We start from the raw sequence: 144,179 nt of genomic DNA, 5'->3' as shown, positions 1-144,179 counted from the left end.
GTATCTGGATGAGAGATCACCAACTAACAGCAAGTGCTGTTGTCTATATTTTAGAGGAATTAACCTGCAAAACCACCTTTGAGTATTCCTTAGCTATGAAAGCCCTATGCAGTTCATGAGGTCTCCATAAGTCAATAGGCAATAAATAGTACAGAACCTAAAAGCTTCCTCAGTGTTCTGGCCATTTTGATTGATATTTTCTCATTGTAGGTTTTGAAGTCTTTTTCTTTAACTGATCACTGTGTTACCCTTTAGTTTTCTGACTTTGATGTAACTCTGTCCAGAAATTTCTTGTAGTATCTCTCAGTGAGCCCAATGGGATTTACTTCTGAACAGATGTGTATAGGATTACACTGCTAAAGCAAATTCTCAGCTTTCTTTAAAAAAAAAAAAAAAAAAAAAAGCAACTATACCACACCATGATGTTCTTCCTTTACAAAGAAGACAAAATTTACTAATACGAAAGGCCAAGCTTAGTACTATAATTTTTAAAGACACTTTTCTCTTGATGATGCTTACCAGCATCAGTCCCATATTAAAACTTTCAGCAATTGTTAAAGTAGGAGAAACTACTCAGAGGGACTGGAAACAACCCTAAACATAAGAGATAACTGTCATAAGTCATGTCTCATTGAAATAACTGAGCTACAGCTAGGCTCTTAAGATAATGTATCATGGTTATATAGATAATTAAGTTACAAAAAAGAGAGATTTCACTGCTTTTCTGTTTATTTTGCTGTGAAAATTTCTTTTTGGGGTAAGTCAGAAATAATGATTATCAGAGATGTATGGAATACAGGTGGATAATATTTTCAGTTCTCTGGCTGCAAGGCTAAGATCTTCATCATGCTTTCATAAATTATTAGGAATCTTCCATCTCACTCTTAGCTGGCATATTAGGAGTTGAGAAAATCAGAGAACTCTACCATACCTGCCATCTATATTGTGTCACTATTCTCAATGTGTGCTTCAAGTGAGTAACTCAGTTTGCAGTGCACTACTAATTGCTGCCAGTAACCACTGCTCATTTCAGGCTTTTAGTTTTTGGCCTCAGGTAACATGCACACAATTAAGCCATCCAATTTGTGATCCCAATCCACTTCTGCCCTTGTCCTTCAGGAAAGATGATCTTGATTAAAACTTTAATTGTTGGCACATTTCCAGGACCAAATTCTCTGTTGCAAAAGTTCCTTGAAGATTTCCATTTTCTTTTTGCAAGTAGTTCTGGAGTGGCATCTGTTTCCCCAGAATAATTCCTGAGGCAAATAAAACAATGCCTATGGGTTTGTGTTAAGGTTACACTGTTGACTGACTGCTCTGGTCTTTCTAGACATTAGTCTTCCAAGATCGACCTTCAAAAGTGAACATTTTAGAGAGCACACTTCCTTTTTAAAAAATGTAAGCTATGTACCTTCCAAACAGAAGGCTGTGAAGGCAATGGCTTTTTCAGAATGCTGTTTTCTAGTGAACATTGTGTTTAACAGTGATGGGCAGCATAGGCAGATGTGTGTGTATGTTGGGGGGGGGATCAATTTTATCCCATCCCCAGGAATCTGCTTCAGAAATACCATTCCAGGAAAAAAAATTCCCCATTTTATTCCCCAAAGCCAGAAGACACTGGACACCCCATTCTCACCCCTCCCAGGGAAGTTTTGCACCTTGTTCTACTGCAAAGGTGGGAACTGTATGGCTTCAGAGGTTGCTGAACTACAACAACTGCTGGAGCCTATCCAGAATAGATGCTGTAGTTCAAGAACATATGGAGGATTTCAATTTGTCCATACCATTCCAATAGAAAATCTAATGATTTTTTAATATATATGTATTTAATATATGGGTGGCACCATCAGGCCCAACATCCACAAACATATCCTGAGAAGATGCATCATACCAATTCCATACCCATGGAATCCTTGGATTTGCAATTTATGTGGACCAGACAGAGAAGGCTAATATCTCAAAATACTACAAATTCCAGAATTCCATAGCCTTGAACCATGCATGTTAAAAAGTTCAAATTACACTACAGTCATCCCTCCAAATTTGCAGCTTTGGTTTTGATTATTCGCAAGGTTGCTGTCTCCCCTCATCCCTCTCTCCCCCATGCTCCTTTCCATCTCCTCCCTCCCCTCACTTCTTCCCTCCTTCTTTCGCCCCCCTGAGCCTAGCTTTCCCTCAGGGGCTGAGAGGGGGCCTTCCCTCAGTCTGGGTGGAGTGAGTCAGGGTGTTGTTTTGCAAAGGCAACAGCATTTTCTGTGCAGGAACCAAGAATTTCTGGACAGATAATAGTATTTCTATGCAGATAGGAGATATCCAGAGAGTGTGAATACTGCTGTTGACTGCTGTATTTATTGCTATAGTTTTCTGTTGTTGTTTTATAATGGTCAGATAATGTTTCTATTGTCTCAGTACATTTACTGTCAATTTCCAGAACCACCCGGAAGTGGATAGTTCTCATCTGGAAGGTGGATTTTCTTTTTAATTCCAGGATATATCACAGCCAAAACAACAAAACAAGAAACAAACAAAACAACAACAACAACAACAACAACAACAAAGGACTTGTGTGGTTCAATACTTGCAGTTAATCCTGGGTTCCATAGCCATTTCTCTTCCTGACTAGATGGGAAGGGTGGGGAACTCAAACACCCCCTTATGGCAGTTAGGCATTTTAGAGCACCGTTCCTTTAAAAAAGAAGGTATCCCCATGCTGGTCTGACAGCATCCAGAGATGGCAAGGACCAAAGGCACTAAAGACATCTGAAGGAGGATTAGCTAGAGTTGCTTACAGTGACATGAGATCTGAATGAGGATTGGCCAAATTGGCAATCATGCTTTATAGCTTCCTTTATCCTTTATTGCCAGCTTCTATAGGGAGAGTTCATTAGGCTGGGGGGAGCAATATTTTCTTGTGTACTATGCCACCATTGGGAATTATCTTTCCTCTACATTATCCTTCCCAGCAAATGCTGAGACTGTCCAAAAATTGAGTGATGGGCTTGTTCTACAGCATATATGTGATGGAGAAGGTGGCACATGGGTACGAGAGGATTAACAGTGAGGAAGGAGGAGATTATTACTCCTATTTTAGTTTTGGACAAGAGAAAATCAACCTGGGACTCAAGTCAGCTTGCAAATTAAAGGGACTGCAATTTGCAATATAGTTAAACTTATAAATTATAATTATATAGTTAAAAATAATTGTATTTTAAGGGTGGGTGGGATTGTGTGATATGGAATATATTTTATTGGAATGTATATTTTAATGTTGTAAGCCACCCCAGTTGCGTTGCGCAAAGTTTTAGAGGACTCCTACACATCATTATATTCATTTTTCTTAAAAGCAACTTTCTGACTTCAGGCCAGGAGAAAAAAAAATTGGTATATGTTTTGTATATTTTTTAAAATCACTTCATGTCTCCTTCCAGAAGCCTATTTCAATCTGAAAAGGAGCATGTAGAAAAAGTAGAACTGCCTTACTGTGTGAGACCAAAAGCTCATTAATCAGGGTAGCTTGTGGACCAACCTCCAACACATCTGCAGTGGAACATGAGAGCACCAGATTGGTGAAGTCTGATCTAGATTTCATTTCTCTGTACTTACAGTCTCGTTTCTGTTTCTCTAGCCATTCAGTCTGCAATGTTAAGTAGAGGCTCTTCAATATGTTTACTTGTTGCTTTTTTAAAAATGGCAGCTCTCATTAGTGCTGTAAGTTCTGCCATTACATTATATTCCTGCTTTATTACTAGTTTGATTGCAGCTAATTTGATCTTTAATTATTTTCTCAGTTTTGAGTAAGTGCTTACAAACGTTGAAGTTTCAAATATAAGTTCTTTAACTCAAAATGTACATATCACAAAAAAGAGCTTATGGGTTTATCAAATCCCCTCCTCCAAATCTTGTCTATGACCTCAATTATTTATCTCTCTTCCTTTTACTGATTTCTTTATTAGTGTGGCTCACAGTTTGTTATTAATTGTGGGAGGACTTGTAACTTGGGCAGCTTCCAAAAAAGCAGTAGGTACCTTTGCAGGAGAACACAACTCCTGTTTCCATTAAGACAACACAATTTGAGGCACACAAGTTCATGCCAGCAGACCTGAAAACAACAAATTGCTTGGATTGCTCTCTTGCAAAGCATTTACTGAAGCGGATGTTTGGAAGTGGAAGAGTTTGCAGTACAGCTTCCCAGGGCAAAAATACATTTATAAAATTGTCCCAGTTCAGTTATGCCTCATAATGGAGGTTACTGCTACATTGCTCCAGTCTTTTTCTACCACCACCCCTCTCTTCTTTAGAAGCAAAAACACAACAAAACAAAAAAGAGAGGGGGGGGGAATACTCTTACTCTGTACAGAGAGGGCTGACCAATAGCTGGGCGTTTTATGAAAGTAAGAGAGGTCTCCTTACTGGCAATATCCTTAACTGGAAATGATACTTTGAATTTTCAGTCTCTTCTGTGCATTGAATAATAAGGTAAGGGAGTGGACTGGATTAAAGAATCTCACCATGAAACAATCCAAGGTGATCTGCTTGAGGGTCAATAATAATAATAATAATAATAATAATAATAATAATAATAATAATGTTTTATTTATATACCGCCTTTCAAATATCAAGGCGGTTTCCAACAAAATATAAATACATACAAAAGTAAAAACAATAATACAATTAAAACATTCCATTAAAAACACTAAAAAACTCATGCCAGCTCACCGATGCTGGCGGAGGGGGGAGGAGGGCATTCAGGAGGGAGGGGTCAGGGGTAGGCCTGCTCAAAAAAGAGTGTTTTCAACCCCTTCTTAAATTGGGCCAGGGAGGTAGCCGAGCAGAGCTCGACGGGCAGCGAGTTCCAGAGGGTGGGGGCCGAGGTGGAAAAGGCCCTCCTGGTGGTAGTGACTAATCTCGCCCCTGGAACTCTTAGCAGTTGCTGCCCTGTTGATCTGAGTGTGCGGGGCGGATTGTATGGAGAGAGGCGGTCCTCTAAGTACCCTGGGCCCAAGCCATTTAGGGCTTTATAGGTAATAACCAACACCTTGTATTGCACCCGGAAGCAAATAGGCAGCCAATGGAGATCTTTTAAGACCGGTGTTATGTGACTGGCCCTGGATGTATTAGTGACCAGTCTTGCTGCCATATTCTGCACTAGTTGCAGCTTCCGGGTATAGTACAAGGGTTGCCCCATGTAGAGTGCATTGCAGAAATCCAAACGAGAGGTTACCAGAGCGTGTACTACTGTTTCAAGGTCCCTCGGGCCCAGGTAGGGACGCAGCTGGCGTATCAGCCGAAGCTTGTAGCAGGTGCTCTTGACCGTCGCATCCACCTGGGATGTGAGGTGGAGCGACGAGTCAAGGAGCACCCCCAGACTGCGTACTGAGTCCTTCACAGGAAGCATGATCCCGTTCAGGACAGGTGGAACCACCGCCGTCCCCGGGCCAGGAGAACCTATCACGAGCACTTCCGTTTTCTCTGGATTCAAACTGAATCTGTTTTCCCTCATCCAGCCCATTAAGGCTCCAGACAGGCCACGAGAGGAGAGATGCCATCCCCGGTCACTGCATCAGTCAGAGACATAGAGAAGACTATTTGGGTGTCATCAGCGTACTGATAACCCCGCACCCCATGTCTCCGGATGATCTCTCCCAGCGGTTTCATGTAAATGTTAAAGAGCATGGGAGACAGAATGGCTCCTTGAGGGACCCCAGATGTAAGGGCCCTCTTATCGGAGCACACGTCTCCCAGCTGCACCATCTGGAACCTCCCAGAGAGGTAGGATCGGAACCACTGGAGCGCAGTGCCCCGGATTCCCAACTCTGCCAGGCGCTCCAGAAGGATACCATGGTCTATGGTATCGAAAGCCGCTGAGATGTCTAAGAGCACTAACAGGGACACGCTACCCTTGTCCATGCCCAGACGGAGATCATCGACCAAGGCGACCATAGCAGTCTCAACCCCGTAACCTGCCCGAAAGCCGGTTTGAAATGGGTCTAGATAATCCGTTGCGTCCAAGATCGATTGAAGCTGGATTGCAACCGCCCTCTCAATCACCTTCCCCAAAAATGGCAATAGCGAAACTGGCCGGTAATTATTATGCATCAGAGGGTCGAGGGAGGGCTTTTTTAGCAAAGGTTTTACAGTTGCCAATTTTAAGCTAGATGGAAATTGCCCATCCCTCAAAGATGTATTGATAATCCAGTGCAACATTGAAGTCACTACCGGTCCCCCCTGAGCCGCTAGCCACGAGGGACAGGGATCGAGAGAGCAAGTTGTCTTCCTAACACTTCTAAGGATCTTGTCCACATCATCGGTACTCACAGACTCAAAGTGATCCAGTATAACTGAGTCCACGGAAGCTCTGGATACCTCTGCTCTGGTTTCTACTCTAATACTGGCATCTAGACCTTCGCTTATCCGAGAGATTTTATCTGCGAAGAAGTTGTTAAATTGGTCACAGCAGGCCTTAGATGGTTCAAGAATAGGGTTCAGAGCAGGAGGGAGCTGAGTTAGCTCCCTCACAACCCTGAACAGCTCTGCCAGACGCGACTCCGCGGACGCGACACGTGCACCATAGAACGAGTTCTTAGCTGCACGTATCACCTCTCCGTAGTCCTCCAAAAGAAGGTCTAGGAGAGCCTGGTCGGTTAAGTGCTGGTATTTCTGCCAGACGCGCTCTAGCCATCGCAGCACCCGCTTCCTTGCCCGGAGATCTTCCGTATACCAGGGCTTCCTTTTGGAAGCGGGTCTGAGAGGGCACTTGGGAGCGATACTGTGTATAGCCCTGTAGAGATTAGTATCCCAGATGTTAGTCAGGGCATCAACAGAATCGCCGTCGTTTCCAACCGTATACCCCTCTAGGGCTTCCTGGAACCTTTCGGGTTCCATCAGCCTTCGAGGGTGGACCATTCTAATGGGTCCGCCACCCCCAGGAGGGATCTGGGTAGAAGCCTTGATTTTTGCCTCCACCAGGAAATGATCCGTCCATGACAAGGGGGAAATATTAGATATTTCCGCCCATGGAATTTCCATGTCCGTACAAAAAACCATATCAAGCGTATTACCCACAGAATGCGTAGGCCCCGAGACCAGTTATGACAGGCCCATGGCTGTCATGGTATCCATGAATTCCCGAGCTGCATCGGATGGAACATAGTTGGCCGCGAAGGGGATGTTGAAATCTCCCAGGACCAGAAGCCTGGGGGACTCCAGCATCAGCTCCGAGACCAACTGTGTCAGCTCGTTAAGGGAGTCTGTTAGCGCACGGGGTGGCCGATAGACCAACAGAATCCCTAGACTGTCTCTGGCCTTCAGGGTCAGGTAGATACACTCGATGTAGGAAGTTTGACGAACATGGTTCCTGGTTAGAGACAAGGCGTTTTTATGCACCAAGGCAACCCCCCCCCCCCCGCCCACCTAACCTGGTCTGGTCCTTCACTGAGTACCCGGCAGGTAGGGCCTGAGCCCACACAGCTTCCCCCTCAGGCCCAAGCCAGGTTTCAGTAATGCAAACCAGGTCACAGTTGTTATCCTCGAGCAGGTCATATATGATGTGGGATTTGTTCTTAATAGACCTGGCATTGCACAGGAGCAGAGACAGGGTTTGTGGTATGGTTGGAGCGACCCTCAGATCTCTTTGGTTAGAAGAGGGACAGGAAGGTGGGATAGATATTAAGCATCGATCTCGCCTTCCCCTGTAACGCTGGTCCACTCTCCTACCGCCATACCTCCCCTTGCCCCACACTACCTCAATAGGAGCCCCGCAGAGTTACCCTCTGCCTCCCCAGCCAAAACCCTCCCCACATTCATATCCTCCCCCTCCCCCCGCAGTACAGTAAAGAGGGCAGGGAAGAGACACCCCAGTCATTCTCTGCCCAAAGCCGGCTGGGCCTCTCTGGCTGCAGGTGGGAGGAAGGGTGGTCCGGGGAGGGCAGGTACCGCTCCCAAGCCTCACGCCGAGGAAGATGGAGGAGGGAAGGCCGTCTCCCTTTTAATGCCCCGGCTGGGGCCTCTCTGGCTACAGGTGGGAGGAAAGGTGGTCTGGGGAGGGCAGGCGCCGCTCCCAAGCCTCACCGCCGAGGAAGATGGAGAAGGTTCAAGAAATTAAAAACTCAGTCATGTTTTGCTTGTGAAAATGGAATTTGTGGTATCCTGTGTCTTCCAATTCAATGACAGCAAATAATAATTTTAAGCATGCTGAGTACAGCTAAGGAGAGACTGGAAAATCCAGTTCAACTGGCTATCATTTCCATTAATCCCCACCCCTTTCAATGTCAAGCAATTTTGCTTTTAACATGAAATTGTCATATCTTCTTTTCCACTGAATTTTCATGGAACTCTCCAAAAAACACCGAGCTCTTAACATTCTTTGGAACAGCTTATTAAGATTACAGTGTGAACTCACCCATCCTAGGGACATCTCACAGGAGTAACTGAAAACAACTGTAGTATATGGAATTTGGTATGATTTCCCCCTTCAATGTATTTCTTTTGGAAAATCTGTCAATGGAGCATAAGTTTACTGCTACAACTTAATAGCCCTAAAGGGACCAGCAAAACCAGTGGTAAATTACATTGTCAGTTCCTCAAAGGTTACCCTCATTGCTCTTTGCTCAATCATAGACTGACCTTTAGGCTTATTGTGGACATGGCAATCTGCCCTCACAAGACAGATAATACCACAGAACTATTTTAGTGCTGGTCAGTCACGGAACAAGTAGCATGGATATTCCTAAAGGAAAGTCTATTGTGGTCTAGTTGATAGTTTTAAATATGGTGCATAAAATAATGATTCCCTATGTTTCCCCATGTTTAAAATGGTATATCTTGCAAAATACCCATACATTTAAACAAACTTATTATCATGCCTTCCAGTCTTTCTTACCGTTTATCAATGCTGGTTTTAATTACAAAAGAGTCAAATATGTTTTCATTGCCTCCCCCTTGAGCAAGTCATTCTCTCAGCCTTAGAGGAGGCAGTAGTGCACCTCCTCTGAATAAATCTTGCCAAGAAAACCCTATGTAGGGTTGCTGTAAATCTGAGTTGGCTTGCAGGTACATAACAACAAAGATAAAAGTTGGAAAACCATTGTGCAGCCCATTCAATAATATAATGTAGGTTGCCTTGTTCAGCATCCTACCCGATATGTTCTGTTCCTTACTCTTTCCTTTATCCTTGTAGCAATTCTATGCATAATTGTGGAGGGCCACAACAGTCAGTTTTCTGAATTGCTTACCAGAGCAGCCAGACATATCAACTTAATCATCATGAATTATTTGCACTCCTCTATTCAGGGTGGAGTGAATGTCACTTAATTAGCTGGTTAACTAGCCAACATCACTCCAAATGGCATGTCGTTCTGCAAATAGTGCTTTTAAAAAAGAATATTTTTTAAAGAGACCATCAGTGCTTCACTAGTATTTAAACCAAGGTTTTTGGTCTGCATGTGAAATGTGAGATCTTATCTTGTGCTTCTATTTTCTCTTTTTTCAGTGTTGGAGCAGCATATTGGAGCATGTTCCTTGCAGCTGTTCATTCTGCATCCTACTGCTTTAATGCAGCAGAAAGTAGAAGGAACAGCTGTGAGACACCTTGTAGCTCACCAAATAGAGGGAGGGGATGAGTAGGATAGGACCATGCATATAGTGTACATAATCATTCACGTAATGTTCCTTTATCTTGACTTTGCCCAACTTGAAGCTGCATTCTTCATTCCATATGTCTCTGAGTGTCTGCATGCAATTTAGGGTCAAGACATCTTAAAATCAGTTCAGTTTACTTCAGAACAGAGATGGTTAGGACAGGCCTGTATAAGCCTTCATTATACAGTATTCTGGATTGACTTGATTTAATAACCTGCACAAGATACTGATGTAAAGAAGTTGTGGAAAGTGCTTCAGTAGAATTTTATATAGAAAACAGGTCCAAAGCAGAAGTTTTCATCATGAACTGAAAAGCAAATTACTGTATATTGAAAGAATAATTACTTAGCAATGTAATATGTACTGATTGGTGGAGTTAGTTATTATGCTAAAAGGGCTTCAGTACGGATGACTAGAGGGTGAAACAGACTGCTCGAAGAATTGGGGCCATAGAAACTGCACGCACCACCCCCAATCCAGTGTTTTTCCAGACCAAAAAGAAGCGGCAAAATGCAGCTTCTTTTTGGCCAGGAAAAAAGGTGCCCCTGCCACAATGGCGGCACTTTCCCACGTTCCATTTAACTCTAGCAAAGGAGTACTGTAACACTGCCCATGATGTGGTCAGCTGGACGGTGTGACACTGGCTTGGAGATGGCGTAGGGTCATGTGCTCTCCAAACGCCATGCCCCCACCACCACTTCTAAGCCGGTGCTTACTGCCAGTCTGTACAGCCTGTAGGCGAGAATTAATATCAGCAGTGTCTATTGCTACAAAGTGAAGCTTTATTTACCCAGGAACCAAGAGAAAAACTTTTAGGAAGTACATCTGCTACTCCATTGGTGAGGTTTAATAAAACTCAATAGAGGCTGAAACAACCTGCAGCTCCAGAGGGGGAAAAGACACAATGGGCCAGCTGCTTTGCCTTTTAAATGGTCACTAAATTTGTAAAATGTATAAATATTTATTACTAATACTGCACGTTCATGTTAAAGAACAAAAGCATCTTTTTTATACTAGTATACTGCATAGTAAAGCTTGCAGTTTAACTTTCTTAAATGTGTTGATGGTGCTACATTAGGGCAGGTACACATTGAAGAATATACTCTGAAATAAGGAAGGAACACCTCTGAGTGGTGGTTGTTGCTGTCTTTGTTTATTTATTTGATTATTGATATGTACCTTTTCCAAAGCCCTGGGGCACCAGATGGTTTACAAAAATTGATAAAAGCTCGTAGCATGGAAATCATATCAAAGTTAAAATATAATTAAACTGCCAATAGAATTAAAATCAATATAAATACATATCCACTAAAGCATCATCATCACCACCACCACCACCACCACCACCTTCTTCATAACAAAAAATACAATAATACAGCAGACTACTGCCATAAGCAATCAGTTCCCAAAGTATTGTGAAAATCATAAAAAGTCCTCACCAGCCTATGCAAGGACATCAGAGAGAGGGGCAACATAGCCTGTCTATGAACAAATATTTTTGGATTTCATTACTGTAAAGAAGAATGTATAATCAAGTGCCACAGACTTTTGTGGCAGATGCAGGCAGAGAAAATGAAAATGAAACAAAGCTGGATGAAAAACCACATTAGTTTGTAAGATTCCCTGAGGAAGATAGAGGAAAGTCTCTTCCTTTTAACCTTCTGTTTGTATTTACCCTGATATTAAGAGTCTCTGTGGACCCTCCTTGTTTTCAGAAAGAAGATAAGGTGAAAGAGAAATTTGCTCTCCATTCTTCTTCATCTTTCCAGTGCCATTGCTATTCCCTCACCCCCAGCAGCAACCAAAGCATTTCACTAAGCAGCTTTGCTACAGCATCACTTTTCATTGCCCTCTTGACCCATCCTATCTTGGGAACAGCCTCTAGTAGTTAACCAGTAAATTGCCATTTTCTTTACTTTCTTGAATTCTAGAAGTTCTGATCTTGTCCTTGTTGTTCCCTCCCAATACTGTTCCAGGACAGTGTACTGTCCATACTTTGACCCAGTGGAGTCTGATGACTCCAGAATCAAGAAGTGAATTCACTCTGGTTTTAGAATAGAGGAGGTCCAGCAGTCCAAGGGTTTGTAGTTCAGTGAGACATGAGAGCTCTCTAAAAGTCCAAGCTGAGTCCCAGAATTCTGTAGGACAGATTCATGGCAGTTAAAGTGGTGTCAAACTGCTTTAATTCTGCAGTATGCATACACCCTCAATAGACAAAGTAGCTAAGTAAACATTTTCCCTCTTCTTTTGTTGCTAAAATTTATCTTTGAAAATTTGTAATATGCACAGACATATGGTCCATTGATCTCAATAGTGTCTACACTGACTACAGCAGAATGTTAGACAGAGATCTTTCCCAGTCCTATCTGGAAATGAATGGAATTGCATCTGAGATACTTTGCAATCTAAGTGGGAGTTCAGTGTCACTGAACTCCAGCCTTTCCCCACTTTGACTTGTTTTCTATCATTTGGCTGATTTAAGATTGGCTGACAATATCAAGGTTCTTTTCCAAGCAGATCTAGATGAGCAGACTGATGTGAAACATGGTAGCTGTGCTTCTCCAAGCAGTTATTCATGTTTCTTTAGGGATGCCTGGATCACATTTTAAGAGCCACATATTCCAGTAACCCACATCATTGGTACTTTTAATGTGGATTTCTTCCATTGATTGCACATTTGAGCCATCTGGAGGCAACCATCCAAATTTTTTCTTTTCCCTTTGGTCTACTCTGATCATCCAGTCTTAGAGAAATGAAGTCATAAACACAAAAAATAGGAAAAGAAGGGTACAAACATTTGAATTTGATGAATAATCAAAGGGGTGATGAATTGTATGTGACAGCTAAGTTTGTGTTTCTACACTGTGGCCATGCTCAAGGCATAAAGTTATGACATTAAATCATATTGCTGTAGACTGGCTGTAAATAGGCTGTAGTAATCAGTAGAAGGGAAAGGCACTTGTCAGAGAGAGAAAAGTCTTGCCAAATCATTTTGCTATCTAACCATTTGTTTCCTTTTTGTAACATCATGCCAAATTACAGTCTTCTCTGTCACTTTGAAACAAGGTATTGGGTATGAACTTTTTTAATAGACATTCCTAGATCTTTCAGGCTATTTGATTCTTATTTCCCTCTTTCCCTCTTTCTAAATAATGGTTTGGATCTAGCCTAACTAGGTCCTTGTATCCACACACCAGGATACTCCAGGGGCAGTCCAGAATATCCTGGCCCTGCAGCTACTCTGACTTGCCCCTGATACCTTAGCCTCCATATCCATGCAGTGGTGAATGTCTACATGAGTGTCCTGCTGGGATGCCTGATAGATCTGTCACCTTGTTTCCCAGAAAAGGGTAGGCAGATATAAAACATGTTCCATAACTGATCTTTTATCTAAGAAGAAACATGGACCTTTATATAAACCCCAAAGATTGAACTTTATTTGGAATACAGTATTTGGAATACATTTGAGAAAACTGAAATTTTAATCATTACATTACCATTACAGAATTACATACTTGAAAGTTATTATGGGTTAACGATTTAGTACAGTTGACCCTCAGTATCCATGGATTCTTTCCACGGATTCATCCATCCATGACTTGAAAATATATATATGAATTCCAAACAGCAATACTTCATTTTACCACTTTATATATGGGGCACCATTTGACTATGCCATTGTATTTAATGAGATTTGAACTTCCATCCATAGGAGGTCTTGGAACCAAACCCCAGCAGATGCCAAAGACCCATAGCAGATTATATGACAAGAAAATGTCTTTCAGTATTTTAATGGTATTTCATATCCTGGAATGCCCTCCCTGCAGATCTTCCAGATTTTGGGCGGGGTGTCCTGGGTACTGAAATTTGCCCTGGTATATAGTTATGTACACTGCTATTCAAAGGGGTGTTCCATGGACCCATGCCAGTCTGTATAGGCTGTTGCTTCATGGTAAATCTTTAGGAAAGAAAGAAATAGTGGTCAATGGGCACAAATACAGTGGCATTCCCTGGTACTTTGAATGGTGGGGGAAACTCCCAGTGCCCCACATCAGATAGATTTAGATAGATAGATAGATAGATAGATAGATAGATAGATAGATAGAGATATAGATATAATCATTTTAATATATGAAACATGGCAACTAAGTAGCTCAAATATTGTATGTTTAAAGAACTGAGGCTTAAAATGTAAAGTGTTATATCAACTTCATAGCAACATTTTAAAATGAATTTTACAAAGCACACATGTGAAAGGAATAAATAAAATGATAACCAGATATTTATCCCACAGAGATATTTCAATGTCCATATGATGGCTATTGACCCTGAATTTTGAGTTTTGTTTTAAGATCTTTGAGAAGGAATTCAGTCATTTTCAGCATTGAATATGACTTATACACACCATTTTATTTATTTATTTATTTATTTATTTATTTATTTATTTATTTATTTGCCATCCATAGTCATAAAGCAACAAAATTCCCTTAGAAGTTGCTGAATGAACATATTTAATTAGTTTAGATATATCATGCACATGCAGTACATTTTAATTGCTTAGATATCTACTGAACATTTCAAGAATAAAACTACTACTAATGAGTTTTCCAACATATCATTGGAGTGCATACATAGACTTTAAGAAAACGGATTCCCAACAAGGGCTTGCACCTAGGGAATTGCAGAGTTGTTCTGGCCTCTCAGGAGAGAGGAACTTCAGCAGTGGGTAGGGGCTAAAAATGAAAGTGAGGTTTGCCCCCCCCCCCACCACCACCACATCATGCTGGAGAGTTATACTGAACTGGAAGAAGACAAGCTGCAAGGTTGAGAACTGAGGATGTAGAGCCTGGAATGAATAGGAACATAGAGGGGGGATGTGTGAAGCCATGACTTAATCCCCTCAGAATATTAGTTTCACCGTTGAAAGCATGTGGGCAAAGAAAATGGAGGCATGAGTAAAATGACTTGTGCTGGTCTCTGACAATTGAGAGTAAATGTTCTGAAAAGAGCTTAGTTAGATGAGTTATGTGAAGTTTTTTTTTTTTTAAAAAAAGCAGCAACTTGCTATTGTACTTTCCAGAAATGTTTCAGAATGAAGGAAAGAAAAGAGTCACATTTTTCCTCTTTCCCATTCAACCCTCTTTGCTCACTATGTAGCTATAAAATAGTGTTCCCTATTTGTAACTTTTAATCAGAATTGACCCACATTCACAGAATTCGGATGTGAAAGAAAGCAAAACCAGCAGATTTGTTCACTTCTATTAATTGCTCAGGTTGAAGGATTATTCTTGCCTTTGCAGTCCCTTACTGAAATAGAATACAGTCGAGAAAGACATTTTGCATTTTTAATGATCAGACGGTATGAAGTAAGTTGTACATTTCAGTTTCTGCCTATTCCAGGGGTAACAAATGTGCCTGGTCCTGTTCTCTGCCCCATTAGTATCTGAAAGATATCTGGATTGCCAAAAATACCAAAAAACAACATGAAACTATGTAATAAGGAAGAGGCTGTCAATCCACTCTTGGTTTTGAAAAATCAAATTGTTTTTAAAGATGTTAACTACTCGAGGGGCTACTGCAACTTATTTTAAAGGGGTGTTGCTATTTTTGGAGGCTTTCATGAGAGGTAACTCACCTTTTTATTTTGTGCTAGAAGACTTACTTTTTACATCACTAATCAGACATTGTAGCTAAGAAAATATTTAATTTGTCATTGAAAATATTTTTGAACATAGCTTAAACATATGTTGACAGCTTTTAGCGTGTAAATATCAACTGTGCCCCAAATCATGAAAATATACATAATCAGTGTATCTTATATTGTTGTAGGTCAACAGTGAGAGAAAAATATTGTAAAAGAGAGGGTGGAGATGAGATATTACAGATGTGGTTTTCATCATTTTAATGGTTGCCTTCTCTATATTACTTATATTAACACTTTAAAAGACATTAGAAAACATTTTTGTTCCAAGATGACTTTCTGCTAAAAACAAGGTTTAATTGTAAGGTTTTGTTTTTGTAACAAAGAGTAAGTAATCATTATGGAGAAAGTATTTAATTTGTTGTCAATTAACCTAATTGATGTAAAAAACTGACTAGTTCCAAAGGCCATGCATATCCCCTTCTGTTCTTAATTAAAGATATATTGAGTTTAAAGAACATTTTAAAAACAGGTAAGAGTAAAAATAGAAAGGAATTGGAACAGGCACAGCATGTTCCAATGACATTACTGTCTCTGGGTCAATGCCAATGTTACACAGTTCTGCAGCTGCCTTTCCATTGCTGCCTTTCCATTTCTAGTACTGTCTTTCTATTCACTTTTGATTCATTGGAGGCCTCCTTCAACCCAAGAAAGGCAATTGTTTGACTTGTAGTGAATCTCTACAGTCTCTTACACCAAATGTGATGTATTGCAAATTAGAATCACCTAGCAAATGCTAAATTTCCTAAAAGTTACTCATTTCTAAAGTGAGACAGGGATGTGGAAATTAGTTCAGTGATGGCACCATCGAGAGCCAGTGGAGACCATGTCTGCTGTTCTGTGAGTTTCCTGTACTTATATCAGGGTGGACAACTGCTTGGGTGGCCCCAGTGGTCCAAGTTCAAATTCATCTGTTTTCCTTCGCAGTCCCTCTCAAAATGGTGACAGGAAATAACATCACATCATTTCCCGCCACAATTTTGAGAGAGGCACCAGAGCAAAACAGATCCATTTTAAGGTGATATGCAGTTCAGGGATACTTGTGGGGAGTATTTTCATGTGTTTTCATGCATTTGGGAGGCTTTCTATAAGATTTTGGGCAAAAAGTTCCCCAAAGATTCCACCATTTTTGAACAAAAAAGTTCATTTGGGAGGCTTTAGGGGATTAGTGTCCCAGGCCTACAAAGTAGGGTCCAAGAGCCACATGTGCTTACTCCTGAAGTGTAGGGTTTTTTCCTCCTATTCCTTTCCATTGTCCCAAAGTTATCTTGCCACCACAGTGGCAATAGCAATGATGCCATCTTCATTCATCTTTGTTGCTATCTACAATGTTAAAAGATAAGAGTCCACATACAAGATGTCCATAAACCCTGGTAAATCACTGGATTTATCAAAGCCAAGAACAGTAATGGTTACTTATAAAGAGCAATAGCAGCAGAAAGGTTCATCTCATTATAAATGTTATGGATAAAGTGAAGCTACTTGTTGATCAAAGTGACTTTTGCTGTGTCTTAGGTCCTCTTCAGACCAGCCATTAAGGCCAGCCTGGCAGTGGAGTTGGGGTGTCACGTCCAGATGATGCACACCCTGACTGCTCCCCGGGCATCATGATGCTGTTAGCTGCTCAGCTATGGCACCCTTTCGAAGGTGCAAAAAGGAGCTGCAAAAAGCACCCTCAAGAGGCCAGATTGGGACCATGGTGTGCAATTGCTGTGGCCCCGATCCAGCTAGTAAAGGGGCGGAGTCCCACCGCCCCCTTGGGGTGGTTTCTCCGAGCCCCTTAGTGGATGGACTGCTAGTGTGAAACCTCATCATTTGGGCTAATAATAAGAATAACAAAGATATTGACTGGCATGTCCTTCAACAGTTATGAGATTGTAAATTGGATTTATTATCATGAAACTGCAGGGGATTCACAGTCATGAATGATGGAACATGATCCCTAAAACTTACCTTTCCATCCAGACAACACCTTGAACAATTCCTTTCTAAGGCACTGAAGATCAAAGGAATGTGGTCTTCTATAGAACAATATCTGCATTTCTCTCCCGGCCACAGAGCACAGTGAGACAAGCAGTTGTGGCAAGACCCCAAATGGTCTCTCCAGTGACTTATTCTCAATAAACCCTGTGGCTGAGAGAGTACAGATGTCATTCGCTCCTGATCTGGAATAGTTGGAAAGTGATTCCATCAAGATGCTGTCAGATTGCAAAGGCAGGTTTTTAAAGGTCGTCAACATAAGACATAACTCTGACAATGGGCCTCTGACATTGTAGTCATGTTGACAACATAGGATCTCAGTCACTGTTATTTTATAAGAGGGTAAGAAAGTCAGGAATAAATAGTGGTTAAAAATATGTACTGGAACTTGAGAGATCCCCATAGAAACTTGAAACTCTGTGGCTTTAGGCCTGTAACTATTTCTCAGTCTGTCATTCTACTTCAGAGGGCTGTCATGAGGATAAAGTATACAGATGGGGAGAGATAGAGTAGTCAACGAGTTCCATGGTTCTGAATCTATTTGGAAGGATATGGTTGAGCTTCTTGGATAGCTCTTTTAAAATCTGGAATGAAACGAAGCAGTTTTACTGCACCCCTGACATGAAAGCTATTGGCTGCCTGTGGAGAACCATAGATGGCAAAAACTACAAAACTGTTGATCCACTGAAAACAATTTAACCAGAAATTATCTCCTTTAAACAATTTTGAAAGTATTTTTCATGTTATGTTGAATAAGAATAATTTTTAAAATGAAGAAGAATGTTTGGATATAGGATGATTTGTGAAGATGATTTCTGGAGAGCTCTTGTTCCCCCTGCCCCCCACCTTTTGACAACTAAGCATTAAAATTTAAGTTTGCTAGTTCCATGATATAAACTTTATTGGGGTGGGGGTGGGTATCAATGAGGCCATAGACTACAGCAATATCCTTGGGTGTCTATGCACAGTCCAATGGCTAAACATTGTTCATCTTTTATATAAAATGATAACAAATGTTTGATGTGGTGTAAGTTGTAAAGGACAGAAAATAGATTGATAGAAATGATTTACAGAAGGACTACATTACTTATTAAATAACTTTCAACTAGATGTTTTGAATTAAGGAAGGAACATAAGAATAATCTTATGTTAAGAAGCTGTTTCAGTGTTTTAAAAAGAAATGATTGGGAAGACTGGGGGAATCATATTTAAAGGGATAATTTGGCTGCTGTGGTTAGAATAGCACACACAGCTTTTTAAAAACTTCCCTGTGCTTTCCTAGAGTTTGACAGAAAAATAATGAGCAGTGCTTTTTTCCCCAGCTTAATGTTTGAAGAAGAATTGGAGAGTATGAAGAGCCTTGGAACTGTGAGTATGAGGCCAGCAAGAACAACTAAATTGAAAGGAAAGAAGCAGAGGAAGAAATAGGGCAGAAGGGTGATAATAGATTTCTCACAATAAACACATACAGTCACATAAGCACACACACACAGGCATTTTCTTCACTCTCATATTATTTAAAAAGTTCAACAGACGTATATTTTTTTGTAAGCAGTCAATGCTAGCATGCAAGGATGGGGGAGAAAGTCATAAAAGGTGGCAAATGAGTTGTTATATTCTGCACAGTCTGTAATTCTCACCATTAGATTCCCCAAGTGCCTTTTCACAGTGCATGAAGCAATGTTGTGAACAAAGACTGTTGTGTGCATCTGAGACTCTGCAGCATTTAGAAACTAAGGATAATGAAGGTATGCAGGGATGGAAGATGGCAGGGTAATTAAAATGTTAGATCTGAGATGGTAAGATGTGGCCTCTTGGCTGCATGTAGCCTCTATGCCTATTTTGTACTAAGTCCCCAGAAGATTTCCAAACCCCCATTCCCATTTTTTTAATAATGTATGGGCAAACAAATTGGCCAAAATGTCATAAAACCAATGAAAGCTTCGCAAAGACCTATTGGTTAGATTTATTTCCCACTATACTTATTACTATCTTGACAGCCAATGTAGTTTGATAACTAGGTTGGGGCATATCCACATAGCAGAAATAAAGTAGATTGACACTACTTTAACTATCAGGACTGTCCTGTGGAACCCTGGTATTTGTAGTTTGGTGAGGCACAGAGCTCTCTGACAGACCAGGCTGAATACTTCACCAAACTACAAATCCCAAGATTCCACAGTCATGACAGTTAGAATCATAGAGTCATAGAATTCTGGAGTTGGAATAGACCGCAATGGCCATCCTGTCCAACCCCCTGCCATGCAGGAACTCTCAATGAAGCATCCCTGACAGATGGCCATTCAGCCTCTGCTTAAAGACCTCCAAGGAGGGAGACTCCACCACTCTGTGAGGGAGTACTGTCAGGAAATTCCTTCTAATATTGAGGTGGATTGTCTTTTCCTGTCAATTGCATCCATTGTTCCGGGTCCTGTTCTCTGGAGCAGCAGAAAGGAAGCTTGCTCCTTCCTCAATATGACATCCCTTCAAATATATAAACAAGGCTATCATATCACCTTTTAACCTTCTCTTCTCCAGGCTAAACATCCACAGCTCCCTAAGTTGTTCCTCATAGGGCACAGTTTCCAGACCCTTTACCATTTTAGTCACCCTCCTTTGGACATTCTCCAGTTTCCTCCTCCTCCTCCTCCTCCTCCTCCTCCTCCTCCTCCTCCTCTTCTTCTTCTTCTTCTTCTTCTTCTTCTTCTTCTTCTTCTTCTTCTTCTTTTTCATTTATATAGCGCTGTAGATTTGCACAGCGCTTTACATAAAAACAATAAATATAAAAGAGTAAGCCTGCGTATGGTGTACAATCTAAAAAAAAATAGGATAATACATATAAAAATACATAGCAATACAGGAAATGGTTCAATAAAACAGGCAACAAAAAGAACATCAAATAGCAAATAAGATCATGCAATGCCTGGGAATGCTTCTCTGAACAGGATGGTCTTCAACTCCATTTTGAAGCTGGTTAAAGAAGTGGTGGCCCTTGATCATGGGAGAAGAAGGTTCCAGGAGTGAGGGGCAGCAAGTGAAAAGGGGCAAATCCTAGATGGGGCAGAGAAAATCCTGGGCTGGGACAGCAGACCCTGACTACCATAACGGAGGACCTAGGTGGGAAAGTGAAGAGAAAGAAGGTCAGATAAATAAGGAAAGGCCAGCCCATGGAGGGCTTTAAATGTTGACAGCAGGAACTTATACTGAATACAGAAAGGGAGGGGGAGCCAGTGAAGGGATACCAACAAAGGAGAGATATGGTCAGAGCGGTGGGCGGATGTGATAATGCGTGCAGCTGAATGCTGGACAGAGATTAAAGGATGGAGGTGAGAAAGAGGAAGCCCAGCCAGGAGGATGTTACAGTAATCAAGTCATGAGACTACTAGGGCATGGACCAGAATCTTGGCAGTAGAGGCGGAGAGATATGGTTGGATTTTGGCAATATTGTATAAAAAGAATCTACAAGCCTTGGCTGTGGTCTGGATCTGAGGGATACACAACAGAGAAGAATCAAAGATAAAACCAAAACTGCGGGCTTGCTGGACTGGTTGAATAGAAATGTTGTCCACAGAGAAAGAAAAGGAGTGTTGAAGGGTGGACTTAGGAGGAAAGACTAGAAGCTCCGTTTTGGACAGGTTGAGCTTCAAACACCGATGGCGCATCCACTGTGAGACAGCTGTGAGACAAGACAAAACTTGCTGTTTAAGCCTTGGAGAAAGGTCGGGGGTGGAAAGATACAACTGGGTGTCATCGGCGTAAAGATGGTAGGAAAAATCAAAAGAGCTAATGAGTTTACCTAAGGACAGTGTGTAGAGAGAAAACAGAAGGGGACCCAGAACAGAGCCCTGGGGCACTCTAACAGATAAGGGAACAGAGGACGAAGTCTGACCACCTGTGACCACTGCAAAAGAACTGTCTGACAAATAAGATCTAAACCAGTCGAGAACAGAGTCTGAGAACCCATGAAAGTATATAAACTAGAAGACAGGGATCAATGGTGTCAAAGGCTGCAGACAAATCAAAAAGGATGAGAACAGAGTAAAGGCAATTAGCCTTGGCCCGTAAAAGGTCATTTGAGATCTTAGTGAGAGCTGTCTCTGTAGAGTGCCATGGGCAGAAACCAGACTGAAAGGGATTGAGAATGGAGTTGGCTTCAAGAAACTCAAGACAGCGAGAATAAACAACCCGTCCAAAATCTTAGAAAGAAAGGGAAGAAGAGAAATCAGACGATAGCTAGACAAAGAGGAGGGGTCAAGAGAAGGGTTTTTTCAGAATTGGGGAAATGAGAGCATGTTTAAAGTTCAAAGGGGAGGAGCCTGTAAAGAGAGAGAGAGATTGAAGATGTGGAGAAGCGAGGGCAGAAAGGAGGGAGCTATGGAAATTAGAAGACGAGTAGGAGTTGGGTCAAGAGAACATGTTGCTGGTTTGGAAGAGTTCAGAAGTGTAGAGAGTTTAGCCAAAGAAGCAGGAGGAAACACAGAAAAATTTTTAGGCGAGGGCGATAGAAGATAGAAGAAGAATCGGGAGGGACTATCTCAGAGCAAATCGTGGTAATCTTTGAGATGAAATAATTAGCAAAGTCATTAGGAGAGAATGATGAAGAGACAGGAGGAGAGGGAGGTTTAAGCAAAGTGTTGAAGGTGGAGAACAAATGCTGCAGGCGCTTCTCATTGGTGGAGATCTTAACATCCTTTTTGAATTGTGGAGCCCAGAACTGGACACAGTATTCCAGGTGGGGCTTGACCAAAGTGGAATAGAGTAGCACTATTGTTTCTCCTGATCTTGACACTATACTTCCATTGATGTAGCCTAAAATCACATTGGCCTTTTTAGCTGTTGCATCACACTGTTGACTCATGTTCAACTTATGGTTTACTTGAATTCCTAGATCCCTTTCACACCTAGTCTTGTTAAGCCATTCTATATTTATGCATTTCATTTTTTTGCCCTAAGTGCAGTACTTTATATTTCTCAGTGTTGGATTTCATTTTGTTAGCTTTGGCCCAGCTTTCTAGTCTATTCAAGTCATTTTGAATTTTGATCCTGTCCTCTGGTGTATTAGCTACTTCTCCTAATTTGGTGTCATCTGCAAATTTGATATGTATGCCCCGATTCTGTCATCCAAGTCATTGATAAAGATGTTAAATAGCACTGGACCCAGGACAGAATCCTGTGGGACCCTGCTGGTCACTTCTCTCCAAGATGAAATGGAACCATTGTTGAGCACCCTCAGACGGACACACAGTTACAAATCCATGTAACAGTTACCTTGTCTAGCCCACATTTTCTTTGCAAGAATGTCATAGGGAACCTTGTCAAATGCCTTACTGAAATCAAGATATGCTATATCCTTAGCATTCCCTTCATCTGCAAAGCTGGTAATTTTATCAAAGAGAGAGAGAGAGAGAGAGAGAGAGAGAGAGAGAGAGAGAGAATTTGTCTGGCATGACTTGTTTCTCTGAAACTCATGTTGACTTTTTGTGATAATGACATTGCATTCTAGATGTTAACAGACTCTCCATTTAATAATCTGCCCTAGAATCTTTCTTGGTATTGATGTCAGACTAACTGGATGATAATTGTTAGGATCCTCTTTTTTTACCTTTTTGGAGATGGGGACAATGTTTGCTTTCTTCAGTCTGCTGGGACTTCTCCTATTCTCCAGGAGTTCTCAAACATTATTGTCAATGGTTCCAATATTATATTTGCCAGTTCTTTTAATACCCTTGGATGTAGTTCACCTGGTCCTGGAGACTTGTATTCATTTAGATTAACTAAATATTTCTGTACCATCTCTTTACTTATACTGTGCTGAATTTCCCTGTTCTTTCCTCTGCTCCATTTTCCTCAGGTTGGCAATAAAAAATAAATAAACTTTATTTATACCCCACCCCTCTATCCAGGACAATCGTGGCAGCTTACAGATTAAAACTCCATACAAAAACCCAATATCCCAATTCCCCTCCCTCCCATAAAACAAGAATTAAACAGTTAAACATTTAAAATAATCAAATTAAAGTAATCCAATTAAAATATACAGTATGTGATTGGGTACAGAGTACCTGAAGAGGAAATTGTATTCAGTGTGTGGCCAGGTTTAGTGTTCAGGAAAGGTCTGCCGGAAGGGATCCATCTTGACAGCCTTTTTGAAGCTGTCTGCACTGGTAATATGACAGATCTCCTCTGGTAAGTCATTCCATACTCTGGGAGCAGTGGAGGAGAAGGTCCTCTAGGCAGTTGTAGTCAATCTGGGCTTTATAGGTTGCAACAAGTTCCTCCCAGAGGACCTAAGTGCGTGGGATGGATTGTGCGGCAGGACGCAGTCCCATAAATTGGTTGGACCAAAGCCATGTAGGGGTTTAAAGGTCATAACCAACACCTTGTACTGCATCCGGAAACCAATAGGCAACAAGTGAAGCAATTACAGAATAAGTGTAACATGGTCACTTCTGGATGAAGATGTGTCCTCCAGGGAGAAAGGATAAGGAGGGAGTACTCATGAACAAGTAGGGCAATGGCAAACCTCCTGTGAATAAATTTTCCCAAGAAATCTGCATGATAGGTCACTTTACAGTTGCCATGGGATGGGAATGACCTGAAGGCACATAACAACAAACAATATTTATTTATTTAGGGACCATTTATATATCACACCGCATCATACTACATTTCAGAGGAGTTTACAGATACAGACTTACATTTTGATAAACATTCCCTCCCCCCCAAAAAAGATAAAAGTGGTAGATAAATACAGTCTGCCCTCCCTATATGTGGGGGATCCGTTCCGGACCCCCCCTGCATATGGAGAAAAGACCATATGCTCAAGCCCCATAGGAAATAATGGGGTGCATACTCATGGCGGTGCACAGGGGGCATGGCATGAGTACACACCCCATTATTTCTGCCTGGGATTGCCTTTTGCATGAGCTCAAAGCTGCAGAAAGCAAGCCTGCCTATAAGGAGGGCCGACTGTATGTTAAGGTTAATATCAAGACTGAATAACAGTTAAATGTTATATTGAAATACTGGGCGAGATAAAAATAAATATATATTTTTTAAAAAACTTATTTCTAAATTATAGCAATTTCTTTCTTAAAAAGTTGATTTCTTTCTCTTCTTGGAAAACAACATGGGAGAATCAAGGATCTTGCTCAAGTGGAAGGTTTCCATGCATACAGAAAACAATCCACTTTAGATGAATTTGCCTTACACATAAGGCAGGGGTAGGCAAATTGCATGACCCCTTTTGTAGCCTTATCCATATCCAAAAGCACTGCACTCATCCTGCATTTAAAAAAAAATTGGTGTGATTTTAAGAAAATTTTACCCCTGAACTAAGCAGAAAGTTCTCCCAACACATATGAAAACATGTGAAAATATCTACAACCCACTTCAGGAAGCATCCTGAACCCTGTGCTGTTACTGTTTCTGCTGTAGTCCCTCCCAAAACAGAGAAAGGGGTGATGAAAGATCACTTTCTGTTGCCACTTTGAGACGGACTGCAAAAGAAAATTGAACTATTTGGGCTTTTTGTGTGTGGGGTGGTGGTGGTGGTATGTGAGGGCCTCTGGGGAGGAAATTGCCCCCTCACACTCATGTAGTTGTCCACCACTAACATAACAGAAGGAATGACAGAGGGACTGGGGCTAAGTAGCTCCCTGCTCCTGTACTGAAGAAAATATATAGAGCACTGTCTGGATAGCGCTATGGGTGACAGACATGAGATCCCATGCTTTCAGATATTTGGGGTCCAAGCTGTTCAGATACCAGCATCTTGAATTGGACTTGTAAGCAAACATAACCAGCAAATTTCCTTTGAAATTGGCATAATACAAGGGTGTCAAATGATCTCACTGAAGATTCAGTCATATTCTGCAGTATCTAAAGCTAACAATTAAAGTTGTCCCTAATGGGTAAAGGCTCAAAATCATTTCTGTAATGAAAATAGTGAAAGACCCAATGAACGGAATACAATGCTGGACAGAGATCTGGGAGAAGCAGGTTCAAGTCCCTATTCAGCCACAAAACTCATTGGTGATCTTGGAACAGTTCTACCTCTAACTTAACCCAATTCCTAGGGCCGTTATTAGAATAAAGTGGGGGGAAATGGAATATAAATATAACCAACAAATAAATGGAAATTTCTAAACCCTGGTTTGTTCTCTTTAAATGTTTAGTTTTGTTATTAGAGATGCTAACACATTCTCGTTAACATCTGGTTTTGCCCTTTAAATACATAGGAGGACACATGAAAATATCTAGCTATTTTGAAGCTCTATAAACTTGTAATTTTTGTTAGGTTAGTGCTATGTCTCCCTGCTGTTACTGCAATAGCTTTCAGCTTTTTCAGAGATTGACTGATATTATCAATGATGCCAGGAGGATACCATGAAAATAAAAACATCATTCATGAGCTGTTTGTGAGACTGAGGCTCTGGGTGATAGCAACTGTTGGAAGTCAGTGGATGTGAAATGAAATAAGACACTCTCCCTAAGGGGTAGAGAGTGTTCTTAAGCTGAAACAGAAGGCAGTAGACATTGGTGATAGCAAACGCCTATCAGTCTAACAGAGTCATTCCATAGGGGTTGGTATGTGTGTAATTATTGGAAGTATAGCCCCATATATGTTGCCATTTAGATGCAAATTCAAATGTTATCATTGCATGGAGAGAGTTATCATAGACTGTGTATTTTTTTTAATTTATATGATTAATATACCACTTTTCTCTCAAAATGGGATTCAAAGAGGAATGCTATTGGAATGTTGCTGACAGAAACATTAAAAATATTAGAGAAAATTGGTGAAAATGTTATTTCTGAATTTTTGTATTTGTAATTTTCATAAACTAGTTTTTTAATGTGTGTATATTGTGGTATATCACAGTAGAGTCTTATTCTTTGGTGGTCTTTAAACAGGACTGAATGGTCATCTGTCAGGGGTGCTTTGATTGTGAGTTCCTGCATGGCAGGGGATTGGATGGCCCTTCCGGTTTATTCTAACTCTATGATTCTGTTATTCTATCTAGAGGATGATTTTCTACAGCCTCAAAGCAGTTTCCGGTCATGTCAGGACAAGTGTTGTCTGCATGCCACACCCCTAAAGCAGCTGGAAGGCTTGGTATTTGGCACGTCTGTTTCACACCTTGGTAATGAACTGGATATGGGAAGCTTGGCCCAAAACACTACTGAAAATACAATATGAGTATTTGTGAGTAGTATCCAAGGATGGTGCTTCATTTAATGACAGGTTCTATGAGTCAGGGACATGATTCTGAATGGCCAATTACAAACACTCAGAGGAACACTTCAGTTTCATATTCAAACACATTCAAACACTTCAGTTTTCATGTTTGCAATGGGAAGGCTTTTGTTGTTGTTGCCAGTAAGATGTGTTATTTAAAAAAAAAAAAAGAAGTTAGAAGAACCCAAGTTTCCTGTCCTTTACAGAAGAACCCATGTTTTAGAATATTCCAATCATGTAAATCTTTACCAAAAAGGGAATGAAGTTCCAAAGTCCCCTTGCATTTGAGCAAAAAACTGGCAACTGTCACATTAAAAATCCTACACTTCCAAGAAAAAGAATGTTGGCTAGAGCTACTTGCTGCCTGAAAGGGATACACTCACTTTGATTGCTTCCCCCTTTTCAAACACCTGAAAGTGGCTTACATATATCTTTTGTGTTTTTTCAAAAAATATGGTACATGTTGCCTTGAGGCAATACAACAATATAGCTAATGGAGGCCTCAACCTGCAAGCGGAAAAAGTGTTTGCCCTTATCTATTGCAGAGGGGGAAATATGTTGAAAAGTCAGGAGATATTTTGGTCAAAAGAAATAAGAGCAATCATAAGAATCAGAAAAATGTATACGATTTTTTAAAAAAAAGAAACAGAAAGCTATCTTAATTTAAAACCATGGTATATAACTCATGAACTAAATCTGAGCAGAGACGGTCATTTTGAGCTTCATGTTTTCCTTTCATTGCTGAAAATAATTTCTGGAGTGCTGAGTGACCCTACAAAGTTGGATCTTTTCTTTTCTTTTCTTTGAAACTAGAAGGGAGTGCAGAAATTCCCTGAGCAGAAATAGTGAAACTGTGGCCTCCAGCTTTTCCAGTAATGGCTAATTTAAAACATTAAACATTAGAACATTAAATTAATTCAAAGACCATATACAAATCTTAAAAATAGCACTTCATGGCATTAAAACCCCATCTTGGCCAGTTTTTAAAAGCCTGGTGGCATAAAAATGTTTTGACATGATTATGGAAGGAGAGAAAGGCTGTGTCCATCTTGTCCTTCTCAGGGAAGAAGTTCCAAAGTCTGAGAGCAGCCATTGAGAAGTCCCTCTCCAATGTTCCCAGAAAACAAGCCTGGAATGGGGTGAGACAGAGAGAATGGCCTCTCCAGATGATTGTAGAGCTCTAATAGACTCATACAGGGAGCTATGGGCTTTGAAGTAATTTGGACCCAAACCATATAGTGGTCAAAACTAGCCCAAGTGTTTATTTCCAATAGTCAGATATCTGCAGTCCTAGTCAGCATCCAAAGCTTTTTCTCACTGAAGCTCCCACCCATCCTTCCCACTCATTCAGTATGGCTATAGTTTGTCCCTTTGGATTGAATAGGACATTTAGTCCTTAAACTCACCTGTCCATATATGCAGATTTTTGCCTGCTCTATACTGAATGGCTATAAACAGTCTTGGACAGGATGATGATTTCATTGAATTTCCTTGCTAATTTGGTCACATTTGGTTGGCTAGCCTCTTGTAGGCATATAAATCTTCATGAATTTCTTTTTCTCAGGCAAGAACAAATAATTTTACAATTTTTCTCTTCAATATGAAAAAATTGTCAGACAAATATTTGCATCCTATTGGTGACCTAAGACTATAGCTCACTAAAGCTACTATACAAACATCTTCCTTCCATATCACAATTCAATTATAGGGAGTTGGGGCCAAAACAGTCTGAGCACTGGTGCAACTTCCAGGTGTCTTGGTGGTATGTGGTGTCTGTATGTCAGTTTGTTTCCCCCCTTGGTTACTTCAGGATGAGCAGGACATTTTGGTCTGACTTAATCTATGAAAAAAGTGGCTTTTTGTCACAAAACCATGATTTTATATTCAGAAAATTTGTTCCTGTTCAGAATTTTTTTCACAGATGCCTTATGTGGCACAGTGGTTAAATGCCTGTACTGCAGCCATTCACTCAAAACCACAAGGTTGCGAGTTCAAGACCAGCAAAAGGGCCCAAGCTCGACTCAGGCTTGCATCCTTCCGAGGTCGCTAAAATGAGTACCCAGACTGTTGGGGAAAAATTAGCTTACTTGCTAATTAGCTTACTTGCTGTTCACCGCCATGATCTTTGGAATAGCGGTATATAAATAAAAAAAATATGTGCAAATGTGTAGTTTTCTGTGCAGGAAACTTGCTTTCTTACAGAAAATTCCATTTACTTAACAAAACTGATATTCACTGCATACACACAAAAACCCTGTTGCCTCTGATGGTCATGATGACAAAAGCCCTATGCAGACATTTAGCATATTACTTCTGTGAATATGCAAGTATGGGAGTTATACCCCCAACTCCTGTACATTTCTGTTATTTTCTATTTGTTGAAGATAATTTTTGATGGACAGAGTTTCCAGTTATCTACAGAAATTCTTCATAAATAGAAGGGCAATCAGTATGTGCAGAGAATGAAGTAACCCACACAAGATAGGAAGGTTTAATATGATCCCCTTCTTTTTTATGTTTTCTGTACTTGTATTCTGAACTCCTGCATAAAAACAGAGAACAACTGGCTAATAGTTGCCAGTAATATAGACCCACTATTCATTCCTGAATTAGGTATCATGGGAGTTAGCTGAACAGAAGATGATTCTTGGCTGCCCCATGATGCCTAATCATTTCAAAAGTGTATAGTGATAACTACTATGTTCCAATGACTAAAAATATGAGTTATTTTTCTCTCCCCCCTTGTGCACCTGTTTTAAAGAGCTGCATTCAAGTTATCTGATGATCATAAGCCTGTACAGATGGGCAGTATGCAGCTGCCCCTGTACTGGCTGGATTGGGGCCATGGATGCCACACACTGCGGCACTGATCCGGACTCCAGAGAGCACAAAAAGTAGCTGCAGAAATCAGTTTCTTTTGCGCCCTCTAAGGGGCACCATAGCTGCAGCATGGCTTTATGATGTCCCTTCAGTCCTGTATCATGTGGATGCAGCATTGGAGGGGTGTCATCATGGTGCATGCCGTGTGGACGGGTGCACACCAAGATGGCACCCTGGGGACAGGGTTACTGCATCCAGCATGAGGATGCTGCACCGTAACTCAGACCACGGGCTGGCCTTTCGGGCTGGTCTGCACAGGTCCTATGTTTGTAAATATATCTGAGCAAAGCAGCATTACTAGCCCCTTATAGTGTATTACAAAATATATATGTTTCCCTATCTATTAAGAAAACTTCACAGAACAAATATAAATACTACTAAAATAATCTTGAATATTCCTGAGAAAGCAAGTGGTGGACAGAAGCTCTACTTAACACGAATTCTGATGTCCAGTGTTCCCTGTTTGTTTTCTCCTTGTCAACAGGTCTGTGAGAAAAAGCCTTAAGGTTTCATCAAAACATGCACAGGTTTTCTAGGTGTTTCATCTGATTGTTGAAACTTTCACAAACTACCATGCCCTTTTCTGCATAATATAGATTCTAAATTCAATGCACTCTATTGTTTTTGTTTTCTCACACAGGTTAGCAGACCCCTGGATGGTCAATTGTTCAGGTGAGACTGATGTAAAGCAATTTTGGGTGTAGATGTCACTGATTTAAACTTTTCCTTTTCCATTTTTAATATTTTCATACAACTTTATAGCTCTGAAATGACACATCAGTTTTGCACATGCTAAACACTGCCCCAGCCTCTCAAATTAATTAGTACATATGTTGATAAATTAGTTTCCATATATTTTATATTTCCTAGAGTAATATTATGTATTTGGATTATTTACTTTTGAAGTGTTTTACAAGCCCAAATCATCATTGCTGAGGAAATGTGAATATTCCAAATTCTGAATGTGTGATGAGTCTTTTTACAAGCAGAACAGAAACTAGTGGTGGGTTTTTCCCCTCTCTCCTATACCCTTCAAGGAACCCTTTTGGAGTAGATTTGAGATGGGCACAGTGGATTTAAGAGAGGAAGAGTTGGAGGATAACTCACTTTACATGTGCAGTCTGCTTACATAATGTTAGATTTAGCCCTAGATCTCCTTGAAAACACTTGCCCACCACTACAGCAAAACCAAAGCAATTATGATTTTGGTAGATGATAAAAGCACCATTGATTTCCAATATTCAGAAGGGATTTAGATCATGAAGCTGCAATATAATTACATGCTCCAATGCCAAAAATGATGTGATGGTGCAAGAAATATAAATCCCTGTTTATGGATTGCATCCTTCAATGCTGCATTGGTACTGCTTTATAGCATGTTCCTTATATATGTAATCTTTACATACATATAAAATATAGGTTATTTCTTTAAAGATAGAAGGTTCATTGTTTTTGAAACAGAACTGCAGAGGACATAGGTCTATACAGTGTGCAATCTAGCATGAACCTGAAATTAAATGTACTTGCTGCAGGAGCTATTTGTACAGTGTGAAGTGACCACCAACAATTTGTATTGCCGTTGCTAGGAGCTATCAAAAGAAATGTCACTCCTCACAGCAAGTGATGAGATTTGACATATGGCATCAAAGCATCATTAAAACTACACCTGCTGCAGAAGTGGTTGTGTCTTTCAGGAGACTTTCAAGCAGGAAAGGTTACTCCAAGAATGCAAAAGGCCAGGCCTCATTTTCTTTTCCCTTAGCAGACAATTAAGAAGCTGAGGAAGAAATTTGGGGAGGGGATGGTATGCAGTGAGGAGAGAAAAGCTTCAAGGAGAAAATAGAATTCTTTAGGATCTGATGTGAAAGTTGTAAGAATATAAGATTAGCTATGGTGTATCCATAGCCGATCTAACCCAGCACTCTGATCTTATAGTGGTCTTCAAGGTGTCTGCAGGAACACTACAACTAGGGTGTGAATGTAACAATTTATTCTCACTTGTATCACTGAACAACTGTCACATACTTGTAAGTGTTCCTTAGTAGCTGCTTCTGATAGAGAAAGTAACATACAGCCATCCTGACTGGTAGCCATTGATAGCTATATCCTCTCATCAGGACTATAAAATGTAGTGGCACTCCCATTGCTTTAAGGGAGCAAATAAATCCACTCTGCCTTGCCTGCGTATAAGTAATATTATAGTTTGGATTAGCCTTCCTCAACTCTTGCCCTCCAGACAGGTTTTTAATTGAACACGCATGTGTGCATGGGCACACACACACTTTTTATTAAAGAAATTTAACTATATTAAAAACATACAAAGAAAACCATTAACCAAAATAAATAGAGCAGGAAACAATGATTGAAAGAACAAGCAAAAAAAGATAAAAGAAACAAATAATTACATTGACTTCCATCTTTCCTTAGAATGGTTATTACCAAAATCTCACTATTCCAGTTACATTTTCCACACACACATACACACACTGTCCTCCAGATATCTTGAATTGCAGCTCACATCTGCATCATCATAACCATGTTGACAAGGGATGATGGCAGCAAGCCAAACAAGAAGGCTGCTTTGCATACTATTTGTTTGTGTTAACGTGTATCTCACAACATTATAATAGAAGTCAATTAAACAAGAGCTACACTTACCTTGGAGGTGCAGGGACTTCTCAAAAAGTTCTTTGCAGCTGTTAAAGAACAGGCACATCTCTAGCAGGAACAAAGTTGGTAATTCTAGTACTTAACATTTCTTACACACACTCTCTCTCTCTCTCCTCAGGAGGCGAAAGCTGAAACCTGAACAAATTTGGCAAAAAGCCAGTGTGATAGATGTGAATATGTAAGTGGAAATGAAATTATTCTGTTAACAGTAGTAACAAAGGAAAGTTCCAATTTGATCTTTTCTTTTGTAAGAGATGAGAATGTATCTGTGGTAAAGTGACTTGTTAATCATGTTCTTGTTCTAATTTAAAATGAAACTTTGAACTTAATCCAATGTGCATTGTAGTGCAATGAGTAGAATAGGAATTACATGGCTGGAAGAAGATACAAAGTCCTCAAAAGAGAGCTGGAGTGGGGGGTAGATTAAGACTATGCGAGCTAGGGCTTCTTTTTTAAAAAAAATCTGGAAGCTGGTATAATTCCATATTAAAACAATGTGTAACCTTTCCATTAATGCTAGTACTTCCTATGTCTTCAGATAGAATTATTTCAAGGCCAAGTGGTCTACAAGCCAGGCAAATATTAGTATTTCCATTACTCCAGACATCATATTGAAATTAATTTAGACTTCAGGAGTACTTCTTTCATTTTGGTTTATATCATTGTCAGATAAGAAGAGATTTTGGTAGTTTTCAGCTGTTATGATAATAATTAAAGATACAATATTGCACAATTTTATACACAAGGTACTATTATACAATATTGTTGTCATTAATTGAATTATGGCTTCAAGAAACTGCTAAATCTCTTCTTATCTGGTCATAATAGAATCTACACTGTGAAGAGCTAGACCTGGGGTGATCAATTGAAATGGGGAGTGGGTTCCAAATTTCACCCCAGGAATCTCCCCATGGGTTAACTGGTTGACAAGGGATAGTTATGCATTGATGCGCATTTGCGGAGATGCGATCAATTGCTTGAGCGATCATTGGAGCGTGAGCGTTAATTGATAATCCCTTGCCATCCCAAAGCTTGGCCGTGACCAAGCACCTTGGTTCATCCACTCAGCACTGGGCTGTTGGATGACAGATCCAGACCTCATGCATGGGAGCCAACCCTACATTGCTTGTTTTGCTCTGCCTTGTGTTATGTCAATAAAGTTGTGGCCTTTCCTCCAAAATGTTGCTTTCTCTCTTTGTCCGCAGCAGCGTCCCTCTCAGGCAACTGGCACTTCTTGAAGCATTGGAATAGGTGTCATGTTACTCCTGGCCTCCAGTTTTGGCTGATTTTTGGCCCACAACCAGTAATTTGGAAGTTAATAGAAAATGTGCAGGCAGTTTCTATTGTTAATTATGTTATTATGTTAATTATGTTATGAATGTTAAAAGAATGTTTACTAAAAATGCCTAGTCTTTTTTCATAAAAGGTGGGGGGGGGGTTCAGGGGACTTTGTGTGTTTTGAGGCTTTGTGGAGCCACACTTTCCTGGCTGTTGAGCAGGACCAACAGGAAGGAATTTACCTATCAAGATCTGTGCAATTTTCTTCATGAATGTCTTTAAGGATTTTCCTCTTAAATCAAAAAAAGGGAAACTGTACTGAGAACCAGTAAGACACCGAAAGGTACAGGAAATGAGACTGAGGTAACTCATCATGGTAAGAAATCATGGTGGTAGTGTTGTTGATTGAGTATAAATATTTGATATTGACATTGAACAAACTTGGATGAATTAATTCAGGAAACTGAGAGCAGAAAAATCTGGGCCTTGGAGAATTTAAAATTGGAAAGTATACAATAAAACTATACCTTAATGATCTAGCATTCTTTTTCTGGAATCACCAGCCAGATGCTTCTAAAAGCTGAGGTTTAAATGATGAACAGGAATTTTTGTTTCTCATTAACAAGTGATATTACATTGACCAATCTTCCTCTTATGTCAAGACAATGATAATATTTCAGTGCAGAAGAACCATCTTTTATCCTAATATAAATGCTGACAATATTGCTTAGAGTCCTCCCTGCAGACCCTGTGGTGGATGTGAAGGACAATCTTTTGTCTGGTTGTGGAGAAGAATTCAGAGAGCATTTTTCTGATTCTGTCTGTGTTTTGTATTAAATTTATTCTATATCATTCAGCTAAGATACCATATCAAGGTTGTATAGTGCTTTCTATGTAGAGTAATCCATTGACTGTGTTACAGAACTTCTGCTGAACAGAAACACTGAACTACAAATGCACAACTGAATGTATAACTGAATGTAGAAACCAATGCAATAACAGTGAACAGCTGCAGATGCATCACATGTGAAACTTCACTTTCGCAGCCTTGAAACGAATATGGACATTCCATTTTAGACAAAAAATATCTGCAGAGGAACTTATGCATGTGTAAGACACCAACAGGACCCAATCCCTTTCCATGATGAATATAATATACTGTTTAAAATCCATCCATACATACTGAATATGTGTTCTTTGTCTGACACCTTCTCTTCTCTGCAAAAGGCAGCTGAAACAAACAAACAAAAATAAATAGAATTTCTTCAGCCGACTGTCTCATGGAAATATATGGAGACTCAGTTTTAAGATTGCAAATTTGAAGAGTTACTGCTTTAATTGAAATAATGAGTTCCATCTCCGTAAATTTTAGAAAAAGAAAAGGCTTAGCCCTCACTGAAATTCTTCTTAAACGAGAGCTATGGAAAATGATGTCAAAACTCCCTAACCAACAAATGTTTGTGCATCTTCTTGTTTTATTAGGTTTTGTAAAAACTTTTTATAGACCACCTATATTCTTATTCATATCCTGCTTTACCCCCAGAAAAACAGTTTAAAATCTTAAAACACACACAGCTAAATGTATGGGAGTTGGCACTGCCTTTTCCAATTCAGGTTATAATAATAAGGAGGAAAATACCCAGAAAATAGCGGATGCAAGTCTGAATTGTGCTGAGCTTATTTATTCCATGGGCATAGGTACTTAATTTAATTGCAGTTTATCTCTATTCTGAGAACCTGACTATAGTGTTAAATTATCCATGCTATTCCAAACGCATTCTTAATGGAATCAAATATATTATGCAATATCTATCAAGAAAATGTGGCTCTAGATCAATTTATTTTTCCACGTGTAAGCATTGTTCCTAAGTGGGGATAAACCTCAACAACTTATGTCGTATCTCTGAACAAGAGCCTGGGGCAAGGATATCCCATAGGAACCTGCCTGTAATTCAAGATCCACAGTGGAGGCCCTATTGGGTGTCCTTCCACCCCATAAGGCTAGACTAGAAGGTACAGCCAACAAGGGTTTCTCTGTAGCAGCACCCTGACTGTGGGACCTGTGGGAGGTGAGGCTAGCTCTATCCCTTTTGAGTTTCCAGTGGCAGAGAAGACTGGGTTATTTCAATGGACATTGATTCTTAAAATTAGAGGTGACTCCCCTGTATTACTATTATTTCATTTCTATCCCACCTTTCTCCAAATACTGGGACTCAAGGCAGCTAGCAACATATTTAAAAGAATACTACTGAAAACTATACAAGAGCATTAATAAAAATATAAATATTAGATCTAAAAAGCAATTAAACCACTATAAAATAAAATAATTAAACACTGAAAATATTAAAATTAATTACAAAATTATGCACAAACCTTAGAAACAGCACATAAACCTATTAAAACTATATTTAAGGAGGATTTGTTAGTCTGTTTCTAAGTGTTTTTATTTATGTTCTTAAAGTTTTTAATCATTGTATCATTGACTCAGTGGCCCTGGTGGATTGAGAGGTGTTAAACAAATGTCTTAATATATATGAAACATTTTAATATATATATATATATATATATATATATATATATATATATATATATAAACAAACAAGTAAACAAAAATTCTTCTCTATTGTTTAGTATGCTCTGAAGGCACTCCATTCTTTTCTTTCATGGTTCAAAAGCAGAGGAACAGTCTTGTTTCCATGCTTCCTTGTCCCGAGCCCTTGTTTCCAAGGAATCAAATACAGCAGACCCACGTCATATTTGGGTGTGCCTTATGCAGTTTCCAGCATACGGTGGAAGCTGTGTTGGAAGAAGTGGTGCCGCATGCCAGAAAAAGCAATGGTGTACGCGCCTCTGGCGTGCACGCCACATGCCACAATTGATTTATATTAGTAAACAGTTGGTTTCAGATATAGTTCAAAGGGGTGGAAGTTAAGGTTTTTCTCTCTCGGAAATAGGGGTAGGCAGGTTTCAGGAGCCACAGTGGCTCTCCCTAAGACCCTGGAAGACCTCACCACTCTCTGTTATGGCTATTTTTTTCTTTTTGCATTCCCTTAGTAGAGTCCCACAGTCCTAAGAGGTCATAGAGCTGTTTGATGGGACCTTTTTCTCTTTTTGTCATTTCCTTGTGATTTTTAAAACAAAGAAACAAAAACTCTCTCTCCTAGGCCTAAAACAGCATAGTGGAAGCCAAAAATTTGGAATAATTGCATGGGGAGTATTATAGGGTTTCCCTGGTCCCTCAATGTGACTGTTTTATTAGAAGATTTAGAGATTCCTAGAGAGGTGTGTTCTCAGATTTAAAAAGTAGCACTTTCCCACTTTCATGGGGTTTTTCATTTACTCCTCAGATCCAGGCCACAGCCAAGTCATGTTGATTTTTTTCTTTATAATTTAGCTAAAATCAGACCCTTTCTTTCTGTATCTACTGCCAAGGCTTTGGGTTCATGCCCTGGTCATTTCTGGCCTCTACTACTGCAACCTTCTGTTGATGGGGCTTCCTCAACCCCTTGATTTCTGTTCAACATTCTGCTATCAGGATTACCCCCAACATCACCCCTGTAAGTGTGTATTGCTTTTATAGTTTACTGTTTTAGAGTTATTTAATGATGCTGTTATCTTACTATCTTTGCTGCTTATGATTGTAGATTGTATGCCACAGGCAGGCTTTATCTGCATTCTGGTTTTTATGGTTATGTAAAGTTGTATGCAAAACTTACGGCACTATATAAATAAACTTTAACAATACTACTAATAATAATGTTTTGTGCCCCTAACCCCAGTGAATGTGGAGAGTATACTGTGTGTATATATATAAGCAAGTGCATGTGCGCACAGAGAGAGAGAGAGAGAGAGAGAGAGAGAGAGACTAGTAGCTATTGGTAGCCTTATCCTCATGATTTTATCAAATCCCTGTTTAAAGTGGTCCATATTGATGGTGATCATGATGACACCCCAACATCCACCAGTGCTGCATTTGGCTAAATGTAAGCGCTACTTTGTAATATGGCCAAGCTGGAAAAGGCAATTTGCTTCTCAAATTCCACCCCTGAAATTTGCCCCTTATCCTGAGCCTAACTAAGGGAAAAAGTTGGCAGCATAAGTTTTCATAGACCAGTACTTCTCAAATAGTGGGGCGCGCCCCCCGGGGGGGGCACGAGGCTCCATAAAGGGGGGGCTCGTTTGACCAATTTCATAGACAAATGATACTATTTACAGTCGCGCGGGGGGCGCAAAATGTTTTCTTCTTCCTAGGGGGGGCATGACAGAAAATAATTGAGAAGCACTGTCATAGACCATGTGCTGCGGAATCAATGCACTTTGACACTGATTTAACTGTCATATCTTCAGCCTATGGGATTTGTAGTTTGCTGTGAACCAGAGTTCTCTGACAGAAAAGGCTAAATGTCTCACACAACTACAGTTCCCAGAATTCCATAGCATTGAGCCAAGGCAGTTAAAGTAGTATCAAACTCCATTAATTATATAGTGTAGATGCTGCCTTTTTCTACTTCATCAGATGCATCTGATAAAGTATATTTCTCCTCCAAAAGATTATGCTACCAGCATCTTTCTCTCAAAGATTCTTAGAGGTGCTACAAGATCCAAATGGGGTTATGAATTACTGTATATCCTGCTTCTGAGTTAGGGGAGATGAGCACTTTAATTTTGTTCGCATTTTGATAAATATTTACTTCACTTGTATTGCCTAAACACACCTTACCAAGCAATATGAAAACAAAAATAGAGATATCTTCTGTATTCACATTTGTCAGAATTTTGCATGCAGCTCTCTAAAGAAACAAACAAGAAAACATTGCATGGGAAAATGCATATGTTAAGGAAAATTTTAGATAAAAAAATACACAGGTAGGGGAATGAGAAAAACATCATTATATTAATAAAAAAAGGCTTGTAGAATTCCCAGAAGACTGAAGAAAGCAAACATTGTCCCCATCTGCAAAAAGGAGGATCATAACAATTATCGTCCAGTTAGTCTGACATCAATACCAGGAAAGATTCTAGGGCAGATTATTAAACAGAGAGTCTGGGAACATCTAGAATGCAATGTCATTATCATAAAAAGTCAACATGAGTTTCAGAGAAACAAGTCATGCCAGACAAATCTCATCTCTCTCTCTCTCTCTCTCTCTCTCTCTCTCTCTCTCTCTCTTTTTTTTGGATAAAATTACCAGCTTTGTAGATGAAGGGAATGCTGTGGATATAACATATCTTGATTTCAGTAAGGCCTTTGACAAGGTTGAAGACAAGCGGTAATATATGGGCTAGACAATGTGACTGTTACGTGGATTTGTAATTGGTTGACTGGTCAAACCCAAAGGGTGCTCAGCAATGGCTCCTCTTCATCTGGAGGGAAGTGACTAGTGGGATGCCACAGAATTCTGTTCTGAACCCAGTGCTATTCAACATCTTTATCAGTGACTTGCATGAATGAATAAAGAGGATGCTTATCAAATTTGCAGATGACACCAAATTAGGAGGACTAACTAATGCCCCAGAGGAGAGGATCAAAATTCAAAATGACTTTAATAGATTAGAAAGCTGGGCCAAAGCTAACAATATGAATTTCAAAATGGACAAACCTAAGGTACTGCACTTGGGGGGCAGGGATGAAATTCATAGATATAGAATGGGGGACATCTGGCTTAACAAGACGACATGTGAAAGGGATTTAGGAGTCCTAGTAGATCACAAGTTGAACATGAATCAACAGTGGAATGTGGCAGCTTAAAAGGCCACATTTTAGGCTGTGTCAATAGATGTATAGTATCTAGATCAAGGGAAGAAATCGAGCGACTCTATTGTGCTTTGGTCAGGCACTTCCCCTTGAATACTGTGTCCAGTTCTGGGCACCACAATCCAAAAAGGATGTTGACAAGTTGGAGTGTGTCCAGAGGATGGTCTGAAGGGTCTGAAAAGCATACTTTATGAGGAAAGATTTAGGGAGCTGGGAATTATTAGCCTGGAAAATAATAATAATAATAATAATAATAATAATAATAATAATAATTTATTTGTATCCCGCCCCTCTGAGAACAATCGGGGTGGCTAACAAGTTAAAAATACAAAACATATCAAATCCCTAGTACCCCCCCCCCCCCTTTGAAAAGGTATTAAAACCATACAAGTTAAAACTGACCCAAAGGTCATGATGGTTAAGAGGCAATATCTGAGCACTGTTTAAATATTTGAAGGGATGTCATATTGAGGTTGGGGCAAGCTTGTTTTCTGCTGTTCCAGAGGCGAGAACACAGAACAATGGATGCAAGCTACAGAAAAAGAGATTCCACCCCAACATTAGGAGGAACCATGTGACAGTAAGGGCTGACAGTGGAACACACTCCCTCGGAGAGTGGTGGAGTCTCCCTCCTTGGAAGTCGTTAAGCAGAGGCTGATGGCAATCTGTCAGGTATGCTTTGATTGGGAATTCCTGCATGGCAGGGGTTGGACTGGATTGCCCATGTGGTCTATTCCAACTCTATGATTCTTTGATTCTGTGAAACAACTGTGTGTGTTAAACAGGACATTTCACAAAAAAATACGCACAATGTTTTATGTTTGGTGAAAACATTTGGTGAAAGTAGCCCATGAAGAATAAAATTCATAATGGAGAAAAAAGACAAACTAGGGCCTGGTCCAGACGGGCGTGATAGGGCACCCTCATCACATGCGAAGGGCAGTGCTTCTAGACATTCCTCACCCCTTACACTTGACGAGGGCGTCAAAATGGTGGTGTCCTATACAGATGGGTGCCGCCATCATTATGTGATGGATGCCTAACGTCCGCACATCGCAGCACCATTGTGATGTCGCAAGTGTGCCATTTGCGCACTGCAGCATCATAATGGTGCCTCAAGAAGAAACCGCTTTTTGCGAGTTCTTTTTGGTCCGCAGGGAAGTCCCGTGGTCCCTACGGACCAAAGCTGGGTGCCAGGAGACCATCCTTTTTGGACAGTCTGTCCCACACCTAAGAAAAACTAAAATAGGAATGTGCCTGTCCTTATTTTGAGGCACACATTAGGCACAATAAGAGACACCACTTATGTGGAGTGAGTGCAGCTTGGTGGCTGGCATTCATAGCCTTCAACTACTATGCTGAAAAATCACAATCGCATGCGAAAAACAGCATGACCTGTGGTCTAGTGTGTACCATGCTGACCCCCAGTCATCTAGTGTGTACCATGCTGACCCAGGTAACAAGTGAAAGAAGGTAAAAGAAAGGAAGACAAGAAGAATTTAGACTGTTCCTGGGTCTTTAATGCCGGCTTAATCAGCAGAAATCAGGGAATGCCCAAGGCATTTGGTTAGCCTGTTTAAATGACTGAGCCAGGGCCATCAGTGCCTGCCAAAACTGACCTTGTTTTGTCTGTGTGTGTGTGTGTGTGTGTGTGTGTGTGTGTGTGTGTGTGTGTATATATATATATATATATATATATATATATATCTAACAGCTGGGAGAAGGAAGAAATGAAATTGTTTTATCCCTCTGGCTTGATAAAGCTTCTTGCTCTGTATTAATGAAACTATGACTTGCTAGCTTTCAAATTTCTTTACATCGCAAGCAAGGGTGAACATATTTGTCATTAACTTTAATATCGCTATAAAAGCAGGCTTTTTATACTGTTAGAATATATTAATTATGTGCACATTATATATGTTCAGTGTGATATTTCTGAGAACAGTACAGTGTTTTCCTAGGATGCAATGCAAATATGCAGCATTTTAAGTATGGACAAATTTTATGTTACACTACTATACAATATAAAATTCTTTGCTTCAGTTCAATAGATGGAAAGGAGCTATAATCCTCCTAACCAATGGAGGACCTATATGCAGTATCATCATTAATTTTATTAATTCACATGAAGGGCCAACACAATTCCACTGTAATGCATTAAGGGAGCTTATCTTAATTGGATAGCCATAATGCTGGTGTACAACCATCTTTCTTCTTGCAAATAATTGGCATCTTTATGGGTGACTCAGGCATAAGAGAACTTCATTCTACTACTTTGATTTTCTCTTTTTAAAATTATAATTCCTTTGTGCTTGCTGGCTATGGAATAGCTGTAGTATGACTTCTTGAACGGTAGTAAAATTTACTGCTAAGGCTGTATATGAACAGCACTAGTCCTTCAGCCTTTGCAGATTTTTTACAGCCTAGATTCAAGCATTTCTTTTTATTATATCACACCATTCCAAGCTCCATTCCCCTGAACTTGATTATCTAAGGTCTGCTTCATATGCAACACAGAAATAATCTCTACATACTGAAAGGATGTGATAATATTCATAGGATGCTTTATTCACGCCCTTCAACTTTTTATTCTTTCCAAGAAGTCTATGACGTAGGATAGTGTTTCCTTGATGTTCCTGTCAGGCATTAAGGCTGAGAGCAAGTAGCATAAGATCACTTTAGGGCAGAGAAGTTCCTCTTTCATAGCCTTCAAGTGCTATGCTGAAAAATCACAATCGCATGTAAAAAACAGCACAACCCCCCCCCCCCCCAGTCATCTAGTATGTACCATGCTGAGCAACTCATTCTGCTTAACCTTCTTGAAGCAAAACCAAAGAAATTGAGTGAAATAATTTTGTACATATTATAAGAAGGCAATGGTAAACTTCTAAATAAGTCCCACCATGAAAACCCTACAACTGAGCTTCCATGAACTGACATATAGGCCGGATACAAACCGCCGCTTTGCGGCGCTTCCCCACTGCCGCCGTTTGCTCCGCGCGGGAGCTGCAGCAGCCAAACCACGTGGCTCCCGCGCAGAGCAAAAAAGAAGCTCCATTTCGGAGCGCACTGATGACGCATTCGCGACGTCATAGGCGCCACGACACGTCTGGACGCTATGCGTCCAGTACGTAAAGATGGTGGCGCCCATGTGGATGGGGCGCCGCCATCTTGTACGTATAGGATACGTACTAGGGTTAGGGGGTGCGGAAGCACCGCCCCTTCCTAACCCTAGTACGTATCCTATACGTACTATATGGCGGTTTGTATCCCGCCAAAGTCATTTTATTAACATGTAGAAAGATCTGTTTGGATATTGTATAGGTATAGTCTACTATCAGTTTATATTTTAACCTGTTACTGTTGTACTGATACACTGTTTTTGTGTGGTTTTGTTTTTATACTGGTCAAAGACCGAATAAATTTTATTACATTAAACATATGACAATAAAATATACACTATCCAGAGATATGCATGTTCTTTCCTAGAATCATAGAATTGGAAGAGACCAAAAGGGCCATATAGTCCAACCCTCTGCCTTGCAGGAAGACCCAATCAAAGCATTCTTGAAAGATGACCATCTAGCCCTTTGTTATTGTTTTTAATGTAATAGAATGAAATTCAGTGAACTTTTACATACTTGCTTGCTTGATATTCCCCATTTCTTGCCATGAAGAAATACAACATGAAAGTAATTTGTCAGAATGTAATGTATCCAGATTTAATGTAGATCAGATGATGGCACTGCAACCACCATGACAGAGCTCTGTCTGCTGGCACTACCATCCATAAACCCTACCATTTCAGCAATGTCTCAGTTGAAGTGTTTCTGAGTTGCTGCAAATCATGACACTTGGGAATGATGTCTGCAGCACTCTCCTAGTTATGAGGCACATGAAGAACAGGCTGCCAGGGATACCTTGGGGATCCTGACACAATTGCTTGTCTCAAGACACCCTGTGACCAGGAGAGTGTGGCAGACATTATTTCCCAGTATCCTCATCTGCATGTGGGATGTGGTGGCTTAGTGGTTAAGATGCCAACTCTGGTGATCACAAGGTCACCAGGTCAACAGAGTGAGCTCCCATCACTAGTCCCAGCTTCTGCCAACCAGTTCGAAAGCATGTCAAAGTGCAAGTAGATAAATAGGTACTGCTCTGGTGGGAAGGTAAGCCTGTTCTGTTTAGTCATGCTGGCCACATGAAGAGTGGAACACACTCTCTCGAGTGTGGTGGAGTTTCCTTCCTTGGAGACCTTTAAACAGAGGCTGGGTGGCCATCTGTTGGGGATGCTTTAATTGAGAGTTCCTGCATGCCAAGGGGTTGGACTGGATGGCCCTTGTGGTCTCTTCAACCTCTACAATTCTATGATTAGATGATCTTCGACAATGCTGGCTCTTCAGTTTAGATGGAGATGAGCACTGCCTCAACAGTCAGATGTAACTACTGTAAACAATCATGTCCAAGGGAGAACCTTTACCTTTACCTTTTTATCCACATCTGCACCACCTCAGAAACCCTCCAGTTTATAAAATTCAGTTTAAATGGTCCCTCACACCAGATAAATATTCAAATATATATATAAATATCAATAACAGTTGTTGGAACTGTAAAGTGGAAAAGGGTACCATGTGCCATATGTGGTGGAGATGGAAAAGAGAAATATAACTTTGGGCCCAAATACACAAAGTAATAAATAAAAGTATAGGTATTAATCTTTTAAAATAGCCTAAAATACATCTCCTGGGGATAATAGATGAATAAATAGATAGGGGATGTGATATAGTACTGTTTTACATGAGAACCAGAGCCATAACTATCTATGCAAAAAAAATGGAAAGAAGAAAAATGTTAAAATATAGATGAATGATTTTGGACTGTATATTAATGACTGTAAATATGAATCGCCAGCAGTTATGAAAATGTTACATGCACATTATAATCATAAACTACTGAACAGGATGTCAGCTGATATACATACCATTTGACTAATGGGGCAAACACCCCATTCTCCCCAAAATATTCATTGTACAGCAAGTCTGTGACATATACAATGCTGGTCATTAAGAACCCAAGCCCTTCCTCCATTCCATCTGCCTTGGTCCAGGCCTCGGAGGTAGAGAAGAACTGCTGGACCTGATCCCCTTCCCCACCTCCTCTCCCTACTCCTTTTGTGTCGTGTCTTTTTAGATTGTAAGCTGGAACTGTCTAACTAAAAGATTTTATGTACAGCGCTGTGTAAATTTACAGCGCTTTATAAATAAAGGTTAATAATAATAATAATAATAATAATAATAATGGTCTCCCTGAAATAGAGTGTATTCAGCAAAATGCATTTATCTTCAGTACTTGTTCTGTCAGTTTAGGTCAGATTAGGACTATTAAAAAGTCTGGTACTGTTTCTCAGACAGCCCAGTTTTTTTAGCATGTATATCCTGTATATTTTAATTCTATATGGTTAATTTGCACTCAACAATGGTATGAATATCCCACATGGACACTTTGAAGAAATTTACCTTTCCAAAATTTACTTCTATGTTGGAAGAGTCAATGAAAAACCACTGACCCAAGGAAAGAAGTAGTAGGTGAAAAACATTCAATGGTTATCCCATTAGCAGAGAAGAGCAAATGTTCCCATGGGGAGTTCATACAACTTGGCTGTGTGGTTTCACATTTGAGTGTATGCTTTTCTCTGAGGCACCAGAATGTGGCTGCCTGCCTGGCATTTTTATCTGTCAAATGCTGCCATGCTTGAATGAATATTAACTTCATTTAAGTGTTATAATGGTTGATTTGCCACCCTCATTTTATACAAGGGAGGATATAGTTCTCTCTTTATTTTTTATTTTTATTTTTTTGCCTCTGGGAGGCTATTTTTCCTTTAAAAGCAGGATCTCATTATGACAGAAAACATTTGGCTTTCATACACTGCTCTATGATTATCTGGGAAACCAAAGCAGCTTGGAAATAAATGAAGCATGCCTCAGTAAACAAAAGACACAAAATTGACTGTACACCTCAAACCTTAATTGGCCATGATTCTATAAGATATGCCAATGCATAATAAACATTCTTCCTCCTACTTTTTTTTAAGTCCTGTTTCACCTATATCAAGGTTTAAGCTCAGTACCTGAAATACAGGAAACAGCTATTGGTACCATTTACAATAATATAATATAGTGTGTTTATATAATATATATAAAACTATATTTTGGCTGGAATCAATGGAGGTCATGCACTATTTCCATCAATATAATCAGATAGTGTGGGAATCTCAGCATTTAAACCCCACCTCCACTGCTCCAGAGATTTGAGGACTAAGAAACATTCTAGAACTGGATCCCAGGTGTTACTAAAGACTTGGGGGGGGGGGTCCTTTATGGTACACACCAGTACAATGTTGACCATTGGCTCCAGTTTTTCAAAGTTTGTTATGAACTTGGATAGAATGGTAACGAAGCCACAGGAATAAAGAGAAACATGTTGTCTGATAGGGTGAAATAGTCCTCAGATTAACAACCAGAAGCCAGAAGATATAGGGTGTTTTTCTACCTTGGGATATTGGTTTTGCACTTGCAATAGAAAGTGTATTGACAGAACACAGTTACATTACTTTGAAAGTTCTTGAATTATTATAGTTCCATCCTATGGAATCCATATAGATTCTATCTTAGTGAGGTACTTATAACTGTAATAGTGATTTACTTTAGGACAGCACAATTCTAAATATCTTACCAAATAGCAATCCTGAGTTGCATACGATGGACCCACATGTCAGAACCATGTATGCATGGATTCTGTCAGAGTTCTGCTTATGTGGTTAATAGATGGAGAATGGTTTTGTGGATTTTTTTTCCAAATGATAAAATATGTTATATGTTTTCTTGCTTTCTTGCTTGCTTACAGGCTGATGGATAGGTTAATAGTTGCTGTGACTTATGGGTAAGTGGATAGCTAGTTGGCATAGGGGGGATGGTATGTGTGCAGCTGGCTAGGGTAGTTTTGGGAATAATAGGTTTGGAATGTGTGAGACATGGCCTGTGCCGGGTTGGTGTCTGGTAGTAACAGAAGTGAGGTGGATGGTGGAAATGCCTGAGTCTGAAAGCGATAGTTGGTGAGAAGGTTTAGGAGGGGGCCTGGCTAGTAGAGGGGACTAAGTTATGGGAACTGGAGGTGGGTGCTAGTTTAAGCGCTGAATGGTGTTGTGGTGGATTTTGGATTTGTTTTTTTTTTAAATATACTACTTGTTTGTTGGGGGCAGTTTTGGCTTCAACACTGACAGGTGAATACTGACTATGTGTATTCAATAATGTTCTCTGCTGTTTCAAAACCTTGGACTCTTTGATGCACATTGGTTCTGAGTTTATTCAGGTCTGATAGACAGTTAGCATTAGATGCATTGGCAGGTTAATTGTTTGTTCTGTAATTGATTAAGGAGTAATCCTACACTAATTCAGTTTCTGAAGTGATAAGCATAGATTTTGAGTCTTCACACTGGATATGATATGATATCTGAAATGGGTAATAGTATGATAATTAACCAAGTTATCATTAGATATATAAGGCAGGTTATACTCACATTGTTACAAATTTAGTGAACATTTTATCTGATGAGACTGGTTAGATAAATATTCTATTCCATGTGAATGAAATTCCCATTTTTTAAAAAACCTAACTCAGCCACTCATTCTAAGAGAAATCCAGGTAGTGAGTGCCAACAAAAATTGGCCAAAATAGGGCATGGAGAAACAAAATGGAGTATTGCGGGGCAATAAAAAGTATTTATCTAAATATTTAAATCCTGTACATCTAAACAGATCACAGATTTTTCTAGAGGATTTTATCCCCATTATACATCAGAGAAAAGCCCCTCTAGAAAGATCTCCCCTGAGATATTTTGATACAGACAAATATTTAGATAAACATTTTGTTTTTTGTTTTTTTTTAAAAAAAAAAAAACCTAATAAGCATAGAGCAGTCCCAATAGCCAACGTTCAGTGCAGTTGTGGCTAGTAGCTTCCCTGTTAATGGGGTTGTGTAACCACTACAGGTTTAATCCAGCATTTTAAAGGAGTTGAACATATTTTGAGGATAGGATTCTTTAGCATAGCCTGGTTCCTATCAATTTCAATGTATAACATATAGTGCTTTTGCCAGCCTACTTACACAGGACCCCAAATTTGCTCATGTTCTGGTGAAAGCTGCAAAACAAAAAATGGAGATGGTGTGAAGAAGAGATGAACTATAGGATTCAGGATGAGGGCATAGCTGGCTGGCTGACTCCCTACGCAAGAGCAGGAAGGAAAGATGTAGAAAAATAATTGTGTTGCAGGTCCGTTTACTGGCAGCAACACTTTGAATATTACAGGTAATATGAAAGTCATATCGGAACATGGGCCAGCACCTTAGTATGGGTAAAGTGTGGAGGGGATCAGAAGACTATGCAGAAATCCCACTTTCACCATCAATCTACAACCAACTGCATTCTAGATCTTTGTGGAGCCAGTGTAATAATCTACAACATTTGCAAGCACACTAAGCTTAATTCATTTACCAAGCCCCCACAGTACAGATCCTTTATCCCACTTTTATTCACAGAATATCTGTTAAATGTACTAGCTAAACATGCTTAAAAAAACCTTTACAGATCTTCACACTGAAGTTTTTCAAGACAACTGGGGTGTAGTGGCATTGGATGGTGGAGTTTATGGTAGCATGCATTCCCTGTCCATGGTTTAATCTGTCCCTAATGTTTTTGTTTTAAATCCTCAAACTCAGTCATATATGTGTTATCCATGGCAGTTTAAGTTTTATTTTTGTAAATGCAAACCATTTTTAAAAAGATTTTAGGGTGGGGAAGTAAAGGGTTCCATATAATTATACATCTCTTCTTCTTTGGAGGCAGTAAGACTTTTCATATTTTTCCCTGTCTTGCTGTAGATTAAAATACAAGAACAGCTTTAACTGAGCAATTTCAAAGTGAAGGTCAGAAGTGGCCTAAACAAAGAACACAGCAGGGCAAATTACAGTTCTTCTAGCCATAAAAATAATTAAATGCAATAAGCCACATTAGAATGTCATTAAAGATCTGCCTCAAATGCGCAAGACCAAAGGAAGTCTGACTTGAAAGTGAGCTACTACTGTATTCCTGGTTCAAGAAAGAAAGGCCTTTTTCACTGTAGTAACCCTAGGACTTTTCTTTCCTTGCTATTGGAAAGAGAAAAATAAAGTGAAAATCTCATCTCATTGAAGTCTGCCTGAAACTCTCCAGGGTGTCAGGAGGGTCAAGAGAGAACCATAGTGAATTTTTTGCATAACTTGAGAAACTATTATAATTTTTCCATAGTTTTAAATAGTACTACATTCTCTTTGGAGGCAAGATGCTGTATTTTAAGTACCCTAAAAATTAATGACACTGAAGGAAGTAATGGCAATGAACATAAAAATATTGCACAGTAGGCAGAAAAAGCAGGAGAAGGCTTGTTTGGGATATAATTTTCAGAGACACAATTAGATCCAAAAGGCTCTTTAGTGTGGTCTAGTCTTAAGCACCACTTCCAGCCACTTTCTTAGAAAGGATGAAAATGTGAAGGGTCAGCTTCCTTGGCTGACGAAATGGTGTGAAAATGTTATTGATTGTTCATTAAAACACATGCTTCTAGCTAATGCCGCTTCCTTCATGTTCCCCAAAGTCTACCCCACACATACTGTTTTTTTTTAAAAAAAAACTTTCACAGTGTTTTATGCAGTTCTAAAAATGTCTAATTATTGTGTTGATTCCTGGCTAGGTTTTTTTCAGTCTCCTCTACATCACCTCTATCGGCAAATGTATATGTCAATGTAAATTGGAATGGTGTTCAACTAACAATCCCATAAGGCTATATGGTGGGGGAATAAGGTTGCCATAGTTTGTATCTATAGTACCCTTAGCAAACAAAAACATTGCAAGTAGGGCAATCTTTACTTGCAGAAAGTAAAAACCATTGCATGTGTACTGTTCCATTTTTTCCTCCAGCAGATGTTCTGATACAGCACTTGTTTGTGTATGAACCCTCAGTGTCACTTTTTATTTATTCATAGGGTCTCCCAGTTTTCCACTTCTCATGTTGTGAATTATGTAGGTGCTTGACAGCAAACCATGATTAATTGGTTCTAGGTGAAAACAAGTGGAGGAAATGTTCCTTAAGACATGTGCCTCTCCTTTGGCAAAATGGTGTTAATCAAAGGAATTTCTATTGGCAGAACCCCGTCGGACTCTGTAAATGTGTACCTCAATTATTTTATGCTAAATGTTCATTTTAAAAATAAATAAATAAACATCTATGTATTGCTGGACTTAATTTAAAGATGAGAGCAGTTATGAATAAATTTAGGAGTAATCATAGCCACCAAATGTTACAGAAGGGCAGGATTTCTCATTTTAACTTCTTCTAAAAAGCCAAGGAAAGAGGCAAATGCATCTCTATGCAATTATTACCTAAATTATATGCAGTCATTGAATTAACAAGATGATAATAAACCCTTCTTTCAAAAATGCTTAAATGATACTGGTGGCATGCTATTCTCTAAATGTTATTTACTTAAAGGGGAAATTGTGTCACAAAATGGTAACTTCTCCCTTACACTAACGAGATGTTAATGCCTTAGCTTACATGACTGAACAGAAATATGACTTTTCTAAAGACTTTTTGCATCATATGGGGGAATACATCTATAGTGAAGAATAAATTTTGGAGCTATGATTTTGAGTGTTTAAAATGGAGAATACAGGAGTCAAAGCTTTGATTCCTTGATTATTTATTTTTACCTCTACAGCTGAACTGATCTGAAAAGGTCAGGGATGGGTGAGCATTTCATTTTATTTAGGTTTTTTTATGAGAATTAATCAAAATTTGGACAGAGACATTGAAAATTAAAAGGAAAATGACAATGGGAAATGATAGTGGCAAATGCTTGGTCAAATAAATCCATTACTAACAGTAATTAAAACAGTCTGCAGTGTGTTTTGGACCTTAGTTGTCTGAATTTTCTTAGGATGGAGTACACAATTTGTTGCCACAAACTGCATGCGGCCCTAGTTAAGCAGCTCCCACTTAGTTTCCCTTATCTCCCTTGCAACCAAGGGCAGCTTCATAGTGTGTATCCTCAAAACGCTGCACTCTGAAGCTGCCAAGACAGCAGCACAAAGGGGCAGTCTGTTTAATTCCTCAATCTCTCCCTTCCCCTGTGCTTAAGGAGGGAGAAACAGGTATGACATTATTTATTATTTTATTTTATTTATGGTATTTATACCCCACACTTCAGCCCTAGAGGCTCCCAGAGTGGCTTACAATTACTATTATTTTTAATTAGACAGTTCCCTGCCCTCAGGCTTACAACCTAAAAAGACACAACACAAAAGGAGAAGGGAATGGTGGTGGGGAAGGGGATCAGGTCCAGCATTTTTTTCTCTCCCTCTGAGGCCCGGACCAAGACAGAGCGGGCTCTTCTTTTTAATCAAGGCCAGGCCCAGTCGAGCTGGCCCTGGCTTTTCACTCCCTTCTAGGCTGGTTGATGACAGTTGGCATGGAGAGAGGCTAGTCCTGATGGAGTTGGGCCTGCCTTTTCACTTTTCATTAGGGTACGTGAAGGCAATGAAAGATAAAGTGGTGGACATTTCCCAAAGGTAAAGTATGGATTACCTTTGCCAGTCATGGTAGTGGCTGAAATTACACGCTGTAGAATAACTGGAGGGAAATAGATGGCATTTTACTTTTTTTTTTTTTTTGGACTGGAAAGAAGGACCTTGGAGATCTTCAAAAGAACTTCATTTGGACTGGCTCAAGACTTTTCCTAGTTTCCCTGAGCAAAAATGAGGACAGCCACAAATTATTTTCCATGCCAATTAGGGGAATCAAAAGAGGTCACATCTTTTCCATAACATACCGGTCCCTACATTTCATTTCCTACTCTGGAAATATGTTTTTGTTTACTAGAAGCCATGGTTTTAACTTGAAGTTCAGTAACAGGAGAATTTCATCCCATCCTCAGAAACTCATTTCTAGCAAGACTTCTTATTCTTCTGAGGTAGTCATACTATGCCTGGACTGTTCTTTCCATACATAGCTGATGGAATCTCTTGTTATGTCCAACCTATACTCTGGCCCGTTACAGACGGGCGTAAAGTACGTCCTGGGGATGTACTAGGGTTAGGGAAAGTGCATGCCTTATGCATGCACCTAACCCTAATACGTCCCCAGGATGTACAAAATGGCGGCACCTGTTCCACACGGGGGCCGCCATTATGACATCACGAACACGCCACCTCCAAACGGGGTGGCGTGGACGTGACGTCTATGTGCCGCGCAAGGGCACATAGAGCGCCCTTTCCACAGCGCTAGAAGGAGCTCCGAAATGGAGCTCCTTCCACGATTTGTGTCACTGGTGCAGCCTTTAGATGGCTGCGCCAGTGACGCAAGGGAGAAAGGAGCAGAGTGGCCCCTTTCTCCTCCCCCCCACCGCCACCGAGTGTCCTGGAAAGTGGCGGATCGGGGCCCCAGCTGAGGCCCCGATCCAGCAGGGAAAGGAGCGCCTACAGGCTGCCCCAAAGGGGCGGTCTGTAACGCGCCTCTGTATCTTTAAGTAGATATCATTCTATTTGGAACCAACTACTACCTGTGAATCCTGCTTCTAACATAAAGATGTGATAGCAAAACCAGGGTAAAATCATGACTTTGAAAATAGGCATTCAGAAAAGCAAGAGCACCTAGACTGTGGAGGTTTGTTGAAGCTCATCCTGGAATAGGGAATTACAGGTCCCGAATTTCTTCATTTAGATTTAATTTGAGATAGAGGAAAATTCACATTTATCCGAAAGAAATATCTTTTTCATTTTCATGCTCTACTCACCAGTTATACCTTTTCCAAGGATAAGTAGCATCCAAAAATATTTATTCATGGGAATGTTTCCTGAGCTGTTGGGAGTGTTCCCTTGTGGAAATCAGATGTGTAGTTTGGCTGTACACAAAAAAGGGGGCTTCATAGTTGGCAAACAAAAACTGACCTAAAAAGTACATGTGGCTATTTTCACATTACTGTACTGTGCTTGGATAGCTTTTTATTGCAAGATCCAAATATTTTGTCACTCTTTGTGACCACAAAATGTATTTATTTTGTAAATCCTTTTTAAAAAGGAAATGCAGCTGCACTAAAACCTAAGTATTTACTTTGATATATGGTACTTGTGGAAACCTAAACTAGTGCACTTAGGTAATATCAGCTATAGTGTAAATCAAACTAGCAAACCACACATTGGAACCTTGAAACCTTTTAGTTTTGCTGAAGTTTTTTTTCATCTCAATAGGCAGAATGATTTGTTGCTTTTTGTCATGATCACTGGACCATATTCCTGTCTACATTATGTCTATGTATTAACTTTTATGATTACTATAGACCACATTGCTTTGTTTATAAGGCAGAACAGTCATTTGCTTGCTTACTTGTCATAGAGATTGATACTCAATGCAATGTGCCAGTGTAAAGAGATGCACCAATGGAACAAAGGGACTTGCTGCAGAAAAAGCAGCTTAAAGATTAGAAATATAATAGGAAATCTACAAAAGACTTGACTGCTGTACTGATGTGTCTGAAATAACTAGGATTTTTGTCTTTTTTATTTGATGTAAGTAGATTTATGACCTTTCGTGTTTCATGGGCTTTTATCAGGATTACCTGACAGAACACCAAGAATACAAATATCCAGTCAACAGATGTAAGGCAAGTTGGAACCATGAGTTTGCAAGTGAAGGGATCGATATGTGCAAGATCCTAGTGATCCAGTGAGCCTAGGTAGGGAGACAGGAAGGAAGAACAGATGGATGGAAATGAAGATTAATTGTACAGAACACTAGAAAAACTGTAGTGAAATATTTGGCTGTTGATCATGAACTGGTGAGTGAAATTTAGCCTTGCTTTCAATATCACAAATATCTTTATTCTTTCAGTGAGTTTTTCTCTCCACATCCTTCTTGCCTCCATCATTCTTTTGGCTTCGTTAGATCTTGTGTACTATACAAAGCAAACTTTCTTGATTCTTGAATATAGACAAATGAGGCAGATTTCTCTTATCCTCTATCCTTTGTTGGACAATCATCCTTATATTTGTTGGACAATCATCCCTATATTTATTAATCCTCAATTATTTATACCTTTTGTCTTAGTATTCAGGTTCCCACAATATGATTTCTTTCGCAGTATGTTTGATGACAACAGCGATCATCTCCAGCCACATATCCAATTGTGCTATCTGGGGATTATGGAAGTTAAGAGTTCTATATATCTGAAAAATGCCATATTGGGGAAAGTCTTCATATACAGATCTTAAACACATGAAATACTTTTTAAGAACCTAATGAAAATATCAATAGATTAAAAACTCACAGGATAATCCACATGCCACTAGGGAATAGATGCCCCTGTAGGCAGGCAAAGCTAAATGGAATCTAAATCTGAATCTAATCTAGAGCTCTTCTTTCTTCTTTGTCTAATTTCTTCTCATATTTTCAAAGAATAGCCAAAGGTGTGGAATATGAAAACAAGCTTATGCAAAATATTTTTCTCTTGCTTTTTTTTTGTTTACCGCCCTCCCCCCCCCCCCCCTTTGCAGCAAGTATAAGATACCTTGCATAAGCTTTTCTCATGGATCAGGGGATCTACTCAAAAGGGTCTTGTGGAGTTACAGCAGGCTGGATAAATATTCCCTAATCAGAAATGTCAATGGATGTTACAAGATCCATTCAACTGATTTTGAGCAATCCTTCACTCTAACTGCAACACCAAATGGCATAAATCATAGTGTCTGTTAGGTTCCAAAACTCTCTGAATGGTCTTTTTGGAGGTTACAGTGAAGTTGTACATGAAGAATGAGGCAAGGACGATCCAGCCTCTACGCAGACTGACCTCCATTCCATACTGTAAGTTTTATTTATTCTTATCATAGCCCTATAGCTTTCTATTCTACTCTCCTTTAACATCTCTCTCTTTTATTAGTTCCCCCCTTTACTTTGATTTCATAGTATTCTCATCTCTTTATACACAATATTTTTCTTCATTTGTTAACATAAAAATATTCAAATTAATTGAGATTCTCTCCAAATTTTATTAATATTTGAAAAAAGCATTTTTAAAAACTTTTTGTCTTCCATGGGCTATCGTAGGGTAGATGAAGTTTTAGATCTACAATCTTAGTACTCCTGAGTCTTTAAAACATGCTATACAAATGAGTGCCAGATAAATCAATTTCTCGATCTTCTCCTTGCTGCCTTATAACAGTTGTATGGGGGGGGAGTATAAATCAGCAAACGGGGGGGGGGGGGGGATTTGGTATATTGTTGTATTTTTTAAAGGTTGTACGCCGCTTTGATTGTGGTAACAAAAAGTGGGATATAAATAAAAGTGTTGTTGTTGTTATTATTATTATTATTATTATTATTATTCTCTATAGCTGTCTTGATGTTTATGCCACATTGTTTGCCATTAGTCTTCAAATGAAGTGTAGGAGGAGACTGGCTCTAACAGGTTGGATTTGGATTTGGCTCTAACAGGTTTTATATGTATTTTAGGTTCCAGACAATCCTGCTGTGACAAAACCACTAATGCCTGGTTGGTGAATGAGTGACTGTCCAGGTAGCGTTGGATTGTAACTTCTGCAATCCATCACTATTGACAAAAGCTGATAGAAGTTCTGGTCCCATCCTTGCCTTAAAATTTTTAATAAAGATATGGAATCTCCCACTCATTCCTTTACTTCTATATTTAGCAGCCACTAACTCTAACCTCTGCCCCCTCTTTTTACACTGAGTTCCCTTTCTTACAGTCATTTAGCTATGATAATTGATGTCTCAACTTAGAAAATGTACTTTATCTGTCAATATAAATTTCATTTTTACTGAAGTGAGTTTAGGTATATATATCTCATTCAAACAAGTGATGACATTACCAGTGCTTTTGATGGATCAGAATCACATTCCAATTTTGCTGCTAACATGGTTTAATATATATGTATAACAAGGATGAGTTATCTGTACTGCATCTAATTAAAACAAGACACTAGGAATAGATAATTGGAATGAATTGTTTTTTTCTGGAACATCTGCAAACATTTCACAGCTTCTGTGAATTTATCTCTATCTTAATGGCATTTACACAGTTTATTTAAGAAGTCTCTATAGAAAAATTACAAGAATAGCTATAAGCATAATACAAAAACTCCTGCCCTGAATCTGAATGAGATGCAAATCAGTTTAAATCCAAATCCTGTGGTTTAACCAGACTGTGAATTTCATGGATTTCTAAAAAAACCACATCTATAGGAACAAAATAAAAGCATGTGAAATCAAAGGCTTTCATGGCTGGCATCCATAGTTTTTTGAGGGTTTTTCGGGCTATGTGGCCATGTTCTAGAAGAGTTTATTCCTGCTCGTGGGTTGCAAAAGAAAGGCATGTTTAAAAATTCTCTGAAGATTTCTCATTATTAGAAGCTGCAAAGTGGAGAAACCAGCTCTCTAGTTCTAACCCCACAATTCCTTAACTTTCAAGTTGATGGAAGTTCAAGTCCATACTGTCTCCATCACTGCTATAAAGAAATTGTTCATGTGCATGCACACACTATGATAGATAGATAGATAGATAGATAGATAGATAGATAGATAGATAGAGATGAGAGCGAGAGAAAGAAAGAAAGAGAGAGATTGGTTACAGGTATAAAGATTTTGAAATTAGTATGAATCCACACTGGTTTAAGATCCATTTAGATGTTTTGTCAAAAGAATTTCAACTTTTAATCTTTCTATTCAGCTTTGTGTTTAAAAAAAGAAATATCTTTAGCTATATCAGACATGCATGCATCAGCTACAGATACAAATTCTTGGCCAATATGGATTATTTAAAGACATTTCAGAATGACTTTACCATGTACCATGTTGCAGAATACATTTCCATAGGGAGCAAAAGGGCACTTCCCTTACTCCTCATCTCCTGCTGGGCCAGGCAAGGTAGGTGCCTGTCCAACTGTTTTTGGACATCCAGGAATGAAGAAGTAGTTTGCACTTTTTAAGGAAAAGATGGCTGCTGTTTCTTTCCCCATCCTGCACCCACCCACACCTAATAAATGTGGGGAGTAGGGATGGAGCTGTTCCCAGAAGATTTTCAGCCATGGGACAAAACTGGAGGCATAGTAGCACCATTTATCCTGTGTAATTATAGAAATGAAGTCATATAAAAATTAGTTGGAAGAAAGTTTTCCAGTGCTATTGTTTATACAGATGTAAGGCCTATTGAGCTTACTGGCCTTATAGTCATACAGAAAACATCTAACTATGCAGATATAGAATAGCAATCCTGAGTAACATAGTTATCAGGCCTATTTGAGTTTAATGAGATTTAATCACATATAAGTACTAAAGGATTGCCATTCTATTGTGTAAAAAAAATGGCACAATAGAAAAAAAAATCCTCATGGAAGAACTACAGACACCTGAGAAAAGTTGGGGAAAGAGAAGGAACATTCTTGTTTTCAGAAATAGTGGAAGCAGCACAGCTCCTTTTTGAAGTCTATTTAAATTATATTTTTAATTCTATTTATGGTTACAATTAAAACCGGATCATCATTTGTCAACTGAAATATCATCTACTAAACAAACAGATATTACATATTTATGAAGCATAATTCAGCCTTGTTAATATTACATGACAAACATGGGTTTTTGAAGAACATTTTTTCCTGTTATAAATATGTTGTTCCCTTCTTTTTGAAAAGACTGAATTATTGTTGGTTTTCTAAGGGGCTGGGCAAAGATAATGTATCCTGTCTTTAGATGGGCCTCTAAAGGCTATATTTATTTAGTCATTCAGTCATTTGTTCATTCATTCATTCATTCATCCATTTCATACTTGCACCACTGTTCAAGATCATAAGCTTCTCCAAGCAGCTCACAGCATTAAAAAAGAGATGGCAACATTAATGAAATTGTATGGATGAAAACAACTTTTAAGGCAACCTATTGCAATAAAATACAATTTCAAGATATCCACCAGCAGCAAATGATATATGCAGTTTCAGAGAGAATACAAGTTTTGCAGCCATATTTGTGGTCAACTGTCTAGGGAGAGAAGTCATCACATTAGAAGCTGTAACTATAGCTGATTCCTTTTATGCTTCGTGGTTCTCAATTACCATTTATTTTAAACAAAATATTTTATAAAATCTCTACTTATTAACTATAACTGTAGCAGTTAACTAGAATTATGACAATTTATTTATGAACTCTATATAAACCTTCTGTTTATATCACAAAATGTAAAATATATAAGGCTCCTACAGATAGGACTAATGTGGCTGTGGTATTTGTAGTGGTAGTTATCTCCCTTCTGCTTTTTAAAATAAGCAGACATCACTCGTATTGTCCTGGACTATTCATTTCCAATTTCTGGTACCACCACCAGCATTTTATTGCCACCCAGAAAGTGTTTTTTTTTTCTTACCATGCTATTTTTTATTCTTATTTTTACTATGCTATTCCCAATGTCACCATTCCTGAGTATACATTGTATACACATGTGCTAGGGCTGCAGCGATTCTATAGATGCCTTGTTGTGGACAAGGATGGCTGATTCTCAGACACCGATAGAACACTGATGCTCAAGCATGAAATAAAGTGACCAGATACGTAAAATGGATGAAATAAAGGACCATTTGTTTGATCTATAGCCTATTTAACAATGACTTCTTAAACTCTTGAGAGATATGAAATAGAGGGAGAATCTTGATGCAGGTCCAGTTGAAGCCAGGTGTCAATACAAAACAATCTCTTCAGCTTTCCCATTGGGCGACAACACCAGACCCCAAGGGTGATCTGAGAATTCAGATTGTATCTTCAGCCAGTCATTTTGGAAGGTAAACATAAGGCACTCTCTCCCAAAATCCCACTAGTTAGTAAGAGAGAGCAAAAAATCTCATGTCTCCCACAAACACAGGTTCCTTTACAACCCCAGCTCCCTTGACCTGTAAAGGCTGTTCCAGAGCCTAACCTTTCACCACAAGGGGGTGCCAAGGTGTACCCCAAACTGTTCTTTACACACACACCCCTTTTCGGCCAATGAAAATCTATTTAGAGACCTTTCTTGGCTAATTGCTAGACCCTAAACACAGTATGAAGTAGGACGGGAGAAACCGAGAAAAGGAGATAAAATTCCTACCCGACCCCAAAGTGACCAACTAGGTTCACACTGCAAATAGGGCAGAAGGGTGGGTTGCAATCAAAATCCTCTTTGGTTTGGTTTATGGCTTTTTGTATTTCCAAATATTGGAGTTTATTGCACAGGCCCTGGGTAATGGGCTCTGCGCCGAATGGAAAGGGGCAGGAAGGGAACAGAATGGAGATATTGCCCATTTTACTGCATGGGAAAATGCTGCCAATGCTGCTGGAAGTCCCCAATCTGTTCCCCAAGAACGATCCTGAAAGTCGCCTCTTGTGGGATGGTTGAGGAATGGATTGGAGACTTCTGCCGCATCAGCGGTATCCTCGCAGTGCTCCCCCATGTGGTAAAAAATTGACATCCCTGTTCCGTTCCCTTCCTGCCCCTTCCGTTCTGGGCCGGGCTCATTCTCCAGGGCCTGTATGATAAGCTCCTAAGAATCCAGGGTACCAACAAGTCATATAAGAATCCTAAGAATCCAGGGTACCATACACTGAACATATTGTACTGCTTGATTTGCCATATAGCCTGTGAAAAACTAAATGGACAGAGTTTTGGTTATCACAAGTGTGGGCAGGGCCGGGGGTCCTATGGGTGGCAGCACTCTCTGGGGGTCCATGTCGGTTTCATTGCTATGGCTGTTTAATTTATCTCTCCTCTCAGCCTCATACTGCATGTTTACTTTGTTTTTGATTTTGGACCATTATTTTCCTGCCTTTCAATTTTGACAAAATTGGTCACACTCTCTCAGCCTCCTTTTGCATTTTTCTCCACACTGCTATTTAGCCTTTGTTTGCACTCTTTTTACCATGTCCAACAAAGCTCCGTGTTCAAAGGCTGCTTCTACCCCAGCTATTGGTGGCCAGTCTGGACGAACTGGGGGATCCCAGCAGGTGCTGGCTCAAGGGTGCACCTGCAATCCCTCTTCAGGAACCATGCAGGACGCATGTTCTATGAACAGTGCGGCATCCAGAGCTTCACAACACAGGCCATCTTCTGCTGTTCCATAGTAGTCCGAATCTGCGATGACAAATTTGTCTCAATCTATCATCGAGCTGATTTCCAGAGCCACATTGCCCTGCCACCTGCGTGCTCCAGATGTTCCGCCCCTTCAAGAGTCGGCCAGTTCCTCTGGAGATCCAGCATCTAGCCAAGCACCTTCATCAGCCAGGAACAGATCGACTGCAGCGACTCAGCTTTCAAGAGTATTGTCATCCACCAGCTCTAGCGGCTCGACTTCGTCATTGTCTCCCAGTTCGGACAATGACGAGACCGGCATCGTGGGTTTGGTCAACAGGCGTAGGAAACACAAGAAAAAGCGCAAGTCAAAGAAAGGCGTCAACGGGCTCTTCTTGCACATACTGATCTGCAAGCTCGAGATGATGTCTATGCCTTGATTCCCACGGGCAGAGATAGCTATTGGGTCGATCATGCACTGCCTCCAGGCTTGCTGCGTTGGGCCATCAAGAGACGTTCTTGGCGACCCGGTCTTCAGGGGGTTTGGGTCAACCAGCAAGCAGTGGGGTTACCAGTTTGTGCTCCTGGTGAGCACCCTCCAGGCTCTCATCTCCCTAGAAAAACCAGAAAGCTTATTCTCAGGGGTTGCTTTGTAGATGTTTTTGGTTTGGTTCCTCCTTCTGGCCAAGAAGCTTTAGCGGTCACCTCCTCCAAGGGTAGAAAGAAGGGTTCCATTCCCCCTTTGGTCGATCACAATTTTGATAATTGGCTGGAGGGCTTCACTGTCTTCAGGGCTGTCATTGTGATGGCCTTTCCTGAGCGGGCTTGGCAGCTTGATAACCATTTGTTAAATGTTCTAAGGGCCAAGGAATTTGCAGGTGATGCGGCAGCTATTTCCTATGATACGGCGTTCCGCCAGCATGCTTCCGAAAATTCTAGAGAGTGTTGGGACCTCCTACACCCTGAAATTTGGCTCTTGGAAGTCGGCACTCAGACCGCGGCATGAGCCCCATCCCATGTTCCAGTCTCCTCTGATGATTTGGGCCTTTTGTGCTGGGACTTTAATATTGGCAAATGCATACACGCCCACTGCAGATTTGACCACCTTTGTGCCTTTTGCAGAGGTTCCCATGCCAGGTTGTCTTGTCCTCTTAATCCTTCCTCCTCGCAGTCCTTCCGGGCCAGGCATCCTACCTTTCCTCCCAGTGCGGGAGCAGGGCATGCTACCAAATAACTGTTAACTTGGAGCCTTCTGCGTGGCTTTGTTCTGGGCTTACAATGTCAGTTCTCCGTCTTGGATTTCCCCTTCCTGCCTGGGGTGGATCTCCTATGTTTCTCTTCCTGCATTGTGGTGGATATAGTTGCAGCTTAGAATTGTTTGCTATTTCTATATGTCAGTTGTGTCATGTTACAGGTTTGGACAATCGGCACCAGTGCTATGTTGTTGATCTGCTGCCTTCGCCGGGCATTTGTGCATGCTGGTTCCTTTCCCCTATGGCGACTGGGAGGACGAACTTGTCAGTCCGCGTACGTCATCATCTGTGATGCTGATCATCTTGCGAGAAGGATGGCTCTGCTGACCAGAACGCATTGGCTTGAATTATCCTTGGTCAAGGATTGCAAGGCCGGCCCGGCAGCTTCCTCCTGGACACATGCTTTTTGTGTTTCTTGCGTGGGTTGGGTTGGCGGTAGGCGTTCCTGCGGAACTGCCTTTTGTGGCAGCAGCAGAGGGTCTGGATCTGGTGGGCATGGTCTATAGGGTTGCGTAGCACTGTATCGGGAGTCCCTATGGGACACAGGAGCAATGTGGGCATGCGTAGTGGCCATTGCGGGGGCCATAACGTGACACTGCTTCCCGGTGACTAGGGGCTTTATTATTAAATATAATCTGTAGGTTGCACAGATACGAGAGGGCGTTACATTAGCCCCTAGCTCATCCCGATGTCTTGCTGATATATGACTTGATGATCCAGACCTCATGCTTTTGGGCCAACCCTACCTTTGGTTGCTGGTTTTGCATTAATAAAGTTGTGGTCTTTCCTCCACAATTGGCTCTTGTTTTATTGTGGTGCCGCCCTCCCAGGCAAGCCCATTCTTTTGAAAACAACAACACTGTATCAAAAGTCCTCCTTCTAAGAGGTCAAATCAGTAAATAGCCATTCCTAGCATGGAAAGGATCCTGTTGTATTAATGTTCAGACGTAGCAATCTTATTTCAACAATAAGACAAGTACATATTACATTATCAAGTTCAGATTTTTAAGAGTTAGGCATTCAAAGCCACGTGACTCTGATAGTCTCAAATTTTTCTGTATTTGAGACGTTTAACACCCCCCTCCATACACACTAACATTCTTTATACCTGAATTATTAAGGAATTGGTGAATACTCATAATTCTTACATTGCTCCCTAGTTGAAATGTTGGCCAGCATCCTATTGAATTGTTCCAAGATTGTAAGCCACACTTATGATCTCATAGTTTGGGGAGTCTTGTTTATAGTTGTCAATGAGTGAGCATGGCCTCCAGTATCTTTTCAGCCAGGCAATGCTTCTAAAGAAGCCTTTCTGATATGTTTGAGATGAGGGCACTAGGAAATGACATCTGCAGTGATCTTCTGGTCATGGGAATATTGAGAGAAGCAGCTGTGATAGGACTTAAGAAGTCTCTCTAGCTGCCGGTTTTCAATGTGCCCATGATTGGGAGAACACTGCAGATGTCATTTCCAGGACCGCAATATGAAGTTACTTGGAAACTCAATGCATGAATGAAAGGGGAGGTTTGGGGGAAATGGCCTCATCAAATGTAGCTACAGTGATGGAGCTCCATCCTCATAGTTACATTTGATGATGCAGGATCTCAACCAATACATCTTAAATGAGAGAGAGAAAGGAACTGAACCCTTCCCACAAGGCATCTGACTCCATCTTGGCCTGTGAGGGGGAGAGAGGGAGGGCCAATGCCATCAGGCCTATGCTTAAGATACAGAGCCCTCCATCTGTCCATCTGCCTTGGTCCAGGCCTCAGAGGGAGAGAAGAATGCTGGACCTGATCCCCTTCCCCTCAACCATACCCTTCTCCTTTTGTGTCATGTCTTCTTAGATTGTAAGCATGAAGGTAGGGAACCGTCTAATTAAATGATTTTATGTACAGTGCTGTGTAAATTTACAGCACTATATAAATAAAGCTTAATAATAATAATAATAATAATAATAATAATAATAATAATAATGTTAACTTTGACTGGTTTTTTAAATTGAGGTTTTGCAAACTGCCTGGTGGTGGTGGTGGTGACTTTTCTGTTCCAGAAAATTAAAATAACCAATACTAATTCTGGTAAGATTCCTAAAAAAATAAAAATAAAATAAAAATAAAAAAACCTACCATTTAATTTCTAACATTATTGGTCACAGTCCAGTCAGATTATACATTAATACCAGGGCATACTGTCTCCTCTAACTCTTAAATTTGAACCCACTGTCACACCTACTTAAGGTTCAGATATATACTTTTGGAAGTAGTAATTCATTGAAGAATACATGTTTGTATAGGATACATTTTTACAATGGTGGAGTACAATAGGATATGATAGGTTGACATGCTGTATTTTTGTTTCTGTTTCACAGAAGAGAAGAATACACTACCAGCACAGGAAGTCTCTTTAAACGTATAATTAAATTCTCATCCAGTGCACTGATTTGCGTGTCAGACTTGTTATGTTAAATTTAGTCAACAGCAATGATACTGTCAGAGTGCACCAAAAAAGCAAAAACATATGCTAAATATCTGGAAGACAAATGGTAATGATTAATCATATTTTATACTAAATAACGGTAAGTATAAATGATTGCTGCAATATGTAAGTGAAGGTCACTCTTGAACTTTGAGTGATATGCTAATGATGTTGAAGACTCTTAGCAGAAAAACCTCTTCTACACTAGGAAATGCACAATCACTTTTCTCTATTTTTTGTTTCTTTTCTTTGAATTCATTTTCACACATGAGAAATCCTAAAGCACTCGTATAGGATAAATGAAGATGAATACACTTGTGGAAACAAGGATTCTTCTTTATTTTATCAGCCAGAAGGGTAAGAATGGTTTCTGTCAAGGCAAGCACTCATTGAATTATGTCAAATTATGTTTTAAAAAATATCTCTGCAATGCACACATTAGCTCACTAGGAGACAGAAATGATTAAACAAAACCCCATTAGCAACAGATTTAAGTAAGAGACCCGCACAGTTTGCTGTGAGCTAAAACATTTTGAAACATATTTCCACTTTTTTAATCCCTTGGTATCAAACTCTTTAGAGTACATGGGTATCGGATACCCTAAATATAGAGTATATGGGTATTGGATACCCTACATGAAGGTACCAGATCCCATTTGATATAGGAAATTAAGCAGGGCCTGACTAGAACTTAGGTGGAGGGTTGCCAAGGAATACCAGGTGTTATAAGCTATATTTCCAAGGAAGGCAATGGCAAATCACTTGTTGATATTCCTTGTCTAGGAAAACCTTATGAAATTCATGGGGTCACTATAAATATGTATACTTGATTCATACTTAGATGCACATCACCCATAACCAGTTTGCAGAGAAGTGTTTACATCCATCTGTACACTCAGAAGAGAGGATAGGTGGAGATAAACAGATTGAATGCAACAGAAAATGAGTTCAAGAAAGCTACCCAGCAGAAATGGCATACATGAACACAAGAAAGATGGGAATGGGTATCCAATTCCAAATTCCACCATCGTCTCATTTGCTGGTTCCATCCCTTCAAATTCTGGCCATATTGAGAGGTGAGGTCTGCAGTGGGCTCTTACTTACATTCACTTACCTGATTGCAGAATCCATTGTATATGAACCTGAGTATTGATAAATAATATAAATATTTTTTTTATTTTCCATAATATGTCTATTACATCAAACATATATCGTTTAATATCATTTGATATTCCCTTTTAAATTCAACCTATCATAGAATAGAAAAAAACCCAGATCAAAACAAAACAAACCATCCCCCCCCCAAAAAAAAAGTTATTCTTGCTTACAGATCATAGCTGAGTACATCATCTTTCAATTCACTGTTTTACTATATATTTAGTGTTAGTATTTTATTGTTGTATTTATTGTAAATTGTACTAAGTGTCTTTTAAGGTTGTAATCCCGCCTCCATCTGTGGGAAAGGCGGGAGGTATAAATAAACTATTATTATTATTATTATTATTTACTCTTAATTTAATTCTTAAGACAATTTTACTTTAAATCATCCGCCTCCTCAAAATCAAAACCTATTCTCTATAATCTTTTGAAGTCTGCAATTCATTTTCCCCACCTCTATACATATCTCTATAAACACCTAACAAAGCAGAGATTTCGACATGTGCTTCATTTCTACTTTCTTTTCTCCTAACATTCTTATCTTTAAACATGGATTATTTATTATTTCTACATTTCTACATTTATGTGTTTTTACTTTCTATGTATCTCTTCTTCCTATATATTTGAGCATTTCTAAATTAATCATTTCCTCCTACAGTTTTTCAGAACTAACTCCCAATCTTCTCTCCATTTTTGCATTGATTTTTAATTAATTAATATGGTCAATCTGTCTATCTCTGTCATGTCAAACAATTTCATAAGCTGTACATAGAGAGATCTTGTAGCACCTTTGAGACTAACTTTCAGTTAGTCTCAAAGGTGCTACAAGATCTCTTTAAGTACTGATTCTACAGACTAACACAGCTATATCCTTGAATTTCATTAGCCATTCATCTATAGTCAGTATTTCTGGACTTTTCCATTTCTTTGCAAATGTCATTTTTGTTGCTATAATTAAGTATAAATACACTTCAAAATCTTCCTTATTTCCCTATCATCTATTACATTTAGGATAAATAGTTCAGGTTACATTTTTATCTTAGTTTGGAAGATCTGCTGTAGTGCCTCTTGTATTCCTATCCAATATTTTCTTGTCACAGGGCAGGACTACCATATACGGTAAAAAGTTCTATAGCGTTGTCCACATTTCCAGCATTTCTCTTTCTCCTTTTTATTCCTATCTGGTATGGAGCTGCATATTCTCTCTCTCTCTCTCTCTCTCTCTCTCTCTCTCTCTCTCTCTCTCTCTCACACACACACCAATTAATATTGCATTGTATCAATCTTAACATTAATTTCATCAGGTGCCTTGCAGTTGGGCTGGTTCTTACAGATGTAATGGATCATTTGGACAAAATGTGGACTGTTGATAAACTTAAGACCATCTACGATATGAGGCATTTTAATGCACCAGGTTTCCAAAGTTAGACCACTAGTGGGCTGAGGCTAGAGTGTAGTGTAGTTCTGTTCTGAACATGGAACACATCTCATTACCAAAACAATAGGATGTCATAAAACTTTATCTGACATGAACATGCAATGAATGAGGAGAATGGAGAGAGTCACATTTTCAGTGTTTATTAAGAAGCAGTTAAAGGCCCAGAGCCTCAGTGACCAATAAGGCAGCAGATTGACTTACATTGCACAGAGGATGGCCTATAAAATTACTTGCTTTTCTTGTTGAATTCATCTCATCAAGAAGATTGCTAGTAGCAAGGTCATTGTATGTTTTTACAAATTTTAATTGCAAATTTGTGAGTTCTAGCAAGAGTTACCACTCTAATTGGCATCTACTAGTCAGTACAAAACTTTTCATCTTTTAGAACCAAGGAGCTGGCATCAAAGGAATCGCCTAACAATCTCACCTCAAAAATTCCACACCATTTAAGGCCTTTTTTGTAAATGTAAAATTTTTAAGTTAATGGACTTTGAGACTAAGGAAACAGAATCGACAAGAAGCACCTATGGCAATGGAGTATAATTTGTCTTCTGTGCAGGCTTGAGAACATCACAGAAAGGTGAGCTGTTGGTTAAAAGAATCTCTTGAAGTGAATGTGTGTGGTTTAACCCTATGACTACAAGTATCCACAACTCATTCAACAGGTTACACATCAGAGCACTGTCAAAAAGTGGAAATCATTGAAATACCGAACCATTATGTGCCATTAGGAATATTATAGTACAATGGCCTGGCCTCTATCAAATAAGAAAAGGATACCTATAAAGTGAGCCCTTGGAATCCATGGGTTCAATGCCCATGGATTTGAGCAATCACAGATTGAAATGAAGATTTTTTTTTTATTTTTATTTGTAAACTGTGATAGCCAGACTGAGAAGTGATCCCAGGGCACTAGCAGAGGTTGAGACAAAACCCAGGCAAGCTGATGCCTCTCTTCCCCAAGGAAGTCAGTTCCACCACAAAACCACAGTCATTCTCCTTCCCACTTTCACATCACAAAGATATTGCCAAAATGTAAACTCCTGCCAACCTGTTTCCTATTTTCTCATAAAGAAACCTCTCCAAGATTTTAAACTGCCTCAATTCATTTCCCTCTTTTTCACAAGGAAGCCTTTCTCAGAATTTAAACTCCTTCCTCACTCCATTTTCCACCTTCTCACAAGGAAATATCTGTTGGAATTTAAACACCTGCCTCACTTTGTTTTCCACTTTCACATAAGGAAGCCTCTGACAGAATTTAAACCTCTTTCCTACTGATACACCTCCTTACTCCACTCCTTCTGCCCTTCCCTGAGGTGGATCAGTGGCAAAGGGGCTTAAAATCTGGCAGAAGCTTTCTGATGGGAAGGTTGAGAAGGTGGGAAACTAAGAACTTTATTGCATTGGCCATGGAAAGGGCCTGTAGCGTTCCAAAATGGAACGTTCTGGGGACGGGAGGTGGCGGGGAACGCATTTTACTGCACAGCGAGAATGCTACCGCCACCACCAAGTTTCCCCATCCCATTCCGGATGTGTTCCTCGGGGGGCGATTTCTGGGAATGCTTCTCAAGTGTTCCCGAAAATCGCTCTCTCTGGGACGCATCTGGAACAGGATGGGGATGCTTGGCAGAGGCAGCATTCTCGCTGTGTGATAAAATGCGTTCCCCGTTGCCTCCCATCCCTAGAACGTTCCATTTTGGAATGCTACTGGCCTGTTCCAGGGCCAATGCGAAAGTTTTTAAATTCTGGCAGAGCTTTGGTGATGGGCAGGTGGCCAACAGTACAGGAAGAATGCCTTCCTGGTGCCTAGACCTTGTCACCCAGGTAATTTTAAATGTTAAATACTGACTTGAGCATCTGTGGGTTTTGGTATCCATGGGGGATTCTGGAACCAAGCTCTTGCATATACCAAGGGCCCACTGTATAAACACAAATGTAGGTATGAATACAGTATCTGCACTAAATCATAAACATATGATGACACCACAAATGACTTCTATACTGCTCAATGCACAGACTGATTTAAAGATGGCACCAAGTTGCAGGGGACAGCAGCGTGATCACAAAAACATTGTGCAAAGTGCCATCTTTTCCTTCAGTCTGAGTACAGTAGTAGTTACAACTGCTAAACTGCAAGATCAGGGATGCCACTGTATGGGTGACACATGCTCCCAGGCACCTTCTGCAATAACTGCCATTTGTTCTGACAAAGGAAACAACTCCTAGCCATCCCTACCAATCCCATATTCCTCTCCAGGAAGTTGCACAGCATATATTCCTATTAAGGGACCTCCTTCCTTGACCTTTATGCTACTTCCTTAGAATCACCAAAGTGAAATCCTGCCTAGCAATGTCAGCAGGCCCAAAAAAACTGAGGCAGAAGTGAAGTGAAGCATGCTACACCATTCAAGTATTAATCAGGCACAGTTTCTCTGCACTTGCCTGATTGGCAACTCTCCCAAGGCAGTGGGAAACAGCCCTGGCCAAGCTTGTCTTATTGGGGGGGGGGGGGTGTCATTTAAAATGGTCTGCCCAAGGTGGCTGATGGATCCAAATGGTTTCCTAATGGAGCTTAGAGGCTTTTCTGTTGCATTCTCAGGTCACATGGTGAGCTACCTCTCATACTGGGAGAAGGATGAAAAGAAAGAAAAGGAAAATACTTCATCATGGGGAAAATATAGGTGTTAGGTAAAGTGTATTGCAAGTGTGTACATTAGGAAAAAAGTGTACTAAACTAAATTTCCACATGGGAAGAAAAAGAAAGCCTCTGATCACTCACAAAGAATTCAGAGAAGGAGGAAAACTCAGGTGTGATTAGTATAAATGAAACAAAACTGAGATTGAGAGATATTCACATTCCTAGCAGATTTCAGTGAGCATAAGTCATCCCAGGAAAAAACCTAATGACACTGAATAGCATTTTTGTGGGTTTTTTGGGCTATGTGGCCACGTTCTAGAAGATTTTCTTCCTGACATTTCACCAGCATCTGTGGCTGGCATCTTCAGAGAATGGTTGCCTGGAAAAAGTGGGTCTATATATACTGTGTGAGCCTAGGAATGCAGGAGTGATTTGCATGTGTATGAGCACCACCATTACAACACCACAGGTACGTGCTAGGGTTGTGGGGCGTCTGTAAAGGACGCCCCGAGGCAACCCTAGCAAGTATCCAGGCCAGAATATCCTTAAGGTTTTTTGAGCACTTATAGACAAATAAAGATATTTTTTTCTGGACAACTAGGGATGTCCTGAAATAAATCCCAATATTTATGGACAGCTGCCTAAATGGATCTTGTATGTCTATTAAAGGTTACAGGTATTAATATCCTTTACTGTTTTTTTTTCTTGGGTTTATTCTGGAGTAAACATTTACAGTCCATTATCCTTACTCTGAAGTAAGTTTGTTTTAATCTTTTTTAGGCTAGCATCTTATCACTTCCATGCCAGCATTTTCTGAAGATGCCAACTACAACTACAGATGCTGGCAAAACATCAGAAGCAAACTCTTCTAGAACATGGCTATATAGCCTGAAAAATCCACAAAAAACTATATAATGTTCTATATGATTTGCTATCCATCTTCTCTGTATGTCTTGCTATTGTCAGTTGTACTACTTGTCTCATAACAGGAGCCCTGTGACAGCCAAACTGATAATGGGCATGGCTATACAGAATCACAAGAGTAGTTTAGCAATTCTAGAGTAATAACATGTTGGGTGAAAGAACCTATTAATATGGGATATAGGTCTCCTTCAAAATCACAATAATGGATGCCAAGTACAACTTTATTATACTCTTTTCTAGGGAAAAAGTGCCAATGTCTTGTCTGATCAAGCAGACTTTGAAATCCACTGTGAATTGAAGAAGGTGGAAATAATTCTTCACTCTCTAAACAATTGCGTGCAAACTGCCTTGGGTACTGTATGTCTCCTGCAGGAGCAGCTTCTCTGTTGCTGATGCCATTATGTGCTCTGTTAAACAATCTGTAAAAGATGAAGACAATCCAGACTGGTTTTCCCCACAAACTGCATGACCTCAGAATAATCAATAGATGAGTGGTCTCTTCATTTCACCATTTCTTTGGGTGCTCAGACAAAGCTAGGTAGCATGTTTCAATTACAGTGGGATATATAGGGAATATAACATTCCCACTCAAACAGAGTACAGCTACTGTTGAGATTTTGTGCAGTGTGTAAGCTACAGGGATTACATGCAATTGATTGTTCTGTGGATAGATTGTGCTGTGGATAGTCTGAAAAGATGTTTGAAAAAATGGTATTCTAGAGACTACTAAATTTTAAGACTGTCATTTTCAAATATAGCTTTGTAGAAAGGATGACGTTCTTTAATATTAATCAACAAGTTTAATTCACATATATGGCAAAATAGATGTTGTTGTCTGCACTTCTAGAAGGATAACCATGTAAGTCTATTTTTTAGCAAACTAAGGAGTGGGAATGCGATTGCTCTTTCAAAATTAATTTTATAGCTTCAACTGATACTTCATATTTTTCCAGTGCAAAGGCTTAATCCTAACAGAATGACAAAGTACTCGATAAGTATCTTTGAGCATGTGCCAAATGCCCTCCCAACACATTCCATAACCACAATTGGGTCCATATATTTGGGGTCTGAATTTTCATGTTATAGTCAAGACAGTGCTTTAAAAACATTCTTTAAACAAGGACTTAGCTAATGCTCAGAAGGAAAAACAAAAAGGGACAGTGTGAGGGAGTTTTCAAAAATGTAGTGAATATAAAAGTAGGGATGGGGAAGTCTCATTTCTTCTTCCTGCTGAGTCCACATTTCATAAATCCCAAATTCTTGTCCTTTTACATATGAAGAAATTTGTGGATTTTAGTAAATTCTTTAAAAACAAACAACAAGGAAAATCTCCCCATTTACATTGGTCAAATTACATATATCAAATGTAATAGAGAAGACCAAACTGAATAAGTATTAAAGGGGCTGTCTGAAAAAAAAGATGTGGTTACCCTAATTCAACATCATAAACTTAACTGAATACAGAGGAATCCAAACCTAAGATTTAAAGAGTCAAACACTCAAGGCACTCATACTAGGTGGGTGAATCTGTCATTTTCTTACATTATTAAATATTTTAAATCAGGTTCTTTCCATCCTAGATTTGCAGAAGTTGGTAAATAAGGATGAATTCTTTTTACAGCAACCACAACCACCACTACCACCACACTAAAATTAAATTTTCATCCACCTTGAATTAAAAGTGATGGGCAATTGTCCATATGTTACATTTACTCTAATGTACTTGCATTAGGAAGTCATATGAGGATAACCCTCTGTCTATGCATAAAATGTCTCAACATCTTGATGGTCCACACCAGCTTTATAGTGCCATTTGTAGACTGCAAAATGAACATATTTTCTATTAACAATCATTCTCAAATTATCTAGATTTGTGGGGTGTGATGTAGACCCACAGTATCAACTTTTTTCTCTTCTTATAGTATCTGTTTGCAATTTTGGTAATGATTTATTAGGTAAGATACTATCTCTTGGAAACTGTGAAGCTTCTATTGTATGCAAATGAGGTTTGTGTCCCAGATTCCCTGAGGCTTTCAAAAGCACTTAGCATTCTGGCTAATAATTGCACTGGAAATGATTTAATTATACATCTAAATTACTGATATTTGGCACTTATAACATTATTTGGCATCTGAGTAACAGTGTATTGCAATATGTAAATGCAGTGGAAAGGCTATGATGGTGTCTTAATTACTCGTCACAGTGCCTTCTGAAAAACAGAAGGACCTACACTGTATGATTTCTCTAAGAAAAGGAGGAGGCTACAATGACTATGATTATTCCATGTTTTTAGTAAAGGCAAATCTATGCAGAAGAGTTCTATTTTGAAGGATTGTTTTTACATTGGTGTGTATTTTTTTTCTCCTTCGGATATCATTCACCTTATCATTTATACCTGACATTTAAAGAAAAAAAGCAATCAAGATCTCAAATATTTTGCAATGTATTTTTTTATCATGTTTTTGTGGGATTTTTTTTTAATACCTGTGAAATAGGGATGTAATTCTTCATTAGATGTCTCCTCAAAGGAAGCAATTTTCTTCCCACTGCAAGAAAGCCTTGCGGTTTTCAATGCCTATTCACTAGGCAGGTCTTGAAAGCAGAAAATACTGTTTTCTATGCAAATCAGCCACTTACAAATTTGTGCAAAATATGTTTCCACATAGGAACACGATAATTCTGTGTAAAAATATCAGTTTTTGAGCAGAAAAATACACTGAAAATACTATTTCTTTCCAAAATAAATAAATAAATAAATAAATAAATAAATAAATAAATAAATAAATAAATAAATGTCTGTGCAGGATTATTCCTGTTAGGATTTCTCAACACTTGAAAAACTTGTTTGTTTTTTAAAACAAAATTTCAAATATGCTTGAATACTGTTCCCATCCTTACTGTGAAGATGTAACAGAAGTGGTTGCTCAGCTAACCATTTGCCATCACAAACCAATATTCACCTACTCAAAAACAAGTTCATTTGAGTTCCAGCAGCTCACTATCAGCAAGAGGATATAGGATAGCCTCTTTAGATGATTTAGCATAATTGTGTCACTCCTGGTAAATGTTACAGTTCTTTGTACTCTTACACAGACTGCTTGTGTTGCATTGGTGCCATGATGCAGGTGAATTTATACTTTTTGGATCAAAGGAAATTAACTTTTGTTTTTTCTTTTAAAAAAAATCCAATTAAGGAAAATCTCTTACATTTACAGATGATCTAATTTTAAAAGAATGGTTTACATGCCTCACTGGCTCCTCATCTTATACACTTCTCACAATAAGTCATTGTTGTAAATTCTGCAATTAACAAGGTGACAAAATGAAAGAGGCTTTGTGGTAAAGCAACTGATGGAACTTCTAAAAAGACACTATAAGCTCAAACTGAGCTACAATGGCATGTAAATGGATCACGGTAAATGAAGATCAATGCAGCCACTGCCACAGTTTTACAGTATCTCTGCCTGCACTTCCAGACTTTAAATTGCCAAGCCTTGTTTGATTTAATTAGGTTTCTTCAGTTTTGTTTCAGAAATGTTCCAAGTAGCCTAATATACTCTTCTGTTCTGTATGATGAAGAGGGGATAGGAAACTCTTGTCTAAAAATCATGCCATATGTTCAAATGGAATGTCATCAGAAGCTTTAACATTTTTATATTGAGTAACTGTTTAATATTTGAAATTTGGAAGATTATTAAATTTCGTCTCAGTAGTAAGGTGTTCCTTCCTTTCAGGGCCCAGATATTTAAAACAGGAATATTTCATGTAAGATTTTCAAACATAAAAAAGATCTAGAGCTCCAAGAAACAAGTACTAGGTGAGTTGTAAATTGGTTGGGAAAATCTAGATTCTGCCTGCTAACAAGCTAGGTTTCTAACCCTAGTAAACCTAGTCCTGGCAGACTGGAGTAAATGTCCACCAAAGGACTTGAATGTACAGGGCAGATTATATGGGAGGTGGTGATCCTGTAGGTAATCTAGACCTAAACCATGTATGGCTTTAAAGGTAATAAAGAACACTTTATTCCATGCCTGGAAACTAATTGGCAGCCATGGAGTGATTTTAATATTGAAAGCAATCTAGCTGCTGTGTTTTTAACTAACTGAAGTTTTTACAATTGGTACAGAGGTAGCTCAATGTACAGCACATTTCAAAAGTCCAGCCTTAAGGTTACCAGTATGTATACTACCATCTTTAGGTCCTCCAGCTCTAAGTAGGGGTGTAGCTGGTGTAACAGCCAAAGCTGATAATAAACACTTTGGGCCATCAAATGTATCTGCACTGGCATTTGGAGCAACGGATCCAGAAGCACTCCCAAGTTGTGAACGTAGTCTCTCAGGGGAAGTGTAATTCCATATGTCCAAGAAAGCAGCCAACAGCTGATAACGAGTCCAAATAAACATAAAAAGACTCTACACAAAATTTGTGGAGCAAGATAAGTCTTGCAAGGTAGATATACAGGCAAAGGGAGACGGAGTCAGGAATCCATCTGAGTATAAGCCAAAGGGCCAAGCTAAGAGCGAAGTCAGGCAGTCCAGGTCAAGGGTTCCAGAAGAGCAGCATGGTCAGATCAGTCCATAATCCAAAGAGTTAAGCCAAAAAATCAGAACCGAGTCAGAAAGCAAGTTGCCTTTTCCAGAGAACTCAGATAACTTCTGACAAAAGCTCTGTGTCCTTCCCAGACTTTTATTATCATTAGTGCATGTGGGTTTTTTGATGAGCTGGTGTTTTTCATAAAATCTCCTTGAACGCTGGAAGCATGCCCTTTCTGATCTTCTTTGGCTGAAGTTAGGTATGTGATCCTCTTCCATGTCCACAGTACTAGAAGGCCTTTCTACTGGAAGGTTTGGCTTCTGGTTGTCTTCTAAAACCACAGCTTCTGCTGGAGCTCTCAGAGCAGAGCTAAAGCCAGGCTCAGATTCAAATTCAGGCTGAGGCTCAAGTTCAGCCTCAGATTCCTCCTCTGAGTCCTCAGCTAGGCTGGGCCTGAAACCATCCAAGACTGATGGAAACACCTTTAAAAGGATTAGGACATTTGACAGTAAGCTCTTCTGTCTTATCTGGGTTCAGCTTCACTTCCCCCCCCCCCCTCATCTAGCCCATTACCTCCTCCAGGCATTCATTCAGAGGAGACACACTATCCTTAGCTGAGCTTGTATTTGAGGCCATGGAGAAATATATTTGGGTGTCATCAGCATACTGATAGCACCCCACCCCATGTCACCAGTTGGTCTCTCCCAGCAGTTCTATATATGTTGAATAGCATTGGGGATAGGATGGCACCTATGGTACTATGACATGACAGCTTCTTTTTTGAGGAACAGCTTTCCCTAAGCACCACCATTGGGAACCTACCTGAGAGATAATACTGGAATCACTGAAGTGATTCCCAAATCCCCCAGGCATTCAAGAGGGATACCATGGTCGATGGTATCAAATGACACCGAGAGGTCCAAAAGCACTAGGAGGGACAGACTCCCCCTGTCAATGCTCAGGCAAAGACCATCCACTAAAGTTACCAAAGGAGTCTCAACTCTGTATCCTGCTCTGAATCTGGTTTGTAATGGGTCTAGATAATTTGTATAATCAAAGACTTTATGAAGTTGGAAGGCAACTACCCTCTTGATCACCTTGCCCAGAAAGGGGAGATTTGAGATTGGTCTATTATTGTTGAAGTCCAAGAGGTCCAGGGAGGAGTTTTAAAGAAGTGATCATCTTTAAAGAAACCATCCATTGTGCTCTGTTTAGAGTTGAGCATTGCATAATGTCTTAGAGCCAAAGGGATGTTGAGCACTTTGGGTTGCTCTGTTAAAGTTCAGACCAAAATCCAGAACAGATTCACCACACTACTGACATGGATGCCACCTGCTGTCAATGTTCAGAAAATAATATTAGCTACGCTGATAAAACAAGGTTGTCTAAGAATCATAACAGATTTATTTGAGTCCATGTTGGTGCACTTAACATTCTGCCTTTTGTGGTAAAGTTGTCAGAATGTTGATGGACCATTAAGAAGTCAGTCATGTGACTTTATTTAGTACAACTTTCATGAGACTTTTCAAGATCACAGCTTTCCGTCTCACTAACTTTGGATAATTGGTCACTAATACACAGAAAGATTTCTGAAAGTCTCATTTCTTGTGGGATGCCTCAGCCAGTCATCACTCTCTGAAACCTCATTATCATATTTTTGAGTGGTATAAATTGAGTACAAACAATATATGTCCAATTTTTAAAAGAAAAAGACCAATGTGTCATTGTAAACATATATTACACTGTGCATGTTTCCAGACTGCACCAATTATTTGATTTACATAATTTATGGATTCTTTTACTGTTTTTTTTTTTAATTGGACTCCAACTATTTGCTGACACTGTAGTATTTCTCCTTCCCACCCTCCTTTTTTCTCTTTCTCTGTATATATGTCTGTGTTGAAGTTAACATATATCATAGTTTAAATCTGCTATTGAAGTGTTAGTAGTGTAGAAGCTTTAAAGTGTTTCCCACTGACTAGGGTTTCTTACAAAAAGATCACAGGGAAAGATGATAGTCTGGAACTGTGGTATAAAACCATTAGATTGTTGGGAAAATTCCAAGCCAGGCTTGGTTTACTTTGGCTATAGCAGAAACCCCATGCTGAGCAGAGACATTTCTGATTGACCCATCATCCCTTTTGGAAGCTTCTACTCTTTTTCTTGCCTTGACTTGTGTGATCTCAAAATAAAGTGCTAATATTTTACAATTCACAACATAAAAAGAAAGGGGCAAATGAAAGTAGAATACATTATTAGGAATATAATTTGCAATAATTCTGTCTTTTGTATACTTGAAACTCAGGTGTCAGCAGCTGATTGAAGATACATATGAAAATACATCTTCAAGGTATGTATAGAGATAAAGATAGAGACATACAGAGGTGATATTGAATCCCAGAAGTCTAAATAAAGATGGTAACATCATGATGATGATGATGATGATGATGATGATGATATATACATGCACGCATGCATACTCACAAACATATACAGGCACATAGACACACTCACAATAGGGGTGATAGCTAGTTCTTGTTTCACTTTCCTGAAACCATTTATTTTCTGGTGAAAAAAAGATAAATTAAGCCAGAAATAGTACCCTTTAAACCCCCCTCTTCTGATCCCTGGCTCACTGGCAAAAAAAATTTATGTCAAAATTTGGAAATGTAAGCTTCTCATCACCAGCAGACCCATTTGTGTTCAGATATTGTGTAGACCATTCAATCATATGTAGCCATATTCTGAAAAAAGCCCTCCTTTGTCACTGAAACTTGTAGGTAAATTAACACGCATGTGAGTGTGTTGTATTCCTTCAATTAATTTCTGACTTATGGTTTGCCACTCCATTGCTCCAGAACTGAGAGAGTATAACTTTCCCAAGGATACCCAGTGAACTTCAATGGTTGTTCAGGGTTTGAAGCCTAGCCTCCCAGAGTTCTAGTCCAACACTTGAATTACTGAAATTATGCTGTCTCCCACAAATTTATGCAGGAGAACAGCCTGAATGTAACTTTATTAAATGAAAGAATTGAATTCATTTTCAAGGTGAGGTTGTTTTTGTTGTTTTTAAGTGCTAGCAATTGGTTGGTCATAGAGCCATATATAATATAAGCTGGAAAACCTAAAGGTAGTCAAAGTTGACTTTTGTCAGAATGGAAAATGATTGTCATTGGACTGCAAAATGGGATTGTCCCTATCTTTCTGACAACAGCCTTTTGCATTTTACAGCTATATGCATGCCAGCAGAACCAGGAAGATCCAATATCTTTCAAGGCAATCTACTGCAATGTTGACAATTTAATTCTGTTACCAGAACCAAAATCTTCTGTGTGTGCACATTTTCCCTATTGTCCCAAAGGGATTCTGTACTGTGGGCATCCATGATCTCTGAGGCAAGTGGTCATATCCACACTACCCCATAAGCATATCAAACAGAAGAGTTTAGGAGTTGCAAATGGGAAACTTTGACACCTCCAGATTCTGGAAGATAGGTGATTACAGGAAGGATGTTCTGGAGGACAAGCCAGAAAAGGCTGATTTACAACTCCATTCTCACCCTGACATTGCCAGACCAAGTGATCCTTTACAATGTAGATTTGGTTTCCTTTGATGTAGGACAAACACCTTTACCCTTAGACTAGTTTTGGCTTATAAAAGATCCTAGATTTTCTTTGTTTGAGAAGAAGGAAGTGCAGGGGACCCCCACGTCTCTCTGGATTTCAAACTGGTTACAACTCGGGCTGCCTTCCTGAAGCTCCAAGCAGTTAAGTTCTGATTCCAGCCATGAGATTGCATCTTGAAGGGAGCAACCTCACCTTTTGTAATTATTCCTTAGTGAAGCCTGTCCTTTCATTTCCATAACCTTTGTATGTGTGAATGAGTGAGTGTTTGTTTGCTGTGTGATTTCCCATTTTAATAAAATCCCATTCATTGGATGAATTCTGTCTCTGCATCACTATCTCAGCAACCTCTGTATAAATTTTGGAAAGATCTCACTGGGCTATTGTGGCTGGTCCATTAATTAATTGAGCTAATCAAAATTCATCTAGAAAGACTATTGGTTACAATTCCTTGATCTAAGCTAGTATTTTAAAGTACCCTAGGTTAGGTATTTTTGTGGATTTTTGGGCTATGTGGCCATATTCTGGAAGAATGTATTCCTGACTTTTGCCTGCATCTGTGGCTGACATCTTCAGAGATTACAGTGCGCCTGCGCCGTACGCGGGTGCGCCATACGCGGCCTTGAGCATAAGCGCTCAAGCTGCGGTGCGCGCGCGGGGTGGAAGGGGCGGCGCGTCCCATTCAATTGAATGGGCGCGCGCACCTGTTGCGCCCCGCGTGCGCCCGCGCCACTGCACACGAGCCCCATTGTTTCCAATGGGGCTTGAGCATAGGCGGAATTCGCCTTACGCGGAGGGATCCGGAACGGATCCCCCGCGTAAGGCGAGGACGGACTGTACTCACAAATATATCATTCCAGGGTATGCATTAGGCCAGAAGTTCCCAAATGTTGTTCCGAGGAACCCTTAGGGCTCCCTGTGCATTTCCCAGGTGCTCTGCGGCCACTCCAGAAAAATGAAATAAATACAAATTGAATAAAATTAAAGAATAAGAAAAAGAAAGTAGAATCAAAATAAGAAAACGAGAAATTACATTCTGAACAGATGTCTGCCAAGTTGAATTTACCAAGTTGAAAAGGGCTCTATGAGTCACAATCATTGGGAAACCTGCATTAGGCTATAGAAATCCAAATGAATTCTAGAAGGAAGATGAGGAGGCCCAGCTGTTCTTAGAAGGGTGAGTCTGAAGATCATTGTAATAAAGAAGAAACACAGGACTTGTAACCAAAACAGAACCATTGAGGGAAAAGCGGGGGGGGGGGGGGGGGAGAATGAATATGTTTGGGAAACCTCCAGTTGTTTGGAGGAATATGCAGTCAAGTACTTCCTTTTCCATTAATATCTTACACAAGGGTCACTCTCAAACCAATTTCATCTATCTGTGAATTATTACCATCAGTTGCTCTGACGTCGTTTAATTTATCCACCCTTACACCCCCATTAATATTCTGTCCAGAGATCATCCTAAATCTATAAAATAAAATAAAATAAATCAACAGATAAGGTGTATTCCTTGTTATAATCTGATTGTAATTTTGTGTTATATGGTGTCTGAGAGACACAAGAAAGGGGAAATTAACCAAGTTAACTTGTTTAACCAAGAGAGGACAGGGACATTTAAAAAAGAATAACAAAATGCAATTCATGGGAAAATAAATAGAACTTTGTAAGCCGCCCCGACTGCATTTCATAGAGGAGTGGGATATAAATAAATTTTATTTTTATTATTATTATTAGAAGGAGTCAAGTGACTTGAAGGTAAGAGTAGCCAGTTTAGGGTGGGTGAGAAATCTTGAAGGGCTGTCAGCATGAAGAGGTGTACAGAATGAGAATACTGCAGCTCTTAGGAGACAGAAGCAGAAGCAACAGCTAATGGATCCACTTCAAAACTAATAACTCTGCAACTTGTCCTCCTCCTCTTCCTCTTCCAGTGCCACAATGGCATTGTGACTTTTGGAATTCACTGAGAGCAGAATGGAAAGGTTTAACACCACTTTCCATGTGATACTTGTACACATTCCTCTCCCATGATGTCCACATGTTCGATAAACTAAGCAGTGGTATTTTCTAGCTGCTTTCCTACTTGCACCAAGACAGAGGCGGGTTACAGACCGCCATTAAAGTACCCGCGGAGCACGTACTAGGGTTAGGAAGGGGCGGTGCTTCTGCAGCCCCCTAACCCTAGTACGCGCTCCGTGCGCACAAAATGGCGGCAGCCATTCCACACGACCGCCACCATCAATACGTTACGGCTATGCGACCTCCAAACGAGGCGGCGCGGTTGTGACGTATTGAGGCCGCGCCGTGGTGCATAGTGTGCCCTTTGCACGATCCCAGAAGGAGCTCTGTTTCAGAGCTCCTTCCTGCTTTGAGTCGCTGGGTGCAGCCTTCAGACGGCTGCGCCCAGCAACGCAAGGGAGAAAGGGGCCAAGCGGCCCCTTTCTCCTCCTCCCCGCCGCCGCGGGGTGTCCTTGGGGCTTGAAGCCCCAAGGACACCCCTTTCCAGGCTGTGGGGAAGTGGACTTTTGCCGCTTCCCCGCAGCCTGCAAAGCGGCAGATCGGGGCCTCGGAGGCTGCCGGTCTGGCAGCTGAGGCCCCGATACACTGGGGAAAGGGGCGGGTACAGGCCGCCCCAAACGGGCGGTCTGTAACCCACCATAGGGTCTTGACACCATGGTCTAATCTGCACTGCAGAGATAACATGGTTCGACACTGCTTTAACTATCATGGCTCAGTGCTATGGAATTTTCAGATTTGTAACTTTGTAGGATGTTTAGCTTTCTCTGTCAGAGAGCTTTGGTATCACAACAAACTACAAATCCCAGGATTCCATAGCATCATTTCTGCAGTGCAGTTTAAACCCATGTTAGGAAGAATGGACATAACTTTAATACAATAAATGCCATTCTGAAACATTCATATACACTTCCTCTTACAATACAGTGTGTAGGAAAAGGAGAAAGGGGATACCGGACTCTATAGTTTCCATAGCAACACACAGTCAAGCAGGTCATTAAGCAACAGGTATCTGGTAGGCATCTGGCAATGCTTGCTCATTTTCCAATCTGTGGGGAGAGAAAAAATGGCCCATGCAAGCAGAAGCCCTTTGCAGATAACCAAATTGTACATTACCCTTCCTTTTATGAACTGTCTGGCTTCCCTCCTCCGAATTTATGCCTGATGTCCCCCTTTCCCTTTCATACTTGCAAGTTCTGAAAAAGCTGAGTGAGAAATCAATCCATGATTAGTGAAGCTTAGGTGAAAAGTCCTCTTGTAAGTCTCAGATGAAGAGGGGGGAAATACAGGGAGGGTTGGGTGGGTGGGGGGAAATCCTATGCTATCATGACCTGGAATAATTCCTTATCTGCCCCTGAAGACAACTAGTCACAGCTGGGGACTCCCAAGGGTGGGAGGATGAGATTCAATGCAGGTCCAGCTGAAAATCTCTGATGACTGTGCCTGCAGGTCAGTCTCTCTCTCTCTCTCTCTCTCTCTCTCTCTATATATATATATATATATATATCGGCCTGCTGGGGATCCCAATAAGTTTCACAAGCTATGGACAGAGCCCCCCTGCCATTGAACCATCCCTGTATTCAGGCTGCTGTGATCAAAAAGGAAAGAGAGAAGGTAAGGAGGAAGGCTGACAGTGTAGGGGGAAAGAGGTAGCTTACCTCCAATTCCCAGCCTTGGCAGGCTGCATGGCAGTAAAAGCCTGAAAGCTATTTTCATGATCTTCAGTCTGTTAATTCTAACCATCTCAGTCAGACCTTGAATTCATCTCTCTCTTCTCTAAATCTTGGGGACTCTACTGATTCAGCAATATGTTTTATTTAACATTTATTTAAATGGGCACCACAATTTAAAAAGGATGTTGAGAAACTGGAGCGTGTCCAAAGGAGGGTGACTAAAATGGTGAAGGGTCTGGAAACCATGCCTCAGGGAGCTGAGGTTATTTAGCCTGGAGAAGAGAAGGTTAAGGGGTGATATGATAGCCCTGTTTAAATACTTGAAGGGATGTCATATTGAGGAAGGAGCTAACTTGTTTTCTGCTGCTCCAGGACCTGGAGCAATGGATGCAAGCTCCAGGAAAAGAGATTCCACCTCAACATTAGGAGGAACTTCCTGACAGTAAGGGCTGTCTGACAGTGGAACACACTCCCTCGGAGTGTAGTGGAGTCTCCCTCCTTGGAGGTCTTTAAGCAGAGCCTGGATGGCCATCTGTCGAGGATGCTTTGACTGAGAGTTCCTGCATGGCAGGGGGTTGGACTGGATGGCCCTTGTGGTCTCTTCCAACTCTATGATTCTATGATTCTAACTCCACTCTTTCTTAAACTCTTAACAACTTTTCCCCTGTCTCTGTACGCGTGTCTTCCTCTATGACTAAGCCTCAGCCCTGGCTTATCCCCATTGTTAGTTTTCTCTGGTCTTGCTCTTGAGCAGCCAAACACCTTTGGAAAAAGTCCAGGGAGTGGGCTAATTTTATTCATTACCAATTTGTTCTTCCTTTTCATGCACCTTGTGCATGACAAAACAGAATTATTATAAATCATTGATCTGCGCCAATGAGAGGTGCCTGCAGTGTTTGTTCTGCACCTTCAACACTTTGCTTAAACCTCCCTCTCCTCCTGTCTCTTCATCATTCTCTCTTAATGATTTCGCTAACTATTTCATCTCAAAGATTACCACTATTAGCTCTGAGATAGTCCCTTTGACATCGTTGATCATGGCCTTCTAGTTGATATACTTTCTGACCTTGGGTTCTTGGGTTCTTGGACACTGTTCTTGACTGGTTTAGATCTTATTTGTCAGTGGTCACGGGTGGTCAGACCTCGTCCTCTGTTTCATTATCTGTTGGAGTTCCTCAGGGCTCTGTTTTGGGTCCCCCTGTTTTCTCTCTACACATTGTCCCTAGGAAAACTCATTAGTTCTTTTGGCTTTTCCTATCATTTGTACGCCAATGACACTCAGCTGTATTGTTCCACCCCTGACCTTTCTCCAGGTCTTGAACAGCAAGTTTCATCTTGTCTTACAGCTGTCTCTCAGTAGATGTGGCATCAATGCTTGAAGTTCAATATGTTCAAAACAGAGCTTCTTGTTTTTCCACCTAAGTCTACTCCTCAATACTCCTTTTCTGTTTCTGTTGATGATATTTCTATTTGACCAGTCCAGGAAGCCCATAGTCTTGGTTTTATTTTTGATTCTTCTCTGTCATGTATCCCCCAGATCCAGACCACAGCTAAAGCATGTAGATTCTTTTTATACAATATTGCCAAAATCTGACAATTTCTCTTTGCCTCTACTGCCAAGATTCTGCTCCATGCCCTACTGGTCACGCAACTTGATTTCTGTAACATCCTTCTGGCAGGGCTTCCTCTTTCTCACCTTTAATTTCTGTCCAGCATTCAGCTGCACAAATTAGTACATCCGCCCACTGCTCTGACCATATATCTCCTTTATTGTCATCCCTTCGCTAGTCCCCCTCCCTTTCTGTATTCAGTATATGCTTCTGTTGTTGACGTTTAAAGCCCTGCATGGGCTGGCCCTTCCTTATTTATCAAACCTTCTTTCTCCTCACCTTCCCACTCGTGGCCTCCGTTCTGGTAGTCAAGGTCTTCTGTCTCAGCTCTGTCCCGGATTCATTCGTTTTCACTTGCTGCCCCTCACTCCTGGAATCTCTTTCTCCCCATGAGCATGGCTCATCACTTCTTTAACCTCTTTCAAAACTGAGTTGAAGACCATCCTGTTCAGAGAAGCGTTCCCAGGCATTGCATTGTGGTGGAAATTCCTTTTTGAAATATAAAAACTATAGAAAAATGGAGTTACCTTTGTCAGCCAGAGAGATAGTTTTTAAATAAAGGCTTGGAGTTACTAGAGCAAAGGAATAGTGAGTGCATCTTGACCTGAATGGAAGCTGGCACCAGTAAGAAAGACATAACATAAACTACTGAGATAAGGACATCCAGAAGCAAGGTTAGGAAGGAAGGCCACTGAATTCCTACAGGAGGGGTAAAGAGTGATGATGCAGTTTTAATGTATGCATGTATTTCTGTTCTGATTGTAAGAATTCTATATGTTTAAATTGTAATTAGCCAATCAGGTGTATTGAAGAAGCTCCTTTGTCTTGAATAATATAAAAAGAGCCATTTTGTCTTGTTCGGGGTTCTCAGCTTTTGGAACTTGAATTCCACTGAGTTCAATGTTTTCCTTTGTCGACAAATGGAAATAAACTTATGGATTTTCAATTATTAGGTCCTCTTGCTGATCCTTTTGCTCTGCAAAAACCTAGAAATCTAAGTATCCTGAAATTTCTATTACATATTTGGCGAGCCAGCCAGGAGGCAAGGCAAGCAGGAATTGGCAAAGAGTGGGAGAAATTAACTCCTTCCTGGCTGTACATGTTTCTACCTACTGAGTAGATTCTTATCAATGCCCTGCGCGCACTTCAATACCTTTTGATTGAAGAGGGATAAGATAAGGATTGGCTCAAGTGGTGGAGTCAGAGTCTAGCCAAGGAGACCACTTAATAATTTGAAAATTCACTGGGGGGAAAAGGAAAGGGAAAAGTAAAAATAAAAAGAAGAATCATCTCTTCAGGAACAGGTAAAGTATAAAATATAGGGAAAAGTGCACTAAAAAGGGAGCCTCGTTGACCGGTCCAAATCTTTGGATGCGAGTGGGAGAAAGGACCCCCTCCCTGTGTTAGCTGAGCCAGTAGCAAAGGTTCTGCCCAGAGAAGCCTTCTTGCCAAAACTCAGGAACCGGGCCCCTAGGGAACATAAGTAAGGAACTGGGAACTGAAACATTGTGATGTAAGAATTGATTGCCAAAGTGTGGAATTAGTGTGGAGAAGTATAAGGCACTTGCTCAGTTGTGCTGGGGGTAGTTAATCTACTGATCTCCAAGTGCCAATACATTGTTGACCTTTTGTGTGGTGGCAAACCTTTCCCTTCTGTGGTGTTTTGTTTTAAATAGCTAGAAGTTAGGTGCTGGTGGAGAGTTGGAGGAGAGCATTGGTCTATTGTGAGTATAAATTGTGGTTGTGGTATTTTGTTTCATTCTGTCTGGTTGTGGTGGATGCTCCAGTAAAGACTGTTGAGTTCCAGTAAAGAGTAAAACGTGGGTTGAAAACGTGTGGAATTTGTCTGCTGATTAGTGTCTGATATTTGTGGGTTTTGCAATCTGTCCAGTGTGTACTTTTAAATCCTAATCCTATAGTGTTTGTGCCTGTTGAAATTGTGCTTGTGGTCATTTTGGTTGTTAAGTGTCTAAGGATGGCTGAGGGAGGTAAAACTCCTTTGGATTACATGGTTGGTCATTTTGATGAATGTTTTAGGAAAGGCATGGGGAAACATTTGAAAAAGGAGCGGTTAATCTTTTTGTGTAAAGATGTTTGGAGTCAGATTTTGCGAAATTGGCCGAGAGAGGGTAATATAGATATTGACATTGTCTTGCAGTTGTATTCTAAAACATTGGAGTCAGAAAGAGGGTTACTCGATGATTATTTGTATATTTTCTATTGGTATAAGACTGTTGAGAAGAGCCCACCTGGGTTGAATAGTTGCAGAGAATTGGTGTTTAGAAAGGATGAGAGATTAACTGGTATTAAAGAAGCTGTGTTCAAGATTCAGATTGATTTGGCTCAGATTGTGGAAGAGATAGAAAGGATAGAGATAGACTCTGTAGAGAGAGGTGCAAATCAGGGAAGAAGGCCCTCACATGACAAGAAAAGAGGATTTTGAATTAGCTTTGTGTGTTAGATAGTGGCCAGGAGCAACCCAGAGATAGAAACTTGTTGTTTGGGAAATTGAAATTGCTTAAATTATAAAAATTGGAAATTGCCTTTGTGAATATTGTAGATAAATTTTGGAAAATTGGTGTGTTAACTTGAGGTTTTTCATGATTTTAAATGATCAGTGCCTTTGGGAAAGTTCTGCCCTAAATTTGAATGCATACCCATTTAAAGCCAAAAGAAATAAGTGCTTTCTAAATTGAATATTAAGCCTGTGCCTTCCCAAAGACATTGCAAATTCTTTTGTCAGTGAAAGTTTTAAGAAGATGGGCAGAAAGAAGTGCTTTATAGTGGTGTTGTTGTTATGGCATAGTAATAATAAAATAGTGAGTTTTAAGCTTAGCCAGTAAGCTGTGGCCTGATTTTGTGAACTGGACTGTGGCTGGAAGTTATCTAAAAGAGGAGAAAATTGTGAGAAAGATAAAAGAAAGTGTTTGAAGGTATGAGGATGTGAAAATGATGGTGTGTGAAAGTTGAAAGCTTATGGAGCGAGTAGCAAGTGGATAATGGTTGGAATGCTTACAGAGGAAAGTATAAACAAGGTTTGTGTTGTGAAATTGAATGTTGTAGAAGGTTTGAGTATGTTTAAGTGGCTGAGAAAGATTTAGAAATGGGTTTGGTGCAGAAGGACAAAGTGGTTTGAGTTCTGGCTGGAGATAGAGAGAGAAAGGGGGGTTACAGAAGCCCACGGTTTGCATTTTAAAACTTTTCCTTTGGCTAAGGCTAGAATAGTAGAAGCTATGTTGGAAAGAAAACCTGGAATGGAGTTTTGTGTTGCCAATGTGATGACTTTCACACCAACTTTTCAGAGCCTTTGGTGTGATTTTGGTGATTGGTTTTAATAGTAATTGTGAAAGTTAAATATTTGGTGAGTTTTGGCCAAACGTTTGGGGAATTATCTTCGAGGCTTGTTTGTGAGAGGTTTTTCCTGGCTGTGGCTAAAGGAGATGGAGCAGCACAGCTTGTTTTAAAAAAATTTCCTCTTCCCCTCTGGCTGAGATTTTTATAGACTATTTTTAAAGGCAAAAGAATAGAGGTTGTGCTTTAGACTTAGATGAAAAAATAGTAAATGTCTTGTTAAGGGTGATCTCTGAAGAAGCTTGTTTTTGATAAGAGATTGCATTAAGCTGGTTTGTTTTCCTTTGAGTAGAAAGTGTGTGTGTATAGAGAGAGTTCATATTACATGAATAGCAGTAGCCAGATTGGATCCTATCTGACCAGAGAGATGCAAGCTTGTTTTTGAGATTTTTTTAAATTTACAGACAAGCAGCTTTTTATTTTCTGGCCTCAAGATGCTCTCATGGGTTTTTTAAAATGAAGTTTAAGTTGTCCCTTTGGGAATTTGTATATGTTTTTTAAATGCAATTGTTTTTAAGTGAAGACCAAAGAAATTTTTGTTTTGGAGCATTGTGCTTTTTGGATTTTAAATTATTGACCTGCAATCTTCTGATTGGCAATCCAGCTAAATTATTTTTCCAATTAAAGTTGATAGGATTAGTGTTGTTAGGCCTGAATTCTTTTGAAGCCTGAGGTCATGCAAAGTTTTGCTGCTACCTGGTTATTTTTTATTTTTTGAGTTTTAAGTTGTGATCCATGAGTTTCCTGGCCTGTTTCCTGGCCTATTGAATTTTTGCTTTTTCTGAATATTGCGTGCTTATTTTGGCTTATTTCAACTGCTAATTTTTGAGGCCATATCATGAGCTAGCTTTTGTATTTTTGAGCTCAAAGATGCCTGCAAAGTCTTGCCAATGTCATGTTAAATTGGCTTGTTTTAAATCATTCTTTGTTCCTGGTTTTAATTTTTGATTTTGCTCTTGCATATTTTGATTTGTTTTGATTCTTGATTATTGACTGCAATAATTGTTTTTTGTTTTAAATTCCTGGCCAAAAGTTTTTGAAATGATTTTTTGTTATAACAGATGCTGAGATATTTTTTTGAGAATGGCCCATCCAAGAGGTTTTTGATTTTGTATATTGTTTTAGCTTGAATTTTTATTTTTATAATATCTAAATGTATTTTTGAAAGCACCCGAAGTTTCTTTTTGTGATTTTGGAACCCAGAGATCCAGAATATAATTGTTATATTCTGGTTAATTAGTGATTGTCAATTTGATTTACACTCATTGAAATTTATAATTTTTGTTATTTTGAAAAAATAACATGGCGAGCCAGTTGATCCTATGTTGAATTATTATGAGGTTCTGGAATGGAATAAGGATATGAAAGTATTAAAGAGATTGGTATTCTATTATATTGTAGCAAGAGAAAATTTGGAAACACTTTACAGATTCAAATTCTGGTTTCCACTGCCAGACGTAATCAAAATTAATCAAGTTAAACTCAAGCCAGCATGTGTGAAATTGTATCCTAATTCCAAGCTAGAATATATCATTTTGGCCTGAGAGGAGTGACTAAAAAGAGCATGAACTGATTTTTGAGTCCTGAGTAAAAAGCAAAGAAGTCACTCTATCAGTTTTGTTTTTCCTGTTCCCTGTTCTGTTGTCAAACTGTTGTGGATTCAAATGAGATAAATCTGTGAGTACATTGGGTCAGAGTTAAAGTTTCATATTCAGTATGTACATTTAAATGCAGTCTGTAAAAATAAAGATATATGTATTATTTTTTTAAAAAAAAAAAAGCATTCAAAAGGTCTAAAGATGCAGGCATAGATAAAAACCTAAAGCATAAAGAGGTCAGGGTGACCCAAGAATGATCCAGGGATCTGTTGTTAGTTAGAGTTAGCAGTGAGACATAAATTCTAGAAGAGAAATATGTTAGCAAAGCCTATAAGGGGGAGTTAATGAAATGTGGCTAAAGTATACCTTTAATGTATTCATAACATTCTAATAACTTGTCAATTAGTATTTTTCAGTGTTTTTGCTTTTCCTTTGCCTGAGAAAAAGGGGGGGCACAGATAAAGACAAGAGGAGCGAAGTTTAAGCCCCACTTACAACCGGAAGCTGAGTGGGCTCTACTTTGCCATCAATCAAGAAAAGCTAGGCTGCACCTTTCCAAGACTCCAGGTGCTCTACGCCAGCTCCTCTGAAAGAAAGATTTCAAATGCTCTCTATCATTCCCTTTTCTCTTTTATGATTTCCTATATGTTTGTTATAAGTGATGCACAAAAATAATAATAAGAATACACATACAGGTGCATGTCCCATTTTCACACCCCGGAAGCTGAAATGGGCACCACCTTGGACTTCAATCAAGTTTGAGCTGAAGCTCCATCAAAATATTTTTTTCAGAGACATTGCTTCTTTTTCTTGTCTATATTCCTTGTTTGTGTTCTTTATTCATGTTTCTGTTTGTTGTCTGAGGTTTTTATAAGTAATTAATGCTAAGTGATAAAGTTCAATCATACATATTCTCAAATCAAATCACATCCCAAAACATAAGCCTACATATACATGCACATATGTTCCTGACATAAGCAATAAACATATGATTTTCACAATAAAGTTAATAAAGCAATCCTATTGAAAAGAAGAAATAAGCTCATCAAGCTCCATGATCAAAGACATAATTGTGTTTGTCGTCAGGATTCCTATTGTTAACTGTGGAATTGGCATGAAATTCAAGTCAAGCATGGTAAGTTTTTTCTCAGGACGCTCTTTGAAAGGAGAGAGACCTTTATACATCTGGAGATAGTCTTAAAGTGTGAAGGCCAGATCTATTCTGATTAAATGGCATTACACAACAAGAGCTATTCCATAGTGATCTCCCTGAGGAAACGTGAGATGGAAGATGCCCCTGGAGTGGAAGAACATCTGAAACATGGTGGCACCCTGGGCATTCCTATTCTGTTATGAGAGTAGTCCAGAGAAGCATAGTAACAGTTGCTTGGCAAGAGTCTGTAACATCAGGCTAAAAATTATAGTTTCTCAATGAGAGGTGATTCTGACAGCAGATACAATATTCTTTATAGTGGAGTTTTCCTATTGAATCATGAAACTAATACACAATACATCACTATTAGAAGATTAGCTTGGTGTCCAGAGTAAACTCCAGAGAATCAGATCCAACAAAAGCAATGAGAATATGTGTGTTTAATTAATGCTATACACTGTCTTTCTGAAATTGGACGCCTGGAAGATGTTATTGCCTGGTGATGGTAAGAATATTAATATTTTGGTAACTGCTAGACAGTTTTGTTTTGTTCTGAGTTTAGAGTGTCATATAAACATAGTTAATAGTTGATAGTATCATGCAATATGAATATTGATGAAACATCAAAAGGGGGGAATGTGGTGGAAATTCCTTTTTGAAATATAAAAACTATAGAAAAATGGAGTTACCTTTGTCAGCCAGAGAGATAGTTTTTAAATAAAGGCTTGGAGTTACTAGAGCAAAGGAATAGTGAGTGCATCTTGACCTGAATGGAAGCTGGCACCAGTAAGAAAGACATAACATAAACTACTGAGATAAGGACATCCAGAAGCAAGGTTAGGAAGGAAGGCCACTGAATTCCTACAGGAGGGGTAAAGAGTGATGATGCAGTTTTAATGTATGCATGTATTTCTGTTCTGATTGTAAGAATTCTATATGTTTAAATTGTAATTAGCCAATCAGGTGTATTGAAGAAGCTCCTTTGTCTTGAATAATATAAAAAGAGCCATTTTGTCTTGTTCGGGGTTCTCAGCTTTTGGAACTTGAATTCCACTGAGTTCAATGTTTTCCTTTGTCGACAAATGGAAATAAACTTATGGATTTTCAATTATTAGGTCCTCTTGCTGATCCTTTTGCTCTGCAAAAACCTAGAAATCTAAGTATCCTGAAATTTCTATTACAGCATGACTATTACTTGTTATTTGACATTTTTAATTTGTTGCCTGTTTTACATTATTGAACCCTTTCCTGTATTGTTATGTATTATTTATATGTATTATGCTATTATTTCCTAGATTGTACGCCATGGTCAGGTTTACTTTATCTATTTTATTGTTTGTATGTACAGCACTGTATAAATCTACAACGCTATATAAATAAAGCATAATAATAATAATGAAAGGGGTGAAAACTGCAGCATAACCTCTTTGCACTGGTGCTCTGGCTGAAAATGGCCGACTACTAGGCATGCAGATCTATATATAGGCCTGCCAGGAATCCTGAGATGTCTTGTGAGATTTGAGGTAATGCAAGGCTTTTAATGAAATCTGGTGTGCAATTTGCAACTGCTCTCTTAACAAAAATGGCCACTACTAGACTTGCAGCAGGCCTAGGCTGAGTAGCTGTTTGGCTAAGGAAAAGAGGACAACAGCAAGGAAAACTTACCATGACATCTTTGTGGAAGAGGGCATGTTGTGTTGAGCCATGGGGCTGGCACTGTTGATACCAGGCATAGCAGATGCTCAGCAAGGCCTGGTAGCAACAGTGCTGGCCCCAAGGCTCAACACAACATGCCCTCTTCCACGAAAGTGTCGGGGTAAGTTTTCCTTGCTGTTGACCTGTTTTCTGCTGAGTATCAGGTTAAGGTAACAGTTTAGGAGATACCAACATAACACAAAGGTAGGCCATGGCTACAGGTTGCCCACTTCCACACTAATGCAATTAACCTCTGTTAAATCTAAGGTCTGCAGTGTAATGGGTTTCCCCCCCTTTATTTTGTACTGGCCACCAGAGTTCCTGAAGCAATATCCAGTAAAATAGGAAAACACATAAGGAACAAATGACTGTTTTAAAACAAACAATCAATGTATAAAAAAAATAAAGGTTCAACTGAATTATGGTTTTAACTGCCTACCAGACACTCAGGGACATGTGGCCAGAAATGGAAGTGAGTTCTACATTGAAGGTCCTGGCATGGGGGGGGGGGGGGTTGTTTAATATATTTACCTAACCTTTTGTAATGGTGGACTCTCAATACAGCCCAGTTGAATATATTAAATTTCAAATAGGCTTATATAAGAGGAGGTATATATAGCATTCCAGCAATGATCGTATATTAATTTAATTCTACAGGATGTTTTTGGTGTTACTTTTAACAATACCTTTTATTTTAACCTTATATCTATTGCTGATTTGAGCACTGGAAAGACTTGAAAAAAGAGCTTAAAATCCAGAATTTGGCTTTTTGCTTACTATAGTACATGCCATGATTTGCAAAATCCCCCAGTAAAAGGGCAGAGAATTCAGCTTTGAATCAGATTTATATGGAATGCATGTCAAGCCTTTGATAAAGTTCCCCTCCTAGTATTTCATAGGGTTCACTTCTGTTCTGTTCCAAACTGATGTGCTACTCACAACTGTTATCAACATATTCTACCAGAAAACTATAACATCAATTGTGGAGTTAACTATTCATGCAGATGGCATTTCCAGTACTCTCCACAATGGCATTTATGTTTCTCTATTTCTAAGTTGTTGACATTAATTATCTGAGTTGACAATCCACTACATCAAATACAGCCTTGTAGACTTGACTGAAACACATAGAAGAGTGGTATTGTATGGGTTAAAGTTAAAGCTTAAGACTCCAGGTTATTGTGCTGCTGATTTTGCCAACTGGAAGACATATTATTCTGATGCTATTTTTAGCATTCTGTTTCCTCATTCAAATTAAGGAAGACTACAGAAAAGCCTGTGTGCAATTGCTTCAGCATTGCTTTTATGATTGCCTTTCACTGAATAGCTGGTGGCAAGAGTGCATTACTAGGGGTTTTGACAGGTGAGGAAAAATATTTGGACCATTTGGCTTGGCCAAGTACAACAAAAGTGCCAAAATCGATGTGACAAAACTGTCTCTTCAGGTCCCACCATTGAGTCTAAATATTTTATAGAGCCTGTGCAGACAACACGAGGCAATGTAAAGCATTTCCACTTGATGGCTGTGAATTATGAAGCAGCTCCCAGTTTTGCTGAGGCCCTAGGTGAGATCTGCGGATGCTTGCCAAAATATGTCTTGTAAATAAATCAGTTTTATCTACAACCCAAGCAGTATAGACAGATGGCCATTTAGAATTCAGTATTCCACAAGGGAGGGGGAAGGATGAGAGATGGTAAAACAGAGAAAACAAACACTGCATTAGAGAAAAATCTTATAGTGTAGGATATTAATTGTTAAGTGCATCCAATTTTGTTTAGTACAAATATACTCTTGAATTAAAAGTGCCAACTAATTAAAGTCATGAAAACAGATATTCTTAGCTCCAGTATTAAAATGTCTGTGAGCATTCTATTAAGGTGACAGTTGATTTATACATAGTAATGGATATGATTAATGAGCAACATTGGAGTGTTTATTATACAGCGGGCCCATATGTAGAAGTGGATGCCAACCAGATGATCATATAAAATGCATTACACAGAGTGACATTCCTGCAACTATCTTACGAGATCAACAGTGTTTGTATTCATATTTTGTTGGGATGTACAACTGTATAGGCAATGCTACTTAGAACTAGATATACTACCTATGAAGGGCTGGTTGACGCCTGTGTGCTCACCACTTAATTTATTTACCATTGATTACTTTTTACTGGAGTGAATTCACACAATAATGTTCATCGTCCGATTTACAGTTCTTAGATAGCCATTAGCTATGTAAACTGACTCCAAAAAACATTCTGTTTAAGGAGATTTTTTTTATTTATTTTTTTCATTTTTGTGGGGTGAGGTGAGTTCTAGGTTAGCTCATTTAAACACAGACAAATCATTGTTTGGTCTATTACTCCATACATGTAGAAACATGCCTATGATAAGTGTAAACTGAGCAACTGAATTGTGCTTACTGAAAAGTATTATGTGTGTGTGGTTTTCCAAAGCAACTACAGTGGAATGCTTCTTTCACACAAGTTTAATAACTTGCAACAGAGTGCACATTATACTGCATCTGGCAAAGCAGCATAAATTTTAGTCATCCCATTTTTAATGGACAAATTGTTGCAATGTGTCAGCATCCACCCTTAACTGTGCTAATTTAAAATCTAGCTATCATCCACTTGGTAGGGGTGCACAAATATTTCAGCCCTGAAGTTTATATATAATGCTGCCTTGGGAATCATGGGTGCATGCACATGCATGTATATAAGCCTTATTCAGTTGTAGTTAAAATGTGTTGTATCAATACACAAAAAGGGGAAGTGTCCAACACTGTATGGTTTTATTTATATTTATTTATTATTTATTACTGGGCAAGAACTGCACAAAAATATTTTCTCCTGCTGTGGGATGAAAACTGGGAAACTGTTTGTCCTCACATGCAAAGAACAAATAGTCAGATATTTACATCTTTACTTTCCATTATCCTGAGATCTGTCCCTTTCACACAAAGATTTAATTGAGTACTTTCCCTTTTTTTTCATTTTTCTGGCCATGATTCTATCAGGACCATGTGGCACACTGGTCTGAAAAAGACATGGATGTGGCCACTAGGAGTAACTGGAGCAGAGGTTACTATGGCAAGACTTCCCATGATGCATGAGTCAGCATTTGATGAGCTTTGCATCATGGGAAGTCTGATGCAACATGCACAGTAGGTGAAGTCAGCCAGCAGTGCATCATGGGTAGTATTCTGATGCAACAGGTACTGGGTATGAAACCAGCCAGGTTTCATTGGTGACATGATTGTCACATGGCTTCTAAAAAGACCACCTATATAAGGGAGAAGGTGTTTATCTCGATTGTTGGGTTGTTGTGGTTGGTGGTTGGAGAAGCACTTTGTTGGCTTGTATAGTAGTGAGTATTCAAGACGCCTGTCTGATACTCAGTGTAATCTTTGTAAATAGCTGGTAACAAAGATTAAAAGCCCTCATGTTGAGTGAAGTCTTGCTGTCCGGACATTCATTTCCTCAAGCTGGGAGCTCAAGGCTGCAGCCTGTGTGTGGGAGGAAATTTGCTGTGCAGCTCAGAGGCATCGCAGAACTTTTGCTCTTCAATGACCTTCTTCTAGGCGTCCTGTATAAGTGCATCAACTCTGTGTGTTGTCGTAAGGGACACAGCTTGTTTCTCTATGCCCTGACAGATTCTACAGTGATGGTATGCAAATTGTGGAGGTAAAAGTGGAAGTAATATGAAAAAAGTTGGAAGCAGCAGTAGGAAGAAGAGAAAGAGAGGAAGCAGTAACAATGAAAAGAGAAGGCTGCACAGGGTCTAAGCTTACTGTTTTTAAATAACTGGATTCTGGTTTAGAGGTCCATGGAAGTAAAACACAATGGAGAATGTGGCTTGAACATCATCATCATCAACAACAAATTTTATTTCTTACCCACCTCACCCCAAGGCTTGAGGCAGGGTACAACATAGATTAAAACAGGCAAAATCATCTAAATACTGCTAAAACATTGTTAAAATGCATAACAATATGATATATTAAAATCATCCTGCATAATTAAAACTTCCTAATTTAAAATTCATGGTTTAAGATTGACTGGGGAGGCCTACCAGAAGAGATATGTCTTTAATACTCTTTTAAATTCACACACCATATTTAGCCATTGCATCTCTCCTAGCAGGTCATTCCACAGTCTGGGGGTGGCCAGTGAAAATGTCCTCTGGGTGACAGTTGACAGTCTAATCCTGAATGGTTAAAAGAAATGCCCCTCAGAGGATCTGAGTGTATGGAGAGGATTATATGGGAGAAAGCGATCCTGTAGGTAACCTGGACACAAACAATCACTTGTACTGTGGCACAATTAATAGCCCAAACCATCTGCCCTGGAACAAGCCAGGCATCTGAGAAACAGGAGACTCACAAGACACAACCTGCACCTGCTACTATCTCCTTGCAAGAGTGCTGGCAGGGGAAGAAAGTGAGAGTTTGCCATTATAGATCCCCAGCTTGTATTATTAAGAGTCAATACATAACTTGCACACATTGTAAATACATGCAATATTTTTAGAAATACAATTAGTCAGTATTTGAAATATTTTTGGTTTTCTTTTCTGTTGACTTACTAAATGGTATGAATTATCAGTTGTTTCTCCATTTTACTAGCTGTATACTGGCAGGGGGAAGAAATATTTTTGTGTCTTATTGTCAGTTAGCCTTTTGTCCCAGCCTGTGTGCACATAGGGATGAAACGGACCGCCCCAATTAGTAGCTTCAAGCTGACCCTGACAAAGCTGTATTGGTGCCACAGCAACTGCACACCATGGCCCCAATCTGCTTTTTTGCCAGCTGAAAAGGAGTGGCAAACAGCTGCTCCTTTTTGCACCAGCCAAAACTGGCTTTTCTGCCCTGCTGTGGTAGGAAGCCACTCCAGGTGCTCCAGGGGTGTGTGGCATATAAACACTGTTCAGCCAGAGTGCCCAGAAGCTAGCGCCCATGTAAATTACCAGGTGGCTTGAAGTCAGCTTCTGGGTGTATTGGGGGCACCCAACGAGCCCATATGTAGAAGTGGATGCCAACCAGATGATCATATAAAGTGCATTACACAGAGTGACATTGCTGCAGCCACCTTACAAAATTAACAATATTTGTATTCATATTTTGTTAGGATGTACATTTTCTGCATGCCACACCCTCAAGATGGCTAGAAGCCACCTTTTTGTGCCAGTGTGTTCCAGCCTATAGTCAATGAAAAGCTACTACTAGTAGTAATAGTATTACCAGAGATCAAGGTATTACCTAAAGTAAAATCCCACTAAGGTTCTTTGTATGCTATAATGTAATAGGATTATGGAGCATAAAACTATAAAACAGTAAAACAGTAAAGTTATATAACTATAAAACATGAAGATAAAATCAAACAAACTGGAGAGGACCTGGCAGTGTTGCCCTCTTGGTCTGCATCCTACCGTGTTATCTTTTGTTTATGAATGGTTTAAGAATGTTTAAAGGCTTTGTTCTTTAGTGAGATTTCAACTGTTTGGAAGTAACTTGTTCAGATGCCAAGATCCATGCCTCTAAAGGCCTAAATCTGCACATATGGGCTATGTTCATTTCCCTCCTATAAAACTCAAAATAGTTTGTTTGCTCTTTTGTTCTCCATTTTGTCTGCTGAAAAACTATTGTCTTCCTTTGCTATCAATTTTGTGCTCATAATTTTGGTATTTATGAAAGGTAGACTATTTAAATATTTATTTCTACCTATTAGATATACTTTTGACTGGTTCTCTTTGTTTTTCCCTATTTGTACTGTTTGTAAGGATGTGTATTCTACTTCACCCCTTCGCCAACCATGATGGAGACATCATTCACCCATGCTGCCGTCATTAGCAGAAAAGCCGTCTTTTCCCCCATGGACCTGATGCCCAGCAAGGTAGGTTGGGGATGGAGTTATGAACATAGTAATAGTGCCATATCAGACTAAGTAGTGATCCTGAATACAGAATAGTTACAGATGAATGCATCTAGGTAACTGTGCTGTATTTGTGATTGTTATCTAGTCACAATTGTGACACTGCAGCCATGATTGTAAGCTTAACTAAATAGCTTGTGTTATTGAAATAAGAAAAGGGAGAAGAGGGATCTAGGGGGCCAAACAGATGACCTGGTGAAGCTGGGTTCTGCGTGGCTTTGGGGCATGGCGTTTAGATGCTGCATGCCCCCAAGACATCCAGGAGCCACCCTGGTTGACCAGATGTGTGCAGCTGCACACCACTCTGGTGGTGAAGTGTTTACATGCTCCACACTGCTGGAGCGGCTTGAAGCAGCCCTGGCATTGCAGCTGGGCTACTGAAGGCAACTTTTTATCAACCCACATAGGAGTTCATCTTTTCTGCTCCTGTTTGGGCCAGGTCCAGGGTGGATTGGCGCCATGGCATGTGGTTGCAGAGGCAACTAGCTCTGGATTGGCCCCAATCTGCACTTTTTGGGTGGTCTGTTCCAGCCCTGGGAGTATCTTTAAGAGCAACTGATTCATTTTCACATGAGTTATTTTGGATCCATTTTTGCAGCTGCACTGATGAAGTACAGTCTGAAATATATTAGCAGTTACACAGTTGCAGTCTGTTAGTTTTGAGGTATTAAAAGTATATTCCACTTACCTGAAGGTCATTTCCCTTCAAGTCAGAAATGTTTCTGAGGAGAATTATTTCATTACATGTGCTTTTATGAGGATATTGACATATGTGGTATTCCAAGAAAAGCATGTCATCTGTTCAAAGCTCTGTTGATTGTTTAGAATTTTTGAATATATCCCCATTCAGCTATTCCTTTTTTCAAACTTTGAATTTTTGTCTAAGGTCAATGAAGATGAAAACATTCTGCTTCTTGTTTTTGGGTAAGACCATTCCTAATGTTAAATATGTGAATATCAAATTTGGGGGGAAGTGGGGAAAAGAGGAAGTTCACAGTGGTAGAATAAGCAAACCTTCCCTTGTGTAATTATTATTTTGATCACCACATTGTGAGAGTAATATGTGCAAAAAGATGGCTTTGAAATCTCAGAAATGAATAGAATACATATTTAATTTGAAGACTGGTTCTATAATTTCGGAATTTAATTATGAAAGTAAGGTCCAACACTGGGAGAACTCCTGTCAACTACAGTGACAGGAAGGAGCAGTGGTAAAATTGAGTGATTTTGCTGCTAAAAGTCACCTCTATGCATGCCACATTCAAGCCATCATATCTAGTGGATGAGCATACACCTGTTTCAGACGTGATGTACACGTCTGTTGTGTAGCACTATTTTTTTCTTCAGCTTGCTCAGAAATAAAACAGTATAGCGAAATCAATATAAGATGACAGTCTCCCTCTGGGGCTGTTTGTTTTCAAAAGCCACTTCTTCTGCCAAGTTTACAGATGCAACTGCATCTTTTTATAACATTATCAGTCTCCTCTCTACCAAACCATTTCTAAGTTGCTACTATATTTGGATCTTTCAAGTGCAATCCCACAGGATACTCATGTATCTTTTAATCTCTGAGCCACTCAAGGCAAAGACATTTTCTTTGTTTGTATCTCTTTACCCTAACAACACTATTAGTGCTTTGATAATATTCTTGAATTTCATTACCGGATTCTCCACTCCTCCTTCCATGTAATTTAATTACAATTTTAAATAAGACCAGCTTTTACACTAATCCCTTGGTTATCCCAGTTTCCCTAGATAACTCCATACATTGCTGTTCTTCATTAACCTTTATTGATTGTCATGCAGCAGGCTTCATCCCTCTTAACACTGATCATAAGCAAGTGCATTTAAATGTTGTCTTTCAAGTAAGTTTTACACTACAATCCTATTTATGCTTTACTACAAGTAAGGCCCACAGAAGTCAATGGTACATACTTCTGAGCAGTGGTGCAATGAATCAGACTATTAATGAGACAGTGGCGAGAGTTTTACTGAAATGCAAGAATATTTGACTGAATATTGTAAATATTTTGTTTCTTAAATAAAAAAAATTAGCTAACTTCAGAGAGTTGGCACTTCCATAGGTTCCCATTATTTGTACAGGAGAGGGTGTAATCTAAAAATGCTGCTTCTGGAATACTATGATCTGTTTAACAGGAATACTATTGAAATAGCAGCCTGTTAACAGAACAATGCTATGCATATTTAATCAGAACAGAAGTAGATCACCGACTTTATATCTGCTATGTTTAAAAGTGTCATAGAATTATAAATTTTTACTCAGAAGAGAGTTCCACTGAATGGTAGGGATGAAAGGTATAACTGCCACTATTCATTTGCTGGCTGAAAAATGGGTTTGGGTAGTTAAAAAAACAAACTAGTTTTGCACAAAACATTGCATGGATTTCTGGGAAGCGATGTTCCTGTGTTACCAAAAAATATGTTCCAAAACTTCATAGACAGTCTATAATCTATCTGTAATACAATAAGTATCACTTACCCTGTGGTATGGATTGTTCAGAGCCTATGAACAGAAGGTGATGGGAAGAGCAGCCATGAAGCTACTTAATTCATCTATGTATTAATGGTGTCACATGCCACATGCACAGATTTAGCTAAATTGCAAAGCTGAACACAAAGCCAACCAGTTCCTTTGAAATCAATGAAATTGATTTAAAAGTAGGGGGAAATAAGATGTTGGATATTTGAGTGCTTAAAGCAACAACAACAAAAATGACTACTTTCTACCAGAATCAATATGCTACCTACTACCTTAATTAATGAGATAAGACACCATTTTCAGATTTCAGATAAGACACCATTTTCAGATTTTTTATTCCTCTCCTCCATCTTTTTGGGCATGTTTCTTTAGCTTGGGGTCCCACAATAGATGTGCCTTCACTATTGGCCCTTCCTATCTGGATACTTTATTATGCTGAGAAATCCATCCTCTTTAGCATGCCTTGAAATCTGAGTCAAAAAAACTGGAAATGGAGAAGTTATCTGTCTCCACCCTGATCCTTGCTAGTTGGGTAGCACTGATGTTCCTTTATCTCTTGGATATAATATAATATAATATAATGATATACAGCCAAAATGTACACAATTCTGTTCCCTGCTCCCCAAACTCACTGAACTTGTTCTTGATATTTATTCCTATTGAACCAGTTTAACATTACAGTCTTGGTCATTATGTTGTATATATTGGGGCAAGGCACATCTCAGGTCCAGCCTGAACATGTGAGGAAAATTTTCCTTTGTATTCCTAATTTGGCAACCTGAGTTATCCAAGATAAAGAGGAGACTAAAGAAAGGAGATGAAGCTACACTGAATGGCATGTTTTTCCTCACATGGGTGTGAACAAAGACATTTGCTCTGCCACTGTTCAGCCATTCACCCTACTACATTTATGTGTGTGTGTGGGGGGGGGGGGGGAGAACAGGTCGTTTTTCAATAGTTTCTACCTTTCTTTAGTCTCCAGCTTTATAAATATGAAGACTGGTATTTGAGGCTTCTGTTCCCTATTAATACAGGAGTTAGGCATTCAAAGGTAATGGGCAGTTTACAGAGTAATGTACCCCGTACCCCAAGATACAGAGAGAGCTTAATCATGTCATGTCCTTTGAGATAAGACCTGATACCAGCCTCTTTCAAGCTTATTTAAGTTTGCAGATTTCTTTTTTGAAGTTGGGATTGTGATCATAAACTGTATGGCTGAATGTTTTTTGTTTGTTTGTATGAAATTAAAATATTGATATATGAAATGAGAAAGTGGCAGAAAGATACATTTCTATTCTGACCACAAATGGAAAGGATGGTCTGAAGAAAGCCATCTGCTCTACTCAGGTAGGTTTCCTACTCTAAATCCTGAACTCCCAGATGATGGAAATAGGGCTAGCGAGGACCCTGTGTATATGGCCCACGTTTTTCTTTTTCCATCATGACAATTGTATTACCCTCGAGGGTAATATAGAATTTAGGCTTATACTAAACCTCTTGAAGGAGTCATCATCATAAAGCAACCCACAGTGAGAAACTCTATGCCAAAATATATCATTTCCATTATACATTGCACAAAGTAGCATTGTTCATTCCTCAGTAATGATTTCTACCTGTGGTCCAGTCTCTATTCTGATCACAAGAAGGACACACTGAGAGAGGCTGTGTTAATCTTCTTTCCTAGTTGCAATCATTAGGCTGAAGCTGTTTTCATTTTTATCTCCAGATGAAAAGATCAGCTCTCAGTGGCCATGCTGGTGGGGGATTCTGGAAAAGCAATGTTTCTGAATTCTGGAAAAGACATGGGATCTCCCCCCGCCCCATACCATCACACACAATTTGTGAAAAACTGGAGTAAATGCTACAATTTTAAACTAGAAAAAAGGGAATAAGGACTAAGCTAGTAGTCACTTTTATTCATTCTAATGTTTAGATGCAGAATATCCTTTTAAAAAATTAGATGAATAACAGAACTCCATCTAATGTGTGACTTGCTTGAGGCTCAGAGAAAAGGCTTCCACACAAAGACTATATTCTTTTTACTGGCTGACTGAAAGAATTGAGCATATTTGTCACCATCCCTAAAGCCTTAAGTTAGACATCTCAAAAGTGGGCCACACATAATCAGAATTCTGGGTCATCTTCCTTTGAACATATCTTCACATTCTCATGTCTAACTTTCAGACTGATCTGCGCTCAAATAAGAGTTCTACAAATGTGCTAACAGTTCCTACAAGGTACTTAGAAAGCTAGGTAGGTTTGCTCCTTAGTGTTATTTTTTAAAGGAAATGATGAATATATTCATTTCACTCTTCTGCATAAAAATGTATTTAAAAATACATTTACACAAAGGCTGACATCTTCCTATGTCAAAATATTTACTAAACTGTATGCCATAATCGTAGCATGTTCAGAAGGTTCTCTCTTTAACCAAGTTGTTCAACGAGTGTTAATTTTGCAAATCTAGCTTGTTTAATTCCTTTAAGCAGCCATGTTTGCTCTGTTACTTGCTGGAAGTAAGATTTATGTTTGCTTTCATCACAACAGAAAAGGTAGATCAATACAGGTAATAAATCTTTAAATGGTTTTTAACCTTACATGCTCTTTATAGGTTGAGAGATAATCAATAGTTGTGACAGACAAACTGCATGTGATTCATCTTTCAAATCTGCTTGGTTTTTATGACACAATCCCGATAGTTTAGAATGTAAATGCCATGATCAATTTTCTGTCTTTCTTTGGGGGGGGGGGGGGTTGTACATAAGCTACCAGACTTACTTCCAAAAACTACTGTTCAAGATAAAATGACCACTGATAGATCTTTATATTTAGCTAGGTGCTCTGTCAAACTGGACAATCCAATTACCTGATTTGAACATTCTGGTTAGTGAACAATAGTTTTGACTGCATTTCTGGAGAACATTGATGACCTATATTCATTCTTTATGTGTCCATTAAAACAAATGTGGGTCTTGAGAAGCTTACTGCAGCCAAAGCATCTCTGTAAGCTATGAAGTCATTTTCTTCTAAATGACAGCCTAATTTTATCAAGTTGGTCTTAATGATTTAATATTAATTTCAGCATCTGCTCAGAATAGTAGTAATAATGAATTATCCTTTTAACATACCAGTTTGGTAGAGTTTTCCTTCCATTTGGGTCCCACTGAAATCTATAGGATTTTAATGAGTTGGCTATCTGTCTCATTGTCTGATTGGGATTAATGGGATTTCAATTAGACTGACTAATTTATGTCCAATTGGTTTTAGTGGGACTGAAATGCAACTAAATGCTCTACATTTGCAAACAAATCTTCTTTTCAGTTATAAATTACATAAACTACAGAGAGTAACATTATGTGTGTGGATCCTTAAGGACTTTACAAATGCAGCATTACAATTCTTAGAAAATGGAGTCGTTTTTGAGAATATGAGCTGGGAAGTCTTTGGTTCAAATATTTCCAAAATATAGATATTTATCTAAGCCCATATCAAGCTTCTTTAATAACGCCTCCTTTCTGTTAGGGGCCATTATCTCAAAATAAGACAGAATTCAAAGATATAGCCATGTTAGGCTGTAGAATCAGTATGTAGAGAGATTTTGTAGCACCTTTGAGACTAACTAAAGAAAAAAGCCACAAAGTGCATCTGAGGAAGTAGATTTAAGTCTATGAAACATCATGCTGCCCACTTTTTTCTTTGGTTAGTCTCAAAGGTGCTACAAAATTTCTCTACATCAAAATAAGACAGTTAAACTAGTCAGAAAGTTTAAAGTGTTCTTGATTTAATACTTTTTTAAAAACATGCAATATTTGCTGCATCATTTTCTAAAAGCCTCAGCCCTATGTATTTTATTTGTCTGGTGACTGCAACATTTTCACTGCTATTTTCATTAATTTTAAGGAGTACATAACCATTTTAGTTGGAACTATCGTGCAATGTTTTGAGTGTTGGACTAAGACTCTGGGAGACCAGGTTTTGCATGTCTGCTCATATTACTGAACTATAGGCTAGGGAAAGGCAAAGCAGTAACTAGAATAAAGCTGGTGAAAGCAAATGAAAAGTACAATGAAGAAATAGGAAGGCTCAGGTTTTCCTCTCTTTTTGCGTGTATTTTGAATGGATTTAAATGCCTTAGGGTTAGCTTGACAAACAGCATGACAGAATTTTGTTTGGCTCTTCCAGAGATTATTGTCTTGAGTTCCCAGGGGAATATTCATGTACAGAAAATTAAATTAATCTATACATTTTAAGCAGAGGGGCTTTTTTCCCTCTCTCCAGGTTTTATTTTAATAACATATATATATATAACTCTTAAGCAGTGTCTGCCTCATTCATTTCAATGCAGGAAAGAGATCGGAACAAAGGAATCCACCATTTGTTTCCTTTATGAAAGCCCTTTCAGGCAGAAAAGCTCTTGTTGTGTTCCTAAAGGTGCCATGCCTCAAAAAATAATCATCTCAGGCTGGAAGTATGTGTGTGTGTGGGGGTTTTTTTTTTTTTTTTTTTGGTCATTGTTGCTGCTGTTCTTGCTGCTGTTTTACAAAACGTGTATATTTCTTTTTAAAAAATATTAGTTTTTTTCAGTATGTTTCCATATACTGCTTACTGCCTTACAAACAGTAAAACACTACATCATTCCTTAAATAACATATTTATATTTTAAAAACAAAAAAATATGAGTTCCAGATGGGGAATATATGCTGAAACCAGGATGGGAGATCAGAAGAAATAATCACAATGAATCATCAGTTCAGCCTGTAATGCACAGGATCAAACCATGATTTAACAGTTACTGTGAGTGTGTGGATTTTCAAGTCACTTGTCAACCTAAGGCAGCCCCATGAATTTCACAGGTTTTCTTAGGCAAGGACTGCTCAAGAGGTGGTTTTGCCAGTTCCTTTCTCTGAAATATCACTTACAGCATGGGGAATTCATTGGCAGTTTCCCACCCGAGGATTAACCAGAGTTTACAATGCTTATCTCCCAAGGTCAGATGGGATGTAGTGCCTTTAGGGTATTTAGGCCAACCATGATTTACAATTCTGGCTTGTATAAACAGCCCATGGTTTAAACTAAACACAGTTCCAATTTCAGGCATAAATGGGGCCACCCGACTTATTGGGCTGGCCTGGTGCTCTCCCAGCAGGTTTTGTAACATGCTCAGGACTGGCTGCCAGGAGCCACGGGTGGGCAGTGCTTCTGGCTCAGGTTGAGACTACAATTCCCAGTAGGCAATGGGAGTAGGAAGCACTTCCAATTGGCCGGTGCTGGGGCAAAGGCCCCTGGGATCGGTTGCAAGCCCAAAAGGGCTGGGACTCCCAGGACTCCTGGGTTTTGATTGGATGGTGGGGCCTATTCAAGACCACGTGGAGTAGCCAAACAGTTCATTGCAACTCATCTCTTCCCACCAACCCACCCTCCCCCTATTTGTGTGGTTAGGGATGTGCTGTCACAACAGGGGTGGCAGCATGGGTCTTGGATCTGGTGAGCATGGTTTCTTGTGCACTGGATCGGGAATCCATCAGGACCTGGGGGTACTGGGAATGTTGGGGTCTTGCTATTGTGGGGGCAACTCCAGATCAGTGTCTCCCAGTGACAAGGGGTGGAGATGCAAACTTGAGATCAGTCGGTCACCCCTTTGTCATCCCGCAGCTTGGCTGTGACCAAGCAATTTGCTTCATTGAGCAACAGGCAGGATGGTCGATGCTTTTGGGCCAACCCTACCTGTCAGCTATATTCAATAAAGTTGTGGCCTTTCCCCTTCCAATTGGGTATATGGTTCTTATTACTTGTGGCACCTCCCCCCCACTCTCCACTTTTTCCATAGCAATAACAATTTAAATCAGGAAGTGGATACTTCTAGTTTCTTCTTCATGACTACACCAAGAAGAAACAGTGGTAGTGGAAGTGGTAGTGTGTCAGCCCTAACTGTTGAGGCTCATTCCATTCACATCAGACTGATTGAAGTGGAAAACAGTGCAACAATATTTACAGTGACTATAGTAATTGATAGCTAGGGGCTTGACAGACCATCCCCTAGGGGGTTCCTAGCCAGATCCAGGCATGGCAACCTCATGTCACAGTCCCAATCTGGCCTTCGGGGGCACAAAAGGGAGCTACAAAAAGTGGGTCCTTTTTGCACCCTTGAAAGGGTGCCATAGCTGCAGTGGCACAGCTATATGGTGCTCCTTTGGCACTGCATGATATGGAGGCAGTGCTGGAGGATCATCATGATGCCATGCACTGTGAGGAGTGGCACATGGCATCATGGCAACCTGGGGACAGAGTCAGGGCATGCATCGTTTGGATGCAATACCCTGACTCTGCCCCGAGGTCCACCTTTCAGGCTGGTCTGTACAGGCCTTAGTGTAAGCTAGGTGTTTTTCATTTTATTTATCCTTCATGTTCCTACGTACATTTACATTTGTCCTGCTCTAGTCCTCTCCTTTGAATATTGACTGTTTAATGTAGTTCCCAACGTTGTTTTGTTTGTCTTTAAAATGGATTGCTATCACAATGCATATATGTTTTTTTCCCCCTAAACCAGTCTCTGCTCCTTAATCAGAGCTCTCGTAGAGACCCTCCATCCATTCTTTTAATACTATGTTTTGTTAACATGAATTGGGTCATTACAACATAGAATTGTGCATTCTTTTTGGAATAAACCAAAAACAACCACACAAAACCTGTTCAGTGCAATTTTTATTCATCCTTTCATTCCCCAAAGATTCTATGTCATTCTACATAATTTGGATTATTGTGTGAAAATGAACACTGGCTATGTTTTTATAGATTATTTTGTATAGCACATAGTTCTTGCATTTCTAGTGCTAAATGGACAAATGGCAGATTAACAGAAGTAAATGGACTATATGAATGTTATTATATATTTCAAAGCAGCTATTAAGAATTCTAGAACTTTAAATTTGGATCATATGGAAATTACAGCCTAAGCACCATAATGCTACATTGCCATACTCTGGTGACATTTTAGTAGCTGTGAGTGCTGCACTCCGAGTGGAAGAAGCAGGATTGAACTACCTGATATGTCAGTGTCAAAGCACTCACTCTGTAGAGGTTGGGCTGGGCTCACTATCTGCAGATAGAGTTATGGCTGCTACTCATCCCATCTAAGTGCTGGGTTTATTGTAGCCCACATAGGAAAGGTCTGTTCATACTGCAGTTAAGATGGGTCCATATAATCCATATACCCCTATACGTTGTATGTACATAGTGCAAAAGAGCTGAAGCACACCACAGCTAAGCCTTCACCAATAACCTGGGTGCTCCCACACTGCAGAATTAATGCAATTTGACAGGCCTTTAGCTGTCATGGGATTGTAGTTTGTTATGACACCAGAGCTCTCTGACAGAGAAGGCTAAATATTTCACAAAACTACAAATCCCAGAATTCCATGGCATTGAGCCATGACAGTTAAAGTGGTGTCCAACTGCATTAATTCTGCTGTGTAGATACAGCCCACAAATTAATCAGAAATGTCAGTAACAAATTATCCCTGGTTTTCTCCACTTTCTTCTTAAATGACTGCTGCTTTTCCTTCTCTTTATCTGATTTTTCCCCATTCCACCTCACAATACTGAACACATCTACATATTTTCTTTTCCAGTTATCCTCTTTTTTGGGCAGAAATGATGGTTTTAGTATTGGTAACTACCTCAACTGAATTTTTGTTGGAAAAGTAGTGTATGACTTTAACAAAGAAATAACATAACTATATATTGAGATCTTAATCCTATAATAGGGCTTTATAGGACTGTGAGTTACGCTTTAGAGAGGGAAATATTAGGATCAAACCAGGGATCTGTGGCAGGGACTGGTATCCATTAGTCATGGCCCAAATAGGAATCTGGACAGCAGGGAGTAGTGTGGGTTAGTGGTTTAAATGTTGGTCTAGGACTCTGGAAACCATGGTTCAAATCCCTGCTCAGATGGGAAAACTACTAATTCCCTACTTCATCAGATTGCCATCCAACCTACAAACTACAGTAGCCATACTGTCATGACACTAGTTATCTGCCAAATCCCAGTGCTGCACTTGGATCCTTTCTCCCCAACTGTAAAGGAATCAAGAGGCTGAAACAAGAGGAGAGGGGGTTTATAAATCCTTCACATTCTGCCCCCAATATTGGCTATGCTGTGTGCTAATCATTGCCATACCCAGCATGTCTCCTTCTTCCAGGAGGTGCACAATCCTGTCACATCCCTATAGCTATGGGTCATCACATGGAAGCAAATCAGTGATTACATTATGACAAGATTGAGAATTTTCTTTACTTTGTTCACTTTATCAAACATCTACTTCTTTCAGTGAGTATATAAGGATTGCAATGTCTGTGCAGAAATATTTCCAGTCTGGATAAAGATGATAAGGATGATTTAATTGTGCAGCATGGGAAGAAACACTGAAAATTGGTTGCATTGTATTCTGCAGAGTTAAAAAAAATCAGGAAAATATTTAATATATTATGATTTATTGCCAGTTTAGGAATTTGAAAAGAATCATTCTTCTTCATCAACAGCACTTTTATAGATCTTTTCTTCTCATTCTCTCAATTTGCTTGCTACAGTTTTTTCTAGCTAAGAGCTGTTGATATGGCATTCTTAGCCTGGGCTACGACTACTGTGACTACTCTGTAACAGAAGGTAAGACCTGGGATCATAGTCCTATGCATATTCATTCAACAATTACGTTCTACTTGAATTAATCCCAGGCTAAGTATAGGAGTTCAACTTTAGTTGAATTGTCATGTCTATAGCATATTCACCATTGGGAAATTGGTATTATATTCAGGTAGCCTTTTTGTCATGTGAGGTGAGTTATTCTTCAAGATTTATAACTTTCTTTCTATTGGCTCTACTTTTTTATTGTTGTTTTTTATAAATGTGGGAAGGAGTGAAAAGGCAGGCCCAACTCCATTAGGCCTAGCCTGAAGAAGAAGAGCCCTCCCTCCATGCTATCTGTCATCATCCGGCCTGGAAGGGAATGAAAAGGCAGGCCCAGCTCCATCAGGCCTAATCAGAAGGGCTCTCCCTCCAGTCCATCAGCCATGGTCCAGGCCTCAGAGGGAGAGAAGAACCACTGGACTTCATCCTCTTCCCCACCACCATTCCCTTCTCCTTTTGTGTCATGTCTTTTTAGATTGTAAGCCTGAGGGCAAGGAACCGTCTGAATAACTATCTGTAAGCTGTTCTGAGAGCCTTTAGGGCTGAATAGTGGGGTATAAATACTATAAATAAATAAATAAAATGTAAATATGTTGTAACTGCCCAACCGAATACAAATCTTTACCAACCAAGAAAGAGGCACCTTAATAGGCTGAATTTCACATCAAGGGACTACCACAGAAATGCCCCTGTTCCTTCTTACCATAACCCTCACGTTTGGTTTTGGAGCAAAAAACAAGTTGCACTACATGGCTTTAGTAATCTGCTTTGTTCTGTCAGAAAGAGTCCTGCTTTTGGTTCCTAGCCTCAAGCTGTTAACCATTTTAGAGGTTAAGACATGAACATTCAGTAGCACCAAGAATCTAATTAGATGTTAGTAAAGTTCATGCAAAATTCAGAGTGGGCTAAATATCTCATCATCTCCTTTTGTCTTATTCTACTTTTTCATTATTAAGAAAGAAGGTTATATTGCCAACTTTTGAAAAAAAAATCTGTGTGTGTGTGTGTGTTGTGGTATATCTAAAAGACAATACAATGACACATTTCTGCAAAACAAAATCTTTGCCATGGCTTCAAAGAGTGGGCTGGCTGCCCTCCATAGCCTTTCTCCACTTTTCAATTTTGCTACAATTTTGTTCAAAGAAATGAAGTCACATCATGGGGAAAAACCATGTAGCTACTAGACAATATGCTTAGACATGGAAGTCATGAAAGGATACAGAAGCAGAACTGGATCTATGAAGAGCAACCATGCCACTCACCCACCTAAAAACCATATGAATCTGGTGATTAGGATGCCTTTGTAGAATTCAGAACTTGGCTTTTACTTGTTTAATTTCTGCCAACAATACTGGTGTTTTGTATCAGTTCCATATTGTGATCCATTGGAAAGGTTTCTCTCACAAAATATTTCATAAATTAAGCAGTTCAGTGCCTCAGCACTGGATAAAATATTTTAATGACGCTCACAAAGAGCATCATATATCTGAATGACAAAGGGAATCAAAATAATGCTGCTAAGAACCTATCAATTTCCAATTTTCAAAATACTATGAATAAATAGACAGATATAAATACTCATACTTCAAGGGAAAGGGGGAAGAAAGGTATTTCTATGCTTCTTTTTAATCTGATCATTAACTGGGCTGTTTAATGTGAAAAACATGATTTTCAAACTAATTGCTCTGCTCTGAGCTAGAAGCATCCTATAAATATGAACACTAAAGCATTCAGAAGTTAATGCATCTATTCTGTTATAATGCAGTCAGTTAACACTCAGAGGCCTACTAATTCACAGAGATATATGTGAAAGATCTAATTGATAGGTGAAATTCAACTTGCTTTTGCAGTAGCAAAACAAATCAGGACAGTTGGGAAGACCTATCTATTGTCCAGGTATGCCATGCAACAATTCAGTGCAAAATAGTCATGTAATACCACAGTGCTTTCAAATGTAGATAGTGGAACTCTCCATGCATATTCTTACTACAGGTTCTGCAGATGGCTCTAGACAACATCTTTGTTATTTCACATCGTGATCCATGTTATAGGGATAGCATTTGCTTATATTAAAAAGATTGGAGGTTTGTAAATAGAGGCTGAATGACTATCAGGAGTGCTTTGGTTGTGTATTCCTGCATGGCAGTGAGTTGAACTGGATAGCCCTTATGGTCTCTTCCAGGTCTATGATTCTATGAAAGCTATTGTAGTGGTAACTGATATAATTTATAAAGCACTATATCCTATTTTAATTAGTCTTTGATTATACAATGGGTCCTTGGCATCCATGGATAGTTGGTTCCAGGATCAACTGTGTATACCAAAATCCATGGATGCTAGAGTCCTTTAATTTTGCCATTTTATATAAGGGACATCATTTTACTATGCAACTGTATGTAATGGGACTTGAACATCCATGGATTTTGGTCCTGGAACCAAACCCCAGTGGATGCCAAGGCCCCACTGTAAATTCAAAGGGTCAGTCATGAACAAAGTCTTTAGGTTCCTGTAGAGCACCTCCAGATGAACTCTCACATGCACTGTCAATAAACTGCCTTGGGTCACTTACTGGGATAAAGGTGGCATAGAATGAAATGAAATGAAATGATATGAAATGAAATGAATAAATAAAGAATACCCTCTGGTACTTCCTAGACATCCCAGGCTCAACTCACCTCTGGCTGGGAAGAGGGAAGGCTTTACCAGAACAGCCCATGAACTTAACCCTTAGCAAACCATTGCCTTTCCATCTGACCATGGGTTCCTCTGGGGAGGCCAACTCAGAGATGCTGAATTGTTGTTTCTGGTGAGTCCTGAGTTAGGTATCTCAGCTTGTCTTACTTAGTCTACCTAGTCTCACCATTGTCCAAAGCTGGTGCTCAAGCTCTATCTATCATCTGCTAATACAGCTTCTGTAACAAAGCAGACAGCCCGGAAGAAGCAGCCTCCAGCCTCTCTGGCCCTGATTGGGCTGGGACTGTGGTGACTGCATGGCCTGCTCCTGAAGCAGGCCACCGTGGTCTCAAGCCAGCAGCCGGCAGGACCAGATTAAACCAGCTCCTAAAAGAAGTGACTCTTGCTAGCTTGGTGCAGTCCTGGTTCAGTTTCTTGTTACTTTGCGGGCATGTGTCATCAAAATGTCACACCCCAAAGCAGCTGGAATCCACTTTATTTGGCTTATCTGTTTCGAGTCATTGTTAGTAAACAATATTACATAAAATATAGAAGTATGATGATGGTAAGTCAAATATTTAGTGCCATTACACAGTTATTTTCTATATGCATCTCATTCAAGAAAGAAATTGAATGCAGAGAATAAATTTATTCAATCAATTATTATTTGCATTTTACAACTATTGAAATGTAGCCCATCTAGGAAAGTAATTCTCATATTAACTTATTCAGTATACTGTTCATGGCCATCAAGAATTGCTTTGTGTTTCTAATTGTGCTGTGATGTGTAACAATGGTGGCCTCCAGCAAATTATCAACTACTGGATGATTTATTGGAAATAGAAGTAGCAAGCAACACTATATTTCGTCAGCACAAGAGATTCCAAAAGCATGGAAGGATAAATGATGCACAGGGTTGGCATTGGATAGTTGATCAATACTGAGCTGTCTGTCTACCTGTAAATTTCATTATTCATTCTAAATTCCATCCCACCCCTCTTTTTTAGGAGGGTCTTAACCATTTTTGTAGCTCAGCAAGGAATATGAATATAGAGTCTAGAATTCAATTGGATGGTTTATACTTAAATAATAGCAATCATTTGCTACTATTAATAATTTCTATTACTATAAATTTAAATAAGAATTGTTTAGAGCTAAATAAGTGTATTCTATTCAATGCAATACTAAAAAGAAAGAAAACAATCAATTTGAGACTTCAGAGCATTTTAAATTTACACTGGAGACATGTTTATATAACCCATTCTTTATTTCAATTATCAAGGAATAATCACTCATTATGTTATAGACATACACATACACAAATATACAAATGTGAACCAAATATGCTTTATTTATCTGTTTTGCTTATTTGGAATACTCCTTTCCAGTCTGGTTAATTTTCAGTATGAATTTTAAATAAAAACTGCTATATTTTTTTTTCTTGAAAAATTATAGCATGACATTACATTAGGAAAACAACATCCTCATCCAAACCATATTTGGGGTCATTGCATGGCTCAATCAATAATATTGTTTTTTTTAAAACACACACACACACACACAAACCCAAAAACACTTATGTTTTGAAATTTTCATTTATATTCACCCAGTTTCTGTGGTCGGTCATCCATTTTATTCATTTCAATCATCCATTTTGTTCAGCAACCTTCTTGGAGACATTTGCTTGGGATAAGACTTCCTGTTGTGACTATTCAGATAATTTAAACCCAGCAAATATTAGTCTCAGGATTCATCTAATACTTGTAAACTCCAATTTTATTACTTATTGTAGCTGCAGATTATCTATTTTTTTTCTATTAAATCTCAAACCAGACACTCTTTTCAGCTAATTAGTTAGACACATTGCAGGAGAACTAAATCAGGGGAAACTTGAACAATTGTTATATTTTGTGCTACACAGACATTTGGAGAATAAAATGTAAAAGTAAAATAGGTACACAATGAACTACTTCAGTGACTTCCCTTTCTAGGAAGAAGATAAAAGGGTTACCTGTGATACCTCTGTGAAAATATTTTCTAGAGAACAATATAACAGCTGTTATAATACCAAAAGGATATATGTTCATTTTTATGATGAACACCAGCATTCAGAATAAATGATCTGAGCTTTCAGTAGACAAAACTGATCTTGAGCATAAACTAGGGATGTGAAAATCTCCAAATCCTATCTACATTTTTCTTGTTCTTGTTTTACACCAAGTAGTAAAATTTTGTGCTTTGTTTTTGCACTAAATTAACACAATTTTAAAATACATCTTGTCTATTTGTGCATGTATTTCTCCATTTAGTTCTACCTAATTTATAGAACATTTCTGTACTGATTAACACATGGCTCTACATATTTATTTTATTATACACACCTTATGTCTTTAGTATTTCTAAAGTATGCATATTGTGTTGTGAAAATAGTTAAAGTGAGTTGCACACTTTACATGCATTTTCTCACAAGACTTGTGAGGTGCAAAAATGCTACCTTGGTCAACACTGTGAAGTCCATTGGAATTATTTTCATCCTTAGCATGAGCCTTTTCATTCCTGAAAATTGTTTCAGTCTTTGATTGGAGGACAACCTTGCAGAAAATGCTTGTTGGGTTTCAGGTAACATGTTGTCAAGTCTCCTCTCTCTGGCTTTTCTTTGCGAACGAAGATTCAGATGTTGTCAAGTACGGAATTGAAAACACCTCACAAAATTCTGGAATGTATTTTGTAAAAGCTTGTGAGCTTTTACAAAAAGAACAAATAATTGATTACAAAGTTCCAGCACTGATTTATCCAGAAAAAATCATGCCAGACTATCTCTGCCCCCAAACATTTCAACATAATTCCACTCTCACAATATCTTTGTTCACAATGTGGCCAAGAAGATAATTCTGTTGCTTTGAGAAGTCCTGTCTCAGACAAGTAAGCTCTCAGACAATCTGGAAGCTGGTAAGGAAAGTGACCATGTCCTAGATTCTGTAACATAATGGATGGCCTACACAGGGACTTAGACAGAATGTGTGTGTGTGTATTTATTGTTCTACTGAATTTCTCAGTGGCTTTCATCTTTTTGGGCCACCTATCTGGAAGTGACTTTACGGTCACATTTTTACAATGGTTATGGTTTTTCTTGGAAGAAGAGATTCAGAAGTGGTGCCTTGGCCATTCTTCTACAGTGTCACTCAGGGCTTTGTTTTGTTCCCCTATGCTATCTGATATCTAACTCTGGTTATTCAGAGTTTTGTGGAGTTGTTATCACCAGTATGCTGATGCCATCCAGCTCCTGTTTCTTCTTTTCATCTAATTCCAAGGAAGCTGTTTCAGTGCTAAACCAGTGTTTGGTGTCAGTGGTAGACTGGTTGAAGGAATACAATTTAAAACTTAAAGCAGACAAAGCTGAAGTGATCGTGGTAAGTCAAAAAGCAGATCAGGGAATATGAATTCAGCCTGTGTTACATGGGGTTATACTTGTCCTCAGATCTCAGTTTTCATGTTCTCCTGGACTCTTATCTGAGACCTGGGGATGCTCAGGCTTTATCAGTGGACAGGAGTGTGATCACAACTAAATCTAGTGCACCAGGTGTGCCTCTTTTTAAAGATGTCAGATGTGGCTATGGGTGACACATGCCTTGATTGCATCCCATTTCAATTACTGTGTGGGGGTGCTACTGGACACTGAAAACAGTGGTAGATTGTAACATTTTTTGTAACAAATGTTACAATTTTATTGACTCTTGGTCCATTTCTGGGCACAATTAAATGTGTTGATTATGCCTTTGAATCTTATGAGCCTGCCTATGATCTTTGGGGGAAGGCTTCCTCTCCATCCTCCCACAATTACAGGTGCATTTTGTGAAGACAAGGGTGAAAGCCTTCTGAGTCGCTGCTCCCAAGTTGTGAAATTCCTTTTCATGAAAGGCTTGCTTTGCTTCCTGTTTTATTCTCCTTCTGCCAGCATGTAAAGACAGTTTTGTTTAGAAGGACTCTGAATCATAAATTAATGTAGCAAACAGACTTTTACTGGTGTGCTTTAGGCTCTCATTACTGAAAGGTGGGATATCAAATAAATAAGTAATGTTCAGCTTTTTATAAATAACTTGGATGTTGGGAAAATGTTTATCAAATCCGCAGAACCAATGGAATTTCAGGAAATTGTTTTCTCTGAACAACAGAAAAAAATCCACTTGGCATGAGCAGTTTAACAGTGACACTGACTGCTTTGGAACAACAGGCTTTATTTCACTGGATGCATTTTAGCAGATATGGATGGCTATCTGACATGGCTACTGTGTAAATCATGTACTGAGCAGGAAGTTAGATTAGATGACCACCAATGCTACTTCCAACTCTGTGCTCCTGAAGACCTTGGATTCTTTTTTGAACAGGATCAAATACAATTACTGATGCTGTGGTAAGGCAAGGAAGTGTTTGGGGGTTGAGGGATGTTTTATTTGTTTATTACAATATGTATGGTGCTTATAATGTGACATTATTATACCGGAATTGCAATGTATTACTACTGATTTTCCCTGGAGTTTATCACATGACATCGTGACTCTCTCAGTGCTGTACCACCATTAGGTCATTTGAAAACTGATTCTTTTCCCACTTGAAATAACCCATTAATACCCCGCTTTCCAATACAGGGGAGGGCTTCTCCAGCAGACCAGAATCCCGACACAAGGTGGGGAAAGCTAGTGGGAAAGATTAGGATTATTATTTCAGTTACGTTAGAAAAATTGTCAGAGTTCTTACATATGTGGGGAAAAGGGATCAACTCAGTTTCTGAGCTAGGCTGAGGGGAGCTGGGGAGAATATGATGTTTATCACACTATACCCTTAAAGTGCCACAATTCCAGTTTGACTCCTCTAGCTGCCTCCTGTTGCATTGTGGGATTTTCAGTTTTAATGAGGGGTATTTAGAATTCTCAGGCAGAGAACTTCTCTGCCTGAGAATTCTAAATACCCCTCCTTAAAACTGCCAATCCCAGAATGCAACAGGAGGCAGCTAGAGGAGTCAAACTGGAATTGTGGCACTTTAAGGGTATAGTGTAATAAACATACCTTGCAATGTCATAGTAAGCTTTCAAGTTGTGGTTAAGATATCAGACGTTTGTTATTTTTTTATATGGGGTTATTTTTTCTATTCAAGAGCCAACATGGTATAGTGGTTTGAGTGTTGGACTACCACTCTGGAGACCAGGGTTTGAATCTCTGCTGAGCCACAGAAACTAACAGGGTGACACTGAACATGTTATAGGAATTATTGCATTGACAAATAACCTGACTGCTCCCTAACAGGATGAAGCCAGGTTGTTGAATACAGGCGGGTATTGTCGCATGTAATTCGCTGCTGCTGCCATCAGTCAGCTGCATCCCGGGTCCCAGCTATGCTTCAGAGGCTGCTTTTCAAAGCCAGGAGCTTTTTGACTTTGAAAAGCGGCCTCCTAACCATGGATGGGACGCGGTGTCAGTGGTGGTAAATTACATGCAATAATACCTGCCTGCATCCCATAACCTGGCTGCATCCTGCTAGGGAGCAGAAGGGTTATTTGTCAATGCGATAATCTCCATACACTTTCAGCTTCAGAGGAAAGCAGAGGCAAGCCCCTCTGAAAAAGCCTTGCCAAGAAAATCTCATGATAGGTTTGCAATAGAGTCACCACAAGTAGGAAATGACTTGAAGGCACACAACATCATTTTTCCCTATTCACTCTTTTTGAGATGTTATTATTTTATTATTTTTTAAAGAACCTGACTGATGAAGCAGGACATTGATGTTTAAAATTCATAAGAATAAATAAATCCTATAAAGGAGCTCCAGACTCTATAAATATGATTGAGTCAAAGGTCCTCACGCTTGAACAGTAAATTCTGGGCCTGTAAATATGACTAGATAAGGCTCTGAGCTCCTTTCAACCACAGCCCCACAGGTGAGTGCTCACAAAACACTTTAAAATCTGGCTAGGAAAACAGAGTCTGATAGTGCAATGCAACATTTAAGAATAATGGTCTTATGAAAACTTTGCTGTTGTGGGACTTGAACTTAATACTTGCCTGCATTCCCCATGGAGCACAGAGAATGCTAAATCAGGTTGTAGCCTTCATTTATTGCTACGTAAATGAAATAAAGAAAAACTTATCTGTGACCAATGAAAGGATGTGTAGAGGAGCAGAATGCTCTAACAATGTGGGGGATGGAAAACACTATACATGCCTGCAAAAGTAGCATAGACCACAGAATTATGAGAGAAAAGGAGGAAAGAGTTTACCCATCAGTTAAAAAGCTCTAAGTAAATCTTTGTTTCTATCCACAGTATGAAACTAATATACAGAAACATGCAAAAGTATTAACCCCCCCTTGCACATTGCCATATTTTGTTGTGTTATAATCTGGAATTGAAATGGATTTGACTGGCAATTACTGGATTCAGTTGGATGTGCACAAGACACTCAACTTTGTAAAGATGCATTATTATCACTATCATTATCATTATTATTGGCACAAAAGCTAAGTGAATGGAAACAGAAGCAAAAAGGGGGGGGGGAACCTCCCCTCCCCAGTTAGGGTGAAAAAAATGTTTTATTGGATAAGCTCTTTTCTATGTCAGCCTTTGACTAGCTCACCTTTAAACTTATAGAAACAGTTCTTATAATTATGGAAATATTTTCCAAGATTACATTATTTTATTAGATTAAATTTATATCCTGCTTTTCCTCAGAATGGGACTTAAAGTGGTTAACAATATAAATTAAAATAAGCCATCTAAATCAATATGAGAAAGCAAATTAATTAAGCATTAAATCATATAGTCAATTAAAACACTACTTTTTATTAAGGTATTTAATACACTGTATACAATACAATCATATAAAATCAATTAAAACATACTTTTAAGACATTAAGAATTAAAACAGTTAAAATACACATCACATACCTAAAGCAGTACACCCAATTGCACATCACTCCACCCTGGTTAGCAAGGCTGAAGGCTTGTTCAAATAAGAAGGTCTTTGCCTGTTGGTGATAAGACAGCAGAGAGGGGTCAGAAAAAAACCCTCTCGTGTCCTCACCAGCTGAGCCTGGGAAGGTGGTGGGAGGGAAAGAAAATCCTCCACTGAAAATTGTAAGACCCAGGCATAAGTATATGGGGAAATAGTGGATCTCAGATAATCTGACTTTAGCCATATGGGGCTTTATAGATCAAAAACAGCTCTTTGAATTATGCCCACAAATGGACTGGCCAGTGAAGCTCTTTCAGTAAGGGAGTTACATACTCCTTATAACCAGGTCATGTCAACAGTCTAGGCACAGCATTTTGAAGCTGCTGAAGTTTCTGAACAGTTTCCAAAGGCAGCCCCATGTACAGTACATTACAGTAACCCAACCTGGATGTAATCAAGGCATCTGTTACCATGGCCAGATGAGGCTTCTCAAGACATGAGCATAGCTGTTGGACTAATTTTAATTGTTGAAATGCACTCCTGGCTGTTTTAACAACCAGGACATCCAATTTTAGGGATGTGTCCAAAAGAATGTCCCAACTATGAAGCTGGGATTTCAGGGGGGAGTGTTGCCTCTCCCAGCACTTGTTGCTGTTTGCCTTTAAGTCATTTCCAAGTTATGGTGACCCTAAGGTGAACCTATCATGGGGTTTTCTTGCCAAGTTTCTTCAGAAGGTGTTTGTCATTTTCATTCTCTGAGTGTGAGACTTGCCCAAGGTCACCCAGCCAGTTTCTATGGCTGAGCTAGGAGTTGAACCCTGGTCCCCAGAGTCCTTGTCCAACATTCAAACCATTACATCCAGCAGAGATTGAATCATTTTCCTGGTTTGCCTTCAAACTGATCAGGAGCATCTCTATTTTCTCTGGATTAAGCTTCAACTCATTTTCCCTCGTCCAGTCCATTAATGACATCACACACTGCTTGAAAGTGCCTCCTTGGGGTTAGAAGGGAAGGACAGATAGAGTGTCGTCACCATACTGGTGAAATCAAACTCTGAATCTCTAGACAATCTCTTCTAACAGTTTCATGCAGATGTTAAACATCATGAGAGACAAGACAGTCCTGAGTATACTGCAAGCCAATGGCCAGGGGTCTTTCAGCATCACCTTCTGGATATGCCCTTCTGGGAAAGAGTGGAGCCACTGTAAAACAGTACCTCAAAGTCCTACCTTGGAGAAGCAGCCCAGAAGTATACTATGGTCAATGCTATTGCAAGGTGCTGAGAGGTTCAGCAGAACAAGCAGATGCACACTCCCTTTGTACAGTTTCCCATGTAGGTCATCCAGAAAGACAACCAAAGCTGTCTCTGTCCCTTGGCCAGACTTGAAGCTAGAATAAAATAGCTCTAGATAATCTATTTCATCCAGGACTCCCTGGAACTGGAAGGCTAGAATATGTTCCAGGGCCTTGCCCTAAAAAGGAGAACTGGACACAGGCAATGTGCTGGCAAGTCAGCACTGATTGCCTGCCTTTTCGCTCATTCTCTGGATTGCTTGAGTTTTCCAGGCTGTTGGGCTGGTGTGGTGCTATATCCTGGTGCACCATGAGCAGTGATCTAAAGTGGAGCTCTGTGGGTGATCAGACATCCTCCTTTTCCAGGACATGTCATACATTTCAACCTTCTGTCCAGGAGAAATTTCAGAATGTCCTCCATTTGTGCATGACTAAGAAGCATTAATTGACATTTATAGGTTTTATTTTGTCATGACTTACATTTTTCCTTGTATGCCCTACATTTTGTGATGCCTTGTTCTCCTTTGCAGTGACATCTGGTCACCCAATGCCCTTGGTCTAATTCTGCCTTTGCTCCAAGGAAGGAGGGGAGTTCCTTATCTCATATTCCCATAGCCTGGATCCAGGGGTCCAGTGTATTCTGTTGTTTCTTGGGGGAGAGGAAGATCAGCCCAAGGTAGGAGAGTCATCTGCCCTCTCCTCCTTTCCCCAATTATTATTATTATTATTATTATTATTATTATTATTATTATTATTAACCTTTATTTATAATGTGCTGTAAATTTACACAGCGCTGTACATACAATCTTTTTAATTGGATGGTTCCCTGCCCTCAGGCTTACAATCTAAAAAGACTCGACACAAAGGGAGTGGTGGTGGGGAAGGGGCCTTTCTAGTAGGATAATACTTATAAAATACATAGCAATATAGGAAATGATTCAATAAGCCCAAGAAGCCTATATAGGCATCCTCCACTCATTTGACAGGTTAGGGATCAGAGCATTGTACAGTAATATTCCTAATGGCACATAATGGTTTTTCATTTTGACAATTTCTGCTTTTTAATAGTACCCCTGTCTCTAACCTGTTGAATAAGCAGGGGATGCCTGTATACACTGCATATCACTATCACTCTTTGAATCATGTAAATCCCCCCTGTTTTCCTTTGTCCATTTTTACTGCTTATGTGGATAAAGGACAAAATGGACATAATGACAAAGGAAACCCTAGTGAGACAAAAGGGCTAAACAATCATTTGCCTCACTTTCACAAGCTAAGCTGTACATTAGTATTTATATCAACATCATTACTAGTCTGGTTTTATCTGTAAAGAACAAAATGTGAGGTAGCTTCACAGGCAGTGCTTTCTAATATACATAATTTAACATAATACCTAGTATATCATCCATCATAGTGTATTAAGACTGAATCCTATTAGCCTAATATACTGTTCTTGCAATATGAAAGGGGTCCTACTCATTCATCAAGTTGTATTACTGTATATTGTTAGTACTGTATCAGACTAATATAGTACATTTCTTAATAAAACTCCTACTTAAGAGGTTTCCTACTTAAATGTTCCTCTTAATACTGAAGATTTTGCAAGGGTGTTTTCTAGGGTTTTACAGGTGCTAAGATCCAGCAGGGAACAAAGATGAGACCTCAGATTGCAGCAATAGTCAAGAAGCTAACATTATTCATTTTGTGTATCTTATGGGTATAGCTTGATGGAGTAACAAAAGATCCAAAGAACCCTATTTGGGTGTAAACATAGTGCAATAATAATAATAATAATAAAAATAAATATTTTTTTATTTTTATACCGCTTTTCCAAAAGATCAAAGCGCTGTACACAAAATTTAAAATCAGTTGCAAACACATCATAAAATAGATAAAACCAATAACACAATACAATATACAAATCTAAAACAATCATTTGAAAGGGTGAGCCAGGAAGATGATGGGATCAAAGTACACTAGTTCATTTTCCAGAGGGGAAGGCTTGACAGAAGAGGAAAGTTTTTAGCCTCTTTTTGAATGTTTCTAGAGGGGTGATCAGGTGGAGTTCCTCGGAAAGACTGTTCCAGATTTTTGGGGCTGCTACTGAGACGGCCCTCTGGGATGTAGTAGTGTATTTAGATGATGGAATTTCTAGCAAGTTCTTCCCAGTTGTTCTGAGTGTGTGGGGAGGATTATATGGGGAGATGTGGTCCCTCAAGTAACTCGGGCCCAAGCCATGTAGGGCTTTATAGGTAATAACCAACACCTTGTATTGTGCTCGGAAGTGAATAGGCAGCCAGTGCAGATCTTTCAGAATAGGTGTTATGTGGTCAAACCTGGAAACACCAGTGACCAATCTGGCTGCCATGTTTTGTACTAGCTGAAGCTTCCGGGCTTGGTACAAGGGTTGCCCCATGTAGAGCGCATTACAGAAATCTAAGCGAGAGGTTACCAGAGCATGTACCACAGTTTCAAGGTCCCTTTGGCCCAGGTAGGGTCGCAGCTGGCGTATCAACCGAAGTTGATAGCAAGCACCTCTGACCGTCGCATCTACTTGAGATGTCAACTACAGAGATGAGTCCAGAAGTACTCCTAGACTGTGAACTTCATCCTTCAGGGGAAGTGTGACCCCATTCAGGACAGGTGGATAAACTTCCTTCCCCAGGCCTGGGGAACCTATCACCAGTACTTCTGTTTTCTCTGGATTCAAACTGAGTTTGTTTTCCCTCATCCAGCTCATTACCGACTCCAGGCAGGTGTTCAGAGAAGAGACGCCATCCTTAGTCACTGAATCAGTCGGGGGCACAAAGAAGCATATTTGGGTGTCATCAGCATACTGATAACACCACGCCCCGTGTCTCCGGATGATCTCTCCCAGTGGTTTCATGTAAATGTTAAACAAAGTGGGGGACAGAATAGCTCCCTGAGGGACACCCGATGTGAGTTCCCTCTTAGAGGAGCAAGTGTCCCCCAACTGCACCATCTGGAATCTGCCCGAGAGGTAGGATCGGAACCACTGGAGCGCAGTGCCTCCGATGCCCAGCTCCCTCAGGCGTTCCAGAAGGATACCATGGTCAATGGTATTGAAAGCCGCTGAGATGTCCAAGAGCACCAATAAGGTCACACTTCCCCTGTCAATGCCCAGACGGAGATCATCAACTAAGGTGACCATGGCAGTCTCAACTCCGTATCCCGCTCTGAAGCCAGTTTGAAATGGGTCCAGATAATCAGTTTCATGGAGCCCTGGTGACGCAGTGGTTAAATGCCTGTACTGCAGCCATTCACTCGAAACCACAAGGTTGCGAGTTCAAGACCAGCAAAAGGGCCCAAGCTCGACTCAGGCTTGCATCCTTCCGAGGTCGCTAAAATGAGTACCCCGACTGTTGGGGGCAAATTAGCTTACTTGCTAATTAGCTTACTTGCTGTTTACCACTATGATCTTTGGAATAGCGGTATATAAATAAAACAAATTATTAATTATTATTATAAAACTGCTTGGAGTTGGAAGGCGGCTGCTCTCTCAATCACCTTACCTAAAAATGGCAATGATGAGACCAGTCTGTAGTTATTTCTTACCAGGGGTCTAGGGAGGGTTTCTTAAGGGTTTCTTAATGAACAATCACTTTCTACCAGTTTGCCATGAAGCGAAGAGGGAGGACCCCAGCACTTGAGATTCTTTTATGTGCATTTGAGAATGTAATGCTCACTTACATTCAGGAAAGAGTAGTCAGTGAGCCAGAAGTGCATACCATGGCATCCCAGTCACATAAGACATAACAACACAGTTAGATACTATTCTGCCTATTGATTTAACAATGGAGATGTGTTTCAGTCCAGTTATAATGTCAAGTTAGTGTTGCTCAGAGTGACTGGGGCTCAAATTAGTATTATTTATTGTGGTAAAAAGGAGCTCTATATGCGGCTGGGCACTACCCAGATTTGCCTCATCTTTCCAGTGCAGTGGTAATAGTTGTGCTGACACCAAGCCCTTCCTTGAAGATTTAATTCCCCCTTTCTTCTCCAGGTGTGACCAGTTCTCCCCTCTTTTCTCCCCAAAGGAAGAGTGCAGGATCTTAAAAAGTGGAAACACTTTAATAACAACAAAATTAAAATATAAATAGATGTATAGCAATAGCATTAAAACTTCCATAACTGCTTCATAATGAATTCAGCGCTCTCTAAGCAGTTTACTCACAATGTTGTGGCTGCAGTACCAGCATTTAACTATTGTGCCACTGAGGCTTCTTCCTCTCCTGTATGTTAATTAAAACCTCATAGCAAGAGAGCATATTCAGTAAATTAAACTGGCTTGAAGCCAAAGGTTTTCCCTCACTACTTCTTTCTGGTTGTAAGTGTAATACCCAAGATTAATAGGCCAAATTATACAAGAAGTCACTCTACAACTCCAATGGTTGCCATTCTTAGCCCACCAATCCTTTTCAAAAGAACTGAAAAGCTTTTCAGTCTTTTCCCTGGGATTTCTTCCCCACTCTCCTGAACCAGTTACGTTGTCTATTACTTTTCTTAACCCTCTTCTGCTCCTCCTTTGGCTAGCTAACATAACCCATCCAACTTCTCCAACTTCTCACCTTTGCTTGAACCCCTTCAGTTAATATTTCCTTTATTCTAGCCCCAGTGGTCCTGCAGGGTCATTACAGTTATTAATACTACTTATTAATTACAAGCCAGCATGGTGTAGTGGTTTACGTATTGGACTATGACTCTGGAGACCTGCATTCAAATCCCTGCTAGGCCATGGAAAGTCACTGGTGACCTTGAACAAGGCATACTCTTCTAGCCTCATGAAACTCTGTACAGAACAGAACCTTAGCGGAATGAGAGATGGTTGAAGTATAGTGCTATATTAATAACAAAAGGTAAAATAGTGGAATGAAAGTCAGCCGAAGAGTTTAAAAAAGAAGGAATTGGTAAACAACTGGTTTACATGCAGACAACTGAAGGAGAGGTTCAGGATGGATAAGTCAGAAGAAATAGGGGAAAACAAATCAGAACTAGAGGGTATTCTTTATAAAAAATAATGCTGTACTGTCTAGACTATATAAGTATTTGCTAAAAGTGTATACTGAAGATGAAGTAGTGAAGAAAAATATGATAAAATGGGCGCAAAACATAGGGCACACTCTGGAACTAGAACAGTGGGAAACAACCTGTTTAAAACATTTCAAATATACATTGTGTGAGGACATAAAAGAGAAGTATTACAAAGTATTTTACAAATGCCACATGACACCAGTAAGAATTTCTAAAAATATATGGAAATATAAATAATCAGTATTGGAAATGTGTAAAGAAGAAGGGACACTATACCAGGCCTGGTGGACATGTGAAAAGGGATAAAGTGTTAACATATTTAGGAAAGAAATGGGGAAAGTTAGCAACAAAGATTATCAAAAAGGAATAATAATAGGTCAAAAAATAACAATAAACTGATAACAGCAATGAACATCGAAATTAAGAATTAAGAATTAAAACTTTAAAAAAAGAAAAGAAAAGCAAGATGGATGTGAAAACAAAGCGGGAAGGTAAACAAAGAAACAAGCAAGAAGCTAAGAAAATAAAGATGTATAGACAGATAAGAGTTAAAGGATAGATTTAAGGGACATCTAATAGATAAAAGGACTATTAGAAAAGAGGAAAAAAGAGAGAGAGAGTTAAGAATAACAGAGAATAGTGAGACAAAGGCGGGTTACAGACCGCCGAAAAGCGGTGGTCTGGCTCCGCCTCCGCTTGCAGCATCCGGGAGCCGCAGCCTTTAAACCGCTTGGCTCCCGGATACTGCAGAGAAGGAGCGCGGAAATCGAGCTCCTTCTCGCACCCTGGAAGAGACGCCATGAAGCGCTAGTCGCACGCTCACGGCGTCATTTCCGGGGTGCGACATGCGGACGCAGCGCATCCGCTACGTCAAGATGGCGGCGGCCATGTGGAACGGCCGCCACCATTTTGTGCACGCGGAGCGCGTACTAGGGTTAGTGGGGTGCAGAAGCACCGCCCCTTCCTAACCCTAGTATGCGCTTGTCGCGTACTTTCAGGTGGTTTGTAACCCGCCAAAGAGAAGAATTATTCAGTGAAAGACAAATTACTTTTATAAGCTAGGAAAAGAAATTGGAAAGACTATAAGAACAAGAAATAACAAATGAAGAATGAAAGTTAAGTTAAATGGATGAAATATGATGGAGTGTCTAAATGTTATAAATCTTATCAAAATTTTGTATGTTTGTATGTATGTTTTTATATATTGTGTTGTAAGAGTTGTGTATGTTTGAGTAATAACTAATAAAAATAATTAAAAAAATAATTTGGCACATCCTTAGGTGATTGGCAAGGGGATTACAACAACTGTTAACTAACCCTACTGTGCTCCACCAGTTTGGGCCTCCCCTCTGGAAAATTTGGCTGTGACAAGATGCAATGGAGCATTGCCTCATTAGTGCCTTTAACCCCAAGTGTTTCACAGTCAAATTGATCTTCTGGAATGACCACTGGATTTGAACTTTTGATGTTAACCAATATTGCAGATCAATTTAACTTAAATAAAACTAAGCTGCATGTTTATATACAATTGTGTTGTCCTGTCTTACCCTTGAGTTTGTGTGTATGTGAATCATAGTAGTATAATGAAAGATATACTTCATTTCCAATCTGGAAATATTTTTTTAAACAAAATCTAGAAATACATTTGGATCATGAGCATTTTAAAAGGGAAGTGGATAAACAATGTAGGATCCTTATGCTGAAGGACTCACTACCTTTGTGAACCATTCTCCACATTTTAACTCAGTAATAAGGGAAAAATTTGAAGGCACACAACAACAACAACAACAACAACAAGAAGGCTGCTAGCAGTACTGTTAATATTTATTGTTTCAGTTTATAAGCACTCTATGATCTATATTATCTGGTCAATTTAACAAAAAGTTCATTTAGATATTTTTTCAGATGAGATTTATGGGTATTGCAGTGTATGGACACTGCTCCCAGATATAGAAGACGAAGAACATAACTGGTGGCAGGAGCTTTCGTTGCAATAATAACCCTTTGAGAGCAAATAATGTATGCTCAAGTACTGTCACTTCTGTGTTTCCTGAAATACATAAAGTTTCATGAATACAATATTTCTTCTAAGGAGATGCAAAGAATTGAACCCCACAGTATTGTTACTCAGGTTGGCAGCCAGGACTATAATTAAGCCTATTCTCCTGAGCTGCTCAAAAATCCCTCTACAGCACTAAGAAGAAAAGCAATGAACAGAACAGGGAAGCATGCACCACTCATTCAGCTTTAGATAACAAATTAGGAGAAATCTGGCATTGTGGCAAGAGTGGGACCCAAAGGATTGCTTCTTTCTTTCTCTCTACTTAGCTCTTCATTAAATGCAAGAATGAACTTTACATTTTATAAATGTGCCACCACTATAAGAATGTGATAACATCCCTGATGTGAAACATCTATTTATCATCCTCATCATCTCATTTAACAAACAAGTCAGGAATTATGGGAGTTGTAGTCTAGAACTTGTGGAGAACACTACATCATAGGAGGCTAATAAAGACTGTTAATGAAAGGAAATCAGTAAAAGTAAAAGAGACCTAGTTTATATAGAGGAAGCGTGTGTGTAAACTGTTTATATAAGGAGGGGGGGGGATGGAGACATATTTACCCATGAAGAACAAAAAACCTGCAAAATTTCAAGAGGCTAGGTAAGGTAGCTGAGAAATTACGATGAATAACATTTACGTTAGTTTCTTTTTCTTTCTTTTTTTTTCATTTTGCTGAATTGACATGAAAGTGAGAAAAGGTGCAATGAAGGGAAGGAAATTGTGAGTATGGAGCATATGATGGCAGAGACACACAAAGTTGAATATCCACAGTATTTCCAGGAAAACGCCCAGTGATGCAAACTCCCATGATCAATGTATTTCCTTTTTAAAATTCTATTTCTAAAGGCTCAATAGATATATTTTCCATATTAAAATCCTTAGGACCTCAATATCAATGTCATAGATACAGCAAATGCAATCAATCATTCTAGATCAGCTCTCTTACCTGCTTTAAGTTTTGGTTTGTCAGATTGTACTTATATCTTATTTCTGAGGTTATTATGGTAGTCCATCCACAAAACCAAAGTAAAAGTTGATCTTGCCATAATAGGAAGCCAAAATATTTCTAAATCTAAGTTTTTGCAACACATTCTTTAAAAAATAAAAACCAAAAACAAGGTTGCTCAGCTACAGAGGAAATAGAATTGATACAAAGACAACTTCATGCAAAATAAGGCCCTGTAGAATTTTACCTGCTAACAGATAATTGAATCTCTTGTTCTTACCACCTGCTAACTCCCCAGTGTGAGCTGCAGCTTGTATTACAATGTGTTATTTCTCCAAGCAGTCACATGTGACAATTTATTTAGCTTACACATTCAACAAATGCTGAAGGTAGAGAGGACTGACAGTGAGGAACATAAAATGACCTCATTTTATCCTTTTGTCTGTTCTTGACAAGAGTTCATCCATAAAAGGTGCAGTGTAAATCAAAAACAAAAATAAAGCACTCTCTCTCACACACAAATGAGAAAGCCTACATTCTGAGCAAAAGTATAATGTTTCAGTTTTGGTTTTTTTTGTGCTGTTTTGTTTTTTTACCCTAGAGGAATGGCAGCCAGTCAACATACTAATTTTGCAGACCTTCAAATTAAGTTTTGACTTTGATATGGCATTCTAAAAGTGACTTGCTTCTGTTTGGAATGATTTGAAGTCACTTTGTTTGGATTCTGATCCCCAGCTTGAGTCAAGATTCCAAAATTCAAGGGCCAGTGTTTCCCAATGACTAGAATGAGAACCTGTCTGAGCTCTAAGATCTTTGGAAGAAGTCCTGCTCTCCCAGGCTCATTTGGTGGTAAGGAGAAGGCCTTCTTGATAACTGCTCCCAGAATTTGGAACTCCTTTCTTATGGAGGCTAGAAAGGTCTTCTGCTGGCAAGTAAAAACATTCCTATTCCATCAGACTTTAGAAAATGATTTTGTTGGGCTCATAATGGTATGGTGTGCTGTGCTCTTTTGTTGATTTTTTTAAAGAAAGGTCTTTTAATAAATTTTAAACATATTTGCCTCTACATATTGTTTAACTGTGTTTTAAACAGCTTTCATCTCTTTCTGTGTCTCTATGTTTTTGATGTTTTTGTATAGTTTTAAATCTGTTTTTAATTGTTTTTGTTTTTAATAAGTTGTAAGCCATCTTGAGTCCCATTAGCTGGCGGGGTGGGGGGGGGGAAGGCAGGATATAAATGAGGATGAGAATGGTAGTAGTCAGAATTCTACTTAACTACTGTAGCATAAAGACCTAGATTTAGGTCTACTTCCTCAGAAGTAGCTCTAGTTCTGCAAAAGCTTATGGTAGAACTTCTTTCACTGAGTCTCAAAGGTGCTACAAGGTCCCTTTGCATAATTATACTGCAGATAAACATGGTCATGCCTCTGAATTATATGTAGTTATACCTGAAGCAGACAGACTAAAAGGTGCATCTTCTGGCTGCTTTGGGGGCATGGCATGCAGATGACACATGCTCCAAGATTGGCTGGAAGCCTCTCCAAGGCCACTTAAGGCAGCCTGAAGTCACCAACAAAAGGAGTGGTAAAAATGCTCCTGCTGGTGACTCATTTGGGACTGCCACAGTGGCCTGCTTTCAGAGTGGCTGTCAGTTGCCATGGTCCATGGCCAATTGGGGCTAGAGCAGGTTCAAGCTGCCAGTCTTCTTCGACCCTAGGTAAGAACTCTTAGCCAGAGCTCAGTGTGCTTATCTAAAGATAGATTTATCAGTCTCTCATTCCCAATTTTTATTTCCCTGAATCCTGTGGTATCCATAGAAAAGAAATTATTTATGTACCAAACTATCTGCTTTTCCATAACCAAAGCTTCAATGAGGTTTCAAAGGGTCATTCTGAAGCTCTGTTATGCCATGAGAGGAAGGGACGCTGCTGAGGGTGTTCATTTCTGATAAGACTTGGGATGTCAGCAAGATCCATTGCATATTCTTGCAGTTTGAGAGGCCTGAGTTGACAGGTTTGAGTACGAGCTGTTCACAAATGTGGATCACTCAACAGAATAATCAGTAGGATATGAAAATATTCAGCACAGAAAGAAATAACCTCAATCATTTGTAAAACATATAAAGGTGGAAATACTCGTGCATAGTCAAATATATAGGATAATAGGAGAGAGACTGAGGATAGAGGTTAGACTAATGCAAGAAGTGTTGGTCTGATAAAACAAACAAACAGAAAGCTTGCAAATGTGTTAGCTAGCAATTATGTGTACAGGCATACAAGGATTGCTAACTCTAACATGAGTAGCTGCCTGTTTGGGTTGAGAATATGCCCTGGGTGTATTTAATATGAACCTAGGTACAACTCAGTAGAAAATGATACTTTATTCCATCCACAGTTCATTCCATAGCTCCAAGTGTGCAGTATAAACTTTGTAAGGGATGGTCAATGCAAAGTGTTCATTTTATAACTCAAGAACTGCATGTTCTACTCTTGACCCTCTGCAGTTATTTTCATTTCCTCCTTATCAACATGAAGCTTGGTATGAAATTCACTGGTATGAGATACCACTACAAACATATATACACCGCAGAACCAATGTGAAGTCCTACTAGATTAATGTCATTGTTTTCAATACAGCATCAATACAATACATCTCTATGCTTAATGTCTTTCCATTCTATATCTTCTACACTTAAATAAGGTGACCAATGTATAATTCAGTACATGGGTTACTTGTGGTACATTATGCTCTCTGGATGGGTCGTGTTACTTTCCATGTTTTATCATTTCTTCTTGTGAGCAGAGGGATTAGTCATTGAAATTCCTTCAATCTCTGTAATACCCAAACCATTACTACAGACTCTTGCTCTTCAGATAGTGGCTGATTTCTTTTGAATCTCATGAGCAATAAAGCAGTCTTGTTAAATAAAAAAAGAAGTATCAGATTTTGACTAGGACTTCATTTACAATTCAGTAGCTGCATGAAAATACAGAAAAGCAGATAAGTAGTTGTGCAAGTTGTAGACTTATTTAGAAGCACAAACAGTAATGGAGTCTATTCTAATAATTTTACTTATTAATTCAAATGATCCTTACTTTGACTGGAAAATATCTTCATGATGAGTCTAATTATATTATTGCAATGCAGGCAATCCTTTTTCATGAATATATCATCTTTAGAAATTAAATTAATATGAATGTATTTTGTGCTTCTGTTATATATTCAATCAAGTTCCTAAAACTGAGGGGCATATGTGATTCTGCTCACATAATACTGCTTTATCCTAGATGGGTTTTATGAAAACTAGTGCCAGCCTACCTTCCATCCATCCAAACTCATTTTATGAAACACTTTGCTTGAGATCTTCATGTGAGCAGGCTGACAGCCAAGCAAACAGCCGAAGATCTCATGGAGCTATCTTGCGTCGATTCCTTCTTTAATAGAATATGCAGAAAGACATCACAATCAAAAAATAGCTTTGATTTTTGTTGCACAAACTGGAATTTTATGCCAGAAGTATCGGAAATAATGAATGTGGGAACAAATATTATTTCATGGAAAAAGGCTATATATAATACACAACACGCAAAAATTATAATAAATGGGGGGAAAGAGATGCAATTAACATATATAAAGGTACTAGACAAGGTTGCCCATTATCCCCTTTTTTATTTTTATGTACTATTGAAATTTTTATTGGCAACCTAAGAAGGGATGAGGAAATCAGAGGGATTAAAAAAGAGTTTAAAATGAGAGTGTTTGCTGGTGATTTGGCCTTGTCTCTTGTAGAGCCAAAGGAAAGTTTAGAAAAGTTAAGCAAACACTTAATTGACCTCAAAGGGGCGGGATATAAATAAAAATTTATTATTATTATTATTATTATTATTATTAATAGACTTTGAGAAAAGTTCAGGATTAAAAATTAACAAAGACAAAACAATGATGATTGTTAAAAACATGACCAGTTTGGAGGATTCCCTAGCATTGAGTCAGGCCAGTTAAAGCGGTCTCAAATGGGATTATTGTTGTACTGTGTTTTGGACCAGTGAATATATTTCTGCACAGTAAATGTTCCTTTTTGTATAAAAGAATCATGTGAAATTTGTGCAAATTAAACCCACAATTATAGTATATTCTGCATTTAAATACAAATGCTGTTTTCTGTGCAAAAATACAACATGTGAATTTCACACAAAATAAGTCCTGAATTCTGAATAGTCTTCCAAAACTCAAATTTTCAAAGACTTTCTTGGGGGGGGGGGGATTGCTCAAAGTGTTTCCTGTGAGAACACTATTAGCAAAGAATTACACCACTAGACTGAGTTTCAAGAGAACAATCCAAACATTTACTGATGAGGAAAAGCCACGTTATTAAGTTGGCTCTTGGCAGTTAAACTCCAACAAATGTATTTCCCCCAGTTATGCATGGGATTAGATGCTTGTAAAATTATGATGAAAAGAAATCTGACAAGGTGTTTCCTCTTAACATGTGAATTTAAGGAGAAATCATTTGTAAAATCACTAATCCTAAAAGTGTTGTTAAAAAGCAAAACTCAGAAAAAGAATAAAATTATTATTTTAATCTTGATACAAGAGAAGAAAGAAACATAGTGCTTTGAGGAATAGAAACAGGGTTCTTTTGCATATTAATTGGGAATGGAAACAAAGTTTTGCAACAAATCTTTTATTATCTCTGCTTTCTTCTAACTGTTGGTAGGTTATTTAATTTAATTTAATTTATAGAAGAAATCCCACAAAGTTTTCCTCTGTTTCCCTACTATGTCTTGCTTCTTTTTGAAATAATGGTTTTTGATTAGTGATGAGGTTGAATAGTGGTTAATTTTCTAGACGTTTCATAGCAAACGTGATCATATGCCACTCCTCTTTCCAAATTAAAGAGAACTTAATTAATTAATTAAAAACAAGAATTTACTGTATTTACTCATGTATAAGTCTAGAAATTTAGGTTAAAAAATTGACCCAAAAAACCTGAGTCGACTTATCCACGGGTCAATGTAAATACTGTATTTTAATGCATATTTAATGAAAGGCAAGAGTTTAATCTGCAATGGAAGCACTGACCCCCTTCTACTCTCTCATCCATCCACCTTTAGTATCATAAATAGTTATGTCTGCTGGAATCTTGTACATTCTTTGTCATTGTTTTCCTTTACTTCGTCCTTTACATCCTTCATTACATGCTCCTAAGTTTTACCCTCGACTCATCCACGAGTCCTATCAAAATCCATAATTTCGGCCCCAAAACTTGCCCTCGACTTATAGCCGAGTATATACAGTATAAATTTGAGAATAATTTCTCATCATCATACAAAAATATTAGCAGTGATAACATGGAGGCAACTGGAAAGGATGAATAAGTTTCTGATTTCTAGGGGAAATATATTCCTATTTGTACCTACCTATTCATCTACCCCACATTAGGATGCTTGGTTCAAACAAAAAATGGTGGCCTAAACTCAATTGCTAGTTTCAGCTAAAGCAAATTTCATTCATTCAATGTATCTGCTCTAAGTGAGACTTATAATTGGCTGTATCCCAGCATATTTAGCCATCTGCCTTGTAAGAACTGTTATGTGCTAGTTTGAGCAGTGTGTGTAATTGGCTTGGACATACTTGTACTTTCATGAAATCTAATAGCCAATCCATAAAGGGAAAACTCCAATTAACTCTGATGTCTCAGTGTTTCAGTTAAAAATCAAATGGACTATACATCAATGTTTAAAACTATGAGATGTATCCCAAATAATAAGGTATCACCCACGACAAATGAAGCAGAACCGCAGCAAAATTGATTGACCTAAAAATTACAGGCTTTGAGTCCTGGATAATATGGAATAAACAAGTTTTGTTGTTGTTGTTGTTCTAGCAATACTTTTTTCCCCTTTCAAATACTGGTAAACAAATATTGCTTTGTTAATTTCTATTTCCTTCTTTCAATCTTGTTTTATTCAATTTTGTTTAGCTAAAACACTTCTGTGCATACACACACATTTCAAAACTAGATTTCCTTGAAATTCATACAGAACTTTCAAATACAAAACAACAACAACAACAACCTGATTAAATGCCAATGCTGGAATTAAGGAAATAATATTCATAAGAAGCTTTAGGTATGCTAGAAGCAATCCACTGGGTGTTCTGGTTATATGAACTATATTGAAAGAAAGACAAAAGAAACGTTTCCCAACTTTGTCCTTTTGAATTAGTGCTATGTCAGGGGCTGTACAAACAGCCCATAAGGGGCAGCTCTATGCCGCCCCTCGAAGTGCTGGGTTGCAGATGTGGCAACATCATGCCACGTTCCCAACCTGGTGTAAAAAGGAGCCTTAAAATGCGGCTTCTATTTGCACCATACAAGGGGTGCCACAAGTGCCCCAGTGCAGCATTATGACACCCCTCATGGACAGCGCCATTTAAGTGTTGTAAATGGAGGACATCATGGCATGCACTGTTTGGATGGGCGCACACCAAGAGAGCAGCCTGCAGGCGGCAGTAGTGTTAACGCTCAGCCCTACTGCAGCCCTAGTTCAGGTGCAGGCCGGCATAAAATGCCATTTTGTATACCCTCTTAGACCACAATTTGTATACATTTTCAGATGCAATGGTTCTCTTATTCATGTCTATGGGTTCTATATTTACATATTTTATAAGAAATTTCCATCCTCTACCTTCCACGCATAACATATAATGCAATTTTAAATGCATCATGTGAAAAGCTTGAAAAAAGTCTGCCTCGCTGATTGCATAACAATATCGTGAATGTGACTCCCCCAACACGGTGGACTCATGAGGTGTGAGGCGTGCTTTGCAGGCCTCCCAGGATCATGAAGCCAAAATTTTAAAAGAAAACATTGCAGCTGCAAGCCACAGTGAGTGGAGTTTTAGGGAGTGGAGCCAGAAGACTTTTTAAGCTCTGCCACTCCCTGCACCTGCCTCTTCGCTTTGGGGATCAACCCACCCTGCCCCTGCTGACACAGTATGAAGTTTATTTGTTCTTTCTAGGCCAGGTAGGATTTTTTTCCCCTTTTCCACAGGCTTTTTTCTTACTCCATACTGTTACAGTTGGACTTTAACAATTGGCTAGGGTGGTGTTTAAACAGGTTGTCATTTGACAGATCGGTGAGCACCTAGGTCACCACTTTGGTGAAAGGGAGGTCCTTGGAACTGCCTCTTTAGGTCTTTGGACTGGAGAAGCAGAGAAAGGGGCTTTCCTGGAGGCCGACCTAAAGGATAAACCCTCCCTCTAAGCCCTGGGGCTTGGGGGAAGAACTTTCTGCCTGGTCTTCCTGATGTGGGCCAGCCAGGGAATAACCCAGCTTTTGGGTTATCCTTGGGGCTCAGGTGTGATTGCCCAGGGGAAGCTGAAGAGGAGATCTGGGAACAGGGATCACTGCTACAGTTGCTCCTACACTAGGCTACTCCCCCTTTTATTTGCAGTTCTCCAAAGAAGTCAATAAATAGGTAAATTAATAAAGTTGCCCTTTTTAAGCCAGTTTCTGTGTTGGTCATGCTATTTCCTGGCTTGGGCGGCAATGATAGATACCAAATTCTTGTGGAATTCCTACAATGAAACAGAGGAGATAAACACAAGATGTTATAAAAACACACACATTTTTGACTATACCATGGCCTATACGGTTCCTTGAGTATCAAAGGCAAACCCAGGACAGAGTATTTCACAGTATAAACATTATAGCATGACTGCAAAAATGATAAACAAGTAATGTTGTAAAGTTTTCAAATAAAAATGTGTCTGTTTAGAGGATTAATTTCAAAAGATAATGTTATACCCACCATGACATACTCGGTTTCTGTCTCATTGTGTACAAAAAGAGAGCTGTGGTTATCACTTTTTGCAGTGTGTGGTTGTTGTGGACCCCATCTGGCGCAGCTAGAAGCGGCAGTCTGCACTGCATCTTAGTCTTTTGTTACATGTCCAGCAAAAAGAAGCTAGGATAGTTCGGTTTGGCAAGTTTTGTTACATAGGAGTGACTAAAGATGCTAAAAGATCTGAAAACCAAGACTTATATGGAATAAAGTGAACTGTGTATGTTTAGCTTGGAGACAAGAAAACTGAGAGGTGACACAATATCCGTTTTTAAGGCTCTGACGGGATGTCATATTGTGAATGGAGTGAGGGGTTTTTTTATGGTCCTCTGGTAACTTGAACACAAACCAATGGAATCAAATTACAAAGAAAGATACCCCATCTAAATATTAGAAAGAACTTCTTAACTGTAAGATCTGTTGAAAATGGAACAGACTGCTTCAGAGGGTGGTGATCTCTTTGGAGGTCCATAAAAGGAGTTTGGATGAGTATCTTTCAGGAGTGTTTTAGTTGTGAATTCTTATATGGTATAAAGTTGGACTTGGTGGCTCTTGTAGCCCCTTCCAGCTCTAAGATTGTATGAATCTATGGTTCTATACCTCATCAGTGGCAGAAAACAGTGATGGGATTCTTCATTAATTTCTTCTCAGATGAAGTGATTTTAACAAGTAAATTTAGCAATTTTCTTCTTGCTGTGAGAAAGTCTTGGAAAACCATACAATTTTCAAAGACCCAGAACAGGCAGGCAGGAAAAAGTGGCTTGATCCTGCTTTTTCCCAAAGCAGGTCAAAACCCCACAGCCTGCACAACCCACTCCCAAGGCAGGTTGAATGCACATGGCCCAATTGTACAGTGCAACGTTAAGCCACACTGATGGGTATTTTTTTTGTTGCCTCCCCATCACGCAAGCACACCATCACATAAACACACCACCGGTGGACCCCCCCCCCCCCAGTACCAACCATATGTTTGCACAGAACAGGTCCTAAACTGAGAGGTAGCTCATCTGTGCAGGAGTCTTGTCATTCAATTTATTGACACAATATATATTTCCTTACCATTTATCTAATATATTCAAATATTAAATCCATTTCTATCAACTAGTTAAGTGCACATCAGTGGTGCGGGGAATCCATCATGGGTTTTAATCAAAATGTTAAAGTTACTATTCAAGGTGCTGAACAGTAGCCTTCAAATAAGTTGGGCAAAACCAGTTATAGAATCACCATCCCACTGACATGAGAGTCACCAGCTGCCACAGACATTGTGATTTTAAAAAATGGGGGCATGCACTTTAGGAGCAGGCAATACAATTTCAAGTACATTGTGGCTAGTTCATGTAAAACTTACAAGGAAAGATTTTCATTTTAAATGTTGCATATTTTGAGGTTCATCTCTAGTTTGCAAGAGGGAAGCCAACCAATGAGCCAATCAAACAGCCAGTCGTTTTGGGAAAAGTTACTCTTTTAAATTGCTAGGTGCTGTAATACACTTCCACTAAGCTCACTAGAGCTCATTTCATTTAACTGAAGTGCTGTGTTTCAGTGAGTTGAAGGACAGTCTATTTCCAGTTCCCATGATGCTTTTAATATAGCTGGTAATTATATTTGTTGTTCATAGCACACCTGATTTGATATACTGAGCATACCTCTCATTTAGTCTAAGGTCACCTTTTTGCCACTGTGGGGCTGTGAAAAGGTCTTTGAGAAAGAGAGTAGATTGTATTTAGTCCATCCTAGCCCAACATGGTAATGGTAGTGTGATTTAGAATCAGGCCATAGTATTAAATGGTGCATTTGCTTTGGATTGCTGTGTCTTTAAAAAAATCTATTGCAGAAACAAGCAAAGGGCAATGAAATCAAAAGAGAACTCTGCATTCAGGGAGCTGAAAATCGAACACAACAAGAAAAAAGAGAAAGAAGAAAAATGAATAAAGTGGTATGTAAGTTATGGAAAAAGCAGACAATTAAAAATATCCAATTGAACTGAGAATTTCTGTTAGAAAGCTAATGAACAAATCCTATTATTTTTTTAAAAAAAATAATGTAAGATGTTATAATTGGGATTAGATACGTAACAGCTCTTTTATTTTTCAAAAATCACTGCTACTGTTGTATGAACCTGAAAGCATATCCTTGTAACCCTGACTGAGATTGAGAAAATTATCAGTTCCATGTCCATCTTCTAGATACAGCAACTAGAAAAGGATCTCCTTCCCTTCCTCTGGTTCTGTTCAGTCTGCTGTCAAAGGATGTAAGACGGGGACCATTGAAGTGCAATTTTGGAATAGTGTTTGGTTCTGGAGCTTATTGTGTATCATGAACAGGATTCACAGAGGGTGCATAACAAACTGGGAAAGCTGTTATTAATGAGGCATAGAGGGGGAGAAAACCTACTGGCAAAGTACAGTGTTTGAAACTGAGCCTAGGGAGGCAAGAAAGGACCACTGTACCGGAGAGAAGGGAACATAAGGGAATGTAGCCTTATTGAGGATGTCACCTAATTATGGAGTAGTGTGTGTGTGTGTGTGTGTGTGTGTGTGTGTTTCTAAGGAAAAACTCTTAGAACTGTATTGGCTTTATTAAAAAAATATTCTGGCTTCTTAACACCTGTGTCCCACTCTGTCTAAAGTAGCAAACTATTTTTAGGTGTTCTCTTTAAACCAAAGTATAAAATCACTATCTGATTAGTACAATAAATGCTATTGAAACAGTTGTTACCCTCTCTCTGGTCAGTGATTGTACAATGTAGCAGAACTTTCACGGTTAGACTACCTGATGTGGGACTGCCTGGTGAAGTTTCCTTCTGGCCAGAGGTGGTAGTTTCAAACAAGAAATGGTCTGTGTTAATTTTATGTTTGAAATCTGCATTGTAAATTATAGCTCTCTAGGCACTTTATATCAGAAGCTATGGGAAGAAGCTTATTTGCTTCTCCAAATAAGAATTCAACCCCCAATGAAATTTTCCTTCAATCCCCAAATGTCTAGCACTGAAGATAGTAAAACACTGAAAGAACACCTAGATCTCTTATATTTGCTAGATTCATATTTCCTTCATGACTTTTCCTGCTCATTTCCTTTAGCTGTCTGAACTGCATTTCTAAACATTCAGCTGAAGTTTTAAGTTACCAGATATTTGGTAACTTAAATATTCTCATAGGGAGGGGATTCTCATGGGGGGAACAATGCACCCACACACTCCTCTCTCCCCCTCATCCTTGTCTAGCAGGAGGGTTTTTTAAAAATCAAAATTAAAATTAAAAATAAAATGTTATTCAAAATTTCACCAACAACAGTAATAGAAAAAAAAGAGTGGTGGGTTGGACAACGATTAGAGCGCATCTGGTGGGATACCCGACTCTTAACTGACAGAACTCATCATAGGAAATTTCTTCATTCCTATAGAGAGGTGATACATGCAGCGCAGAGATCTTTCTCCTCTGCACGTATTGCATCTCCTGTCCCACAGAGCTGTTTAGGGTGGTAAGGGAACTGACACAGGTTCCACCTGTGCAGAACCCATTACTTAACCCGACAACAGCCTGCTGTGACAGTTTTAAGAACTAATTTGCAGATAAGATCTCTCAGATAAGATCTGAGATGCCTGGATTATAACAGAATCTACTGATGAGATGACCAGCTTAGACAGCTTTAAAAAAGCTGTCAAGATGGATCTCTTCTGGCAGGCTTTTCCCAAATAAAACTGCCCGGCCATAGTTTGACTGCCCCCTTGCACCATGTACTATGCTACCACACTACCCACGTTATGTTTATCATTAATAGATATTTTAACACTCTATTTTAAATGTATTATGCTTAATTCTTTTTTGAGGGGAGGTGTTGTTATGTAATATTGTATGTGGATGTTTTAACTGGTTGTTTGCTGCTTTGATTGTTTTATTAAGGAAAAGAGGGATAAAATACAAGTTTTATTTATTTATTTATTTTATTTAAACTATAGAGAGGCCATATCCACCACACTACCCCCATAGCTACATCCCTGCTCAGATAGGTTAGCAAGAATGGGTTTCCAGAATCTTTCTGATTGCTAAGAGGATTGTTCTACAGGTACGGAATGAAAAGGCTCTGGACTGAAGATCTTAGAACACCCGCTTCCTTTGAACATACATTTTTACATCAACATTTAAAAGACAATTTTCTTTATTAAGATACATGAGCAGGATACTTAGATTAATACACATAAAAGCCACTATTAGAATTATCCAAAATTCTGTAGGGTAGGTGATAGTGTCAGCCTGCTTAACATCTATTGCAATTGATATTCTCTGAGGATTTTGTTTTGCCTTTCTTACTACCCTTCTCTGCTTCTCTTCAAGCCACATCCACCACTCCCTCTTTTTACTATTTACTATTACTGTAATTGTGAAATTCTGAATATATCATTTTAAAGAAAATATTCTGCTGAATAAAGATGAAAGTGAGGGGAGAGATAGAGATTTATAGAAACAATCAGTAAAAGCTAAAACATATTAAAGAATTATTTAATTGTTCTTTTCTGTTTATAGTTTCAGTATTTAGGAAGCTTTAGTTTACCAGCTAAGCTCCTGTTACTGAGGACTTTCCTGTTCAGCAAAAGGTATGCTTTGATGAGTGTTTCCCCTCAGGAAGAGAATGGAAGTGCTATGATGGCATGTGGAGTAGCATGGAGAAAGCTGCAACTCTCCCAATCAGATTTTCCTTTCTTTTCTTGTACAGTAAAGTCCTGATTCATTTGAACAATAATGGATAGACTAAAAACCTCCAGATCTGGATAACAAAGAAAATATAAGGAATGTTAAATTCTAAATAAATTGACATAGAAACAGCTCCCAACCAAATTTCCCTGATATTTATTTATGAAGATCTGCTCTGTCTATGATAGAACTTATCTTATTGAAAAGAACCACATTTTCTTTTCCTACTGAGAATCTTTAAAACTTTCCATGTTCTCTTCCCTGCTTTGCATATTAGGGAATGTCTCCTGAGTAACTATACTTTGCTAAACAATACAACACAAAAATGCAGAGATCTGTACAAACTTATGAAATATTTATTCACTATCTAAGGGAGCAGACAAATGTTTTGGAAATGAATGCTATAGATTAGGACTCAACAGTGTCTAAACAAAATAAAATCAGCTTGAAACCACACTGAGCAGCTGATAGTCTCAATATGATAGATTAAAATTCCATTGCATGAGACTCAGAACAATTAAAATGAAAGCAAGTATTAAAAACTGCTTATTTATTTCTGATCTACATCTCCTGTCTTTTTAAAGGATGTTACCAGCTAATAGAAAGCATGTTTGTTTGGTTGTGTACCAAGAGAAATACTATTTGACTGGTTGAATTATATAGAAGGAATGTCTGCAAACAGGAAAACAACAGCTCAATTTACATCCCAACCACCAAAAAGCCCATCCCTAGAGACAGTGCTCAAACCCACGGAATATAACGAGTTGTCAATGCTGGATGAAACAAGAAGGATGAAGGAGGAGCTGAAAGAGGACAACACAAAATTGAGATCAGATTTGAAACTGGAAATTAGGTCTGAGATACAAAAAAAATGGGAGAAATAAAAGGCTCCTTGGAAAAAATAAACAAAGATTTGGAGAAAATAACTAATAAAGTGGAAAATCTTGAATGTAACCTAACGCTACTGGAGAACAGTGTTACACAAACGGAAATAAAAGTTATTAAAATTGAAGAGGAGAAGAATGAGGATAGACATACAATAATAAGGCTTGAGACGAAACTGAGACAAAACTGTATTAAGCTACGTGGTGTACCAGAACAAGAACAAGAAAATCTTTATAAATTTTTGATTCCTATTTTGGCTGATTTTGTGGAGGAACCAGCAGAGCAATTTCCCTGGGAGATTGACACCCTATACCGCATAAGCTCCAAAGTTGCAAGACAAAAGAAGGTACCCAGGGATATTGTGGTGAATTGTGTATGGAAGCAAATGAGAGATTTGATAATACAACAAAGCTATAAAAAGAATTAATCATTGATGGACGTACAATTCAAATTTTTAAGGACATTCCCAAAAGTGTGTTAAAATCGAGAAAAGATTATAACTTTCTTTCAGACCAATTAAAAGTACATGGGATTCCATTTAGATGGGATGAAGTTGAAGGGTTTTCTTTAACCTGGAAACAAAAAAGATACAGAATTGACACAGTAGAGAAAGCGGCGGATTTTTGGAAAAGAAACAGAAAAGATATTGAAAGATCAAAAGAGCAAGATCAAACGGGATCCAAAGAAGGAGTGAAGACGAGACAAATGACAGAGAGAGAAACAGAACAAAGCAAAAAGGAAGAAGGAAAAAGATAAGAAGAAAGGGATAGGTCAGAAGGAGAAGAAGAGGAAGGGAAGAGCTAGTGAAGTTGTGAGATTAATGTGATTGGGTTGTAGACATAGATATATTTGTATTTTTGTGGTTTTTCTTTTTTTCTTTCTCTTTTTTCTTTTTTTTTTATTGTCCTTTGTATTCTGAATATACTTTTTGGTTTTGGGTGGTCTATTGATAAGAGAATTGATTCCTCATGTGTTTGAAAATCTAACCAAATAAAGCTTGTTTTGTGATAAAAGATATTTACATAAATCTATATATATATATATATATATATAGAGAGAGAGAGAGAGAGAGTGATATAATAATTGAACTTAAACAATGAAAATATTAAGTTGGAATGTGAACGGAATGAACTCACCGCATAAGAGAAGGACAATATTTCATTTTTTGCAAAAACAAAAGTGTGAAATAATCTGTTTACAAGAATCTCATATTAAACAAGGGGAAGAAAAATATATTGAGAACGGGAAATTAGGGAAAAATTATATATCAACAAATAAGAAAAGGAAAAAAGGAATTGTAATATACGTGAAGGAACAAATAGAATCAAAGGAAATTTACAATGACAAAAAAGGCTATGTACTAGGAATTGAAATCAAAATAAATAACAAAAAGATTCTCCTAATAGGAATTTATACACCCCAGGGAAAAAAAGCAATTTTTTTTGAAGAATTACAAAATATTATATTAGAACAAAAATACGAAGATATAATTGTGCTAGGAGATTAGAATGGGGTAATTAATCCTGAATGGGATAGGAACTCTAAAAAACCTATAAAAGATAAACAGGGCAAACTGCCAAAATCCTTCTTTAGACTAATGGAAAATGTGTGTTTGGTGGATACATGGAGATACCTATATGGGAAATCGAAAGAATATACACATAGATCAGAAAGACATAAATCGATGGCTAGAATTGATTTAATATTAGTTACTCAAACCCTATCAAAAATATTGAAAGAAATGGTAATCTTACCAAGATCAATATCAGATCATAACCCCCAAATAGTAAAATTGGAAGACACTAAAAGTGAGAAATCCTTTTATAGATGGAGACTTAATATTGATCTTTTAAGAAGTGAGGAAACAATCAAAAAAATAAAAACGGTAATACAAAATTATTTTAAAGAAAATGCAGATAAAGGAATTGGAATTGAGACTGTTTGGGACGCGGCAAAAGCGGTAATCAGGGGTTTTTTAATACAACAAAATGTGATAGTAAGAAAAAAAGAAAAATCAAGAATTAGATCAATTAAATAAAAAACTTAAGGACAAAGAAAACTTACTAAATAAAAAACCTAAGGATGAAAAACTAACTAAGGAATGTAAATTATTAAGAGATAAAATATCACTGGAACTGACAGAAGAAGTAGGAAGGGAAATGAAAAAGGCAAATCAGCAATATTTCGAAAATGCCAACAAACCCGGGAAATGGCTAGCATACAAGTTAAAGAAAAAAAGGGAGAAAAAACTGATAACAAGAATAAGGAAAGATAATAAAATAATTACCGAACAAAAGGACATTATAGAACACTTTAGAGATTTCTACACTAAATTATATACGAGACAGCAAAAGGAGGAGATCAGATTAAAAGATTTTATGAAAGAAGGAGAACTATTTAAGATAAATGAGATCCAAAAGGGAAAATTAGAAGCAGAAATTACACAAGAAGAAGTAGAAAAAGCGATAGAGAAAAATAAAAATGGCAAATCTCCTGGGCCAGACGGATTCCCCATAGAATTTTATAAGATCTTTAAGGATGAAATAAAAGAACCATTACGAATAGTTATGAATAACATCTTAAAAGGGAAGATACCAGAAACGTGGAAAGAATCAGAGATAGTACTGTTACAAAAAGAAGGTAAGGATATATTAGATGTAGCAAATTATAGACCAATTTCATTACTCAATATTGATTATAAAATTTTTGCAACAATTATGGCCCAAAGACTTAAACAATGTATAGAGGATAAGGTAGATGAGGATCAATGTGGATTTTTGCCAAAAAGATATATGAAAAATAATATGAGATATATATTAAATATTCTGGAATATTCTGGAACTTAAAAAATTAAGCATGATGTTTGTTGATATGGAAAAAGCATTTGATTCGGTGGATTGGGAAGCGTTATTAGAAATTATAGAAGATATAAATGTCGGACCAAATTTTAGAAAATGGATTTCTCAGATTTATAGGGAACAAAAGGCAAAAATTAATATTAATGGAGATCTATCAAAATCGGTTACTATTGAAAAAGGGACAAGGCAGGGTTGCCCTCTATCTCCACTGCTCTTTCTACTAATTATGGAAGTCTTGATGAGTAGAATAAAGAGTGACAAAAAGATACAAGGGGTGAAAATAAAACAATATGAGTATAAAATACGGGCCTTTGCCGATGATGTAGTAATAAATTTGGAAGTCCCACAAAACCATGTTGAGATATTGATGAATATAATTGATGAATTTGGGAGGTATACGGAATGTAAAATTAACAGGAATAAATCGGCAATCATAACCAAAAATATGAAGAAAGAAGAGAAAGATGAGATAAAGAGAAAAACTGGAATAGAAGTAAGTAAAAAAGTTAAATATTTGGGTGTATGGATAACAAAAAAGACAAATGAATTATTTGAGAATAATTATAAAAAGTTATGGGCAGAGATAAAAAAAGATCTAACAAATTGGAGTAAATTTCATCTATCATTATTAGGAAGAATAGTGACGATAAAAATGGCGATATTGCCGAAAATTCTTTTTCTATTTCAAATGATCCCTATTATTAATTCAAATAAACCAATAAAAATTTGGGAAAGAGACATATCACGCTTTATTTGGCAAAATAAAAGACCTAGGATTAGATTAAAATTGTTACAGGATGCTCAGGAGAGAGGAGGTATGTCCTTACCAAATCTACAGTTATATTATGATGCCAGTAGTTTAATGTGGATAAAGGATTGGATGAAATTGGAAGAAAAAAGAATGCTTGAATTAGAAGGTGAGGGATTAAGTTTTGGATTTCACGCTTACTTAGCTTATGATAAGGAAGAAAGTAACCAATTTATTAATAATCATTGTGTAAGAAGGAATATAATGAGGATTTGGAATAAATATAAAAGAAATATTATTCATTCATTACCATTATGGTTATCGCCACATGAGGCTATTTATAGGAAGGAAATGATTAGAAGGGAAAAGTGGTTTACTTATAGAGAATTGTTAAAAATTGAATCAAGTAAATTTGTAATAAAAACCCAGGAAGAATTGGAACAAATTGGATTTGATGCTGGTTGGTATGCACATAGGAGAATTTACGAGAGAATGAAGAAAGATTTAAAAGATTTTGGAGAAGAGGAAAACAAAACAGATTTGGAAACACTACTAATCAATGAACAGGAGAAATTGA

Source organism: Sceloporus occidentalis, unplaced genomic scaffold (assembly GCF_023333645.1).
Source record: "Sceloporus occidentalis isolate IW3139 unplaced genomic scaffold, rSceOcc1.0.p SCAF_3, whole genome shotgun sequence".
Lineage (NCBI taxonomy): Eukaryota > Metazoa > Chordata > Lepidosauria > Squamata > Phrynosomatidae > Sceloporus > Sceloporus occidentalis.
This window is presented reverse-complemented; position numbering follows the sequence as displayed.